The following is a 144,179-nucleotide window of genomic DNA, read 5'->3' on the forward strand; positions in this document are numbered from 1 at the left end:
TCAAAGCGAAAGTGTGAGCAAGAATATAAAGTCAGTGAGAAACACGTACTCCCCCAAGCTTAGGTTTTTGGCCTAAGTTGGTCTACTCCCAAGGAGGGAAATAACCAGCTCTGGGGTACTCCGGAGTGGACTGAGGGTGCCACTGCTGTGTGAGCTCCTCTGGCTCCCACTAATAAACTGGTGTGTGGTACTCGACTGGTAGCTCGGGCACGGGCACCTGTGGTTGGGCTATGCCCCAATATGCGTAGATGTCCGAGGGCATAATAATGTACCTGCCTAGATGAAGATAGAACAAAGAAGGAGCAGACAAAGTAATAGTCTCACGAGTACCCTAACTAAATACCAGGTTATAAATCATCCTTCTATTTATATCTCTATCAAGAAAGTCATGGCGAACCATGCTATCATAATCTAGATATCTCTCGGGAAGAAGACTCTCTTCTTCCTCGTCCAGTCTAATAGGTATCTTAAAATGCTTAGCAAGGCGAGTAGCATAGATACCTCCATAGACAACGCCTTTAGAACGGTTCGTGTTCAACCGTTGAGCTACTATAGCGCCCAAGCTATAAGTTTTATCATTATAAAGGGCTTCGCGCAAAACTACAAGATCTGGGGAGCTAAGGGCCCCAGCTTTCCCACGACCAATCAAACATTTTCAGACAAATAATGAGAAGTACCGAAGCACGGGAAAATGTATGCTAGCAGCTCTAGCGCAAGACACTCCTCTCTCCTCTCCTACAGCGATAGTATCTATGAAAGCCTCTAAGTCCCGTGGACGAGGTTCATGAATATCCCAAACAAATGGTAATTTGCAAACATTGCAAAAATCCTGGAGTGACATGCGTTGGGGGATATCATATAACTTGAACTCAACCATAGGAGGACTCTTCCTTGGATAGAAATTAAAGCTTTGCATGAAAATATTAGTGAGGAGGAGGTATTGCGGACACTTATCTTCAATGAAGGCGGTAAGGCCTGCGTTCTCCTCCAAGTAATAAAAGTCCTCGTAAAGTCCGGCGGCGCATAAGAACACATCGCTTGGCCACTCGCACGCTCGAACTTCTGCAACTCAGGGGACCGAATACTTGGGTTTCTTCTTCTCACTTTCATCATCCTTGGGGTCACGGCTTGGTGAATGGTGCTTTGCACAAGGAGATCGAAAATCGCAGCAAGAAGAGCAAGAACACGGGTTTGAGCTATGAAACGATTTTTTCTCGAGGTAGGAGAAGCAGATGGGAGCTAGAATAAGTGGAGGGGGTACACGTGGGCCCCACAAGCCTGGGAGGCGCGGCCAGGGGGGTGCCCGCGCCTCCAGGGCTTGTGGCCCACTGGTGTAGCCCCCTGACTAGCTCTTCGTCTCAGAATTTTTCAAAAATTCCAGAAAAATCATACTTGATTTTCACGGCATTCGGAGAAATTTTATTTTCGGGGTACTTTTCTACGGGACGCTAAAAGCAGAAAACAGGGAAAACTAAACTAAATCTATCATTTTTATTCTAAGCAACCAAAGGTGAAAGCTTGGAACACAGGTTTGTGACTCCTCGATTCATCCATCCCATGGTCATCGAAAGAAATCCGTCAATGAGGTTGATCAAGTCTCCTTGACAAACTTTTCTGAATCACATTAAAAAAGAACCGAGAATTTTCGAATAGTCACTAGGTTACCTCAATGGGGATGTGCATATCCCCAACAAAAAAATCATACTTCATTTTGACAGTAGGTATAGGGCATTCAAGGCTCCCAATAATAATCGATGAAGTTTTTTCGATAGCATTGATGCAATGTACCCGATATTGTTTCTTCGGAAAGTGCACCGTATGCTCATTAACGTTAACATGGAAAGTGATGTTGCCTTTGTTGCAATCTATAACAGCCCCTGCAGTGTTTAAAAAAGGTCTTCCAAGGATGACCGCCATGGCATCATCCTCGGGAATATCCAGAATAACAAAGTCTGTTAAGATAGTGACGTTAGCAACCACAACAGGCACATCCTTGCAAATGCCGATAGGGAAAGCAGTTGATTTGTCGGCCATTTACACAGATTTCAGTGGGTGTCAACTTATCCAGTTCAAGTCTACGATAAAGAGAGAGAGGCATCACACTAACACCGGCTCCAAGGTCGCATAAAGTAGTTCTAACGTGATTGCCTTTAATGGAGCAAGGTATAGTGGGCACTCCGGGATCACCTAGTTTCTTAAGAGTTCCACCCTTGAAGGTATAGTTAGCAAGCATGGTGGAAATCTCAACCTCAGGTATCCTCCTCTTATTAGTTACAATATCCTTCATGTACTTAGCATACGGAGACATTTTGAGCATATATGTCAAATGCATTTGCAGAAAGACACGTCTAATCATTTCAACAAAGCGCTCAAAATCCTCATCATCCTTCTTCTTGGATGGTTTGGGAGGAAAGGGCATGGGTTTCTGAACCCATGGTTCCCTTTCTTTACCATGCTTCCTAGCAGCGAAATCATTCTTATCGTATCTTTTATTCTTAGGCCGTGGGTTATCAAGACCAATAGGTTCAATCTCCACATCCTTATCATTGGTAGGTTGAGCATCAACATGAACATCACTATCGATATTATCATTAGGCTCATGTTCATCACCAGATTGTGTTTCAGCATCACAGACAGAGACATCATTTGGACTCTCAGGTGTAACAGCAATAGGGTTGCTAGCGTGCAAGTTCCTATCATCTTTCTTCTTCTTCCTATGATGACTAGGTGCATCAGTGCTAACTGCTTGAGAATCTTGTTCAATCCTCTTAGGATGACCCTCAGGATACAAAGGTTCCTGGGTCATTCTACCGCCTCTAGTGACGACTCTGACAGAATTGTCATTCGACTCATTGAGCAAGTCATTTTGAGCCTTAAGTACTTGTTCTACCTGAGTAGTAACCATAGAGGCATATTTACTCAAGAGCTTAAGATCATTGACGTTTCTGTCCACACAAGCACTTAAATGACTACGCATACGAGCATTCTGTTCTAATTGGCTGCTAACATAATCATTGAAACTCTATTTTTTGGCAACAAAGTTATCAAATTCATCCAGGCATAAGCTAGTAGGTATATCAAAAGGAATATCACTCTCATTGAATCTACGCAGAGAATTTACTTCTACTACCTGTATCAGGTTATCAAGACCATGGATATCTTCGATAGGTGGTAGATTTTTGACATCTTCAGATTTAATGCATTTCTCTTTCATAGATTTCTTAGCTTCTTGCATATCTTCAGGACCGAGGAATAGGATACCTCTTTTCTTCGTAGTTGGCTTCGGAGGTGGTTCGGGAATAGTCCAAGCATTTTCATTGCACAAGATATTATTCAATAGGATCTCAGCTTGTTCTACGGTTCGTTCCCTAAAAACACAACCGGCACAACTATATAGGTGGTCTCTAGAAGCATCGATTATTCCATTATAGAAGATATCAAGTATTTCATTCTTCTCAAGAGGGTGATCAGGCAAAGCATTCAGTAGCTGGACGAGCCTCCCCCAAGCTTGTGGGAGACTCTCTTCTTCAACTTGCGCAAAGTTGTATATTTCCTGCAAGGCATCTTGCTTCTTATGGGCAGGGAAATATTTCTCAGAGAAGTAGTAGATCAAATCCTGGGGGCTAAACACACAACCAGGAGCAAGAGAGGTGAACCATGTCTTAGCGTCATCCTTTAGCAAGAAAGGAAACAACTTAAGGATATAGTAGTGGCGGATCTTTTCCTCACACGTGAATAGGGTGGCTATATCATGCAGCTTGGTAAGATGGGCTACAACCGTTTCAGACTCATAACCGTGAAAAGGATCAGATTCGACCAGAGTGATTAACTCAGGGTCGACAGAGAATTCATAATCCTTATCGGACACAAAGATAGGCGAAGTAGCAAACTTCGGGTCGTATTTCATCCTAGCGTCCAAAGATTTTTCTTTCCACTTGCGCAGTAAATTCTCAACATCATAGCTATCCTTACAAGCAGGAAAGTCCTCAGCTATCTCTCCCTCCATAACATAACCCTCAGGCATATCAGGCAATTCATATCTAGGAGAGCTAGTTCTAACAGGCGAAATAGCAGGTTCTACTTCAATAATCTCAGCAGTTTCAGAAGTATCATCACATCTAGCAGCAACTCTAGCAATTTGTGCATCAAGGAATGCACCTAGTGGCAAAGCAGTATCAAGAATAGCATCATCACAAGTATCATGGACAGCAGAAGTAGCATCATCAAGCATAGGCGACACATCAAAATTTCTAGCAGGAGGTGGTGTCGCGAACTTACTCATAACTGAAGGTGAATCAAGTGCAGAGCCTCCCCGGCAACGGCGCCAGAAAAAGGTCTTGATAACCCACAAGTATAGGGGATCGCAATAGTTTTCGAGGGTAGAGTATTCAACCCAAGTTTGTTAATTCGACACAAGGGGAAGCCAAAGAATATTCTCAAGTATTAGCAGTTGAGTTGTCAATTCAACCACACCTGAAATATTTGGTATCTGCAGCAAAGTATCAGTAGCAGAGTAGTATGATAGCAAAGTAGCAACATTAACCAGTAGCAGCAAAGTGACAGCAGTAGCAGCAAATTAACAGTAGCAGCAGTGACAGCAGTAGCGACAGAGTAATGTAGCAAGGACCAATAGGGAAAGGACTCGTAGGCATTGGATCGGTGATGGATGATTATGCCAGATGGTATTCATCATGCAACAGTTATAACACGGAGAGATATGTAACTAGCTCCAGTTCGTCAATGTAATGTAGGCATGTATTCCGTATATAGTCATACGTGCTTAGGGAAAAGAACTTGCATGACATCTATTGTCCATCCCAACCGTGGTAGCGGGGTCCTAATGGAAACTACGGGATATTAAGGTTCTACTTTTAATAAAGAACCGGACCAACGCATTAACACTTAGTGAATACATGAACTCCTCATACTATGGTCATCTCCGGGAGTGGTTCCGGCTATTGTCACTCCGGGGTTGCCGGGTCATAACACATAGTAGGTGACTACAACTTGCAAGATAGGATCAAGAACATACATATATTGACGAGAACATAATAGGTTTAGATCTGAAATCATGGAACTCGGGCCCTAGTGACAAGCATTAAGCATGGCAAAGTAGTAGCAACATCAATCTCAGAACATAGTGGATAGTAGGGATCAATCCCCGTCAATACTAACTCGATTACATGATAGATCTCATCCAACCCATCACCGTCCAGCAAGCCTACGATGAGATTACTCACGAACGGTGAAGAGGATCATGGAATTGACGATGAAGGAAGGTTGGTGATGACGATGGCGATGATATCCCCTCTCCGGATCCGAGAACAGACTCTATATCTGCCCTCGAGGGGAAGAACAGGAGGTGGCGACGCCCCGGTATCGTAAAACGCGATGAACTCTTCTCCTTGATTTTTTCCGGACGGAAGGGACTGAATAGAGCTGGAATTGGAGGCGGTGGAGCAACGTGGGCCCCACAAGCCTGCCAGGCGCGGCCAGGGGCCCCGCGCCTGTTGGGCTTGTGGGCTCCAGGCTCCACTTCCTCGGTTGATTCTTGCGCCAATATTTTTCATATATTCCAAAAAAATCCCCGTAAATTTCCAGGTCATTCCGAGAAATTTTATTTCTACGCAAAAACAACACCATGGAAATTCTGCTGAAAACAACGTTAGTCCGGGTTAGTTCCATTCAAAACATGCAAATTAGAGTCCAAAACAAGGGCAAAAGAGTTTGGAAAAGTAGATACGACGGAGACGTATCAATGATCACTATCGGTGTTCTGGGATTGGAGGTACCCACTCCTGCCTTCTTGTGGCCCGGGACGTACCCGCCTCACTAGAGTAAACCAATGGGCCCGACACAGCTCAAGGAAAGGCCCTCGTGAGGGGCAAGGCCTCACGAGGAGGAGTGGCGTCAAGACCCGCACGGGGCCTCCTCAGGACCCCTCGGGAGCGACGGATATTTCGAGGCAAGGCCGAGCCTCAGGAGTCAAGGGTGACGCCAGGGAAGGACAGGCGAGCAATAGATGGCAGAATAGGACAGTTCCCCCTTTGGTGCAAAGGAGGCGGGAGCGTACGGGTTTTCCAAAGGCATCTTCCAAAGGTTTCCCTTCCGGTGCAACAAAGCCGCAACCCTCCACCAGTAACGTCATCCACGGGCCCGTCTCTGCGGCGTGGACAGTTACTTTGCAGGTGAAGACCACCTTTGGCCACGGGAGCATGTTCCCCTGTTCCCCTTCAAAATGGGTCGTTGTGGGATCCCTTCCCGCCGAAGCTACGAGGGAAGAGGACCCGGGCCTCTGCTATAAATAGAGAAGGTAGGGTACTTGAGAGGGGGAGTTCATTTGGGTGGCAGAACAACACACTTAGTCGCTCAGCCTCCGGACGCCCAAGAACAGTGTACTAACTCATCCACCACCTCCGTGAGAGGCAATCCACCAAAAGCAGGAGTAGGGTTTTACGCTTCGCAGCGGCCCGAACCTGGGTAAACTGTTGTATTCTGTGTTCCCCTTGCCATCGAGTGAGTCCTTCATCATTTCCATCGAGTAGTGGGTTAGGCGAGTCGAAGTAGGGGAGATCTTCGTACACGCCCCAGTTTTCGAATCCTTAAGGTTTTGCGGAGCTCGAAATCCGACATTTGGCATGCCAGATAGGGGAATGTCGAGGTTTCCTCCAAGCTCCGTCCTCACCAAGCTCCACGGCTCCGATGGCTGACGCTCGCCGGGTACGCGTAGAACGCCGCACCACCAGCATCGCCCAGACCGCGCCCGTCGGTGCCGCCGGTGCGCGCGGGTCACCGTCACCCGTGGTGAACGCTGCCAGCGGCCCCGAAGCTCAAAAACAACAGGGATCCTCCCACCTGGCGACCGAGCAGGTCAACGGTGCACCGCCACATCGTCGCTCGCCAGGCCTTCGGGGTCGGCATCTCGCGCTCGGCCAGAGATGCCCCACGGCCGTCGCGCGCTTGCCGTGGCCACCGAGCTGCCTCATTAACGGCCCGCTCCAGACCGCCACGACGACTAGCTCCATCGCATCGAGGAGCTCATCGCCGCCGCCGGTGACTCAGCGGCGCTCTTGTGCTCACTCTGTCCCCAGCCGTCCCTGGCGAACAACGAGGAGCAAGATGCACCGCCCCCACCTTCGTGGCGTATCGCGGACCCCGAGCCCGGGCAGGAAGCGCGACCCCGCGCACGGCCTCGTGAACCCAGGGCGAAGCCCGGGAATGAAGCAAGCTGCCAGATGATCCCCCGGCCCCGTGCCAACGCGTGCGCACCCCCGACGTTGCAGATCTCGCACCCGGAGCGCGCCCCGTTCGAGGAAGACCCTGTGGAGCAACAAGACCCGGCAGCTCCCGCACGTACCGTGCCCGTTGGACCGGTGGGGTGCTTTGCCATCACCCCCGAGCTCTACCCCATCGCGTGGCCCTGCAAGTTCAAGCCTGACCTGCCCCCACATTACGATGGCACCCAGGACCCGACTGAGTTCCTGCAACTCTACACGCTCAGCATTAGGGCGGCATGAGGAGGCGACGATATCATGGCGTGCTGGTTCCCGATGGCGCTCAAGGGTGGCACACTCTCATGGCTCCTCAACCTCCTGGAGGCGTCCATCACCTCCTGGGATGGCCTGCGCGAGCGCTTCATCGCCAACTTCCAAGGCACCCGCGATCGTGCTCCCACAGTAAACGATGCGCGGCGCGTCAAGCAGAAAGAGGGATAGACCTTGCACAAGTTCATACAACGTTTCACTGTCATGCGCCTCAAGATCCCCAAGGCGTGAGATGAGGCCATCATCTCGGCCTTCTTCGACGGAGTCACCGACCTCAAGATGAAAGAAGAGCTCGCCATGAATGATGAAATGAGCACCACACTGGAGATGTTCAACCTGGCAAGCAAATGCGCTAAGATAGAAGAAGGACGCCTGTCGCTCCTCGGGCCCCACACGGCGGACCCAGAAGACAAGAAAGCCAAAGCCAAGGAGGTGAAGCACAAGGCCCCGGCGGTGCTTGCCACCGAGCTTGAGGCGAAGCATACCCGAGGGGGAGAGCGCCCGTCCGGAGGAGGGCCGACCTGCATCTTCCATGGCACCAGCGGCCATGACACCTCTGAATGTCAAGAACTCCGTTTGGTTCGTGCCGAGCACTACAACAGGCGCCCCGGATGATTCGACAGCAGCCCTGCGCGCGGAGGAGGCCGCAATGGGGGCGCTGGGATGACCGTGAGCCGCGTCAGGGGTGGCGTGACCAGCCTCGGGAGGACCCCTGGCATGACCATCTTCAGGAGGACCACTCAAGAGATAACCCTCAGGAGGGGCAGCGGCACGGCCAACCTCGCGAGGCTCGCCCTCGGGAGGCCGGGTTGCCCCCGTTGCCTTCACAGCCCAAGAGGAGGGATGAAGATAGGCAGGACGATGAGGCCGGGGGCTTCCAGGAGGCCAGGGTGGTGGCTTCCATCCTGGGCGGCGCCCAGACCCCAGCCTCCAACCGCGTCTTCAAGTAGTTTGCCCAGGAAGTGAATGCTGCCCTCCCGAGGCCTGAAGCAATGTGCCCACTCAACTGGTCCCAGACCACCATTGCTTTCGACCCGAGCGACCAGATAAGGTGCTCGTTCATAGTCGGTAAGCTCCCAATGATGTGCACCCCAACTATCAGCAACGTCCTCGTCACCAAGACCCTCATTGACAGTGGAGTTGGGCTCAACGTCCTCTCAGTCAAGACCTTCGAGAAACTCCAGCTGACCTATGAGCAGCTCATGCCGACCAAGCCCTTCTCAGGGGTAACAGAGGGATCCACCGTACCCATTGGGCAAGTGCATCTGCCTGCCACCTTCGGCGAGCGCCAGAACTACCACACTGAAGTCATCGTCTTCGACGTCGCGCACATCCACCTGCCATACAACGCCATCCTTGGGTACCCGGCGCTCGCCAAGTTCATGGCAGTCGTCCACCATGGATACAATGCCCTCAAGATGTCGGGGAGCGGCTGCGTATGATGACCCACAAGCGTATGGGATCGCAGCAGTTTTCCAGGGTAGAGTATTCAACCCAAATTTATTGATTCGACACAAGGGGAAGCGAAAGAATATTCTCAAGTATTAGCATCTGAGTTGTCAATTCAACCACACCTGAAAGATTAGTGTCTGCAAGCAAAGTATTAGTAGCAAAGTGGTATGATAGCAACGGTGCCAGAAAAGGGTCTGTTGAGGGCAGACTATTCCTGACTTGTTGTATCAATGGCGTTAGTAAAGTGTTGCAGCAGGTAACAGCAAAGTAGCAAGTAAGAGCAGTAGGGACAACAGTAGTGACAGCAATAGCAAGGAACAACAGTAGCAGCGGAGTAACAGCAGTAGCAACAGACTAACAGCAGGAACAGTAACAGCAGTAGCGGCAAAGTAACGTAGCAAGGACCAGTAGTAAAAGACTCGTAGGCAGTGGATCGGTGATGGATGAGTATGCCGGATGTGATTCATCATGTAACAGCTATAACATGGAGATATGTAACTAGCTCCCTTTCGTCAATCTAATGTAGGCATGTATTTCGTATGTAGTCATACGTGCTTAGGGAAAAGAACTTGCATGACATCTATTGTCCATCCGTCCCGTGGCAGCGGGGTCCTAATGGAAACTACGGGATATTAAGGTTCTCCTTTTAAAAAAGAACCGGACCAACGCATTAACACGTGGTGAATACATGAACTCCCCATACTATGGTCATCTCCGGGAGTGGTTCCGGCTATTGTCACTCCGGGGTTGCCGGGTCATAACACATAGTAGGTGACTACAACTTGCAAGATAGGATCTAAAACACACATATATTGGCGACAACATAATAGGTTCAGATCTGAAATCATGGCACTCGGGCCCAGTACCAAGCATTAAGCATGGCAAAGTAGTAGCAACATCAATCTCACAACATAGTGGATACTAGGGATCAATCCTCGTCAAAACTAACTCGATTACATGATAGATCTCATCCAACTAATCACCGTCCAGCAAGCCTACGATGAGATTACTCACGAACTGTGAAGAGCATCATGGAATTGGCGATGGAGGAAGGTTGATGATGACGATGGCGACGATTTCCCCTCTCCGGAGCCCAGAACGGACTCCAGATCTGCCTTCCAGATGAAGAACAGGAGGTGGTGGCGCCTCCGTATCGTAAAACGCGATGAATCCTTCTCCCTAATTTTTTTCGGGCGAAACGGAATATATAGAGCTGAGTTTGGAGGCGGTGGAGCTCCGTGGGCTCCACAAGCCTGGTTGGTGCGACCTGGGGGGTGGCCGCGGCAAGTGGGCTTGTGGCCCACTGGCTCACCCCCTCCGATGGATCTTTGCGCACGTATTTTTCATTAATTCCAAAAAAATTCTCCGTACATTTTCAGGTCATTCCGAGAACTTTTATTTCTGCACAAAAACAACACCATGGCAATTCTGCTAAAAACACCGTTAGTCCGGGTTAGTTCCGTTCAAATCATGCAAATTAGAGTCCAAAACAAGGGCAAAAGAGTTCGGAAAAGTAGATACGACGGAGACGTATCAGCGTCATCACCATTCTCTGTCACGAGAAGGATGTCGTATGTGCACTTGAGCGAGCGTACCGCATGGAGGCGGCGGAACGCTCGGACGATGAAGACGACGAGTTGCCTTGTGAGGACCTGCGCAATAAGAAGAAGGAGCTGCTCCCCATGGAGTGCCTCGGGGCTTCAGGCTCCGTGCCCGGGGACTGGGCCCTGCCCCCCATCGCATAGGGATGTGCGCTCGGCGCCCCTCTAGGGTCAGGGTTGGGGGATCCCACCGGGGAGGCCCTTAGCCTGATCAGTGAAGCGGAGGCGGCGTTCGAGCACACCCCGAGGGCGCGCTCCGGAGCACGTCCGGCCAGCTCTCATGAGTCCATCATCAGAGCAATCTGAGAACTTTGCGAGGCCCAGGTCATGCGACGCGGTGACTGCGGTGCACCACCAATTGCAGTCGGCACGGTCGACCAACCTCGCATCTGCATCAACGCGTCTGCAGCGAACATAGCCGCAGAACATGGCCCCTTCTGGCCTACACTGACTGGTTACTGGTGGGAGACCCCAGGCGCCAACGCCTTCATGGCTTTTGGGCTGGGGAACTCGGCTGCCACTTACCATAGGCTCCAGTAGTTCGTGGTCGTGCCCCGCCTACAGGGGCTCCGCGAGAAAGAGGAGGAGATGCTCGGGCCAAGCAAAGGCCCCGAGTCTCAGGAGGCGGCGGACCCGTGAGGGTCGCGACCGCGGAGACAGGAGATCAAGCGACGACGGAGCCTCCGACACGTGAGCGGCTCGGCCGCGAGGTGACTTTTTGCTGGCCGGTGTCGGGTAACCTTTCGGTTCACCCCGTCTGAGGGCAGCCCCGGGGCCATACTGCCTCCCCCATCTCCGGACTTTCCCCGGCTACTACATTCGTTTATGCACCGTTTGGTTGTTGAATTTCGCCTGTTTGGCATCCGAACGTTCTGCCTTGGTTATATTGTCGGGCGGTCGGCCCCCTGCTAGGGTGCTCCGGTCAAAGTTTGTCCATGCAGATACACAACCTTGATCCCAAAGAAGAAGAAGTTGGCAGGGTTAGATAATGACTCAAACGAAGTCAGCTCAGTCCACCAATGACTTGGGGGTAGGGACACTCGCGAGGCCATAGCGTCCTCGCGACCTCCCATATACACCCCCACCGTGACACTCTCACATAATAACGAGCCGATGCTGTATACGCCCAGGTCCCCCCAAGGACGCGGAGGGGTCCATCCCACACCTAGTGGAAGCCCTATGCTCCACGTCGGGGAAAAGATCAGGCCCCAATGCATCAGGGGTAGGGACACTCGCGAGGCCAAAGCGTCCTCGCGACCTCCCGGATGCACCCCACCGTGACACTCTCACGTAATAACGAGCCGAGGTTGTATACGCCCAGGGGGCCCTGAGGACGCGGAGGGGTCCGTCCTACGCCTAATAGAAGACCTATGCTTCGTGCTGGGTACAAACATGGGCAACCAATATAGTCCGCCAATGACTACGCCCCCAGCCGGCACCAATATAGTCTGCCAATGACTACGCCCTCGGCTGGCATCAACACAGCCTGCCAATGGCTACACCCTCGGCCATCAAGGGTATCAGCGCAGTCCATCTGCGACTTCACCCACACCTAGCGTGTGGGCAAATAGTTGAAGGGACCCCTAAGCGTCGTGACTCAGGGGCCTAACTATGCCCCTAGCCCCTTCCCACTTTGGGCCGTCCTTGGATGGCTCAATCGCGGGAAGGTACGCGTGGGGCGGGCCCTGCTGATGCAGAGCCCAACGCGCTTGACAAATCACTTCGGATCCCTTAGGAAGAACACTGGAGTCGCTCATACGTCAAGGGGGACTACTGAGCATCGCTACTGAGGAGCCTCGACTGCACCCGTAGCCCCTTTCCCTTTTGAGTCGTCCTCTTCTGGTCGCGGGAAGGTACGTGCAGGGTGGGCCCTGCATACGTAGAGTGCTGAAGGAGTTTGAGAGTCTTATATCATCAGTTTCTTAGGAGGAGCATCGGAGATGCTCGCACGTCAAGGGGGACCCCTGAGCATCGCGAATCACGGGCCTAACTGCGCTCGTAGCCCCTCCCCCCTTTGGACCGTCCTTGGTTTCCGGTCGGTTCAATCGCACGGAGGTACGCGCGGGGCGAGCCCTGCCGACACGGAGCGCTGAAGATGATCCGAGTTTCGGAATCTTCGTCACGTTCTCCTCATGAGGGCAGCTCGCGCGTTAAGGGGGACTCGTGAGCATCGCGACTCAGGAGCCTAACTATGTTGTAGCCCCTTCCCCCTTTGGGTCATCCTTAGTTTCCGGTCGGTTCAACCGCGGGAAGGTACGCGCGAGGCGGGCCCTGTCGACGCAGAGTAACACAACAAACATGATAGGAACGAGGCAGGGAAAAGATTCAAGCATTCAATTATTGCAAACCATGACCCAGCTCATAAAACACAAATAAGTTTAACGCCTCCACGAGGCACGATGTGCATTGCAGGAAGATAAGAGGTGCAAGGGATCAGGAGTAGCCGCCACAGGTCACCCCCTCCACAGGGGGCTGGTCGTCGATGTCGGAGGCATCGTCTTACCCGTCGTCGCCTCCAGTGGTACCTGGAGACAAAGATGGTGCGACGCGAGCAAACCTCCTCACCAGCGCCTCCACAAGACCCTTCACTGCCTCCGCGGCGTGGTCGCGGGCCTCGGCTGGGACCAGAACGGTCATGGAGCTCAGATCGAACCCGGGGTCACGAATATGAAGGTGACTAAAGACGCGAGTCACAGCCGCGAAGAAGAGGTCGCGACACTCGCTGTCCAAGATCTTGTCCATCTGCGTGACGACAGCCTCCAGCGTTGCGACGAGCCCCTTCGCGAGCATGGCGAAGCCTTCCTCCGGGGTGGCCAGAGGATCGTCAAACCCGTCCTGACAGAGGGAGCGGAGTGCCTTGTGAAGCCCAAGCTCGACGTCAGGGAAGCAAGCCAGTTCGGAGGCCTTCCTTTCCTCGGCCGCGGTGAGGGCTTTTTCCTGGGCCTCAAGGAGAGCCTCCCTCGTGGTGGCATCCTTCTCCCGCTCAACCAAGTGCTCTTGTTCTGTGTCCAAGCGGCTCGCCTTCTGGGACAGCTCTCCCTCCCGGGCGGCGAGCTTGGCCTCGTGGGCCTTGAGTTCCTCCTCCTGCGAGCGGCGTTGCTCGACCAGCTTGGCATGTTCCCCTTGGAGGGCGATCAGGTGGGTTTCCACCTCTTCGCAACGCTCGACGGCCGCCTTGGCCTCCTTTAGCGCCCCCTCACACGTGGCGCGGGCGGCCATGGCCTCTTCCTCGACCTTCGTCATCTCAACTGCGACACCATTCAGGGCGGTGAAGGTCGCGTCCATTATGCCCCGGGAGAGCACCGAGGCCTTCTGGACCCCCTCCTGAGGAGCCTCCAACATTGGCGCAGGTGGTGCTAATGGAGGAGCGGCGCTACAAAGAACAAGGGACCCCGAAGGCTGCACAATAGTTGCGGGCCTCAGCACCTCCGGAGCCTGGGGATCCTCGTGGGCCTGTTACCCGGGCAGCGGCATCCCCACGGTCTCCCCAGGATGCTTCGAGGGCTCGGGGGCTTGACGACCAAGGCCAGGGAGGCCGCCCCACGAGCCTCCTCCTCCTCACCCGCAGACGACGACATGTCGAAAAGGACAGGCCGGGCATTGAGAGACGCCTTTGGCCTGGCGACCATCTTCTTCTTCTTCGCCCTCGGTGAGACGACATCCCTGGATGTCAAGCAAAGGGAGTAAATCAACCAAGCACGGACAATAGATGCACAAGGCGCACCCAAGCACGCGACTTACTCTTCGATGTTGCACCTCCTCTTCCTCTCTCCGCCCCGGCGCCAACGGAGGAAACGAGCCCCCCACGGAAGGAGGCGAGCTCGGCACCTTGGACCCCCCGCAGGCAGAGGCGGGGTGCGTTGGGGACGGCCCAGCCCTGAGCTTCCGGGAAGCATGCATGCATGCAGACCGCGTAGCACGCGGAGTCGACATAGGCCCTCTGGAGGCCCTGGCCAGGCGCGAGGGGTCACGGTGGAGGTATCACCAGAGGTGCCATCATCTTCGAGCTTGCGCACGAGGACAGACTGCGGCGGGAGGGGCACGCTCACCACGCGGTCGTTGACGGTCTTCTCCGAGCCCCCCTCCCCAGAGGTGTCGCCGGATGACACCTCCACCGGACCGGAGCCTTTAGCCAGGAGAAGCCCCTCCTCGTTGAAGCTGGGCATCACGACGACCAGTTTGGTCCTGTCGTCACAATGATATAGTGGACCCAGGGCCTCGGGAAGGTCGCCATGGTCGCCGCCGAGCAGAATCGCCAAGACCCTGCTCAGATCCTCCGCGGGACGGTCCCGGGACCGAAGCCGGAGTTTGTCATCGCCAGCACGGTACTCCTAGAGGGGCCTCGAATGTGCCTGAAGGGGCACCAAGCGCTGCGGCAGGAACTCCTTCACTATCATTCCCCCAGTCAACCTGTTGGTGCTGATGTCACGGGAAAAGCGCTCCAACACGGGCACAACACGAGGGTCGGAGAGCTTCACCAAGCTCCATGTGGAGGTCTTCTCCGGCAACCCCTTCGGCTCTTCCAGCCGGGGGTTGCCATCCTTGAGACACATGAGGACCCAGCGGCGCCTGAAGTTCTCCACTTTCTTCCCGGCCTTCAGGAGCATGTTGTCGCTCTGGGCCGCCACGAAGGAAACGCACGCCAACAAGCGAGCACCGTCGTGCAGGCGTAGGCTGAAGAAGTGCTGGAGGAGGGCAACCGAAGGCTGCACACCAACGAATGCCTCACAGTAGAAGGCGAAGATGGATAGAAGCAAGATGGAGTTGGGTTGCAAATGAAGGGCTTTGATCCCATAGTGGTCCAAGACAGCGGAGAAGAATTGAGAGAAAGGCGGCACCAGCCCAGCATAAACACTGTGAAGGAAGAAGGGGTACACCACCCCAAGCGCGGGCCGCTCCTCTATGGCGTCGGGACAAATCAGGGTTCACCCGTGCTCGCTGGACTCGGCTGCAGTCAATGGAAGCACTGTGACGAGATCTGCGTCCTTGGAGAAGGCGCAGTCCAGGGGCGGAGAAGTAGGGGCCGGACCATGCCCCTGCGGTTTCTGCTTGCCGGCGGGCGCCATTGCTCGACTGGCAAGGAACTATGCGGCGCCGGATCTGGGAGGCACCGGTTGGAGGCGGAGACTTAAGAAGGAACGCGAGTGCGGAAGAAGGAAAGCAATAAGGCACCAAAGCTACAAGAAGGGCACCTAATAAGGGGGGCAGAGATAGAGGACAAGGAGGACCAGACACCAGCCGCGTGACACGCGCCGGCCTGGCCCATAGACATTTGAGGGCCCATGACTTCTCATGTTGCCCCCCAAGGCTCCACCCTGAAGTCAACCTGAGCACGCCGTGGTCCCGGGGGCTACTATCGGTGTTCTAGGATTGGGGGTACCCAGACTTGCCTGCGTGTGGCCCAGGACGGACCTGCCTCACCAGAACAAACCAACGGGCCCGGCACAGCTCAAGGAAAGGCCCTCGTCAGGGGACAGGCCTCACGACGAGGAGCAGTGTCAAGACCCACAGGAGGCCTCCTTAGGACCCCTCCGGAGCGGCGGATATTTCGAGGCAAGACCGAGCCTCAAGAGTCAAGGGTGACGCGAGGGAAGGACAAGCGAGCAACAGATGGCAGAACGAGACAGTTCCCCCTTTGGTGCAAAGGAGGCGGGAGCGTACAGGTTTTCCAAAGGCATCTTCCAAAGGTTTCCCTTCTAGTGCAACAAAGCCGCAGCCCTCCACCAGTAGGGCAAACGTTATCCACGGGGCCGTCTCTGCGGCGCGGACAATTACTTTGCAGGTGAAGACCACCTTTGGGAAGGGGACCATGTTCCCGTGTTCCCCTTCAGAATTGGCCATTGTGGGATCCCTTACTGTCGAAGCTGCGAGGGAAGAGGACCCGGGCCTTCGCTATAAATAGAGAAGGTAGGGTACTTGAGAGGGGGAGTTCATTGGGGCCGCAGAACAACACACTTAGTCGCTCAGCCTCCGGAGGCCCAAGAACACCGTACTAACTCATCCACCACCTCCGTGAGAGGCAATCCACCAAAAGAGGAGTAGGGTTTTACGCTTCGCAGCGGCCTGAACCTGGGTAAACTGTTGTGTTTTGTGTTCCCCTCACCATAGAGTGAGTCCTTCATCGGTTCCATCGAGTAGTGGGTTAGGCGAGGCGAAGCAGGGGAGATCTTCGTACACGCCCCGGTGTTCGAATCCTTAGGGTTTTGCGGAGCCCGAAATCCGACAATCACCATCATTAGCTTCCTCTTCAACTGATGTTGCCTCGACAAAAATTCCTTTCTGCCCTGCGCCACCATCTTGTTTAAGTAGAGGTTCTACAACCTCATCAAGTTCTATCTTCCTCCCACTCAATTCTTTCGAGAGAAACTCTTTCTCAAGAAAAGCTTCGTTCTTAGCGACAAACACTTTGCCCTCGGATTTGAGATAGAAGGTATAACCCACTGTCTCTTTTGGGTATCCTATGAAGACGCACTTTTGTGCTTTGGTTTCCAACTTTTCAGGCTGAAGATTTTTGACATAAGCATCACATCCCCAAACTTTAAGAAACGACAACTTTGGCTTCTTGCCATACCACAGCTCATATGGTGTCGTCTCAACGGATTTTGATGGTGCCCTATTTAAAGTGAATGAAGATGTCTCCAATGCATAGCCCCAAAATGATAACGGCAAATCGGTAAGAGACATCATAGAACGCACCATATCTAATAAAGTATGACTACGACATTCGGACACACCATTGCGTCGTGGTGTTCCAGGCGGTGTCAATTGTGAAAGAATTCCACATTGTCTTAAGTGAGCACCAAACTCGTAACTCAGATATTCACCTCCTGGATCAGATCGTAGGAACTTGATCTTCTTGTTACGATGATTTTCAACTTCACTCTAAAATTGCTTGAACTTTTCAAATGTTTTGGACTTGTGCTTCATCAAGTAGATATAACAATACCTACTTAAATCGTCAGTGAAGGTGAGAAAATAATGTATCCGTCGCGCCCCTCTATGCTCATCGGTCCGCACACATCAGTATGTATGATCTCCAACAATTCACTTGCGCGCTCCATCGTTCCACATAACGGAGTTTTAGTCATCTTGCCCATGAGACATGGTTCACATGTGTCAAGTGATTCGAAATCAAGTGACTCCAAAAGTCAATGAGCATGGAGTTTCTTCATGTGCTTTACACCAATATGACGTAAGTGGCAGTGCCACAAGAAAGTGGCGCTATCATTATTAACTCTACATCTTTTGGTATCAATGTTATGGACATGAGTGTCATCACAATCGAGATTCAATATGAACAAACCCTCACATTAGGTGCATGACCATAAAAGATATTACTCATATAAATAGAACAACCATTATTCTCTGACTTAAATGAGTAACCGTCTCGCAATAAACAAGATCCAGATATAATGTTCATGCTCAACGCATGCACTAAATAACTATCATTTAAGTTCATCACTAATCCCGATGGTAAGTGAAGTGAGAGCGTGCTGACGTGATCGCATCAACATTGGAACCATTTCCCACGCGCATCATCAGTTCATCCTTCTCCAGCCTTCGTTTATTCCGCAGTTCCTGTTTCGGGTTGCAAATGTGAGAATAGAACCGGTATCAAATACCCAGGCACTACTACGAGAGTTGGTTAGGTACACATCAATAACATGTATATCAAATATACCTTGTTTGGCGTTGGCCGCCTTCTTATCGGCCATATACTTGGGACAGTTTCGCTTCCAGTGACCAGTTCCCTTGCAATAATAACACTCAGTTTCCGGCTTATGTCTAGCCTCGGGTTACTTCGTCGGAGGGGAAACAGATTTGCCACTCTTCTTAGAGTTACCCTTCTGTCCTTTGTCGTTTTTTCTTGAAACTGGTGGTCTTATTGACCATCAACACTTGATGCTCTTTCTGGATTTTTGACTCTGCAACTTTCAGTATCGCAAACAGCTCGGCGAGTGACTTATTCATCCCTTGCATGTTATAGTTCAACACGAAGATTTTATAGCTAGGTGGCAGTGATTGAAGAACTCTGTTAGTGATAGCCTCTTGCGGGAGTTCAATCCCCAACTTAGCTAGACGGTGAGAGTACCCAGACATTCCGAGTATGTGTTCACTGAGAGACCCGTTCTCCTCCATTTTGCAAGCATAGAACTTCTCGGAAGTCTCATACCTCTCGATCCGACAATTCTTCTCAAAGATAAACTTCAACTCGTGGAACATCTCATATGCTCCATGGTGTTCAAAACGTCTTTGAAGTCCCGGTTCTAAGCCATACAAAATTGCACATTGAACCAATGAGTAGTCATCCCTACGGGACAGCCAAGCGTTCAAAACATCTTGGGCCGCCGTAGCGGGTGGTGCATCACCTAGTGCTGCATCAAGGACATATTTATTTTGGTCGGCCGTGAGGATAAGCCTAAGATTATGAGCCGAGTCAACAAAGTTGCTTCCATCATCTTTCAACTTAGCTTTCTCTAGGGACGTATTAAAATTCAGGGTTGCTACTTTGCGAGCCATTGATCTACAACATAAACGTTTCCAAAGATTACTTAGACTATGTTCAAGACAATTGAGTTTAGCTAATCATATTACTTATAAACTCCCACTCAAATAGACATCCCTCTATTCATTCGAGTGTCGCATGATCCAAATCTACTAGCTCAAGACCGATCATCACGTGAGTTGACATTAATTTCAATGGTGAACATCTCCATATTGATCATATCAACTATATGATTCATGCTCAACCTTTCGGTCTGTTGTGTTCTGAGGCCATGTCTGTACATGCTAGGCTCGTCAAGTTTAACCGGAGCGTTCCGCGTGTGCAACTGTTTTGCACCCGTTGTATGTGAACGTTGAGTCTATCACACCCGATCATAACGTGGAATCTCGAAACGATGAACTGTCGGAATGGTGCACAGTCGGGGAGAACACCATTTTATCTTGAAATTTCAGTGAGGGGTCACCTTATATTGCTACCGTCATCCTAAGCAAAAGAAAGTGCATAAAAGGATTAACATCACATGCAAATCAAAAGTGACATGATATGGCCATGAACTTGTGCTTCTTAATCTCCATCACCAAAGCACTCACATGATCTCCATCGTCACCGGCACTGCACCATGATCTCCATCATCATGCTGCCATCGAGGTTGTCGCGTTATCTATGTTGTTACTACTAAAGCTACTGCCTAGCGATATAGCAAGAGCATTTGCAAGCGCAAAATAAATTGAAAGAAAACCCTATGGCTCCTGCCGGTTGCCGTAGCATCGACGTGCAAGTCGATATTTAACTATTACAACATGATCATCTCATACATCCAATATATCATATCATGTCATTGGCCATATCACATCACAAGCATACCGTGCAAAAACAAGTTAGACATCCTCTAATTTGTTGTTGCATGTTTTACGTGGCTGCTATGGGTATCTAGTATGTTCGCATCTTACTTACGCAAAGCCACAACGGTGATATGCAAATTGCTATTTAACCTTCTCCAAGGATCGCCTCGGTAAAATCTGATTCAACTAAAGTTGAATAAACAGACACCCGCACTCATCTTTATGGAACAAGTTGCATGTCAGTCGATGAAACCGGTCTCTCGTAAGCGTAGGAGTAAAGTTGGTACGGGTCGCTTCAATCCAACAATGTCGCTGAATCGAGAAAGGACTAAGGAGGGCAGCAAATTGAACATCAACGCCCATAAACTCTTTTGTGTTCTACTCGAGATATCATCTACGCATGAACCCAGCTCATGATGCCACTGTTGGGGAACGTTGCATGGGAAAGAAAAAAATCCTACGCACAAGAAGACCTATCATGGTGATGATCATCTACGAGAGGGAGATCGGATCGACATACCCTTGTAGATCGCTAAGCGGGAAGCGTTAAGAAACGCGGTTGATGTAGTGGAACGTTTTCGCGATCCAAATCGTCGTCGTCCCACGATCCGTCCCGATCTAGCGCCGAACGGAAGCCACATCCGTGTTCCGCACACGTACAACTCGATGATGATCTCTGCCTTCTTGATCCAGCAAGAGGGGCGGAGAGGTAGATTATTTCTCCGGCAGCGCTACGACGTGACACGATGGTGGTGGAGCTAGTCGAGCAGGGCTTCGCCTAAGTGTTGGGGAACATTGCATGGTAAACAAAACAATTCCTATGCACACGAAGACCTATCATGGTGATGTCCATCTATGAGAGGAGATTAGATCTACGCACCCTTGTAGATCGCTCAGCATGAAGCGTTAAGAAACACGGTTGACGTAGTGGTACAGCTTCGTGATTCAAATCACCGTCGTCCCACGATCCGTCCCACGAACGGTTTTGATCTAGCAATGAACGGACGACACCTCCGCGTTCAGCACACGTAAAGCTCGATGACGATCTCGGCCTTCTTGATCCAGCAAGCAAGACGCAGAAGTAGATGAGTTCTCCGACAGCGTGAAGGCGCTCCGCTGGTGGTGATGATGTACTCCTGCAGGGCTCCGCCCGAGCTCCGCAGAAATCCGATCTAGAGGTAAAATTATGTGGAATAGGCTAGAGTTGCACGTGGCAAAGTTGTGTCTCAAAAATCCCTAAACCACCAATATATATAGGACGAGGGGAGGGGCTAGCCTTGGGGCACAAGGGCCCCAAGGGTGCGCCGGCCGCAAGGGTGGAGGAGGACTCCTCCTCCAAATCGGTTTGGGAAGGAGTACTCCTCCCTCTTTTCTTTTCTTTTTCTTCTTTCCTTTGGTATTTTTACATGTGGCGCCATAGCCCTCTTGGACCGACTCCATCAACCCATTAAGGACTTGGTGCGCCACCCTTGGGCCCTCGGCTCACTCTCGGGTGGGTGGGCCCCTCCCGGTAAACACCCGGAACCCATTCCTCACTCCCGGTACACTTTCGGTAATGCCCGGAACTTTCTGGTGACCAAATGAAACCATCCTATATATCAATCTTCATTTCTAGACCATTCCGGAAACCCTTGTGACGTCCATGATCTCATCCGGGACTCCGAACAACATTCAGTAACCACACATATAACTCAACTATACTAAAACATCATCGAACCTTAAGTGTGCACACCACAGCCTACGGGTTCAAGAACTATATAGACATGATCCGAGACACTCCTCGGTCATATCCAATAGCGGGACCTGGATGCCCATATTGGATCCTACATATTCTCCGAAGATCTTATCGATTGAACCTCAATGCCAAGGATTCATATAATCCCGTATGTCATTCCCTTTGTCCTTCGGTATGTTACTTGCCCGAGATTCGATCGTCGGTATCCACATACCTATTTCAATCTCATTACCGGCAAGTCTCTTTACTCATTCTGTAATACAAGATCCCTTGACTTACACTTAGTCACATTGCATGCAAGGCTTGTGTGTGATGTTGTATTACTGAGTGGGCCCCGAGATACCTCTCCGTCACACGGAGTGACAAATCCCAGTCTTGATCCATACTAACTCAACGGACATCTTCGGAGATATTTATGGAGTACCTTTATAGTCACCCAGCTACGTTGCGACGTTTGATACACACAAGGTATTCCTCCGGTGCCAGTGAGTTATATGATCTCATGGTCATAGGAATAAATACTTGACACGCAGAAAAAAACAATAGGAACAAAATGACACGATCAACATGCTACGTTCATAGTTTAGGTCTAGTCAATCACATGATTCCCCTAATGACGTGATTCAGTTATCAAGTGACAACACTTGCATATAGTCAGAAAACCTTGACTATCATTGATCAACTGGATAGCCAACTAGAGGCTTGCTAGGGACATTGTTTTGTCTATGTATCCACACATGTATCTATGTTTTCATTCAATACAATTATAGCATGGATAAAAATGATTATCTTGTAACAGGAAATATAATAATAACTATTTTATCATTGCCTCTAGGGCATATTTCTAGCAGTCTCCCACTTGCACTAGAGTCAATAATCTAGTCCTCACATCGCCATGTGATTTACATTGTAATAAATCTAACACCCATACAGTTTTGTTGTTGATCATGTTTTGCCCGTGGAAGAGGTTTAGTCAGCGGGTCTGCTACATTCAGATTCGTGTCCACTTTGCAAATATTCACGTCCTCTCCTTCGACGTAGTCGCGGATGAGGTTGAAGCGTCATTTGATATATCTGGTCTTCTTATGAAACCTTGGTTCCTTTGCTAAGGCAATGGCACCAGTGTTGTCACAGAACAGAGTTATTGGATTTAGTGCACTCGGCACAACTCCAAGATCCATCATGAACTTCTTCATCTAGACACCCTCCTTAGCTGCCTCCGAGGCAGCCATGTACTCCGCTTCACATGTAGAATCTGCAACGACACATTGTTTGGAACTGCACCAGCTTACCGCACCCCCATTAAGAATAAATGCGTATCCGGTTTGAGACCTTGAGTCATCCGGATCGGTGTCAAAGCTTGCGTCGACGTAACCCTTTACGACGAGCTCTTTGTCACCTCCATAAACGAGAAAATTTTCCTTAGTCCTTTTCAGGTACTTTAGAATATTCTTGACCGCCGTCCAGTGATCCACTCCTGGATTACTTTGAAACCTTCCTGCCGTACATATGGCCAAGCTGACATCTGGTCTAGTGCACAACATTGCATACATGATAGAACATATGGCTGAAGCATAGGGGACGGAACTCATTTGTTCTCTATCTTCCGCAGTTGTTGGGCACTGAGTCTTACTCAATTTTATACCTTGTAACACTGGCAAGAACCCTTTCTTGGACTGTTCCATTTTGAACTTCTTTAAAACTTTATCAAGGTATGTGCTTTGTGGAAGTCCTATCACGCGTCTCGATCTATCCCTATAGAACTTAATGCCTAGAATGTAAGCAGCTTCTCCTAGGTCCTTCATAGAGAAACTTTTATTCAAGTAATCCTTTACGCTCTCCAAAAACTCCACTTTGTTTCCAATCAGCGATATGTCATCCACATGTAATATTAGAAACGCCACAGATCTCCCACTCACTTTCTTGTAAATACAAGATTCTCCAAGCACTTGTATAAACCCAAATGCTTTGATCACCTCATCAAAGCGCTTATTCCAACTCCGAGATGCTTGCACCAGTCCATAATGGGATCGCTGGAGCTTGCGTACTTTGTTAGCATTCTTCGGATCGACAAAACCTTTGGGTTGCATCATATACAACTCTTCCTTAAGAAAACCATTAAGGAACGCCGTTTTGACATCCATCTGCCAGATTTCATAATCGAAAAATGCAGCTATTGCTAACATGATTCGGACGGACTTAAGCATCACTACTGGTGAGAACGTCTCATTGTAGTCAACTCCTTGAACTTGTGAAAAATCCTTTGCCACAAGTCGAGCTTTATAAACGATCACATTACCATCTGCGTCCGTCTTCTTCTTAAAGATCCATTTGTTTTGAATAGCCTTGCGGCCTTCACGTAATACTTCCAAAGTCCATACTTTGTTTTCATACATACATCCTATCTCGGGCTTCATGTCCTCCAGCCATTTGTTGGAATCCGGGCCCACCATTGCTTCTTCATAATTCGCACGTTCATTGTTGTCTAACAACATGATTGATAAGACAGGATTACTGTACCACTCAGGAGTGGTACGTGATCTTGTCGACGTGCGAGGTCCGATAGGAACTTGATCCGAAGTTGCATGATCATCATCATTAACTTCCTCCTCAACCGGCGTTGCTTCGACAGGGGTTTCCCCTTGCCCTGCGCCACCATCTAGAGGGGTTAGAGGTTCGACAACCTCATCAAGTTCTACCTTCCTCCCACTCAATTCTTTCGAGAGAAACTCCTTCTCAAGAAAAGCTCCGTTCTTAGCAACAAACACTTTGCCCTCGGATTTGAGATAGAAGGTGTACCCAAGTGTCTCTTTTGGGTAACCTATGAAGACGCACTTTTCCGCTTTGGGTTCCAGCTTTTCAGGCTGAAGCTTTTTGACATAAGCATCACTTCCCCAAACTTTAAGAAATGACAATTTTGGTCTTTGGCCATACCACAATTCGTATGGTGTCGTCTCAATGGATTTTTGATGGTGCCCTATTTAAAGTGAATGCAGTTCTCTCTAATGCATAACCCCAAAACGATAACGGCAAATCGGTAAGAGACATCATAGATTGCACCATTTCTAACAAAGTACGATTACGACGTTCGAACACACCATTACTTTGTGGTGTTCCAGGCGGTGTCAACTGTGAAACAATTCCACATTGTCTTAAGTGAGCACCAAACTCGAAACTCAAATATTCACCCCCACGATCAGAATGTAGGAACTTGATCTTCTTGTTATGATGATTTTCAACTTCACTCTAAAATTGCTTGAACTTCTCAGACGTTCCAGACTTGTGCTTCATCAAGTAGATATATCCATACCTACTCAAATCGTCAGTGAAGGTGAGAAAATAACGATATCCTCCGCGTGCCTCCACACTCATCAGACCGCACACATCGGTATGTATGATCTCCAACAAGTCACTTGCACGCTCCATTGTTCCGGAGAACGGAGTCTTAGTCATCTTGCCCATGAGGCATGGTCCGCACGTGTCACGTGATTCAAAATTAAGTGACTCCAAAAGCCCATCGGAATGAAGTTTCTTCATGCGCTTTACACCAATATGACCTAAGCGGCAGTGCCACAAAAACATGGCGCTATCATTGTTAACTTTGCATCCTTTGGTCTCAATGTTATGTATATGTGTATCATCGCTATCAAGATTCAATATGAACAATCCTCTCACATTTGGTGCATGACCATAAAAGATATTACTCATAGAAATAGAACAACCATTATTCTCTGACTTAAACGAGTAACTGTCTCACAATAAACAAGATCCAGATATAATGTTCATGCTTAACGCGGGCACTAAATAAAAATTATTTAAGTTCATAACTAATCCTGATGGTAACTGAAGTGAGACTGTGTCGACGGAGATTGCATCAACCTTGGAACCATTTCCTACGCGCATCGTCACTTCATCCTTTGCCAACCTTCGTTTATTCCGTAGTTCCTGCTTCGAGTTGCAAATATGAGCAACAGAACCGGTATCGAATACCCATGCACTACTATGAGAGTTGGTTAAGTAAACATCAATAACATGTATATCGAATATACCTGATTTTTCCTTGGTCACCTTCTTATCAGCCAAATACTTGGGGCAGTTGCGCTTCTAGTGACCCAGTCCCTTGCAATAATAACACTCTGTTTCAGGCTTAGGCCCAGCCTTGGGTTTCTTCGTCGGATTGGTAACAGGCTTGCCGCTCTTCTTGGGGTACCCCTCTTGCCTTTGCCGTTTCTCTTGAAACTAGTGGTCTTATTGACCATCAACACTTGATGCTCTTTCCGGAGTTCTGACTCTGCGACTTTCAGCATCGCGAATAACTCGCCGGGTGACTTGTTCATCCCTTGCATGTTATAGTTCAACACAAAGCTCTTATAGCTATGTGGTGGTGATTGAAGAATTCTGTCAGTGATAGATTCTTGCGGGAGTTTAATACCGATCTCAGCTAGACGGTTTGAGTACCCAGCCATTTTGAGCACATGTTCGTTGACAAATGAATTTTCCTCCATCTTGCAAGCATAGAATTTATTGGAGGTCTCATACCTCTCGATCTGGGCGTTCTTCTGAAAGATAAACTTCAACTCCTGGAACATCTCAAATACTCCATGACGCTCAAAGCGACGTTGAAGTCCCGGCTCTAAGCCATACAAGACTGTGCATTGAACTACTGAGTAGTCCTCCTTACGTGTTAACGAGGCATTCTTAACATCTTGGTCAGCCATAGCGGGTGGTTCATCTCCTAGCGCAGCATTAAGGACATAATCCTTCTTCCCAGCTTGCAGGAGCAACTTAAGATTACGAGCCCAGTCTACAAAGTTGCTTCCATCATCTTTCAACTTAGCTTTCTCTAGGAACGTATTAAAATTCAGGGTGACTGTCGCGTGAGCCATTGATCTTCAACACAAATTTTGCAAAGTGGACTTATACTATTTTAAGATAATTATAGTTTAACTAATCAAATTACTGGTAAACTCCCACTGGAAAAGTACATCTCTCTAGTCATTTGAGTGGTACATGATCCAAATTCACTAACTCAAGTCCGATCATCACGTGAGTTGAGAATAATTTCAGTGGTAAGCATCTCTATGCTAATCATATCAACTATACGATTCATGCTCGACCTTTTGGTCTCGTGTGTTCCGAGGCCATGTCTGCACATGCTAGGCTCGTCAAGTTTAACCCGAGTGTTCTACGTGTGCAACTATTTTGCACCCATTGTATGTGAACGTTGAGTCTATCACACCCGATCATCACGTGTTGTCTCGAAACGACGAACTGTCGCAACGGTGCATAGTCGGGGAGAACACAATTTCATCTTGAAGTTTTAGTGAGAGATCACCTTATAATGCTACCGTCGTTCTAAGAAAAATAAGGTGCATAAAAGGATTAACATCACATGCAATTCATAAGTGACATGATATGGCCATCATCTTGTGCTTCTTGATCTCCATCACCAAAGCACCGGCATGATCTTCTTGTCACCGGAGCCACACCATGATCTCCATCAACATGTCGCCATCGAGGTTGTCGTGCTATCTATGCTATTACTACTAAAGCTACGACCTAGCAATATAGTAAACGCATCTGCAAACACAAATGTTAGTTTAAAGACAACCCTATGGCTCGTGCCGGTTGCCGTAGCATCGACGTGCAAGTCGATATTAACTATTACAACATGATCATCTCATACATCCAATATATCACATCACGTCATTGGCCATATCATATCACAAGCATACCCTGCAAAAACAAGTTAGACGTCCTCTAATTTGTTGTCGCATGTTTTACGTGCTGCTATGGGTATCTAGTATGATCGCATCTTACTTACGCAAAAACCACAACGGAGATGTGCAAATTGCTATTTAACCTCTCTCCAAGGTCCGCCTCGGTCAAAACCAATTCAACTAAAGTTGGAGAAACCGACACCCGTCAGTCATCTTTATGCAACGAGGTTGCATGTTAGTCGATGAAACCAGTCTCTCGTAAGCGTACGAGTAATGTCGGTCCGGGCCGCTTCAATCCAACAATACCGCCGAATCGAGAAAAGACTAAGGAGGGCAGCAAATCGAACATCCACAAAATCTTTTGTGTTCTACTCGAGATAACATCTACGCATGAACCTAGCTCATGATGCCACTGCTGGGGAACGTTGCATGGGAAACAAAAAAATTCCTACGCACACGAAGACCTATCATGGTGATGTCCATCTATGAGAGGAGATTAGATCTACATACCCTTGTAGATCGCTCAGCGGGAATCGTTAAGAAACGTGGTTGATGTAGTGGTACAGCTTCGTGATTCCAATCACCGTCATCCCACGATCCGTCCCATGAACGGTCCCGATCTAGCGTCGAACGAAACCTCTGCATTCAGCACACGTACAGCTCGATGACGATCTCGGCCTTCTTGATCCAGCAAGCAAGACGGAGAAGTAGATGAGTTCTCCGACAGCGTGACGGTGCTCCACTGGTGGTGATGATCTACTCCTGCAGGGCTCCGCCCGAGCTCCGCATAAATCCGATCTAGAGGTAAAATTATGTGGAATAGGCTAGAGTTGCACGTGGCAAAGTTGTGTCTCAAAAAGCCCTAAACCACCAATATATATAGGAGGAGGGGAGGGGCTAGCCTTGGGGCACAAGGGCCCCAAGGGTGCGCCGGCCGCAAGGGTGGAGGAGGACTCCCCCTCCAATTCGGATTGGGAAGGAGGAGTCCTCCTCTTCCTTCCCACCTCCCTCTTTCCTTTTTTCTTCTTTCCTTTGGTATTTTTACATGCGGTGCCACAACCCTCTTGGGATGACTCCACTAGCCCATTAAGGACTTGGTGCCACCCTAGGGCCTTGGGCTCACTCCCGGGTGGGTGGGCCCCTCCCGGTAAACACCCGGAAGCCATTCGTCACTCCCGGTACACTGCCGGTAATGCCCGAAACTTTCTGGTGACCAAATGAAACCATCATATATATCAATCTTCATTTCCGGACAATTCCGGAAACCCTCGTGACGTACGTGATCTCATCCGGGACTCCGAACAACATTCGGTAACCACACATATAACTCAACTATACTAAAACATCAACGAACCTTAAGTGTGGAGACCCTGCGGGTTCGAGAACTATGTAGACATGACCCGAGACACTCCTCGGTCAATATCCAACAACGGGACCTGGATGCCCATATTGGATCCTACATATTCTCCAAATATCTTATCAGTTGAACCTCAGTACCAAGGATTCATATAATCCCGTATGTCATTCCCTTTGTCCTTCGGTATGTTACTTGCCCGAGATTTGATCGTCGGTATCCGCATACCTATTTCAATCTCGTTACGAGCAAGTCTCTTTACTCGTTCTGTAATACAAGATTTCGTGACTTACACTTAGTCACATTGCTTGCAAGGCTTCTGTGTGATGTTGTATTACCGAGTGGGCCCTAAGATACCTCTCCGTCACATGGAGTGACAAATCCCAGTCTTGATCCATACTAACTCAACAGACATCTTCGGATATACCTATAGAGTACCTTTATAGTCACCCAGTTACGTTGCGACGTTTGATACACACAAGGTATTCCTCCGGTGCGAATGAGTTATATGATCTCACGGTCATAGGAATAAATACTTGACACGCAGAAAACAATAGCAACAAAATGACACGATCAACATCTTACGTTCATAGTTTGGGTCTAGTCCATCACATGATTCTCCTAATGATGTGATCCAGTTATCAAGTGACAACACTTGCATATAGTCAAAAAACCTTGACTATCATTGATCAACTGGCTAGCCAACTAGAGGCTTACTAGCGACATTGTTTTGGTTATGTATCCACACATGTATTTATGTTTTCATTCAATACAATTATAGCATGGATAATAAATGAGTATCTTGTAACAAGAAATATAATAATAACTATTTTATCGTTGCCTCTAGGGCATATTTCCAACACTAAGCACCGCTAAAAACTAGACTAGAGGAGAAATGGATCTAGAGAGAGGGCAATATGCGGCTCATTATTGTGTCTCAAAAACCCTCAAAACCTCTAGTATATATAAGAGGAGAAGAGAGGACGCTGCCTGATACGTCCCGAACGTATTTATAATTTCTGCTTGTTCCATGATCTTTTGGGTGGCATTGTTATATGTTTTGCTACACTTTTATATATTTTTACACATATTTGAACTAACCTACTAACTCAATGCACCCAGTGCGAGTTTCTGTCTGCTGATGTCTTTTTTGCAGGGGATTTTACCCAATTTTCCGGAGCCCCAAAAATCCCGAGAAAAATATATAAAAATCAGTGTAACGAAAGCTTCTAGATCACCGAAGATGGGCCAGAGGGGGCCAGGGGCTGCCCAGGCAACCTCCCGGCGCGGCATGGCCCCTGGCCGCGCCCATAGGCCGCGTGGGTGGGCCTGTCACGCCCAAGATGCGACCCTATCCTCAATTTGGCACGAAGGCCTCGTCAGGGATAGAAGCGCATCTCGTCGTGTCGCAAGAATGGATATCGTTACAAGTACATGTACTGAAAAAAAGATATATATATATAGAGAGAGAGAATTGGCTTACACTCGCCACAAGTAACATCCGAGTCACAGCAGCACAGTACATAATCATCATGAAGAAGAGCAGGGTCCGACTACGGACGAAAACAAACAAGAAAAGAAGAACGACGTTCATCCTTGCTATCCCAGGCTGCCGGCCTGGAACCCATCCTAGATCGATGAAGAAGAAGAAGAAGAAGCAACTCCAAATGAACAATCAACGCACTCGCATCAATAACCTTTACCTGTACCTGCAACTGGTGTTGTAGTAATCTGTGAGCCACACGGGACTCAGCAATCTCATTTCCAAAGGTATCAAGACTAGCAAAGCTTAATGGGTGAGATATGGTTAAGTGGTGAGGTTGCAGCACCGGCTAAGCATATATTTGGTGGCTAACTTACGAGTACAAGAAATAAGAGGGGGAAGATCTATGCGTAGCGAAGTGACTACTGATGACCAAATGAATGATCCTGAACACCTACCTACGTCAAACATAACCCCACCATGTCCTCGATCGGAGAAGGAACTCACGAAAGAGACAGTCATGGTTACGCACACAGTTGGCATATTTTAATTAAGTTAACTTCAAGTTCTCTAGAACCAGTGTTAAACAAAGTTTCCATGTTGCCACATAACCGTGGGCACGGCTTTCCGAAAGATTTAACCCTGCAGGGGTGCTCCAACTAGTCCATCACAAATTACCACAAGCCGCATAGAAATCCTCGATCATGAAACTCGCAATCTCGTCGGACTCCTTAGTGGATCAATTATGAGATTACCCAAAGCATCACCGAAATCTCGATGCACAAGATATCTCGTCAAAGGTAAAACTAATCCAGCAATGTCGCCCGACGTGTCCACGATCCCGATAGGAGCCGCGTATCTCGTTCTCACGACACGACGGATAAGCACATCATACGTTGCCCTGATAGAAATCTCCCGGGTTGTCTCGGGTTGGCCCCGCAAACGGCTCTAGTGTTGGACCAGCACCATCAACACTGCCCCCCCCCCCGTGTATTATGTAGAATTACTCCTCGGGTAGCGCTAACTCCCTATGCATTTCAGTGTTAACATAATTATTATGTTGGGCAAATGTAGTACCAATGTTGGGCCTTGCCAGACCAGCTTTAATCTAAAACGAATTATCAAGGGGGTCCCCATAACAACCCCGATCGTGTTAGGAGCGCTCAATTATGGAACGTAACACCGGTAGCCAAAACTAAGGGGGCAAAGGTGGAACAAAACACCAGGCTAGAAAGGCCGAGCCTTCCACCTTTTACTAGGTATATAGGTGCATTAAATTAAATAGCATTAAATATGGTGATAAGACAAGGAACCCATGTTAACACATGGAAGCAACTGCACCTGCAACTAGCAATGCTAACACAGGGCTAAGCAAGCGGTAACATAGTCAATCAGTGGTTTGCTAGGTTGAACAGGTTGAAGGTTTTCATGGCATTGTTGAGAGGCTGACATTTAACATGTGGTAGGCAACGAGGCATAACGATAGAAACGGTAAAACTAGCATGGCAATGATAGTAATGGTATCTGGGGAAATGGTCATCTTGCCTGAGATCCCGCTTGGAAGAAGAACGACTCCGTGAAGCAGACAAGCCGATGTAGTCGAACGGGTCCTCACAGTCCGACACGCTTGCGGAACTCTATCGAGACGAAGGAAACCGGAAACAAGCATCAACACACGATATACACCACACGATGCATAGCACAAATGATTTATGAGCAGCTGAACACATGCAAGACACGGCATGACAACTTCACAACACTCGACACTCCACATTAAGTGAAGTTTAATATGCAACGAGTTGCATATTGACGAAACTCCACATACGAGTTATTTAGTTCTATCCCGATTAGGTACACGGCAATATTAAATGTGGTTAAACATGGCAAGAGGTGAAGCGTAATTTAATCTACCTATCTAGGCATTTTAAATGAGGTCGGTAATGACATATAGCATCTCTGAGACGACCTCACATGTTAATTTACAATTCTGTCTAGATCTGAACTAACACATTTAATTAGTTGTTAAACATCAAAACAAATAGGTTCACGTGATTATACGCGTCGTTACAAGCAATTTACACATAGAGAACATCTCCAACGGAGCTACGGATCAAAAGTTACGGTCACCGCAAGATATGATGGCATGAATGCAATATGTGTGCAACAACGGTCACGAGCACTTCAAAACATAAAACTAGCAAGATAAAATGAAACTACACGAGATTCTAAGCAATTTTCGTGTAGGACACGATCAAATCGGAGCTACGGTTCAACAACTACGAGCTAAACAAGAAATCACTACAATCTGCCAAAATCAGCCACATAGCATTTTCTACGCCCCACAACTACGATCTACAAAATCCCAACATGCTCAACCAAGGCATGAGACGACAAAGGGCAAGAAGCACTACAACATACAACCAACAACACCTAGAATGGAATCAAGGAACACTAGGAAAAGAAGTCACAAAATGGCTTCTCACACACAGTTTCAGACTTAGTGAAAATAACACTTCATGAAAGTGCAGTTTTCGGTCTGAAGGCATATTTACAGCATCAAAACCAATAGCTACAGGACTCCAAATGGCATGAAAATTCACAACATGCTAGAGAATCACAAGGTCTACAACTAACTCCATTGGACCAACCTCAAAAGAGCTACAGAATACAAGATAAAAGCAAGACAAGACAGCAACAAAATATAACAGATTCCAGACTTAGAAATATTTCAGCATCTCTAAAACAACACTATTTCTAGCAACTGGAGAGCAATCAAACCACACCTAAACATGCATTTCTATTGCAACCAAAAATACCAGGGGCTAGACTAAACACCAAAGAACAACTCTCTAGTTGATAACTCCTTCAAACGAAGCACGGAATAAATCCTACGAAATAGACAAGAGGGCAACATAGCAAAATATCTCGTGAACTAACTTGCTCAAAAGCTAAAACTAATTGCACAAAAGGGCAACATAGCAAAATAAATCCTATGGATTTTTCTACCCCGAAAACATATAAAACATGTGGGGTTGCACAACAATAATTTCACCACACGTAAATGCGAGATAAAGTCCTAAACACGGAAAATAAACTAGCGGCAAATACTACACACAAAAATACCAACGTCTACTCTAAAATACATGGAAAAGGGGTTCCTAAAACATGGACATTTTATCTAAGGCATTCGAGCAATCCGGGCACGCGCGATAAAAATAGCTACGGGCAAAAACATTATAGGCAGCACAAGTTTCTAGGCATACGACACGCTAAACGACGTCAAACAATTGTGCAAGTTGCAAATACGTAGTATACGCGTAAAACTACCCAAAATCCATATGCTACACGCCTCGTTCCGACACACGGATGAAAAGTTACACGCGTTCTAATATTCAGTTATTTTCTGGAATTGATATTATTCCGAAAAAAATCCCTAAAAGGAAAAAAGAATAACTACCGGGCCTAAACTTCTAACAGGCCAAAAGAACAAAGGCGCTACAATATATATATTCTACACCTATGGCGCGACATAAGGCGGCAGGGGGCAATTACCTCGGGCTGGGCCCGGTCCGAGGGGATGCTGGGCCGAAGGTGCTGCCTAGGGACGACCTGGGCGACGAGGCTCGCGGGCGAAGGCCATCGGGCCTGCTGGTGGCGAGCTGGGCCGCAGCGGGGGAAGGCCCAGGACGCTTCGCTAGAGCGGGCGTTCGAGCCGTCGGGCTCCCCGTCGTGCTCGAGGCACAGACCTAGCGGCGGCGCAGATCGGGGCGCAGGCGGCGGCGCACGGCGTCGGCCGGATCCGGCAGAGCTCGCCAGGGCTGGAGGGGCGATGCGGCGAGGTGCTGGCGTGGGGCGGCGCTGCATCTGGCGCGGGAGTTGGAGCACGACGAGGCAGGGAGGTCAGGCCGAGGCGAGGCTCCGGTGGCTCCGGCCGGCGCCCGGAGGGAGGCGGCGGCGGCGACCCGGGCAGGCGGCGAAGGCAGCTGGAGGCGCAGGGCACCGGCGCAGGCGGCGGGGACCCTGGCAGGGAGAGAAGCCGTCGGCGGTGGGGCGATGGGCTCGGCCGGGCCCGATTTGGGCCTGGCGGGCCCACGGGAGGAGAGAGGAGGTGGGAGGCTGTTGGGGGTAGGTGGGGCGCGGTTTTCGAGGCACAGGGCTAGGGTTTGTTGTCTAATGAACTCGGGGTCTATTTATAACTATTGGGGGGCTAGGTTTACCGAAATTGCGTTCCGGATCCAACCGTGTGGTCGGATTCGGATAATTCTGAACGTGGGAACGGTTACGAGGCCGTGTAGAGGGGATATCCGGAGACGAGAGGGAGAACGGGTGGCGCGGCAACGATTTTTAAAACACCGACAATCGTCCGATGGTAGACCGAATACGGCGCCGCTACGGTCAACCGTTCGGGTACCAGACGAACTCCGATCGCGACGAAACTTGACAAGCGGCCTACCTATTACTAATCACGACCGCATGCCAAGTTTTACCCCGATTAGATAAAGCTTTCAACACACTTTTAAACACAGGGTTTGACGATGTCGCGGGCGCGTGCGTGTGCGGTCGGGCTCAGAACGGACAATGACGTGAACAGGCAACTAGCAACGGATGCAAGTTTTGAAAAACTGGCGGCAACGGAGATGCCAATGCAATGCAGATGATGCGATGATGATGCGACAAAAGAAAATAGTCACACGACGAAAACGGGATAGAAGGGGAATCTTTTGGACCGTCGGCATCGGGCTGTCACAGGGCCCCACCTCTTTTGACGCCCTCCTTTGGCCTATATTTACTCCTCCGCGAGGAAACCCTTCCATCACATCCAGAATCGTGAATTTCTCCATCGTTCCGCCGCCGCAGCGCTTCCGAGATCGGGAGCGTTAGGAGACCTCTTCCGGGCAGCCTGTTAGAGGGAGGATTGACCTCCAGGAGCTTCTCCACCGCCATGGACGCTTCCCCGACATGCCGTGAGTAGTCCTCCTTGGACCATGAGTCCATGACCAGTAGCTATGTGATGTCTTCTCTCCAATCTAGTGCTTCAATGATTAGCCCTTGTGAGCTGCCCTACATGATCAAGGCACCTATGTAATTTTCATGCTATTGCTATGCTCGGTTTGTTGGGATCAGATGGATTATGAGATTATGCTCAGATTGTTATCAGTTATATATTTGATTATCCTTTTATATTATGTTCTTTAGTGATTCATGCATGTTCTCCGTTGCTCTTTATTGCTTTGGCCGAGTAGTATAATGTAACTCCAAGAGGGAGCGTTATGCATGATTGTGGGTTCATGCTGCCTGATGTCTAGCTTGAGTGACAGAAACATGAGACTACGGGATGTGCTGTTGCCACTAGGGAGAAAACAATGGTGCTTGTGACCACGGTTGCAAGGATTGTTTACCTTACGCATAGTTCGTTAATGTAGTTGTCCGTTGCTTTGAGTTTACACTTTGGGTGGGGCTCGCAACTTAATACCAGCGAGATGTTCTGGATAGATATCTCAAGATGGATGATTAGTAAGTAGATGTTGATGAATAAACGGTCTACTTGTCTTGGCGTACTTCCCATTACTATTGAGCCTCTAACATTCAAGTAGCATAATTAGCATTGTGGTGCGTTTATAATTTTGTCAATTGCCCAGCTGTAATTTGTTTGCCCAAGCATAGTTGTTTATCGTCTTTTGGGAGAGAGACATCACTAGTGAACATCATGTGACTTCGGTCCATATCACCACCATTGTTTACACCTCCACCATTTACTGCTTTCAGTTACTTTTCCGTTGCAATCACTATTACTATTCCCGCTTGTGTTTTGATCCTTTGCAAACTACAAGGCCGGAGAGACTGACAACCTCTCTATACTCGTTGGGAGCAAAGTTATTTGTGTGTGTGCATGTCCACATCTTCTGCTTGCGCCAGGGCAGGGGACACCTACTTGTTGATCCTCGGAGTCCTCCTGGTTTGATAACCTTACAGTCTCCGTGTAAGGGAAAACTTGCTGCTCACTACATCTCCACCTTCCACTTGGGGTAACCAACGAGGAGCGAGAAGTATATTCATCAACTCATCATCACTGCCTTGGCCCCTCCTCCAAGGAGAGGGGTCGACCGAACCAAAGGAGGAGTCCACCTCCTTGTGGGAAGGTGGACTACTTTGGGAGGACTCCTCCTTTCCCTTCCTTTTAAAAGTTATTTGCCTTTTATCTCTTCTCCTAGCCGAATGGGCCCCTGAGAGAGGCTTTGGCCAGCCCACCAGGGGCTGGTCCACCTTTTCTCACAGCCCACAAGGCTCTTGGATCGTCACACCCCTCCCGGTGATCCCCCGGCACCCTCCTGGCACTCTGAGTACACTACCGATGAGCCCGAATATTTTCCGGTGACCAAAACAGGACTTCCTATATATCAATCTTTACCTCCAGACCATTCCGGAGCTCCTCGTGACGTCTCGTATCTCATCAAGGACTCCGAACAACCTTCAGTCACCAACACCTATAACTCAACTATACCGAAACATCATCGAACCTTAAGTGTGCAGATCCTACGGGTTCGAGAACTATGCACACATGACCGAGACACTCTCCGGTCAATATCCAATAGCGGTACCTGGACGTCCATATTGGATCCTACATATTCTATGAAGATCTTATCGGTTGAACCTCTATGTCAAGGATTCACACAATCCCGTATATCATTCCCTTTGTCCTTCGGTATGTTACTTGCCCGAGATGTTGGGCCTTGCCAGAAGAGTTTTATCCCAAAATGAAAATCTAAGGGGTCCCCATAACAACCCCAAGCATGTTAGGAGCGCTCAATTATGGAACATAACACCGGTGCATAAGTAACTAGGGCGACAAAAGTGGAAGAAAAGACCAGACTAGAAGACCAAGCCTTCCACCTTTTACCAAGTATATTGCTGCATCAAATTAATTAGGAATAATATGGTGATATAACAAGGAATACATGTTTGCACATAGAAGCAACTGCACCAACAATTAGCAACGATATAAGAAGGCTGAGCAAGCTGTAACATAGCCAAGTAAGGGTTTGCTGGGTTGTGGAAAGGTTAGAGGCTTTTCATGGCAATGTTGGGAGGCTGACATTTAAGTGGTAGGCAGTGAGACATAGCAAAAGAAACAAGACAACTAGCATGACAATGATTGTAATGGTATCTAGGGAAATGATCATCTTGCATGTGACCCCGCTTGGAAGAAGAACGAATCCGTGAAGCAGATGAACCAACGTAGTCGAACGAATCCTCACACTCCGACATGCTTGCGGAACTCTAACGAGAAGGAAACAATTTGGAAACAAAAATCAACACACGATAACACCACACATACACATGACAAGATGCACAATGAAATATGATGCATATCCATTTAATTATACACGACACGACGAAGCACACCAATTTATTACTACACATTAAATGAAGCTCGATATGCAACTCATTGCATGTTGATGAAACTCCATATTTGATTTATTTAGTTCATTCACATTTGGGTACACAACAATGTAAAATAGCTATCCAACGAGCTAAAGAACGCCTAAATCGAAGTCCGGATGAATTAATTATGATCGAAACAAGAATCAACCGAAGTCAGTTTCTACAGGTTACAAACGTCCGAAGGAGGCCGGATGTATGGAGGTCAGACGTCCGGGCGGTCTAGAAATCCAAGAAATCTGCTCTATTTTGAAGTTCCGCACGTCCGGAAAAAGGTGGGCATCCGGTGCTTCTAACGGGTCCGGACGTCTGTAAGGTGTCGGTCGTGCGGTAGGTCCGGGTCAATGCGAGGTTTGAGATCGGGAACGCGATTTTGGGTGGAAAATGGTGATTTTGGGATCGTAATTGATGGTGAAAAGAAAATTTTAGGCTAGGGAACTCCAAAGGAAGTAGATCCACTTGCCAAACACTAGATCCACGGATCAAAATCAACAAAAATGCACTAGAAACAACAAATCACAAGAAAATTGCTATGAATTTTTTTGTGGGGAATTTTCAAAATTGGCTAGAACACACAAAATTAAGGTTAGAAAACAAAGGGGAGGGCCCCAAATTCGTGAGAAATTTGGCTCTTGATACAAATATGATATGGGGCAGATCCATGGGTGTCGGTCTTTCATGAATTGGAGGGGGATTCCACGAAGAACACGGGGAAGAACGAGGAGAAATCACAAGAGAAACACTCAAGAACAAGACCAATCACACATCCACTAGACTCACCGCACACAAGATCCACAAAGGTACGTGAATAACAAAGGGAAAGTAAGATATATGGTAGAGCTCTCAAGGGGTCTTGAATCCACTAGGGATCTTCCCTCGCAAGGGGCCTTGACATCCACTAGGGGAGCTTCTCACATAGAGGCATCTCCATGGGAGAGGTAATGGAAGGAGCAATGCTCAACTAGATGCTAAATCATTGCTAACCCTAGAAAGAAGGTGGGGGAGTAGTATATATAGTCTTAGTCACGAAAGGATAAGTGAGAGAGAGATACAAGGCCATAGGCCGCGGGTGCGTACGAACAGGTGCGGGACGTCCGAAGGACGTCGGTCATCCGGTGGCTCGGGAGTGTCCGAACGTTTAACAATACGGCTCGGGGGTAGGAGGCATCAGATTTCCCGAAGGCGTCAGACGTCTGGAGGTTGGGACTTGTCGGTTGTTCGAAAGACGCGGGTCGTCCGGGCGATGTAGTGTTAGACGTTCGGAGTCTTCTGGTCGTCCGAATGTTGTACAAATCGCAGCTCCTTCTTCTTCCGTCTCCTCTTCCACGCTTCCCTCGCAGATGGTGTAGTTGTTCCTTAGCGCTTGCACTCCTCGTCATCCATGAAGCTCTGATAGTACCTTTTCATGCACACGAGAGGAGTGTCAAGTAGTATACCATCCTCGAAGGGGTCAAGTGAGCGCGTGTAAAGGAGATGATTCACCTTTTATGCACGTGGAGTAGATGTGGCACGTGCCACTTGCCAAACAGACTCTTGTCATGGTGATGTCCATAGGATGCTCCGCATCAGGGGGGCTGCGGCGTCGCCAAGTTGCGGTGCACGAGTCGGCCAACGCGGAAAACAAGGTGGGACGACGCGTGAGAGGTGAGAGGAGATTGTAGGGCTAGAGTTTTGTCTAGGGATGTCCAAAAGTGGACTAGAGGGGGACTATATATAGTAAGGGGGCTAGGGTTAGGTGTTTTGATCCGTTTTTCGATCGTAGGATCTCGATCGGATAGCTCCAGTCGCGGGTAGGCTAGGTGGCCTCTGTTGGATGTGGAGATGTCTTTTGGGCTGAGATGAGAGGGAGGTTTGTGACCCGTGACATAGTTTTATAAACCGAAAACGTTCGCTAATTTAACCGAAGATGGTGCCTCTACAGTTGTACGTTGGGGGTATTAAACAACCTCCGAATACGATAAAATTTGACAGACGGTCTACCTACACTATATTTAGGTCGCACGTCAACTTTCAACCCATTCCAAGAAAGTTTTATATGCACTTTAAAAATAAATATTTTAATGATGTCGCAGGCGCGTGCGTGTGTGGTTGGTCACGAAATGGTCAACGACAAGAACGAGAGAAGCAATAACTATGGACAGATGCAAATTTTGATAAAATGACGACGACGGAGTGCCGATGCAATGCGAATGATGCGACTGATGTGATGACGGATGCGACAACCAAATGAATCATACGATGGAACTCGAAATATCTGAAAGGCATGTGACGCGTCGGTCTCGGGCTATTATAGTATATTTGGGAAATCGAGTTAGGGTTAATTTCAGACCCCTCCTCCAAGGGATCACAAAATTCCCCTCTATTCCTTCATATATACAACCTTTAGGGAGCCGTTTAGATTTGGATTTTGTTTAGACTAAAAGTTTGCCATAGCTGCAATTTTGTGTCCTTCGTTTGTGTTGTGTGACTAGACCAAGATGTATAGAACCCACCTTTCATTAATAAAGATTTCCTCTTATATTCACAATTTCTATATTGCAATTTTAGTTTTTTTGCTTGTTCATTGTTTGCGTGTAGGAATTAGACCTTCTTGATCAGGTTGACCGTGCTCGGGCGTGGTTAGTATCCTCTCAGATTTGGTTTAGCGGTTGCTGAGACGCGACGTCCTCGTACGTTCATAGTCGGATCGTCAAAGTCCATGACAATTATGATTAACCATACATGATAACTATGGTTTGATCACACGTAACAACTACAATTAATTAGACATGACAACTATAGTTAACCCAAATGATAAATGCCACACATGTACGAAATAACTTGTCCTAACATTTTTACAATTAAAATTGCCATGTGAGAAAAAATCAAACCCCAAAAAAGATACTTATCATCCAAACAGAAAGTTGTCATGCTTTATGACTAAAGTTGCCATCCCACGTAATTAAAGTTATCTAAAAAAGCGTCTGAGTGAAAATTATATGGGCTGGCTCCTAGGTATGACCGGATGAGTCCTGGGGTCAAGTGTTCATTGTGTCACATGTGTGGATACCAGGGTCATTTTCTGTTAAAAAAAACTCTGCAAAGCTCGAAATTAAATGGGATATTTTGGGGGCTTCTGCTACACCGCACTCCCGTCTCTCATCTCCCCTCGTCACCGCCCACCGCCTGTACCAACGTCCCCGTCAGCCCGCCTAGACCCTACGCAGTGATATCACACGAACACGGCAAGCGCACACCATCTTTAGTCCGATCCGGCGGACCATTGGAGGATGGCAATGATGAGGAGTACGCGGGATCTGCTGATGGAGGGTTTCGAGGGGCTCGTGCGGGACGGGTCTTTCAAGTGGCCCGTCCCCCGCCGCGGCGTGGACGACGACGAGGACCCCTACCGCTCGCCCTCGGCCTGCAAGAGCACGTCCGTTGCCGGCCTCTCCCCCATGGTCAGCGCCGTCGTCTCTCGCTGCTCCCGGTAATATCTTAAAGAACTGGGCGTTGGTTTTCTTCAGTTTGGGAAGAGGAAATGTTGCTCTCGGATGTTATAATTTTCGTTATCACTTAGGCCTTGAGATTAAGAGATGCTGATTCCCGAAGCTTCTGTAGACTGTTTAATACACAAACTTCTTTCTTTTTGTTATGGAATTAGATCATCGCATAATCCTGGATAGTACCGTTGCTCTCTAAACTGCAGGCATGGCGACGTAGGTGAAAATTCTCAGAAGATCTTCAAACAATATTAGCTTGCATATTATTATTCTTTACATGAGTCCAGAGTACTATGTTTGAGGAAAAAAATAGCAAAGTCTGGTCTGAGGGAGTTCATCTTGGATCTGAAAATGGGTTTAGGGTCTCTTTGATCGAAGGATTTCCAAAGGAATTTTGGAGGATTCTAATCCTTAGAATTTTTTTCCTACAATGGTTGTTTGATTTAGAGGATTTCAATCCATAGGATTTTTTCCTTAGGATTCCTTTGTACTCCCTCCGTCCGGAAATACTTGTCCTAAAAATGAATATAATGGATGTATCTATAACTAAAATAAGTCTAGATTCATCTATTTCTAGGACAAGTATTTCCGGACGGAGGGAGTACTAGTTTTTATAAGCAAATTTCCATCCACTCCAACCTCGTCTAAAGAATCCTATGTTTTTCCCGTGTGAATCAAACGTCCATACTGATCCTATAGCGTTGAAGATGACATGCCATTCCATTCTTTGTCGAAGGGTCTTTTGTGAACCATAAGATGCAGTTGGTTGCAGTGGAAACTACATTGCAATGCGTGTAACTGGACAATTCGAGAAATAGCGTTCTTATGGACAGTTAAGTGTAAAAAAAAAAGAGTTTGAGTTTCTCATGAATTGGACAATTACTTTTATTTTTGATATTTCTGTGCATACCATTTTAGAGTCAAAGGAACAGGTTGTGTGACCTAATATAGTTAACTCGGTTCAAAGATCTGTAGTCCAGTGGTTCGCTTGACTGGGAACCTGTTGAGCATCCCATGTTTGGTGGAGCTGTCATAATGTTTTTCTTTAGTTTTGGCTTGATTTGTGGAGCACAATCAGTGAGGATGTCTGTGCAGTGTCGTACTTTATTATAGTAAGTTAGTAATACCATATAGCAAATTTGCCTTCTCTTAGTTATGTAATGCCTATTTTGTGTCCATTAGATGTTGAACAGCCGTTTTTGGCGCTAATTACCTTTCAGAGTTCTCGACATATCCATTGAAGACCTGCAATATGACTTTGATATGCAAGCATCTGACTCTATAAAGCACCCAAGAAACTATGCGAGAAACTTTTTGGAATATTGCTGCTTTAGGGCACTTGCACAGGTCTCACCAGTTGCGGGATATCTTGCTGATAAAAGCCTTCGTCGCCTGACATTTGATATGATGTTAGCTTGGGAAGTTTCCTCTTCTTCAAGCCAGCTCACTGTTAAGGTAGAAGCTTTCTTTTGATTTCCCAAAATAATTTGTTGGTCATACAGAACGAGCTGGGCCTGCATTACAATCATCTGTACAAGGTCTTTTCCTGCATTAAAGTTTTGTAATAACACCCCTTTTATACTGAATTTCATCTTTCCCCATTTGCAGGTCGAGGTTGATACCACAGTTAGTTTGGAGGCTTTCTCAAGAATAGCACCTGCCATTCCAACAATCGCTGATGTAGTAACTTCTTCAAATCTCTTTGATGTGCTTTCATCAACAAGTGGAGGCCGTCTTCCATTTCCTGTATACGATAAGTATCTTGCAGGATTGGACAGGTCACCTTCTATACTGTAATGTTTTCGTAGTAATCATATACGTTTCCTTTTTCAAATACCCGAGTACTTACAATTTTATCTTTTGTATACCCTCTTATTCTTTAAAACATTAAATTTTGTTCCTTGTCTTGGATGAAATCATTACTATTTCTTAAATAAACTAAACTAAATATAAGACAATTTTCCTAGATATCTGGTCTTGAGTGCACAATCTGAAATTTTGTTTGGCTTTCGTGACATTGTCTTTCCTTATGCTATAAAGTATTTCTTGCAGAGTTTAGATATGACGTCATTCTGTTTGGCGTTCATGACATTTTCTTTCCTTCTGCTATAAAGTGTTACCTCCGTCCCAAATTACTTGTCTTAGATTTGTCTAGATATAGATGTATCTAACACTAAAACATGTCTAGAGACATCCGTATCTAGACAAATTTAAGAGAAGTAATTCGGAAAGGAAGGAGTATTTCTTGCAGAGTTTAGATATGACGTCATACAGTACTTCTTATAATGAATGTGCATGTGTAGTACTACATACTCCCTCCGGTCTGGTGTATAGGGCTTACTACCAATTTCTATTTGTTCCAAAACACCTCAGAAATAAGGCCCGCTAGAATTAATTACCCTAATTAATCGCCCTCTCTCTTCCACGTGAATAACTCCTGGAGGCCCACAGTTCCTTTTTTCCTGGTGGTGTGGGTTTCTCATGCATGCAGATGTGAACACGGCTGCATGGCTGCATGGCGATTTAAAAAAAAAAACTAATCTTCCTTCGCATGCACAGATGTGAACACGGCTGTGTGGCTGCATGGCAATTTTTGAAGAAAAACTAATATGCGTTCTCCTTCACCGGCATCTAGATGTGACAAGTAAACTGCATGGATCATGTTATCTTTGATGTCCGAAACAATTGCACACATTTCATACTCCAACTAGCTAACAAAAACAAATCAAATTATTCTATGGAGTAGGAACTGCATGAAGCAACTCTATTGCCGCGTCAACATAGTCCTTGTCGATTGTCAAATGGACTGGCAATTTTCCTTGTCTCTCAAGAGATTTTTTCTTCATGTGAGGTACATCATAATGAATCATGCCCTTCTTACGTATGATCTCCCTCATGCAAGTTTGGTGGCTCAAGAATATCCTACAAGATAAAGCAAATAATATGTTAATTTCTTATGTAATGAAATTTTAAGAAGTTAAAAAGATCCAAAAGGGCGAACCTATTAAGTTTTTCATGTGGATATTCCACCAAAGATTGGTTAACTTTAGCAAGAATTTCGGCAAGAGTCTTGGGCATTTTTTTCGCAAACATAGATTGGATTGAGGCAAACCAACCAAGATCTAAAATATTTGTGTCCGGTGAATTAGGTGGTTGATAAACCATCCTAATGTCCCAACCACCTCTAGTTGCCTCTGTTAGAAACACTGGATCGTCAGGTTGAATATGTGTCCTCGCGTTATCTTGTTGAATGTAGATTGTGTTGTTTCTATCCCAGGCCGGCCACTTAGCTTTTATAGCCGGTAACAAAGTTACATAAATACTCCCTACTTTTAGCCCTGTCTACATCCGTGCAAGGCTGGATCTCCCACTCTCCCTTCTTCCTGTTGCAAATAAAAGGATTTTTTGTTTTGTTAGTGCTGAAACATAATCAAGAAAACATTGCAAGATAATATTTTTTTTGGACAAAACTAACCTATTAGCGCTTTTCTTTCGTGCCTGAACCCATTCAACATAGGCCCACACTCTAATCTTTCCATCAAAAACACAATTTCCTTGGGCATCATATCTTGGTCTAGCCATGGCCGATAGAAACATTATCTTCTGGATATGTCCCTTATTCTTAGTCTCTCTCTTTGGGGCTTCCTCTCTATGGCTCAAATAGACATATTCTTTCTTCTTGATTCGATAGAACCACTTCTTATCAATATGGACGACATTGAACCCTGCCTTGAATGTGGGTTCATCTTGGAAGGTTGAAGGCTCAATATTTTGAAGACAATAGGCCACACGTTCCTTCATGTTCTCTTCTGTCAACATGGGCTTGAGTTCAATCGTTACCCTTCTTATTTGCTTCTCCTTTAACCTAAACACACAAAAGCAAAATATTGTAAATATGTAAGTTTTGGCATAATGTAGAATACATTAAAACATGAAAATAAAACATGAGAATACCTCCGAAAAATAGTGGTCTTTGCCATGTTCATATTTTCAGCTACTTGTCTTAGAGTGGTGCGCTTAGTAGGGATAGCCTCCAATGTTTTAATGTCCAAATTGATCTTCTTCCTTCCACACTTCATCTTCCTCATGCACTTCACGCTGTTTATGCCACTTCCTTTTAATCCTTGTCTCCAAATCCTTGTGACCACCCTCCTTGGACATTTTGCCAATTCTACAACCACAGCTGAAACTCCACGTTTCATTTTTCTGGACGTTCCATTGCGTTGCAAAATCCATGAGTATATTTGGCGCTTTTCTTCCGTGCTATAATGTTTCCTTGTAGATTTATTTGCTAGGACATCTAGGAAAATCAAAAAGAAAAAACACATTTCAGATGGATGTACGAACTTAATTTATTGTGAAAGAATAGAAACAGAAAGAGAAATTCTTTTGACAGGACATTTTTTAAAATAAAATTACGTACTCAAATCAATACTACGCAGCGGATTAGGTTGTACTGGCTGTTGGCTAGGAGGATACTCATCGGCGTTTTCAAAACTAGGATTATATCCCTCGCCGCGAAAGCCGCCACCGACGGATTTGTTGTTCACACCTAAGCCGTTGCCACCTGCATCAACATCTGGTAAACAAAAAGATTTCACAAACTTACTCAAGCCGAAGCCATCCCCTTCTCTCACCTTGCTCACTACTCTTGCCTTGCACAAACGTTGAGCTGCCGATCCCATCTACACAAACAGTACGCTGTTCTAAGCATGAGCGGCATCTAATTTTTTTCTACAGATTAATCACCATAAACATGAACATGGCCGAACATACCATTGTTGCCACCCAAGCCCTGGAAGAAGCCAGATGAGGTGTCGATGCGGAAGCCACCGCCAAGATTCAATGAAGGGGCCGCAGTAACGACGTTGCTTGCCCGAGTTCCTGTTTGACGACGGCTCAGTCCTACTCGCCACACGGCCCGAACTGGCTCCATGCCGACGACGTTGCCGGCGCCGCCTTGCTCGATGTATCGGCGCCACTCCTGCTCGATGTACCGGCGCCGCTCCCGCTCGAAGCACCGGCACCGCTCGCGCGCCCAGTCCTGGCCACGGTGCCGCTCGAGAATACGGTGCCGATCCCGCCGACGGGGAACGAACCGCGCGGCCGCATAAGCCCGACACGACGCACAAGTACAGCCGGAGGGATGATGGAATGCGTTGAAGATTGATCCCCGAGTGGTGGCGCGAATGGCGCTGCCCGTAGGCCTACCAGTCCTAGCGCCGGCGGCCGCCGCGGTGGACTTCGTTGGCTTGTCGCCATTGATGCAAAGTGAGAGAGGTGAGATGAACTGGATGAAGACGAAGCGTAAACAGAAGGAGTACTTAAGGGCGGAATCAGCGCTGCCAATTTGGAAGTTGAAGGAATTGTTTTGCGCGCTGATTAAGTTCGGCTTATGGAAGGGTTGGAGGGACGAAGGAGAAATTTACGCGCGTTCCAGAGAAGGTTTGGAGGGAGAAGGAAAAACTGGAGGGAAATCTCAACCACCTGCATGCATCTAGTGGGCCTCATGGACGCTTCGCTTGCCATCCTTAATTGCGGGAGTAACGAAAAGATCACTGATTGGTGGAAACCTACGAGAAGAGAAGATCGATCACAGCCAGTAGAATCGCACCTTGGTCGCGCTGCCTTACCTAGCGAGCCCTATACACCGGACCGGAAGGAGTACCGTCCCAAAATTCTTGTCTTAGATTTGTCTAGATATGAATGTATCTAGTCATGTTTTAATATTTTGGTACATCCATTTCTAGACAAACCTAAGACAAGAATTTTGGGACGGAGGGAGTACAAGACATCGTAACTTGATCAATTTAAGCAATTATACTGATGTATTGTTACAACTGGTCATCGCTTTATCGGTAATACAGAAATGGAGATATATCGTGTACTGTTGTCAATGTCAGCTAAATTTTCTTGTGCTCCTTTTGACGTGTATATCTGTTAATTGTTTCCCAAATGAACAAAAGCACATAATTGCATCAAACACTGATGTCTTCTGTTCTTGCTGCTTATTCTCAAGAAACAGAGGCTACCTTCATATACAAAGATGGAGGTTTTTGGGCAATCACTAACTAGGTTCTGTCTCTTAAAAGTCTTGCTTGTACGACATTGAGTAGATACCATTATATAGTGTTCAACTACCTCATTCATGCTGAGTTATAGACTCCTGGCATGTATTGAAAAGGTTGTATGTGTTAAGGAGTATTAGTATATATAGGTCTAGGTCTAAATTTCCTTCGTTGTACCCTGAGTCTATTGTACTACATGTTTACCCCATGGACTGTGCAATACAATCAAGTTGCATCCATAACATGGTATCACGAGCCAGTTTTTTCTCACATGCGCAACTCGTGCTCCTCTAGATCGATTCCTTCTGTCTCCAGCCCAATCCCTCACAGTCGATTTATCCGTCTCCACCTTTCCGCATCGATCTCCAGATCAGATCGGTTCCGTCCTTTCACCTCTGTCTCGTTGGCTACATCGTTCCCAGGACGGCTGCTCCGATCACCAGATCGTGCCAGATCGGACCCAAGCTGGACCTTCAAATGCAATGCTATTGCGTACACTTTGCATTTGGTGTGTGTGTGTGTGGGGGGGGGGGGGGGCAGGGGGGGGGGGTAAGGAGTATTAGTATAGGTCTAAGGTCTCTTTGCGTAGTTCTATCAGTATAGATTTCCTTGTACCCCAAGTATATTGTAAAAGATATTTGCCTCATGGGTTGTGCAATATAATCAAGTTGCACCCGTAACATCCGTAACAGTGATGAACAAATAACAGCTATACATTTTCTTGCTTCTGTAGGTGTACAGTAATGTAACATTGAGACCGTACAGCGAAAGTGCATAGTTTAAAAGCCATGCTCGTCTTGATATCAAAAGATCGTAGTGTATAGTGTACCATGGTACAAACATGGACATGGCTTCCTGCTCCCAAATGTCATTGTGGGATGCAGATTTTGTCATTTTTTACGATATATAACTTGTTCATATAGGCAAGCCATTTTTCGATAGTTCAAAAGCATTTAAGTGTTAATGCATATTCTGAAGTGTTATCACCATCTGAAATAGGATGGTAATTGATATTCCTTCACTATCGGAAATAGGATGGCAGTTGACATTCCTTTTTAATGTTAAATTATTTGCCAATGATATTACTCCTTTTTTAAAGTCGAACGCATCAGAAACATGTCTGTAAACTTTTATTTTCAAATAAAGTTCAGTTATGCTATTTCTGTTTCCTCTTAATATAGGATATGTAAGGATGAATTTCTGTTGGTTCCTTTTTGGTAAAGGTGACTCTGAATGTGTTTTGTCCTTATAGAGCATTTAAGAAAATGAAGACACAGTCTGAGTCATCGCTTCTATCGGGCTTCCGATCACAGAGAGGAGAAAGGGTTCTAGAAGTCGATGGAACATTGACAACTCAACCAGTACTTGAGCATGTTGGGATTTCAACATGGCCAGGTTTGTCTGGTTTACTGATGGGGCTGATCAAGTTGATGCCATGTTTGATTACTTACAGCTTAATTTATGTTTTCGCGTTGTTCCTTTTGTTATATTTATATCACTGGTTTCAACCTTTGGTGATGCAGGAAGATTGACACTTACGGATCATGCCCTTTACTTTGAAGCTGTAAAGGTTGTGACATTTGATAAGCCCAAATCTTATGAACTTGCAGAAGATGCAAAGCAGATTGTTAAACCTGAGCTGACTGGCCCATGGGGTTCACGGCTGTTTGACAAAGCCGTCATGTATAAATCAACAACCTTGTAAGTTTAAAGCAAAGCAAACACTCAATATTACATTAAATGAACATAGGTTGTGCTTACAGTGGTCTTTTACTAATTATTTAACATACAACTGATTGCTATTTATCTTACAAAAAGTCTGTTCTGTTAAGACTAGTGTTCTACTTATGATTAGCATATATATATATATTTGTTCTACTTATGATTACTCATCTCTGACAATATAATATTGAATGCAGAACAGAACCAGTGATCATAGAATTTCCAGAGCTGGCCGGGCACTCTCGCCGTGATTACTGGTTGGCAATTATATCTGAAGTTCTTTATGTTCACAGGTTTGTTAGAAAGTTCGACATAAGTGGAGTTGATAAAGAGGAAATAATTCTGAAGGCTTCGCTTGGTATCTTGCGGTTGCAAGCCATTGAAGAATTAGCCTTTCCAGCTTCCAATCGATACGAATCTCTTTTGTTGTTCAATCTTTGTGACAAACTTCCTGGAGGAGATGTAATACTTGAAACACTAGCCAGTACTATATCATCAAGAAGTTCAGCTCAAGCCAACCAACCAGGCACGAGCATTGGAATGCGTTCCATGTCTGCCTTCGCTGTCCTGTCAAACCTGGGCATGGTATCACCAGGTAATAATAGTGAGAGACTCTTTGTTGGTGAGATAGTTGTTGGGGAAATGAGTTCCTTGCAGAAGGCAGTTACTGAGTCAATGAACAACTACAAGAAGGTTGAACTGGCCCAAGCCACAGTTGATGGAGTCAAAGTTGATGGGCTTGATACAAACCTGGTAGTGATGAAGGTAAACTAAGAACAACATAATCTCTTCATCTTTTCAATTACTTCAGATTGTTTGGCCTTTTCGAGCATTATCGCCTGTTCAATCTGGTCACTTCATTTTACTGCACTTTGGACTTGTATTTCTGGAGCCAGGTTCTTCTTTCAGTCCCTATTGTAACATTGATTTAAATGTTTAATTAAAGTTCTCGAAACTGGAAATGTACAGAGGCATATATGTTGTTTCATGGAAGTCCAGATGAGAGTAGGGAGTGTTCAGGGTTGCAATCATTCTGTCATTCTCTTTATGTTCAAAAAATGTTGTTTTGAGGATTTGCATGACAGAGAGCAGATTGTTGTGTCAATGGGATGTGAAGAAAAAAGAAAGAGCAGGAGTAGTCTTATCCTTAGTACAATATGCGGTGTCCGGCAGCGGGGCTGCGGCCAGCAGAAATAGGGGATCTGCAGCAGGTTAAGGCAGCAGCAGTACGTAAGTGGAGGCAGCAGCGGCTGTGTGTAGAGTAATGTGCCCTGCTCTTGTCCAAGGTTGCTCATCTGGTTGGACGAGATTGGTGCCCAGGAGCTGCTGCTGTGTTGCGCAGCAGGAAAAAAAAGTGCATCCACTTGCTCTGTACAGAAGAGGAGATAGCTGCGGAGGAGTATAAGTGGTCAGGCAGGCAGTGCAGCCAGGAGTGTGAGTGTACTGCAGTGGACAAGCAGTTTGGGTGTCTTGTGGTCGTGCATTTGCCTGTGAGGAGAAGCGTGCGTGTGGCTCGGACATTGGGAGCAGCATGCTGGATTCTCTGCTTTGGCGTGTGCCAGGGAGAGGATTGGTTTCTTTCGCTCTTCCATTTGGCGGCTGCTTAGGGTTCAGCTGTAGTGCTGTACTTGTTAGCTGCGCAAGAGAACTAGTGTTGTGCTGCTTCAAGGCTCTGTTTGTTAGTCGCTGACTAATCACTGAGCTGGACTCCAAACATCAGTGACTAAGATCGAAAGGATGCTGAGGTATAGTGTCGCTATGAGGTTAAGGTGACTGGACCTGTTTACAAAGCCGAGAACACTGACAGTCTAAAGACACACCACCAGACACATATCCAAGAAGACCACATCGAACTAAGGATAAGAGACGAGAGCCAGATAAGTTACCCGAGGCAACAGAGGTGGAGAGATTGGTGGCAGCGGAGGGAAGGTGAAGCCAGTCAGCTCTCCGGACTCCGGGACCCTGGGAGTCACAGCGGTGCGAGCCAGCACCAAGTAGAGCACTCGTGTGATGATCCTGAACAGAACAATGGTCAAAGTCAAGGATGACCCTACAACTAGAGTAACAATCTGACAGACAGAAATGAGCTGCATGGTCAGTCGAGGAACATGAGCAACAGAAGGAACATGAAAAGATGAAGTGCTAAGAGTGTGTCGACTATCGACTGGAGGGAAGTACTATCCGCACTAAGAGCATGAACATGAAAATATAGAGGTTGAAGGGAGGACAAAGTAAAAGAATCATGTCAATATGAATGGCCCTCTAGTATCAAGGATCTACGGGTATGTTGACTGTAAAAAAGGGATAACATGAAGAAACACCTAATAGGCACCTAATTTGAGTAATCTCTAGTGTAGTCAGGCGTCGAAGGGGATGGCGTCACATTTGGATGACAACAAAGCACCATGGGACAAGGCATGTGCAAGACAATATATGGAACATCGTTGAAAGTCAGTGGCAACAAGGGAGGAAATTGTGCCAAATGAAGACATTGCACCTTCTCTCCCTCTCTTTCTTGTGGCTCAGACGTGTGAGCGTCTTGAATATAATCAACAGGTGCTGTTCTACACGTGCACGTCCGAGAGACGCAGCGCCAGACCAGTAGCAAGAGACACTAGAAAGAGGGGTCCTGCCGACAGGAGGTCATCGGAGTGGCGGCAGATGGTAGCAGCGGGAAGGTGGATGTGTCCGACAGCAGCCGTGAAGGCGAACGACAATGATAATTTGGACGTGGTCGGCGGCAACATGAACGTGGTCAGCGGCAACAGTGGGCGACCCAGACGTGGACGGGAGCAGTGCCAAGACGAGGCTGGGCATGGAGGTGTTGGCGCCGGTCCGAGGCAATCGGGCCTAGTTGAGGGCGGGTGAAGGATCGAACGAGGAGGCCAACGCAGGCGGCCATGTCTAGGAACTCGAGAGACAATGATGACCTGTAGGTGTAGGTCGGGGATGAGCGATGCATGTGTTGAGGCTAGGAATGAGAGGGACGACGACGACTTGCAGGTTGGGGATGGACGAGGCAGGTGCTGAGATCGTATTTTTTTATTGAGATGAGTTGCACGTGCGGGAAGACTAAGACCTGAACCCAAGCTCTAACAACGTGTTAGGAATATGCAACTTGTATTCCAAGGTGGCCATACACATGTGAGTGTGCTAAATATGCAGAGAGCCCCTTATAGAACAGGGAAAAACTAAGGGTACACGACTAAATATATATAACTCTAATAGGTTATCACAACTGGTGCGAAGTTGCATATGATGGGATCCCACAGAAGAACTTATTGCAGGACCCTCTCAAATTACATGGAAGAAGAACAAAGGCTGAGATCAATGTAGAGGTCGTAGGACAATGATGATGAACCCCTCAATGTACTTACGCGGGTAAACCACCTACATGCATAGTTGAAAATAGTGCTATGCGTTAATTATGTGTTTTGCTGTCGCCTGGCGCTTTTCTGACCACCAGAATGCCAGCGCCCATGGCGACTTCCTGAGGGATCGATAGAAGATGTGTCTAGAGGGGGGGGGGGGTGAATAGACTACTTGTCAAGATAAAATTTCTAGTCTAACCCAATTTCTAGGAGGGCAGAACTCTAGCAGTTCTAACAAGTCTAGGCGCCCTACACAAGCAGTTCTAAGAGTATAGCAGCGGAAAGTAAAACATGCAAGTGTAATACAGAGGAGTAAGGTAGGGAGATCAAACGCATGAGGTTGACACGACGATTTTTGGCATGGTGTCGATAGGTGGCGCTATCGTACGTCCATGTTAGTGGAGACTTCAACCCACGAAGGGTAACGACTGCGAGAGTCCACGGAGGGTTCATAAAGAAGCGGCCTTGTGTATCCCACCACGGCTTCCGTCCACGAAGGACTAGCCTTACTCACGTTAGATCTTCACGAAGTAGGCGATCTCCTTGCCCTTACAAACATCTTGGTTCAACTCCACAACACGAAGTAGGAGGCTCCCAAGCGACACCTAACCAATCTAGGAGGCACCACCCTCCAAAAGGTAATAGATGGGGTAGATCAATGAACTCCTTGCTCTTGTGCTTCTAAAGATAAGTCTCCTCAACACAAATCTCTCTCTCACAGAATATGCATGGGTATGAGAGGTTGATTTGGTGGAAAGCAGTTTGGGGAGGCTAGAGATTGGAATATCTTGGTCTCAACACATGAGTAGGTGGTTCTCTCTCAGAAAATGGATTTGGAAATGAAGTGTGTGTTCTGAGTGCTTCTCCCACGAATGAGAGGTGGGTGAAGGGGTATATATAGGCAGCAGCCAAAATCCAACCGTTACACACAAAAGTGCAAACTCGGTGACACCGAAGTGGACAAATCGGTGGTACCGACTAGTACTAAAAGCGTGAACTTTGAATCTCGGTGAGACCGATATACAAAACTCGGTGGCACCGAAAAGGTGACTAACGGTCAGATGGCCAAACTCGGTGGCACCGATACTCAAACTCGGAAATTCCGATTTTGTGTATCTTGGCAACAAAATGTTGGTCACACTGAACTCGGTAGCACCGATGCAGTTTCGGTTGCATCGATTTGGTGGGAATGGCTAGGGTTCTGTCTTAGGTTCAAACTCGGTGGGTCCGATGTGGCAATGTTGGTGACACCGAATTTGTGAACGTGGAACTTGACAGAGTGGATATGTGGGAAAAGTGACTGAGTGTTTTGGTGGCTAACTTTGAGCATTCAGTTCATTTTACTACCTCACCCCCTTTTAATAGTATCGGCTTTCCTATGGACTCAAAAGTGATTTCTCACAAATATAAAATGAAGAGTCTTCTAGCTTGAAGCTTGAGCCAATATTATTCCTTTCTTACATCCAGGGGCATCTCCACATAAACCTTAAGCCATAGCTTTTCATGGACTAAACCTGAAATATCTAGGTAAAAGTGTTAGTCCAAGAGGCAATGTATGTTGTCATGAATTATCAAAATCACCAAGGAAGCATATGTGCTTTCACTTCCTCTAGTCGTATCCCTATCATAGGGAGCACGCGAGTTCACCACGTATATGGTTGAGTTTCTTTAGCATGATTTCATTGAATACATTTGACCAGATGTAAGTATCCCAAAGAGAGAGAGAGAGAGAGAGCAGGACTTGGGAGTTCCATGGAATTATCCAAAAGAAGGCCGCAAAGCGAGCTGTGAGTGAAGCAAGGGGTCGGGCGTATGGGGACCTCTACCAACGGTTAGACACGAAGCAAGGCGAAAGGGACATCTATAAGATGGCCAATATCCGAGAGAGGAAGACGAGGGATGTTGACCAAATCAAGTGCATCAAGGACAGATCAGAGCAACTCCTGGTGAAGAACGAGGAGATTATGCATAGATGGTGGGAGTACTTTGACAAGCTGTTAAATGGGGAGAGTGAGAGCTCTACCATCGATCTGGACGACTCCTTTGATGATACTAGCATGCGTTTTGTGCGGCGAATCCAGGAGTCAGAGGTCAAGGAGGCTTTAAAGAGGATGAAAGGAGGCAAGGCGATGGGCCCTGATTGTATCCCCATTGAGGTGTGGAGAGGCCTCGAGGACATAGCGATAGTATGGCTAACCAAACTATTCAACCTCATTTTTCGGGCAAACAAGATGCCAGAAGAATGGAGACGGAGTATATTAGTACCAATCTTCAAGAACAAGGGGGATGTTCAGAGTTGTACTAATTATCATGGAATTAAATTGATGAGCCATACAATGAAGCTATGGGAGAGAGTCATTGAGCATCGCTTAAGAAGAATGACAAGCGTGACCAAAAATCAGTTTGGTTTCATGCCTGGGAGGTCGACCATGGAAGCCATTTTCTTGGTACGACAACTTATGGAGAGATATAGGGAGCAAAAGAAGGACTTGCATATGATGTTCATTGACTTGGAGAAGGCCTATGATAAGATACCGCTGAATGTTATTGGCGGGCCTTGGAGAAACACTAAGTCTCAGCAAAGTACATTACCCTCATCAAGGACATGTACGATAATGTTGTGACAAGTGTTCGAACAAGTGATGGTGACACTGATGACTTCCCGATTAAGATAGGACTGCACCAGGGGTCAGCTTTGAGCCCTTATCTTTTTGCCTTGGTGATGGATGAGGTCACAAGGGATATACAAGGAGATACCCCATGGTGTATGCTCTTTGTGGACGATGTGGTGGTACTCGATGATAGTCGGACGGGGGTCAACAGGAAGTTGGAGTTATGGAGGCAAACCTTGGAATCAAAAGGTTTTAGACTTAGTAGGACTAAGACCGAGTACATGAGGTGCGCTTTCAGTACTACTAGGCCAGAGGATGAGGGGAATGTTAGCCTTGATGGGCAGGTGGTGCCTCAGAAGGACACCTTTTGATATTTGGGGTCAATGTTGCACAAGGATGGGGGTATCGATGAAGATGTGAACCATCGAATTAAAGCCGGATGGATGAAGTGGCGCCAAGCTTCTGGCATTCTCTGTGACAAGAGGGTGCCACAAAAGCTAAAAGGCAAGTTCTAAGGACGACGGTTCGACGCGCAATGTTGTATGGCGCTGAGTGTTGGCCGACTAAAAGGTGACATGTGCAACAACTAGGTGTGGCGGAGATGCGCATGTTGAGATGGATGTGTGGCCACACAAGGAAGGACCGAATCCGGAATGATGATATACGTGATAGAGTTGGGGTAGCGCCAATTGAAGAGAAGCTTGTCCAACATCGTCTGAGATCGTTTGGGCATATTCAGCGCAGGCCTCTAGAAGCCCCAGTGGACGGCTAAAGCATGCTGATAATGTCAAGAGAGGCCGGCGTAGACTGAACTTCACATGGGAAGAGTCGTAAAGAGAGATCCAAAGGATTGGAGCATCACCAAAGTACTAGCCATGGAGAGGGGTGTGTGGAAGCTTGCTATCCATGTGCCAGACTCATGAGTCCATGAGTTGGTCGCGAGATCTTATGGGTTTCACCTCTAGCCTATCCCAACTTGTTTGGGACTAAAGGCTTTGTTGTTGTTGTTGTTGTTGTTGTATGTCACACTTGCCGTCATCTTTGAGAAAGCAGATAATTCAACAAGCGGTGCACTTTCGAGGTTGTTGACTTAAAGGTGGTCTACATCGCCATGATAGTCCGCCATGCGATTGCACAATTCATGGTCATATTGGATCACATCTACATGATGGTAAAGCTATCATGCCGAAAGACACCATCATGGTCCAAGGCTCCCTTGAACTCGCGGTCGAATGTGATGGCCGGAACTATGAAATGACCGTCGCCACTTGGGTCCTCATTGCGCCGGTGCCTCCTATGATCTTCCTGTTAGAGTACTCTATATATAGCCGTCTACCTTTTGTATTTTCCTCATTTTATAAGACGCTTTTTGCATATTTCCTGCACCTTTCCATGTATATGTATTGCCCTATGCCTCCGTGGGAATAAGTTGCATATTTCCTAAGATTTTAAAGCCTAGGTCAATTTTTCGCACACGCAACTCGTGTTGTGATCCTTCTGTCGCGACGTCGTCATCTTCTTGCCGGCTGTCTTTGCTCTCTCCTCCCGTCGCCGTCGCACCTCTCGGTTGTTGCATTGCACCACCCCGCCTCTGATCCACACCATCGCCTCTCATTTAGGTCCCGGACGCTGCGCTGTCCGTCTCCTAATCGAATTGGAACGTCTCTAGGTCGCGGAAGTACTCCCGCACCAGGTCCTTTCGATCGTCGTTGCCATATTTCTCAAGTTGGTTCCCTGCGCCAGACCTGTGTTGTCCCTCTCTCTGGCATTTAGGTTGACGCCTTCCTGGTTGTTGTTGCCCAACTATGCACGCATGCCTTAAAAAAAACTATGCACGCATGCATCTATAGGGCTACTGCCCAGTTGCACATGCACACATCTACAAGGCTGCCACCCAACCGCGCATGCACGAATGCATCTTGCTGTTTCTCGCCGGCACGTGCACACAATCTCCTTCACTGGTCATGCTTCCTCCTGTTCCTTGCGTGAGTAGGAAAGCTGCTTGTTTGTTTCTCATGTTAGCAAGCTTGGTTGATTTGTGCCATCCTCTTTTGCTGGCATGTTTCACCCGCCAGCCCGTGATTCTTTTCTGCTCGGTTTAAAAAAAGAGTAGAAAAATACATGTATGGTGTTTTCATCGGGTATGCATCTTCATCCCCGTCCACTGACTCTTGGCGGTGTTTATTACATTGACTGTCTCGCACATGTGCCTTTCCTCGGTGCTCGGTGCTCATCCACTTGTGATGTTTCCTTTGACGTCTTCCGCAGGCCGTGGTGGTCGCTCTTTAGTAACGCCTGCCGTGACCTCCCCACTTGGTGATTGTTGCTCTGTGTCGTCTGCACTCGCGACTTCCATCTCTAGTGTTGGTGCATATTGCTTCATCGTCCGCACCTCACACATGCACCTTTTCTTGGCACTTGGTGCTTGTTTGCATGCGCCCTCGTCTCCTTCATCGGCTTTTGAAGATGATTCTGGTCATGCTACACCGCCTCCTGTAGTGGCTAGGTGGTGGTTGTTGCTCCTCTCCTGGTGCTGCTACGTCCACTAGTTCAGCTGTGTCCTTCATTGAGTAGGAGAGTGCGCAACTTCGCAACCCGCTTGGCTCTCGGTTCTCCTTTGCCGGGTGCATCGACGTCGAGCTCTTCAGTTGAGCCTTTGACTAAGCAGGACATTATGCGACTTCGATGCCTACCAGGTACGACTATCGGTTTTACATCAACATGTTCTGTTGGTTCTGCTACAAATTCTTTTGGCACTGTTAGACCATCTTCTACACTAGCCCATACATCTTCAAGGATTCTTGATACTGGAGCATCTTTTCATATGACTCATGATTCATCCACTTCGTCCTCTATTCTGTCTCTCGATTTTCCTATTCATGTTGTTGCTCCTGATGGTGCTATCCTTCCGGTTAATGGCCAAGGCATTCTTACTTTGTCTTTTCATGTTCCTGATGTTGCCCATGTTCCCGAACATACCATGCATCTCATTTCTAGTTAGATTGTTGACTCTGTGGTTGTAGCGTCATTCTTGACTTTGACTCATGTTTTGTTTAGGATCGTCACACTGGTGCTCTCCTTGGTGTTGGCCCCCGACGCCGTGACTCCAAGGGCCTTCCGGAGCTTGATGGACTTCAACTTCCCTCTGTGCCACGGCTGCACTCTCTCCACCTCTGTTGCCTTATCTACCAACCCTTTTCAGTGGCATCATTGCCTTTGTCACTTGTGTGGCCCTCGTCTTTCATCCTTAGTTTGAAGTGGTTTCCTTGGATCCATCTCCGGCGGTGTCTTTAGATGTCAGGGTTGCCGGCTTGGTAAACATGTCTGTTACCTTATCCACATAGCGAGGCCGTGTCTCAACATCCTTTTGACCTTGTTCACTTATATATGGGGTCTAGCTCCCTTTGCCTCGAAAGGAGTCTGTCACTACTATATTATATTTACTAGCATGATGCCCGTGGAAACCATTGGCTTAGAGGTGGTGAAATAACGATATTGTCTTTTATGACCGCTGTGTGATTTACCATTAGAAAAGATAGCAAAAATACAGTGAAAGACATGCAACATCATAGAATCTTAAATGGCCATAGTAGGTTGGGAAGAGAATTAAACCAAGATCGATTTTGAACTGAACTCACATATTTGTCTTTGTTATTTGTGCCTTTTATAAAAAATGGCCTCGCATAGTTTATTTGTTTTTTTATGATAGATCCCACATATGAGTAAAGGATATTTGTTTATATATGTCTTGGAAGGTTGTTAGTTCCACATTTGGGGACGCGTGTATTTATTTATTTAGAAAGGATGTTGGACTCATATGTGAAGTTGTGAACTCACCACCAACTCCAACCATTATAAGTAGGAAGATAAATGATTTCTCTCCACACACATGGATATCTTACGTCTTCTCGTAGTGAGGACTTGTCTATATATAAGCGTTTTGCTACGATGGTTCACACTCATATGCATATTGGTGTGCTTCGTGCTGACTTTGCTGGAGAGTATATATCCAATTTGTTGTGTGGAGTCCTTGCTGAGCAAGCTACTCTTGCTCAGTTTTCTTGTCCTGGTGTTGATGCTCATAATGGCGTGGCTGAGCGCAAGTATCACTACCTCTCTTCTGCCTCACTTTTGGGCTAGGGCTGTTGTAGAAACTAGGGTTCTACCGACCCTCTGCCTTAGGTTATAAGGATAGGAGGGAGGTTGGAGGAGACGAGGGCGCCGAGGCTGGCGCGACGGTGCCGTCTCGGCGTAGGGAGGAGGCGGCGGCGAGTAGAGGAGGCGGTGGCTAGGGTTAGGGTTCCGGCTCCTCTGGGAGCCGGGCAATAGAATTGTCTTATTGCTTGATTCCAAAAGAGTTGTTTACATCGGTTTATATAATCTCGATAACTTGGACTCTAAGATAACTAAGATAACTTGGACTCTAAGATAACTAAGATAACTTGGGCTAAGCCCCTAATATTATTAAGATACTGGGCCAGTTTGGCTAACTGGGCCTTGGTCATAACATTTCTCCCCGCCTGCGCAAACAGCTCGTCCTCGAGCTGGATGTCTAGAAAATGTTGGCGGAATTCCTTGAGCTGTTCCCAAGGTGCCTTCGAAGGGTTGAGCTAGTCCGAAGTACGTCGTGGATCAAGGCCTGGAATGTCGCCGGCGCATTGGAGAGACCGAAAAGGATCACCAAAAACTTGAAGTGATCGTGATGGTAGCCAGAACACAAGTCGAGCGTAGGGAATAAGCGTGGCCCTTGCGGCTCTTCCCGGAGCTCCGCCATGACCGGTATAGGAAAATTGACCCTCGTCGTCGTGGCCGTGAGAGCATGGTAATTGAGGCAGAAACGCCACAGGCCCGCGGGCTTGTGAACAAGGAGCACCGGTAAAAGGTCTCCGTGCCGCTGCAGGAGATGAGCCAACAGGGGCGGCTCAGAGTCTGCTATGGCGGTCGACAGCTGAGGGAACTGCTTGAGAAGTGCCACCCTCGCCCTTCCACTGCACCATGTGCCCTTGACGCCAAAAAGTCATGGTCAGTGCGTCGAAGTCCCAAAGGATGGGTCCGAGCGTCCGCAAGAAGTCGACGCCGAGGATGAAGTCGTAGTCGCCCAAGTCGATGCCGACGCACGTGATGGCGAATGACTCGTCGCCGATGAGGATGGGAACCTGCTGCGCAATTCCGTGGCAGCGGAACCGGTCACCATTGGCCATGGTAACTCGAAGCTGCTCGCCGCCCGTCGGCTGGAGGGCCAGGCGATGCATGATAGACGCGGACAGGAAGTTGTGTGTAGAGCCCGTGTCCAGGAGAGCTAAGAGGCGCTCCCCATTAACCGTCACTGGCAACAACATCGTTGTTTCCGTTCGTATGCCGGCAAGGGCATGCAGGGAGACCACGAGAGCGGTGGCTAACGCCGGGGCTGTCGCCTCGGCAAGCTCGGAGGGAGCTGTATCCTCCGCGACATAGTCATCCGCCTCCAGATAGAAGAGGCGCGGGCAGACGTGGCCTGGCACGTAGGGCTCATCGCAGTTGAAACATAACCCCTAACGACAACGCTCGTTTTGTTCGGCCGGGGTTAGCCGACGGAACGGTCGAGTTGCTGCTGTGGCGGGCGTCCCTATCGCCGGCTGGGCAGGCCGGCTGGGTGCAGACATAGCCGGCTGAGGGGGTGGGCGAGGTGCCTGGGCCGGGAACGCCTGCTGCATAGCCATCGCCCGCTGCTCGAACGTGCGGGCATAGTACATGGCCGTCTGGATGTCCTGTGGTCCACGCATCTTGACGTCCAGGTGGATGTGGTCGGGGAGGCCCCCGACGAAGAGCTTGGCTCGATGGCGAGTCGTCACGCCAGGCGCGTGACACGCCAGGGCCTGGAAGCGGTCGGCGAAGTCCTGCACCGTGGAGGTGAAGGGTAGGCGGCCAAGCTCCGCCAACCGGCTCCCTTGGATCGGAGGCCCGAAGCATAGGAGGCAGAGCTCGCGGAAACGCTCCCATGGAGGCATGCCGCCCTCGTCATGCTCGAGAGCGCAATACCATGTCTGTGCGGCACCTCAGAGGTGATATGAAGCGAGCCAGGTGCGATCCGACACTGGCGTTCGTTGCCCTCGAAAAAATTGGTCACATTGGTTGAGCCAACTCAGGGGGTCCTCCGTGCCGTCATAGGTGGCGAAGTCCAGTTTGGCGAAGCGCGGCAACGTGTGGGTAGGGCCGCCCTGGCGGTACGGCTCATCGGAGTGGAGTAGTGCAGGGGTCGGCGCCGGGTACCCGTCGGGGCCGGCGAAGCTGGAGGGCCCGCCGTACTGGAGGGGTGGCGCCGGTGGCGACTGGATGTGCGGCGGCGCCGAGGCCGTTGTGTACACCGGCTGTGACGACTCGGTCACCCAGGCCGGTAGCGGCGACGGCGAGGGGGGAAACCGGAGCTGGTGGATCGGCACCCCCGTCGCAGAGGTAGGGCGCGGCCCCGAGGTGGTTTGTGGCGGCGTCGGCAGCTGCAGGGTCGGCTGCAGCGGCCCGGCCGAGGGTGGCGGAGGCAGCTGTAGTGTTGGCTGCAGCGGCCAGGCGAGCGCGGCGGTTGCCGCCAGCAGTGGCTGCTGCCAGGGCGGCCAGGATGGGCCGGCGCTGGCTGGTGGTGGTGCGGCTGGCTGCGGCCCGTAGGGCGCGGCCAGGTATAGCTGGATGCCCTGGATGGCGGTAGCCAGGTCGCGGATCGCGCTGGTCAGCTCCTCCGGGGTGAGGACGGCCGGAGGCGGCGCGACAGAAGAGGCCGGCGTAGGCAGGTGCGGCCCATCGGCCGTGGAGATCATCGGAGTGGTGGTGGGGGACGACGGCGCAACGGTGGAGACGGGCGGCGGTGATGACATGATCGAACCAGAGCCTTCTGATACCAAACTGGTAGAAACTAGGGTTCTACTGGCCCTCTGCTTAGGTTATAAGGATAGGAGAGAGGTTGGAGGAGACGAGGGCGCCGTGGCCGGCGCGACGGCGCCGTCTCGGCGTAGGGAGGAGGCTGCGGCGAGTAGAGGAGGCGGTGGCTAGGGTTAGGGTTCCGGCTCCTCTGGGTGCCGGGCAATAGAATTGTCTTATTGCTTGATTCCAAAAGAGCTGTTTACATCGGTTTATATAATCTCGATAACTTGGACTCTAAGATAACTAAGATAACTTGGGCTAAGCCCCTAATATTATTAAGATACTGGGCTAACTGGGCCTTTGGTCATAACAGGCTGTCTCCACTTTCACCTATCTCAGCAACATTCAGTCATTCTCTGCTCATCTTTTGACTGCTCTCCTGATTATTGGGCGCTTCATTTGCTTGGTTTTGTTGGCTGTGCGCTTCTTGCCCCATGAACGCACCAGACTTAGAGAGGCCTAAGCGAAAATAGGTCATTGAAAATTGGAAGGCCCGCGACTGGGTCAAGAAACTCACCTCCTCTGTCCAGACTAGGATCAAACACCAAACCAAGAAGCCGCCCACAACATGGATGTCCGTGCATTGCCCGTCCTACAAATCTTTGATGACCGCCACCATATGAGTAAGGAAACTACAGTTAGTTGGACACGAGTCCCACTTGTCTAATTTGAGTAGTCGGTCGTTAACAAACTTGTAGGCACCAGTCTCATCAGACACGATAACCCACCACTTCGTCGGGCCGGCCTTGTCATAACTCCAAGAATTGCGGGGCTGCATCTTGGTGAAGGCCCAACCTTTGCCAGTGCATATCGAGAACAGACAGGAACACCGGACCTTGTGGGCGCCTCCAAGTTCGCATTCACCTTAAGCAAAAAGTTGTGGAAGAGATCCGGATCTTATTGGATCCCCGATGAAGCGCTCGGAAGGATGCATGAAGGCGGATAAGAAGACAACCGAAATTAGGGCCAAGTGATAAAAGCTAGATTCCGTATAAATGCATCATAGAGTAGAGGAAAGTGGACAAGGGGAAATTTACACCACCTTGGAAGTGGTAGGCAAGAACCATCATCGCGGCACCACCGGGTGTCGAGGGGTCACTTAGGGAGAAAGCGGTGCCACAAAGCCTCCCGTGCTCCTTTGTTAGAGATATTTGCATCATGCACACTTGCAATTTCAAGCTGAAGTGTATCTATGCACACACTTCAAAGTTGGAAAATTGTTACATTTGCTCTATAAATCGTCCATGGACTGGAAATGTACCATCTATATCCCTTTTTGAACATGTAAATTTAGTCTATTACTCTTCCAATTGAAATTCCTAATGAAAGCATTTTAGTTCACCGGAACTCAAAAGGTAGGGTTTGGTGGAATTGTTAGACCTGTCATTTAGGAGTGTAATGTAGATTACAACAAATTTCCATACTTTTTGTCACATGCCGCGCATGTGCTCCCCATACAGTGGTCATGAATAGACATTCCGCGCCACTTGTCATGCACCCAAGCTGGCATGCTCATGATCTACAATAACCTGCAACTTGTAAGTTCTATGGCCTAGCGTAACTAACCAAAGTTCAGTAACCTGCAATTCAGTTCTCTTTTCTACATGTGTACTTTCTTCGATGGTTTATGTTTTCGATACAATTGCACCAACCATGTATGTCAAATGTCAAAATTTGTGTTTCATATGGACAATTTTGAATATAATGATTTAATCGTATCTAGGAATTGTTATCACCGGTTAGTGAGCTTTGGAGGCTTTTGGTATCGTTGGCATTGTGGGATGAGCCTTTGAAGTCATTCGTCTTTTGCTTGGTATCTTCTTCTATTATCATAAGGTATGCTGCTTTGCCCATATATATTTTTATTTTCCTTATGCAGTGGTTGGTTATTGTGTACTATCGAACATACTAATAAATAAAGGCAAGGATCATGTTGTGCTACATCTCATGGAAGGAGACTGCCAACATAAACTTGTGGGGACTTGCATGTGTTAATATTTGTGTAGAGAATGGGTTGATGTTTGCTTTTAGTACTTTTTTTGGTGGATAATGGAAGTCCATTTGGTCACAACACCATTTGAGTTTGAGCACCATGACAAGAGGACTAAGCAAGTGTGCCCTACTTAGCTAGGAATCCGCCCCACAAATGGGAGATATACTCACCAACGAGCTCGAGGTCTGAATTTCTTCTTAATAGTACTCCTACTGACTTCGGCTTTAGTAATGAATAAACTCGCTTTGTCGAAATCCCTATAATGACTTGCATTTGCGGCTGCCAAATAAACCAACTGCTGATATACAGGAAGAATCTCACAGTAGAAGACATAAATATTTCCAAGTTCAATGAGAAATCATCTATAAAAGTAATGTAATACCGAGACCCTCTTTCGAAATGAAGGGAGCTTTGACCCCAAATATCAGAATGAATAAGATCAAAAGAACGCTAAGCCATTATCTCTTTACGAGGATAAGTTAATTGTATCTTTTTACCAAGCTTTTACAACCCTGACTATCTAAAGGCACATCTCCTAGGATAGACCCCATAAGACCACAATGAACTAAATACGACATACGAGAGTCACATAGATGATCGAGACATTGATGGAAAGAGCTGCTAGACAAGGTAATTGGGGCGGAGAGACTAGCGGCCGTGGCAACGGAAGGTACATGAAGCCAGTCAAGCTCCAAAAAGGGCCCGAGAAGCGCTCACTCACCGGCCACCTCCATTGAGCTTGGAGAAAGACCGAGTTGGACCGACTATAAACTAGCTTGGCGATGGTGCTCACAAACGTAGGTTGGGTCGCCACTATCTCTAGGAGACCATCGCCATAGGAAGCCATCACTAGGCCGCCACCGCAACCAGTCACACCCACTTGCCTTAGTCGATGCCAACGATCATGCTAGCTTGGCCTCTCTGTCTCCTTTGTACACACATGCCCAGTGCTCTCCTCGTTGTGAGACTAAGGCGGTTGCCAAGGCCCCTCTTATGTTTCCTCTTATAGATTGGATCTGAAAAAGGAAGGGTAAGCCAAAAAAAGTACAATGTCTTCACTCTCGAGCTATCATACCATCTCTTGTCGCTCGATGATTTTGACAATGTTCACTACACCATGTTCGGTTTGCCTCATGTGCATTCACCTGCATGGCCTTTGTCTTCTCTTTGGTGAGGTCACATGTCCGCGTCGCCCTATTGCCACTGTGGAGCCTAAGCCGTAGGCTCCTGCCCGAGATGTTCCGTACTTGTCAGTGGTTCGTCGGAAGTACGCACTATGGCAGGATCATTCCATTATCGACGATTTCTTTGTTCAAAGATCTGCTATTTGGCGCCGGCTTGATATTCTGCTGGTTGTGGCTCTTGTGCGTGTGTTGCCAAATTGTTCATTTACGAGCTATTGTACCGGCAACACAAGGAGTTTGAGCCGCGATGGGCCCAAATATTTTTTCGCTTGTGCCCCGTGTCTCTTCTGGAGGCACTAAGGAGACTAGTTTGTGTGGTGCTAGTCTACTGTAAGTTCTCTCAGAGCTCGCTCCACGCTCGCCTGCTGCACTACCTACCGAAGTGGCTGCTTCCCGCTTCAGTGATCCGCCTCTTCTACCGTCTCCAGTAGGCAGCGACAGTCACCCTTCTTCTAGTAGTTGTTGTCCTCGTTTCCCCTATTGCGGCAGCGATGTTCAAGTTGAGTATGGTTGCTACAAGAAGCAACACATGTGACGTGACTCTTCTTTAGGGACTTGTGCTTCTACATCGACCTCTTCAGTTGCCTCTCTAACTGCGCATGATATTGTGTGACAAGGTCTGCTTGCAGCTTCGGGTTCTTCATGGACATGTTCTGCAAGTTCAGCTGCAAAGCGACCACCTCCTCTTAGGTCAGGTACATCCCCATGGATTCTCGATTCTAGAGCCTCTTTCCATATGACATATGATTCTTCCTCTTTGCCATCCATTAGACCTTTGGATTCCCTATTTATGTTCTTATTGCCGATGGTACTTCTCTTCCTATTGCTCGTCCAGGTACACCGAGCATTCTGTCATTTTTTGTTTCCCCTATGGCTCATGTTCCTCGGCTTACCATGCAACTCTTTTCTGTTGGTCAAATTACTTACTCTAGTTGTCGTTGTTAAGCTTCATGCACTAGCCAAAGCGACCAAAAGTCCAAACTGATGGAAAGAGCTAGACAATCCACATATACACTTCAACACACTGTCTCATGTGTGCCGTGGAAAGTCAACATGTGGATAGACTCAGAGGTATGACTCAAGAGGCCTATATGTGGATAAAGGGGCACAATGACATTTTTTGGATAAACTGTGAAAGCCAGGACTTGAACTCAAGACCTTGGGCTGTGATACCATTTTAAGCTTCATGCACTAGCCAATGCAGCCAAAAGTCTGAATTGATGAAAAGGGCTAGGCAATCCACATATACACTTCAACACCTCTCTCACGTGTGACGCGGAAAGTCAACATGTGAATAGACTCAAAGGTATGGCTCAAGAGGCCTATAGCTGGACACAAAGGGGGGCATCAACAATTTTTAGATAAATTGAGAAAGCCAGGACGTGAATAGACTCGGAGGTATGGCTCAAGAGGCCTATTCCTGGAACACAAAGGGGGGCATCAACAATTTTTAGATAAATTGAGAAAGACAGGACTTGAACTCAAGACCTTAGGCTCTGATACCATGTTAAGCTTCATCCACTAGGCAACACAACCAAAAGTCTGAACTGATGGAAAAGGCTAGGCAATCCACATATACACTAATACAGTCACGACATTCTCGACGATGATTCTTGTTGTGTTAAGGACCGCCGTAGGGGAGCTCTGGATGAAAGCCTCTTTGTCATAATACGGGAGGTTGTGATGGGGAAATTCTATCTGCACTGTGCGGAATGGCTTCGATCACAGGGAAATAGCTGAATGCATGCTATTGCAGGGTAGAAAGTTAATTAGATAAGAAGATTGAAGATGGTGGGATAAATGATTGATCTGGAAGGCACTGGAAATTATATTTTTCATGGAAGCATGAGTTGTATGTGCAGAGGAGAAAGAAAAATCCTAGGCTTTAATACCACGTTTGGGAAATAACAAATTATATTTCCATGAAGCGATAGGGTGATATATATACATGTACATGTGTGGTAAATATGCAGAAAACCCATAGGGGTTATTACGTGGCTAACATATAGCAACCTTAACAACAATCACATAATTTCCCCATCTCTGTGATGGATGAACTTCTTGATGAGGATGCTTCTTCAACATGCTTGATTTATGTTCTGGTTTTCACCAAACACGTAATAACAACACCAAGACAATCTTTCGCACGCACAATGCCGACTACAAGTTCCTAGTTAGGCATTTTGGCATGCCCCAACGACTTTCTAGGACTTGATCAACGAGATCCTTTAGCTTTTCTACCGCTGTTTTTCTGTCTTGTTTGATTATATCCTTATTTATTGCTCATCATGGTTGGAGCATTGCGGCCATCTTTGATATAGGGCAAGTCTTTGGGTGACCCGATCTTCACGATTTGGAGGTGGAACATGATGGACACTCGTAACTGGGAACGAAAAGCAATTTCTAGCCCTGTCAATTTCAAGCTCTTCTTCCTCTTGCTCTCCTTTCTCGTCCATGGCTTGGTCTTCTTCCCTCACTTACGCATGCTCGATTCCTTTGTACCTACGCATGCACAAGGTTTGGAATTAGGTAGTAGACATATCTCATATGAATGCATATGGAGCCCGAAGAGTAACAAAGTCACCTCGGTGTCAATGGCACCGGTCCACTTGGAGCTTGTGGGGTTGATGATGCATGGTGATGTCTATGGAATGCTTCGCATCAATCTTCGTCTTGTGTTTGAGGTTATGCGACAAGATACTCTTTTCCTCAAATGGTCCAAGTGCACATTCGGTGTTGCATCCGTGGCGTACCTCAGCCATGTGATTTCTGCAGATGGTCTGCCCACGGATTGACAAGGTCCATCTGTGGCAGATGAGCCAACCCTACTATTGATGTTAACGGATGTGCTATGAGGCTTCAGTCTTTGTCACACCTGTGCGTGATGACACAGTGGACTAGAGAGATGCCAAGGGCATGTTGGGCCTTGGGCACTATGAGGGATGTAAACTAGAGCCAAGTGTGGCCCCGAGAGTGAGGCTATTTAACCTGTGTAACTAACGAGATGAACCATCGATCGGAAGAATGAACTGGTTCTTGGCACCCTCGATGTCCTCTCATCTTTTTATGCTCTTCTCACCTTAAGCCCTATCCTAACTATGTCCACACCTTGTGACTCTATCCCCTCTCTGACGGGTTCATCACAATCTGATAATTAAATCCCCCCGCCCCCAAACCCAGCTTCCGTAGTTCTTGTGAATCTCTTGACCCGATTCGTATATCCACTTTGTTGGGTGTGATTTTGCTTTGGTGAACATGATGCAAAATCCCTTTGGTAGGTTTTGGATTGGCTTGGAGCGTTAACGATGGAGCAATCCAAACCTTGTGCTTAGACATGCAACATCCTTATAGCCATGGAGTGAAAATCAGATGAAGTCCTTGCTCGACATGATCCTCAAGCGCCTCAATGACCAGGCGGCCATCTTGGACCAGCGCCATGAGGCCTAGCTCCAGTTCAACAAGAAAGTCACCACCGATTTGTAAGGGATGAGGAAACAAATCCACCTCAGCCAAGCAGATGTTGATGAGCCCAAGGTGCGAACCTGCGATCCATTGGAATTATGCTTTGCCACCACACCTTTGCTGACCCCGCCACTGCCAAAGATGGGCTAGCCAACAAGATGACCGCCACACATCTATCGTATGATATGCCGGTCATCTCGCAGGCTGCTCCAAGCCGGTGGCAATGGCTATGTCAAGTCCCCGCACCACGGTTTCCCAACTTACGACAACACTGCCCTGCGCCTTTGGTTGGATCATTGCCTGGCCTACTTTGAGCTGTACAAAATTTCGTAGCATCAATGGGTGACCACCACAATGCTCTATGTTGAAGAGCATGCGATGCACTGGCTTCGCACATACCGACAATCCCAGCGCATTTTCACATGGGAAACCCTCAAGGCAGCTCTGTTGGAGGAATTTGGATCTGACGAATTTGAGTTTGTGATGAACTGTTTGCTGCGGTTGAGGCAGACTAGATTGGTGGCGGTTTATTGTCGGGCATTCGAAACATCAATTCCCATTTGACTTTGCTGCACAACTTCGTCAATCCTTGATTCTTTATCTCCCAGTCTTTCCTTTGGTTGGAAGACAAGTTGTGCGTAGCAGTGCGCCTTCAGGCGTCGAAAAGCATCATGCACGCCTTTGTGTGTGCACACACCCAAGAGAAATTCGGCGGGTCAAGCGCCTACCTCTTTGCTCCCTGCAACGACCCCTCCTTAGGGATGTAAAGGCACATTGTTTAAGCCCGTTTAAGCCAACTTATTGGTCTAATAGTTCAAGTTTTTCCTGGGAAACGAACTACTATGCGAACTAACGAGCATTGCGGCACCGTTATCGCACCATTTACATCCCTACCTCTCCTCGACCACGAGTTTCACGACGGCCTCCAAACAATTTTGGTGCGAGCTGCATCTGCTAGATTATCGGTGGACAAACGAGCTCTATTCTGCTGTGGGCACAATTACCTCCGGGAGCATCAGTGCAAGCATCAAGGTGAGTGCTCGCGATCAAGGTCAGTGACTATGGCAAGTTGTTCTTTGATGATGCTGTCCGCGCTCTAGAATTGATGGAGTAATCCGCTGCCCCAGCACTGGAGTGCGGCCAGCTTTTCGTTCACACCATCGCCGACTCCGAAGCGACAAGCACGATTTTCTTGCGCATACTTGTAGACATCCAAGACATGTTGCTGCTGCTCGACTTTGGGATCACGTACAACTTCGTCAACACGATGTTCGTTGATCATATCGGTGCCACCATCGCACCCATACCACTGGTGGATGTCAAGCTTGCAAACGGATAGTGCCTTCGCTATGATAAGTTCGTCCCCGACAATTTGGTGGTTGCAAGGCCATGAGTTCACAACCGACATGCGCGTCATGAAGCTCAACGGATATCATAGAAATTTGAGCATGGAAGTGTCGGCGAAATAGCCCGATGAACTACCATTAGCTAGAGAAAATGACCACGTTCGTTCACCAAGGCCAAGAGGTGACATTGCAAGGTGACCGATCAACAAACCAAACGTCGTTGCTTCCCCTAGAGCCTGATACTTTGCTCAAGTGGCATGTCGGGAACGACATATGTGCGATGGCAGTCATGGAGATAACACCTTCTAGGTCACCAACAGAAGGACAACACGTGGCTACGCCAGTTTAGGCCGTCCTCGCCGAGTTCCATGACGTCTTTGCCAAGCCAAGTCCCTTTCACTACGTCGCCAATGCGGCCACGTCATCACCCTCATGCTGGAGTCGCGCCCAAACAAGAAAGGTCCTTGAGTTTAGGGTGCGTTTGCAGGGGCTGGGACGTCTAATGTTCCGACTCAGTATGTTAGTTTGCTTGCATTATGTTGGGAGTGCATCCGCTACGATGCTAGGCCACCTTGTCTGTTTGAAGCCAACAACTCCAGTCTTTTGTTTATGTTTGAAGTCAATGGTTCCCTAGAGTGCGATAACAACTCTCTGAGAGCGGCACCACGCCACCGCACAGTGGGTTAACCTTGGAATCCCATCCCTCGTCGCCAATGGGTGTGCATCCGTGGATGCTGGGCCGCCTTGTCTGTTTGACGTCAACAACTCCCACCTAGGCTCTGCGTCTTCTGTTTATGTCTGAAGTTAATAGCTCCCTAGAGTGCGGCGACGACCCTTTGCCACCCCACAACGGGTTAACCATGGGATCCAATCCCTCGCCGCCTTGTCTGTTTGAAGTCAATAGCTCCCATCTAGGCGTCGATGGGTTGGGCCGCGTCGTCTGTTTGAAGTCAATAGCTCCCATCTAGGCCCTGCGTTTTTTGTTTATGTCTGAATGGCCTGCGTTTTCTGCTGATGTTTGAAGGCAATAGCTCCCTAGAGTGCGCTGATGGTCTTTCGAGAGTGATCGTGTGTTCGGGCGGCACCTTGCCGCCTAACAGCGAGTCAACCATGGGATCATGTCCATCATTGCCAATTGAAGTGCATCCACGAGGATGCTGGGCTGCCTTGTGTTTTTGGAGTCAACAGCTCGTCTTCTGTCTATGTGTGGGATCCCTTCCATCACCAATGGGAACACATCCGTGACGATGCTAGGACGCCTCATCTGTTTGAAGTCTACAACACGATATATAGGCCCTACGTCTTTTGTTTGTGTGTGAAGTCAATAGCCCCCTTGAGTACTGGGACGGCCCTCCAAGATCGATTCTGGGTTTGGGCGGCACCATGCCACAACAAAACAGGTCAACCATGGGATCTCGTCCCTCTTTGCCAATGGGAGTGCATCCATGATAATGCTGGTCCACCTTGCCTGTTTGAAGTCATCTACGCCTGGCGTTTTCTAATTATGTTTGAAGTCAATAGCTCCCGAGAGTGCGATGATGGCCCTCTGAGTGCAACACGATATTCAAGATAGGTCCTTGTAACTAAATTAGCTAGACCATACTGTTACTCTCATTTGCAAAATGAAAAGATCGAGCGCCAAGTTAGCGAGATGGTGCACTGCGGGGTGATCATGCACAACATGAGCCCATATGCCGCTCCCGTACTCCTCGTGAAGAAGGATGGAACATGCCCATTTTGTGTGGACTATGCTTGACATCACAGTAAAAAACAAGTTCCTTTTGCCAATTGTCGACGAACTCAACGAGCTAGCGGCGGGACCTACTTCTGCAAGCTCAACGTGCACGTCGGTTACTGCCAAATTTGGATGAACCATGTTGATGAGACAAAAATGGCGTTCAAGACGCACCACAAACATTTCCACTTCCAAGTCATGCCATTTGGGTTGACAAATGCACCGACAACATTCCAATGACTCTTGGACTCAATCTTTGACGTGCATGTTCGTAGACCCGATCTTTGCCGTGCATGTTCGTACGTTTGTCATTGTCTTTCTGGATGACATCTTGGTGTATCGGCTGCTCGACATGATTCGTCCACACCAACTGTTTGCCAAGGCATCCAACTGCACGTTCACCTAGAATGGTATCAAGTACCTAGGACATATGATCTCTCGGATTGGTGTCGCCACAGACAACCAGAAGATGACAAGCATGCAACATTGGCCCACGCGCACCAACGCCATCGAGCTGTGAGGTATCCTTGGCCTCATGGGCTTCTACTGAAAGTTTGTGCGATCGCCCGCTTCGACCATGCGATGGAGAGTCGCCTGCTCGCCCCGGCAGAGGACTGGCTGCGCAAGCAGCTCAAGGTGGCGTACCTTGGGTTGGCATCTCTGGAGCGCACCATCGCGCGGCAACGTGCCCGCATTTCCTTCCTGGCCGAGGGCGACGCCAACACGAGCTTCTTCCACAAGCAGTGCACGTTCAGGCGTCAGAAGAACCGCGTTCACAGCCTCCTAGTTGACGGACATGTGCTATGTGCGCATGACGAGATGGCCCACGCGGCATTCACGCACTTTGACGGGCTGCTGGGCACTGCTGTGGACCGTGAGCACACTCTGGACCTCGAGCAGCTCGTCACGGCTGATGACCTAGGCAGCCTGGATGCGCCCTTCACCCCGGAGGAGATCTGGGCTGCGGTGCAGCACATGCCGGCGCATAAGGCACTAGGGCCAGACGGGTTCTCCGCGGAGTTCCTACGGGCCTGTTGGGGCATTATTAGGCAGGATATCCTGGATGTCTTTGACCAGCTATTCCTGCTGCGTCGAAGAGGGTTTGCTAAGCTCAACCAAGCCCTCCTGACCCTGCTGCCTAAGCGCGCGGATGCACAAAAGCTGGGCGACTACCGGCCTATTTGCCTGATCCACATCATGGCCAAGCTATTCGCCAAAGTTCTATCATTGCGCATCGCCCCCAAGCTGGACAGCCTAGTCAGCCGCAACCAGAACGCATTCATTGCCGGCCGCTCCCTCCACGACAACTTCATGCTAGTCCGGCAGTCTCTCCGGATGCTTCACCACTTGGGCGCCCCGCGCATCATGCTCAAGCTCGATCTCACTCGGGCTTTCGACTCCATATCTTGGCCGTTCCTCTTCGAGATGTTGCGCCAATATGGGTTTGGGGACAGGTTCAGGGAGTGGATAGCCATACTACTCTCCTCGGCCAGCACGCGGGTCATGCTCAATGGCGTGCCTGGCCCCCCGATTTGGCACCGTCGCGGGCTGCGTCAAGGGGACTCCACATCATCGCAGCTATTCGTCCTCGCTGTCGACGCGCTGGGCCGCCTCATGCATCGGGCTCTCCAGGCCGGCATACTCCGGCGGCTGCACCCCCGACGCACTGTTTCGGCCGTTTCGCTCTACGCCGACGACGTGATGCTGTTTTGCCATGCTGAGATGGAGGAGGTGCTCGCGGTGAAGGGCATCCTAGGCATCTTCGAGGCCGCGTCGGGCTTGCGGGTAAACTATGGCAAGAGCTCGGCCACGACCCTACACGGCGACGAGGAGAGCGATGCCCTGATCGAGGCATTGGGCTGCCAGGCGGCGACCCTGCCCATCACCTACCTGGGCATTCCGCTCACCACCCGACGACCCACGCCAGCTCAGATGCAGCCGCTAGTCGATGCTGTGGCTGGCCGCCTCCCGACATGGAAAGCATGGCTCATGAACAAAGCTGGGAGGTTGGCATTGGTCAGATCGGTCCTCAGCGCAATCCCAATCCACCAGATGCTCACCCTGACACCTCCGAAGAAGACCCTGAAACAACTAGAGAAGATACAGCGCGGCTTCCTCTGGGCTGGCCGTGCGGCTGCTCACGGAGGGCACTGTCATGTTAACTGGCGCACGGTCAGCCGGCCCCTCGCTCTGGGAGGGCTGGGCATCCGAGATTTGGAGCGGACTGGGCTAGCACTTAGGCTGTGGTGGCTCTGGCTATCTAAGACGGACGCCGACAGGGCCTGGAAAGGTATGGACCTGCAGTTCTCCAGTGAGGAGCTCGGCCTCTTCTATGCCTCCACCTTCATGGTGCTCGGCGATGGCCGCACGGCGCTGTTCTGGGAAGACAGATGGCTGCATGGGCAGTCGATCAGCGAGCTAGCTCCCATGCTGTACCGATGCATTCCCAAGAACAGGAGGAGGGTGCGGACGGTGGCGGATGGACTCGCCGGCAACGCGTGGGCTCGAGACATCCGCGGTGTAGTGGGGCTGCAAGAGATTGGCCAATACTTGACGACATGGCAACGCGTCACGCACACCGCCCTGTCCGCCGAGCCAGACAGGCTCGTCTGGAAATGGACTGCTAATGGAGACTACTCGGCGCGATCATGCTATCAGGCCACCTTCCACGGATCCCTCGCTTGCCACTCCTGGAAGCTAATCTGGAAGGGATGGGCTCCGCCGAAGGTCAAGTTTTTCCATTGGCTGGTGAGCCTAGACCGATGCTGGACCGCGGACAGACTCGCCCGCCGCGGCCTACCTCACCACACGCGATGCCTGCTTTGCGATCAGGCGCCAGAGACCATTCACCACCTGCTACTGGCATGCCCCTTCTCGCGGCAAGCCTGGCATGAGGCTCTTTCCTGGCTGCGCCTACCAGCCCCCGCACCGGAGCAAGATATCCCCATGGATGATCTGGAAACATAGGAATGCGTGTGTATTTGATCAAGCCACTCCGTCGCTTCCCGAGCTCGCGGAGGGGATCAAAGATGAGATGAGATGTTGGGCTAGAGCTGGGGACAAGGGGCTTAGGGTAGTTTTGCCCCCATCCTGGGATGTCCACTGGATTGCGTGTAATCTGTTGTAACCGTCTCCTCTGAGACTGACTTTCTACCTTTTCAATACAAAGAAACGCACTCTCTGCGTTTTCTCGAAAAACTGAAAGTTTGTGCCCGTGTATGTCATCCTTCTCAAGACACTTATCCCGCTGCTAACAAAAAAGGGCTTTGAGTGGCAGATCATGCCCAGATGGTGTTTGAGCCACTTAATCAAGTGATGGTGACGACACCCGTTCTGTCGCTGCCTGACTTCATCAAGCCATCATCGATTGAGACGGATGCCCGCGACAACGCATTGTTCGTCCTCGTACAAGGCAGCCATTCGTGGCATTCTTCAGCATGGCCCTTGGCGTCCACAAAAAAAAAAATCAGGAATGGATTTCTTCACTGTCATGATGGATGTGGACAAGTGGTGCACCTACCTCCAAACGGTTCCATTCATGATCCTGACCGACCGCGGCAGCTCATGACGAATTTGCAACGGACGGCGATGTCCAACCTTGTGGGGCTCCGGTTCACCTTCCAATACAAGCGCGACATCGAGAACGGCGCTGCCAATGCTCTGTCTCACGCGTGCAACATCCTCTTTGTCGATGCTCTCATGGTCTGGCAACCCGGCTGTATGCAGGGGATAACTAACTCGTACGAGACAGATGCGTTCGCAAGCTTTTGCCAAGCATCATTCGCTTCCACTGGTGTGTATGGGTTGGATGCAACACCGCTGCAGGCGAAGCTAGTGAGCACGCTGCACAACAATGTGGTCGGTAGCCACTTTGGGTTGGCGTGACCTACCAGTGCATCAGGTTGTTCCTGTGGACAGGGCTCAAACAAGCCGTTGAGGATTTTGTCCGGCAGTGCGAGGTGTACCAGCACGCCAAGTACGAACACACCAAGCCGGCCTACTTGAACTTCTGTCGGTGCCGGAAGGGCCTTGGACTGACCTGATCATGGACTTCGTTAAGGGCCTTGCCTAGTCTGTCAGGTTCGACATGATCATGGCTTTCATCGACCGTTTCATCCAAGTCCGCACACTTAATGCCGCTTTGCCACCCCTTCAGTGTACAAGTGGTGCGGGCGTTCTCGGTCGTCCCACTGTGACTGCGTCTTCACCAGCCACATGTGGTGAGAGATGCTCACCTCCGTTGGCACCAAGCTGTGGTAGTCCATAGTGTATCATCCACAAACAGATGGTCAAAGTTAATGCGTAAACCAATGCCTTGATTTCCTTCGCTGCGACCACCACAACACTCCGGGCAAATGGGGGTGCTGGCTTCCGATGTCGGAGCTTCGGTACAACTCCACATTTCACTCGTCGCTCAGTTGGTCTCCCTTCAAGGTGCTCTACGGGCAGGAATCCAACCTTAGTGCCACCCCTCTCTTGGCCGACCGCTTCTACATCAGCGATTGACGACACGGATTGGGTGCAGCACACCCAGCTGCTTTGAGGCCAGTCCCGCATCCTGCGCAAGGCTGACCGCAACTGTTTGAGCGCATGTTCATGGTGTGGGATGCGGTCCTGCTCAAGCTGCAACCCTACGCCCAAAGCTCCGTTGCCTTGCAACAAGCTCACATGCAAGTACTTTGGGCCATTCAAGGTGCTGCAATCTGTCAGACAGTGATCTTCCGGACCACAGCCACATTTTCTCCGTCTAAGCCATTCATGCCGCATTACACTCCAGTGTTTCCCGAGCTGCCGTGCACTGCCGATCTGACAGCCGACGCCTGTGGAGATACTCGGCCATCGCATGATGAAACACGACAATGGCTTGGTCATCCAACTCAAGGTGTGGTGGTTACCCTGTCACCGAGACTCAGCCATCTCGGAGGACTATGGCGTTCTCAGGCTCCGCTTTCCGATGGCAGCCATCTGGACAGGGGCTCCATCTGAAGAAAGGGAGAATGTCACACCTGTGCCCGATGACACAGTGGACTACAGAGATGGTCCGGGGCATGTTGGGGGATTTAAACTGGAACTGGGTGTGGCCCAGAGACTGAGGCTATTTAATATAATGGGTAACTGGCGAGATGAACCATTGACCTGGGGAACAAACTGATTCCTCGTCCCCTTGCTCTCCTCTCTTCTTTCTGTGCTCTTCTCACCTCAAACCCTATCCCGACTACCCTGCCACCCTGATCCTCTCTCTGATGGGTTTGTCAGTCTTACAAGCTACCACCGCAAGTTCATCAAGGACTTTTGCAGTATGGCAGCGCAGCTCACCAAGCTACTGAAGGAGGGGTTTAGTTAGTGTGAAGAAGCCAAGGCTGTGTTTCATGAGAGCACCCTCCATACAGCCCCAGTCCTGCAGATGCCAACTTTCAACTCCAGCTTTATCGATGAGGGTGATGCTTCCAACTCTGGCCATAGCGCCGTCCTTCACCAGGACAATGGCCTGTCGACTTTCTAGAGCTGGCGCATAGCAACGCTGTGTCATGCCAAACTGGAAGCCTATGAGAGGGAACTAATGAGCCTACTAAGGCAGTGCAACATTGATGGGTTTAATTGTGGGGACATGCATTCACCGACTGCACTGACCACTATGTTTTGAATTTCATCCTGGAGCAGCGGATACAGACAATCCCACAACATCAATTGGTGAACAAGTTGTTCGGCTACGATTTCATGATGGAACGATTTCATGATGGAACACCGAGTTGCTTAGTCAAAGTACTATATATATTGCTAGTAATCTGAACTCAGTAGAAATTCATGGATATGATGAATCTTGATTTCAGCTTGTCAACTAATTGATGATTTTTCATCCGTTCATATTAGTGATGTCCCTATGCTTCTATGCCGAGACAGGGGATGGGTAGTCTATTTTCTTGTTATGGTCATACTGTTATCAGCAATGGTCATGCTGCTGACAAGACTAACTAGTCAAGGAAAGCCAATGACTGAGGTCAAGGTGACGTCTCCACCTTCAATGAACACTATGGAGCAGCTCTTAGCTGTTCAAAATGCCATTTCCAAAGTTGAAGAGCTTGTCCAGGATGCAAATATTGTTCTTCTGAAGATAAGAGCTCTACTGCTGGCTTTTCCATCTCAGGTGATTTATCTTCTTAGCTTCGCCATTCCATCTTAAAATTTATTTTGATTTGCAGTTTTGCTTCTGTGCTATCATGCTATTGTATAGGTAATATGCACTGTAGATGGTGGTAGATGTATTGTCCAAAAGGAGGTCTAAGTTGCACTTCGATTTGCGACTTTATACTTAATTTGGTGCAGAAATAATGAAACCACCATACTACGTGCTTTGTTTCATGAAATTATTATGAAGTACTGATGATTAACCTGGAAGCATGTGCAAACTGATTTACTTGCGTGGGTTTTTTCTTTCCTATGCAGATGAAATATACCAGGCAGATATGCCCTTTTGTTGTTTCCAATTATTCAATCATTGAATCTGTAATTGCTAGTAACTGATCAATTAGCGTACTGAACCGTGGAACCTCATTGATTCACACCTCGTATACGTAACTACACATTTATCTTTGCAACCAAGGGGAGGTACACCACTGTTCTCCTGCCACTGAGCTTGCTACCCCTTAAATTTCTACCCCCCCTGTGATCTAAACGCTCTTATATTTCTTTACGAAGGGAGTACCAATGAACTTTCCCTGAAGACATGTAATAGGATACAAGTGTATTTGGGTAACGGAGGGGGTAAGAATTTGGGAAGAAGTAGAGCGAGTAGTTGGGGAAGGATCAAATTTCACTATTCATTCGATAACTCTCCTGTTACAGCTCATGGCATATAAATAACGCACCCAAGTGACACCCTGGCCCACACACAACTACTACGCCACCACTAAACACCACCCCTTAAGGAACATGGCATATAAATAACGCACCCAAGTGACACCCTGGCCCACACACAACTACTACGCCACCACTAAACACCACCCCTTAAGGAACACGCCTGTAGCTGAGCCTGGTGTGACATCCCCTCTGCAGCAGTTGGAAACCACGCTTGAGCATTGGCATAGTCTTCCCAAGTCATCTTCTCCAGCAGCGAAAGACCACTTGATGAGCACCTGAAGCAGAGCAGTGTTGCCTTTCTTCAAGAGGCGACGATCCAGGATTGCTGCCGGAGAAACTTCAGAGGTATCAAGCTCCGCAGCTGAAGGAAGTTTAGAGAAAAAGGCCGAATGATCAGGCACATGCTGCTTCAACCGCGACAGATGGGACACATGATGTAGAAGGCAGTTCTATTTCTTAAGCCATTAGACCAATTTTGTGAAGTATTTTATAGGGTCCAAAACACTTGACAGAGATCTTCGGATAGGGTCTGGCAGGCAGAGACTGTTGAGCATAGGGATGCAGCTTGTCATAAAGATGCCCCCCTTTTGGAAGTTCCTATCAGCGTGATTTTCATCAGCATAGTGTTTCATATGTAACCGAGCCTTGTGATGTTGCCGCTGGAAAAAATCATTGCACAAACTCGTCTTGGAGCAAGGATTCTGCTTCTTCAGAAGTAAGGTCAGTCAGAGAAGAAAGAGAGAAGTGCACATTACAACTTCGAATTAACAACTCGGTTTAATTTGCAACCTTAAACTTTGAAACCGGTCGCACAATACCCCCAACTAAGAGCATCTCCAGCCACACCCCAAACAGCCCCCCCTGCCATTTTTCTCGCCGGCGGGGCAAAAATGGCCCAGCCGCGCCCCAGGAGCCCGTTTTTCGTCGTCTCGGGCCGAAATTGGGCCTGACGGTCCCAGCCCGAACCCAGCGCGCTGGGGGGCGCCAGCGAAAGGAAAAACGACGCGCCGGTCCCCTTGTCAGGCGAAAAAAGGCATTTTCTTCTCCAGGAACCACCCCTCGTGCACCACACCCTCCGCCACCGTGCCGATTCGGACGCCGCCCCATCTGCATGTCGCTGCTACAAAGACTATCTCCCCATCGTCTTCGCCGTGGATTTGCCCCTCCCCCGCCCCCCCGCTTCTTGTCTAGTTTTCCCGACGCTCCGGGCACGTCAGCGGCCGCCACGCCCGCCAGGTGTTCGTGAGGAGGAAGCCGACGACGAGGAGGCATTCACGGCGCTACTGGAGGAGGAAGCCGACGCTGGCGCCTAGGATGAAGAGCACCTCATGGTCCTCGCCCCTCTAGCCGGCCTGTTCGCGAGCAATGCAGAGCACGACGAGGTGGCTCGGCGCCGGGCCGGCTGAAGGCAAAGCAGAGGCATCGACTGGAAGGCTATTGCTTGCTCTATGCCGACTACTTCGTAAGCGCTCCTCTGCACGGCGACAAAGTATTCCGGCGCCGTTATTGGAAGCTCTTCCTCAGGATTGTGAATTCCATCAGGGAGTTCGACAACTACTTCAAGTGTAAAAAGAATTGCACCGGCACACTTGGATTCACCTCGCTCCAGAAGTGCACGACAACTATGAGGATGCTTGCGTACGGAGCTCCCAGTGATATTCTGGAAGACTATGAACACATGGCCGAGTCCACCACCATTGGGTGTTTCTACAAGTTCTGCAGGGTAGTGGACCTCAATATTTGCGATCACTCAATGCTGAAGACACTGCTTGGGTCCTAGCGCAGAATGCAGAAAGAGGATTTCCTGGGATGCGTGGAAGTATCGACTGCATGCATTGGAAATGGAAAAACTGTCCATTTGCTTGGCAAGGGATGTACAAATGCGCCAAAGGAGGTTGCAGTGTGGTACTTGAGGGAGTGGCCACACATGACCTTTGGATTTGGCACTCCTTTGGTATGCCAGGAACTCACAATGACATCAATGTACTGCAGTGCTGGAATGTCTTTGCCAAGCTTGTTGAAGGTCATGCTCCCCCGGTTAACTACGAGGTCAATGGGCACCACTACAACAAGGGATACTACCTAGCAGATGACATCTATCCGAGATGGTCCACATTTGTGAAGACTATCTCAAATCCTGCACCAGGAGGCAAGCACTCCTATTTTGCCAAGCATCAAGAAGCTTGCCGGAAGGATGTCGAGCGGGCATTTGGTGTGCTTCAATCTTGTTTTGCTGTTGTCCGGTACCCTGCTCAGACCAGGTCGAAAGATTAAATGCGGGAAGTCATGACTTGCTGGGTTGTCTTGCACAACATGATCATTGAGAGCGAGCAGAAGGAGCCAGTGTTTGACACTGAAGCATATTACAGGCAAGGTCCTCTTGCCCAAGTTGATCATTAGCTACCGGCAATCTGGTCTGCCTTCCTCAACATGCGTCAGGAGATCCGAGACCCACAGGTGCATCAACAACTGCATCACAATTTGGTGGAGCACCTATGGACGCTCAAAGGCAATGCCTAGCTCGATTTTTGATTTGTATTGACTTGTTAAACTTTTTTTTGATTTGTATTGATTTCTGTGATGAACTATGAGATAAAAAAATAACTACTGTTGTTCAATTTGTGCTGAAGAATGCCGAATATGGGCCAAAAGTGGGCCAAATTTGCACCGAAACTGGTCCGAAAGCAGTGGCTGGGGGGCGCCCTTGGGTGGGGACTGGGAAGCCGAGCCCCCCCACACTGTTTTTAGCGCCGGCGGATCCCCAGGCGGCGTTACTTCGGGCCACTGGGGGGCCGAACTGCTGGAGATGCTCTAACCACGTGGTGCAAAACTCAACCGTCCTCTCGGTTTTGCCTCAGTCAAATGGTTTTGACCACGTTGATTGCTTACTGCCCAGCGCCATGTCAGCAGTTATGCCAACTCAACCAGGGCTGAACTGCATCTGTTTTTTTCAACAACTTTTTACAAAGTAGTCTGAACATTTGCAAAACACCCCTAAAATAATTTCTTAAAGTGCAATCGGGTCCTCATGGCGCACTGATGTGCAAATCCGCAGTGCCGCAGCGCATGCTGACAGGCTGCGAGCTGCTCACACGAGGTGTGGACTGCAGAGACCGTCCAGCGGCGTGGGCATCACTGGTTGACGGTGGTGCAGTCGGTGTCAGACTGCAGTGTGGTGGGGTGTGCACTTGCTCCGGCATTCAGGTGGAGTCCTCTCCTTTTCACCTCTGGTCGCTATTAAAATATATGTAAGGTTTGTGCTACAGTTGGATTTGTAATTAGCAGAAGGTTAGGTGTTTGAGGCAAACATGTTTAACCCAGATCTATCATATAAGGGCACCGTGGGGTAGCCAAATAGACTAGACATAAGCTTGTAGGTTAAACAAAGATCACGAGAGGGACGGTCCGGCACCAATCTGAGTTAATCAATGATTGGAGAAGTACATGCAGTGCTTAGTGCATGACAGCTGCCGAAGTGGAAAAAATGCCTTCCATTGCTGGAATTTTGGTATAACTCTTACTACAACATATCACTGGACTGCATCCCATTCAAAGTTCTATATGGAATAGATCAAATTTTTGTACAATGCCTGCTTGGAGGATGAATTACACTCTTCGCTGGCAGAGCTTGCAGCTGACCGTGCTGATTTTTTTGCATTACTGCGGGACACCTGTGCCGTGCACAGGAGTGCGTCAAGACTCAGGACGACAAGCACCACCATGATCGTTAGTTTGCTGTCGACGAAGATGTGCTCCTCAAGCTTCAACCATACGTGCACTTGTCGCTTGTCAGTCGACGAAGATGTGCTCCTCAAGCTTCAACCATACGCGCACTCGTCGCTCGTCAGTGGACTGTGCTCCAATCTTGCTCTCAAATTCTACAGCCCATTCAAAGTCCTGGAACAAATTGGAGCCGCAGCTTATCGTTTGTATCTTCCGCCCACTAGTTTCATACATCCAGGGTTCCACATGTTGCAACTGAAGCCATTCATCGCCAACTATCCAACTATTCACCGGTCTTCATGGAGCTGCCAGATCTCTCCACTGTGCTGTTGCAACTGCTGGCTATTCGGGAGCGACTTATGGTCACGAACGGCAGCACGACCATTCTGCAAGTCAAGGTATGCTGGAACATGCGACTTGGGAACACTACTACGTCTTGTGCTCGTGTTTTCCGGTGGCCGCTTGACTGGATTGCAGGTGGTGACGGGCGACTAAACAGGTGGACCTGATCCCATCCGTCAGGGACCTCAAGGGGCTGGTTGAACCATCAAGTGTGGCATTTGTGCCGTCATGATGTCTGAGTGTGTATTTATGAGTATGTATTTAAGCCCTCCGTTTCTTCAGCAAACTGGTGAGGGGCTTAGCTAAAATTCCATAGGCCTGTTCAAACTTTCTGTAATATCCATTATCCAGTCAATCCCAAAAATTCTCCGACCTCTTCTTGCAAGTATCAACAGGTTAGAATGCCAAATAAGAGTTTCTTGTGGTCGAAATCAAATGGTAACCTGTTTCTATTAATCTCAAAAGCTTACAAACCAGCTTTAGGAGTATGTTTGCATGTCATGGTTTTGGCCAAACAACATATGTGAATGGGCAGAGGCAAGGTTTGATACTAGAGAATCCATTTTGCTTAGGGGATAAGTTCCTCAGATTTTCGGCACATCAGAATACCATATTGGATACCGAGGCTGAGATCAAGTTGGCTTTTGACCCCAGAAGGCATTTTTCTGCTTTTGGGATGGCATGATCAAAATTCCTATGAGGAGGCAATGCGGCTAGTTCCTGAAAAATATCAGTATACTGGAGAAGTAGTTCGTGAATGATGGCCTAAGAACTCTATTTACCTCTGTTGTTGTATGAGTCGCTTCATTTTTGTGTATGGCACCTCCACTCCCTTCGGCAGCATCTACTAATTAAGAACTTAATTTGAAAGCTACATTTCAACCCGGATGGTTGGACGCTTCTAATAACCTTCTCATGTCATTTTTGGGGACATCAGGCAGAGCACATGGCCTTCTGGCCAAGAGTATATACCATGAGTAGTTCACATGCAGTGTTAGGGAATGTTTTGGTGGGTTTCGGGCAAAATCATGTAATCTAGCACATGTACTATTCACTATAAAATCACAGGATTTTGTTTTTTTGTATTGGCCGCATAAAAAAGTATTTTGTGATGAAATTTCACACATCTAATATACATCTATAAATTCTTGCGTATTTTTTTTCAGATTTTCTTGAAACTAAAAAAAGTTGATTTTTGAATGTTTGAAAATACAGGGCTCCATGGTGCCCGAGAGCAAAAAGTCCACTCTCCAGTATAATACTCCTTAACAACCCCCCTCATGTTTTACCAAAACAAAATGGTGATAATCCAAAATCAGTGTCTTCAGAGTGTCGTTGTAGCATCAAGAGTCTTCAAAAACCTGTTATGTCAAGCCAAAGAAAGGATAACAAGAAGATGATGCATCACAGTAAGACAACACATCAGTAGGAGACACAAGATAAGTTTGAAGAGAAGATGGGTTGTCAAAAGACGATGACAATCAACAGAATATGTGTATCCCAAGAAAACAAGCGTTGAAAGACGCTCGACGGCAAGAGAATGGGCGTAGAGATCGACAATGCAGAAAGAGGCCACAAAAATCCTATAGAAAGGACTAGGATGAGAATAAGCTGATGGATAAAGGTATGGTGGACTCACATGACATGACACAAAAGGGGCAACAGACTCGGTGGACGAAGTATAGAAAACTATAAAGCACATACTAGACCAGATGCGATGATAGGGGAAGAAAATAATGGCGGCAAGGGCCAAAGTCAAGCAGAGCTCTCATGTTGTGCTCCTGACTGTAGTGGGTGGTCTCTTTGATCTAGAAGAGTCAGCAGCAAGACCGGCAGAACCTGTTGAACAAGAACCCGAACCTGTAAGCAGACGCTCGCTCTCGATTTCCGGTAAGCTCTCTCTGGGAAGAGGGTCACTCTCAAGGGGGAAGGGTTCAGGTCCCCACCATTGTTGATGTCCTTGGACATTGTAGGCAAGGGTCCCACTCTACAGGAAAAGGAAGCTTGTGTGTAACTGCCTGTGGGCTTGCGTGTGCTTTGTGTGCGCGCACGAGTTATGTAAATGACTCAGCTGTAAGGTGGACGTCATTGTTCGGTGAAGAGAAGAGAAAATGTCTGCATCCCTCCTTCTCTGAACCCATCCCCCCTCTCACTACCTACTCACGACGGGAATAGACTGACGTTACCCATTGGGACACTGTGGCCCATAATTTCTAGGCCAATGGGTCTTCAGGGTCGGCTTCATAAGAAAATTGGGCTAGGGGGACCATCGGCCCATTGGAACAAGCGGGTTGACCCAAATTTAGTTACTCAAGGTTGCAGTCTACCGTTGCAATGCACATGCCTTTGCAAGGTTGTTTTTTTCTCAAGAAAACTCAAAAGACTCTTTGCGTTTCGTTTCTTTGAAAAGGTGGAAAGTACAATCCTCCTAAGAGGCTGGTTACACATGGGTCATGCGCCCGATCAGTGTACATCCCAGGATGTGGGTAGGACAACCCGTAGTCCTTGTGCCCCAGCGAGTGCCCAACATTTGGCCTCATCTCTGATCTTATCCACCAATGTGTCGCGCATTCTCGAAGGCGCATTCGTCCGGTGTTTCCAAATCATCCAGGGGACGAGCATGGTGATCGATTGCAGGGCTTTGCGCTGCACCGAGGGTGTCTGTTCCTTAGCCCTCTGCCATTAGTCAATGAGTGTAGGTTCGCTGGTGGGGTGTGTGTGTTGGTATGTGTGTCCAGGCCAGGATGTCGTGCCAAGTTTGCCGGGCAAACGGGCATCCCAACAGTAGGTGCTGCATAGTCTCTGGGGCTTGGTCACACAGTAGGCATCAGGGATGGTGCGGTAAGCCGGGCTGAGCAAGCCGTTCCGCCGTCCAACATCGATCCTTGCCTGCCAACTAGTTGAAGAACTTGACGCGAGGCGGCCCCCAACTCTTCCACGTGAGTTTCCATGCGGGGCAACGCATGGAGCCTTGGAACGTCGCGGCGTACCAAGATTGTGCCGAGTATGTGCTGCTTGCTGTCCATCTCCATATAATTCGGTCTGGCTCGTCTGTGAGGGTGATGTGTTGCACGGCCTGTCAAAGCTGCATATACTGTCTAATCGTGCATCCCGATTACTCCTTGGATGTCACGCGTCCATGCGTTGCCGGCGAGCCCCTCCGCCACTGTTCTCGTTTTGCAGCGCCGTTTGGGTATGCAATTGTATAACGCCGATGCAAATTCGCGCACAGACTGTCCATGTAGCCATCGGTCATCCCAAAACAGGCCAGTCCGTCCATCTCCAATGACCATGTAAGTGGATGCGAAGAATAGCGCTCGCTCCTCATGGGAGAATTGTAGGTCTAGGCCTTGCCATGCGCGGTCTCCAGCGGTGCGGGCGTACCACAACCATCGGAGTCGGAGTGCCAGCCCGGCGCACTCTAGGTCTCGGATCCCCAGGCCACCGTACTCAATCGGGCGACATACTTGGCGCCAATTGACATAGCAGTGTCCGCCATTGGCGGCGGCACGGCTGGCCCATAGAAAGCCTCTCTGAATCTTTTCCAGTTGCCTGAGAGTTTTCTTGGGGGGGGGGGGGGGGGGGCAAATGCCAGCATTTGGTGGTGAACCGGGATAGCGTTGAGTACCGATTTGACCAATGCGAGTCTTCCGGCCTTGTTCATGAGCCATGCCTTCCATGTTGGCAGCTTCGCAGCCACCGAGTCGACAAGTGGCTGGAGCTAAGCGGCTGTGGGGCGTCTCAACGTCAGAGGAATGCCCAGGTAGTTGGTGGGGAGATCTGCCACCGTGCATCCCATTAGGTTGATCATCGTGGTCACACTAGGGTCTCCATGCATGATGGTGGCCGAGCTCTTTACATAGTTAACTCGTAGGCCGCTGACGTTGCCAAACAGGGTGAGGATGCCCTTGATGGCCTCCATGTCGTTCGATGTGGCGTGGCAGGATAGCATGACGTCGTCGGCGTACAACGAGATAGCCTGGATGTTCCGTCGTGGGTGCAACTGTCGTAGGATGCCACAGTCGTGGGTGCGCCAGACGAGGCGGCCAAGGATGTCCACGAAAAGCACGAAGAGTTGCGGTGAGACGGGGTCCCCTTGGCGTAACCCGCATCGGTGTCATATAGGCGGCCCTGGCTCTCCGTTGAGCATATCCTGGTGCTCGAGTTGGTGAGTAAGATCGCGATCCACTCCTGAAATCGAGGCCCAAAACCGTATTGGCGGAGCACTTCAAACAGGAAGGGCCATGATAGGGAGTCGAAAGCCCGCGTTAGGTCCAGTTTGAGCATGACTTGCGGGGCTGCGGGCTGGTGCAGCTGCTTCATGGATTGCCTGACGAGGACGAAGTTGTCGTGGAGACTCCGCCCTGGGATGAATGCATTCTGGTTGCGGCTTACCAATTCTCCAAGTCTTGGGGCGAGACGCAGCGAGATCACCTTCGCAGAGATCTTGGCCACAATGTGTATTGAGGTAGATCGGCCGGTAGTCGCGAAGCTGGCAGGCGTCGGCGCGCTTCGGGAGCAGGGTCAAGACGCAAGATTTAGCTTGCTGAAGCCGCGGCCGCGTAGCTCGAAGAGCTGCTGGAAGGCATCCAGAAAATCCTGCCGTACTATGTCCCAGCATGCCCGCAGGAACTCAGCTGTAAACCCGCCCGGTTCAGGTGCTTTTCGGGCTGGGAGGCGTTTGACGGCGTCCCAAATCTCCTCATGGCTGAATGGTGTGTCGAGGCTGGTCAGGTCGCAAGGCGCAATAAGCTGCGACAAGTTCATCGAGTGGTCGCGGGGGGCGTTGGAGCCGAGCAGCTCGTCGAAGTGTGAGAAGGCTGCATGTGCCATTCCCTCCTGGTCTGTGATCACGTTGCCATCCACGGTGAGGCTGAATATGTGGTTCTTTTGCCGGTGAGAAGAGCATTGCCGGTGGAAGAACGCTGTGTTGGCGTCATCGTCCTTAAGGGAAGCGATTCTTGCGCGTTGCCTCGCAATGGTCCGCTCCAAGGAAGCAAGCCCAAGGTAGGTGATCTTGAGTTGCTTGCGCAGCCAACCTTCAGCAGGGGAGAGGACGCGATCCTCCTGGGCCTTGTCAAAGCGTGAGATCAACTCCCTGGAGATGGCCATCTTGTCCCGGATGTTCCCTTTGGATTTGGCACTCCAGCTCGTCAGTTTGCGGGCTGTGGCTTGGAGCCGTAGCATTATCCGCTAAAAGGGGTCCGTGTCATGTACTGAGCCCCAAGCGTCGGCCACCGTGTCGTGAAACCCATCCAACCTGAGCCAATAATCCTCGAAGTGGAAGCGCTGGTACGCCGCGTGCGTGGGCGAGCAGTCAAGTAGGAGGGGGCAGTGATCCGACACGACGGAGGCGAGGCATCCCAGATGACAGCTTCCATGTGCATCCCCCCAGTCTGAGGTGCAAAGCACGCGGTCTAGGTGCACCAGGGTTGGTGGAGACTGTTCGTTCGACCACGTGAATCGTCGACCGTTGAGGTATATTTCCTTCAGGGCGAGGGGGCGAGGTCGTTGACGACGCGGCGAAATCTGCCCATCATGCGGCGGTGCAAGTTTTCACAGCTTTTATCTTCATCACGCAGTATCAGGTTAAAGTCCCCGCATAACATCCAAGGTCCTGGCCAGTCTGTGCGTATATCGCGAAGCTCCTGTAGGAAGGTGATCTTGTCGGCATCTTCCTAAGGGCCGTATACAACAGTAAGCCGCCAGGCTGTGCCGGAGGGTGTCGCAACTTTGGTTGTGAGGGCGTTTGTGGTGAACATCGGGTCCGTGATGGTCACAGCCCGGCTCTTCCAGGCCAGCAATATGCCACCCCGTGTACCTTGCGCCGGGAGATACGTATAATCATCGATCTCTGAGCCTAGCGTCTTGAGGACAACAGACGAGCAGATCAACGCCATTTTTGTTTCCTGTAGGCATACAATGGATGCAGAGGTGGTGTCCAGCAGCGATCGTATGGCTGTGCACCGAACGCGCGCGTTGAGACCACGCACATTCCAGACCGCAATTCTAAGGTTGTGATCCATGAACATGAATTCGACAGCGGGTGCGGCCTATGATGCGGCGGTCATTTCTGCGGCGGTCGAGGCCTGCAAGCCGGCGGGGATTTCGCGACCAACCAGGGCTGCAATGGCCGAGAGCACCGGTAATGGAATTGGCGCCGCGAACAGTCCATCGTATGCCTTCATCTCGGCGGAAGTGATCCGATGGTTAGTTCCAAGGATCCCTAGTGTGCATAGGACCTGGATCTACGCTCTTCTTTCCGCGGTGGGCGGCGCCGACATCGGTGATGTAGTCGTGGCGGAGCGGCCGCGTCGAGGGGTGAAGTTGAGCGAGAGACGCGGTCTTCTCCCTGGGGTTGGCAGGACTCCCGTGATGTGTTTTGTGGCAGCCGCGAGGAACTCGCCCAGAGTCCATGTCGTTGGCGCAGTGTCACGTCCATGAGATCGACACATCATGATCGGCGGAGAAGCGAACCGTCCCGCAGACGCTGGGAGCGCGCCATGCGCGGGCCTCTCCGTTGTGGGCTCAGTAGAGCCCTCGATTGGCCTTGGCGTGATGGGCTGGTGGGCAGTTGCCTCGGGTGTGGTTGGTTGTGCCCTGGGCCTTTGAAGAATTGTCACGGGCGTGCATGGTTCCGGCTGTCTCGTGGGGTGTCTCGCGGGGTGTTTCACGCCAGCGGCAGAAAGCGCGTCCCCGCCTACCGCAACGCACGCGCGGGGCTCGGGCGACTGGTCAGCGGGCGCGTCTGTCACCCTGGTGCTTATATAAAAGGAATAGGATAATTTATTACCATATATGTTGTGTATGATTTTTCTCTATTTTATCTACTAGCAAACATGGATGCTTAATTAAGCGCAGAGAAAATTTAGGTCACACTACATGGTCAACCGTGTTAAGGGCGCGTTCGGACTCCCTCCGCTCCGCGACTCCCGCTGGAGCGGAGTGGCATCTAGTGATAAATCGGGGAGTTGCTAAAAGCCCGCTCGACGCGCTCTGCTCCGCGGAGAGCTGCCGAATAGGCGCTAAATATCCTATTATTTTTTTGCCAAGGTTTGAGAACTGCCGTTTCTTTCTTCTGCTAATTCAGTCACCATCTTTTACTATTAAGTTATTGTCCAACTACCTCGATTCTTTTTATATTACCATCGTTTTGATTGGAATAATATGTGATAGTGGTTTCTTATGTTGTGTTGTGGCCTATCTTTTTCAAATACTTGCCTTAGATTATTAAACAAAATCATGTTATTTAGCTCGAAACTGTTAGGAAGTATTAGTATTGGTCTAACAGGCGCTAAATATCCTTTTTTTTGCCAAGGTTTGAGAACTGACGTTTCGTTTCTTTTGCTAATTACGTCACCATCTCTTGCTATTAAGTTCTAGTCCAACTACCTTGATTCTTTTTATATTACCATCGTTTTGATTGGAATAATATGTGATAGTGGTTTCTTATGTTGTGTTGTGGCCTATCTTTTTCAAATACTTGCCTTAGATTATTAAAACAAAATCATGTTATTTAGCTCGAAACTGTTAGGAAGTATTAGTATTAGTCTAGAAGTTCTTATTAGTTTATGTTTACTTTCCTTGCACCTCAAGTCTTGTAAGGACGAGTTGCAGCGTCCAGAGACCTAAACCTAAGCTCCAATACCATGTTAGGAAAGCAACTTATCTTTATTGAAGGAACTAAATCGAGATCGACTCGAATTCGTTACAAGTTTAGCACGAGCCACTCTCTACAGCTCGACTTTGAGCTTTGCTCGAGCTCGACTCATTTGCAGCCCCACCCATGACTGCTTCAGAGTAACTAAGGGTGTGTTTGGTTGGAGGGATAGGCTAGGGTGGTTGTGGGTATCCCCAACCAGGTGGCTGGGGATAGCCCTTTTTTTTGTTTGGTTGGAGGGTAGGGTTATCCTTTTTTTTTGTTTGGCTAGGGTGGTTGGGAGGATGGATAACCACGTGGCTGGCGAGCTCCCGCGGCGGCGGCGCCCGCGCCGGCCAGCTCCCGCGGCGGCGGCGCTCGCGCCGGGCAGCTCCCGCACCGGCCTCCCGCGCCGGCCAGCTCCTACGCCGGCCGCCTCCTGCGCCGGCCGCCCTCCCGCGCCGGCCGCCTCCCGCCCTCCCGCGCCGGCTGCCCCAGGGTGGTTGCCACCGCCCGCCCGTTTTTGGCGGTTGGCCACATCCCTTTTTTCTGGGAATATTCCCAGCATCTGGTTGACTCTGTTCCTCCTCGCCCCAGATCCAAACGCATGGCAACCACAGAAAAAAGTGGTTATCCCTGTCCCTGGGAGGATATCCCTCCAACCAAACACACCCTAATATGCTACCTTATGACGCAGACGATTCATGGTATAAATAGAAACAAAGCTGCCTATGTTCCTTTTTTTTTGGACAATTAAATTCTAAATATCTTAACTTGGTAAAATTCCCTACACCTAAATCATGCTTGTTCAAATAATGTTGTTGTTAACTTTTTTCTGAGAACATGTGTAAATGCTCTTTCTTCTTGTGCAATCTAGTATTAGAATGGGACGGGCCATGTTGCCCAATGAGACATGAGGCCACTTAGTATTGGACGATTGGTCAGCTCCATGTCCCTGAACAGAACAGAGGTGCCATCAGGGACCACTTAGTAACAAATTGAATTTTATGGGTAGTCCACAATTTTGCCCACCACTCGACTAAACGTATTCAATACCTGAGTTCCATCAAATATTTCATTAACTCTTGTAATTTGCAGGCCACAGACAAAGCTATCCTTGCGCTGTTATTGATGGCTCTTGTCCTTGCCTTGCTGCCCACAAGATTGCTTATCCTGGCGATGTTTCTGGAGGTGTTCACGAACCACTCTCCGATAAGGAGAGCAAGCACAGAGAGATGCACCAGAAGGTTGAGAGAGTGGTGGTTCAGCATACCTGCAGCGCCAGTAGTGGTGGAGAAGGATAACAAAGAAGATAAGAAGACAAAATGAATTTGTGTGTACAAACTGTGATTCTGTGTCTAGTTTGGCCGATGTCGAGATGGATCACCAGCGCACCGCTGTGTACATTGTCTGAGGATATGATAAATGAACTGCAGTTAGTATTTCAATAAGAATGGTAGCTCCTTTTCTTGTTCTTGAAAAAAAGAAGAAGAGTGGTAGTTCCTTTCTGTCCTCTCTGTGCTCTGCCCTGATATCACAAAACTAGTCTATTCTCAAAAGTAGTGGTTTCGTATGTAGTCCGTAGTGAAACCTCTAAAAAAAACCTTATATTTAAAAACGGAAGGAGTATTATGCATGTGTTTGAGTCTTAATGTATATTTATCTTGTTAGAGCATATATAATATAGCCATGTACCTCTTCGTATTTATTTCATTGTATAAGGGATTTTCTGCATATAGTTCATACCTGTACATGTATATATATCGGTCTATGGCTTCATGAGAATACAAGTTGTATATTCTTAACATGGTATTAAAGCTTAGGTTTTTTTAGCATGCGCAACTCGTGCTTGATCCTTTTCTTGCGTCGTTGTGTTCTTCTTGCCGGCCGTCGCTGTTTTCGTCGCTGCTGCGGTTTCTCTCCTAACTACTCCCTCCGTTCCTAAATATAAGTTTTTATAGAGATTCCACTAGTAGACTACATACGGATGTATATAGTCATACTTTAAAGTGTAGATTCATTCATTTTGTTTTGTATGTAGACTTCTAATGAAATCTCTTAAAAGACTTATATTTAGAAACGGAGGGAGTACATCGGTCAGAGTGGCTGCCCGAACCCATCCGCCTCGTCCCTATCCAATTCGAGTAGCACTTTAGGTCGAGTCAGCGGTGTGTTGCTTCAGATCAAGCCGGTGATCGAAGGACTCCTTCGTCCGTTTTTCCCATCAAGCTGCTGCGCCGTTGCTTGGATTGAGACGGATTCGTGCGCTGCTGACGCGCGTATCCTTCGGCCTCCGTAGCCGTCCGGCCGCTGTCCACCTCTGCCATAGTCTGGCCATCGTTCGGCCGCTGTCCGCTTTCGCCATCGTTCGGCCGCCGTTCTTCAGCCGTCGCTGAGATATGTGCGTGGCCGTCCATAGTGCATGGCCGCTGAGATCCGTCCGGGGTTGCATCGTCCGTTGACCTGGGCATAACTGCTTTGGGTCGCGTTGGTGCTGGCCTGCATCGGCTGCTGTGCACACACGTGACATGGTGTTGTACTACTTCTGGTGGATCATCATCGGCTGATTGTGTTCCCAAAAAAAGGAAGGAATCTTTTTATCGGGTCCGCATGTCCCAAGCTGCCCGATGACTCCTGACGGTGTTTTCGTCACTACTCCCGTCTCGCACATGCGTCGTTTCTCGGCGCTTGATGCTCGTTCGCCTGTCGCGTCGTCCCCTTTGGCGTCTTCCATGGGCTGTGCCAATAGCTCTTCTACGACTCTTCATGCGAGCTCCACATATGTCGATTGTCGTTCTACACTAACCCCTCTCCCGACTTTCACCGGTGTATGTCGCTCTTCCACGACACCTCTCGCGACTTTCATTGGTTATACTCGTGCATATGACTCCATCGACCGTGCTTCGCACACGCGTCTTTCCTTGGCGCTTGGTGCTTGTCTGCATACGGTCTCGTCTTCACCACCGGCCTTTGCAGATGATACTGGTCATGCTACATCGCCACACTTCACGGCTTCCACCGGTGGAGGTGGCCGCTTCTCTCCCGGTGCCACTACGTCGCCTACTTCACGTGTGTACTTCACCGAGGAGGAGATTGCACGACTTCGCGCCCTGCTGATTGCCTCTGACTCTCGGTTGTCGGGTGCATCTACATCGACATCTTCAGTTGCGCCTCTGACTGAGCATGATATTGTGCGATTTCGATGCCTGATAGCTCCAGCTTCTGGTTCTTCCTTGACAGGTTCTGTTGGTTCTGCTACGGACTCTTCTGGCATTGCGAGACCACCTTCTACACAAGCAGGTACATCTTCATGGATTCTTGATACTGGAGCATCTTTTCATATGACTCATGATTCATCAACTCTATCCTCTACTCGACCTCAGACTCTCCTGTTCATGTTCTTATTGCTGATGGTACTTCTCTCCCGGTTACTGGTCGAGGCACTCTTAACACTTTATCCTTTTGTGTTTCCGATGTTGCTCATGTTCCTCGGCTTACCATGCAACTCATTTCTGGTGGTCAGATTGTTGACTCTGGTTGGAGGGTCATTCTCGACTTTGACTCATGTTCAGTTCTGGACCGTCACACTGGCGCTCGTCTTGGTGCTGGCCCCCGGTGCCGTGACTCTCAGGGTCTCTGGGATCTTCACTAGCTTCACCTTCCATCCGCTGCCACCGCAGCCAGTCTCTTCACCTCTGTTGTCTTGTCTACCAGCTCTTTTCACCAGTGGCATCATCGCCTTGGTCACTTATGTGGCTCTCGTCTCTCATCCTTAGTTTGACGTGGTCTTTTTGGATCTGCCTCCGGTGGTGTGTCTTTAGACTGTCAGGGTTGCCGGCTTGGTAAACAGGTTTAGTTACCTTATCCTCATAGGGAGACTGTGTCTCAACGTCCTTTTGACCTTGTTCACTCTGATGTGTGGGGGTCCAGCTCCCTTTGCTTCCAAGGGAGGCCATCACTACTATATCCTTTTTATAGATGATTTTTCTCGACACACGTGGATTTATTTCATGACCTCTCGTAATGAGGTCTTACCTATCTATAAGCGTTTTGCTGCCATGGTTCACACTCAGTTTTCTACGCCTATTCGTGTTTTTCGTGCTAACTCTGCTCGAGAGTATATCTCCAAGATGTTGCGTGGATTTCTTGCTGAGCAGGGTACTCTTTCTCAGTTCTCTTGTCCTGGTGCTCATGCTCAGAATGGCGTAGCTGAGCGCAAGCATCATCTTCTTGAGACGGCTCGTGCGATGACGATCGTCGCCTTTCTTTCGCCTCACTTTTGGGCTGAGGCTGTCTTCACTTCCACCTATCTCATCAACCTTCACCCATCCGCTGCCTTGCAGGGTGGCGTTCCTTTCGAGCGTCTCTTTGATCGTTCTCCCGATTAGTCGATGCTTCGTTTGTTTGGTTGTGTCTGTTATGTTCTTCTTGCCCCTCACGAACGCACCAAACTGATCGCTCAGTCTGTTGAGTGTGTCTTCTCAGGCTATAGTGATGAGCATAAGGGCTATCATTGTTGGGATCCTATCGGTCTTCGGATGCGTATTTCTCGGGATGTCACTTTTGATGAGTCTCGTCCCCTCTACCCGTGCCCATCTTCCTCGACCTTTTCAGTGGAGGATATCTCTTTCCCCACTTTTCCTGACACACCTATCACCCCCATCGAGCCTTTGTCTATTCTTTTGCTACCTCTGCTTCTCCACCTCTTACCGATTTTCCGCCACCATCTCCCACGGTTTCCTCACCTAGCATGTCACCAGATTCTGCACTTTCATCTTCGATGACTTATTTGTCTCCACCCCCCGATTCTACCTCAGCGATTCCTCCTTGTATTCTTCCATCTTTTCCTCAGTATTTCACTCGTCGTTCACGTAATGTAGATGCCTCTGCGAATGTGTCCTCCTCCTCGTCTCAGCCTAGCTATGGCTTGCGTCCTCGTCTTCGTCCGCCTGTTGATCGCCTTGCATTTCCCACCGCTGGTGCTGCTGTTCTTGAGCCGACTTCTTATCGGCAGGCTGTTGTTCATCCTGAATGGCAGTTTGCGATGGAGAGGAGATTGCTGCTCTTGAACGCACTGGTACATGGGATCTTGTTTCTCTTCCTCCCGGTGTCTGTCCCATTACTTGTAAGTGGATCTACAAGGTTAAGACTCGCTCCAATGGTTCTCTTGAGCGTTACAAAGCTCATCTTGTGGCTCGTGGCTTTCAGTAGGAACACGGTCGTGATTACGACGAGACTTTTGCTCCTGTGGCCCATATGACCACTATTCGTACACTTCTTGCCGTGGCCTCTGCATGCCACTGGTCTGTATCTCAGCTTGATGTTAAGAATGCCTTTCTTAATGGTGAGCTGCGTGAGGAGGTGTACATGCAGCCACCACCTGGGTATTCTGTTCCTGATGGCATGGCATGTCGTCTTCGTCTCTCTCTCTATGGCCTTAAGCAAGCCCCCTGCGCCTGGTTTGAGCAATTTGCCTCTGTGGTAACTGTTGCTGGTTTTTCGGCCAGTGGTTACGATCCAGCATTGTTTGTCCACCTTTCTCCTCATGGTCAGACTCTTCTTCTTCTCTATGTTGATCCCATGTACCAGTGCGTTCAAGACGGGCCTTTACAAAGGCAATATACTGGTGATGACCCCAAGTATATTGCCTTTGTAAAGGCCCGTCTTAGTGAGCAGTTTCTTATGTCTGATCTTGGACCTTCGTTACTTTCTTGGGATTGAAGTCTCTTCTACCTCTCATGGATTTTTTATATCCCAGGAAAAGTATATCCAGGATCTTCTTGCTCGTGCTGCTCTTACTGACGAGCGCATTGTTGAGACTCCCATGGAGCTCAATGTTCACCTTCGTGATACTGATGGTGACCCTCTGCCTGACCCGACGCGTTATCGTCATCTTGTTGGCAGTCTTGTCTATCTAGCTGTCACTCGTCCGGATATCTCTTATCCGGTTCATATTCCGAGTCAGTTTGTCTCTGTTCCCGCCTCGGTTCACTATAGTCACCTCCTCCGTGTTCTCCGATATCTTCGGGCGCACGATCTCTAACCGTCTATTCTTTCCTCGCTCCACTTCTTTACAGCTTCAGGCCTATTCGGATGCGACGTGGGCTAGTGATCCTTCAGATCGCCGTTCACTTTCTTCTTACTGTGTCTTTCTTGGTGGTTCTCTCATTGCCTGGAAGACGAAGAAACAGACCGCAGTTTCATGTTCGAGTGCAGAGGCTGAGTTGCAAGCGATGGCTCTTTTGACGGCAGAGGTGACTTGGTTACGGTGGTTACTTCAGGATTTTGGTGTTTCTATCACTACACCTACTCTGCTCTTATCTGACAGTACAAGTGCTATCAGCATTGCGCGCGATCGTGTGAAGCATGAGCTCACCAAGCACATTGGTGTTGATGCTTTCCATGTGCGTGTTGGTGTGCAGGATCAGGTTATTGCTCTTCAGTATGTGCCTTTCGAGTTACAGTTGGTGGATTTCTTGACGAAGGCCCAGACAAGAGTGCAACATGGCTTCTATCTCTCCAAACTCAGTGTTGTTCATCCACCATGAGTTTGAGGGGGGGGGGGGGTTGTGTTAGAGTATATATATTATAGCCATGTACCCCTTCGTATTTATCCCATTGTATAAGGGGTTTTCTGCATATAGTCCACACCTATACATGTATATATATCGGCCTATGGCCTCATGGGAATACAAGTTGCATATTCCTAACATGTCTCTGGTGTGTTGTGTATACCAAAATCCGATTTCATCATTATATTCTTTTGCATCAACACACCATCTATGTCATTATCACGAGCATCATAATGCACTTCAAATCTTTTATTAAAGTTTGGTAATGCAAGCAATGGTGCATATGTGAGTAAATTCTTAAACACATTAAATGTGGCATCTTGTGAGGGTCCCTTTATGAAGGACCCATTCTTCTTACTCAAAGCATGTAAAGGCGAAGCAATCGTGTTGAAGTGTTTAATGAAAAGACGATAAAAATGCTAGTCCAAGAAACTTGCAAACTTGATTGAAGTTTGTAGGTTGGGATCAAGTTTCAATAGCATCAATTTTAGATTACTTCCATGCCTTAAATGATGCTAGTAACACACCTTTTAATCAAGATCACTATCCATCTCATACGAACATATTTCCTTCTCGTCAACCAGTTCATCCTCGCTCAATTCAAAGTCTTCATTGCCCTCCTTCAATTCATGTCGAATTTCTTCCACAACACTAGTAGGAACTGAAACCCCAATGCTTCATCTCTTATGTGGTGAACATTTGTATAGCATCATCGTCCTCCACTTCATTCTCAACATCTCTGGTAGCATCATAATCCCCCACTTCATCCTCAATATCCGTAGCTAAATGATGTGGTGAATAATGGGCGGCTTCTTGATAGGCTTGTACAGTCGCCTCCTACTCAACGTCAATTTTTTCTAGAACATCATATGCGCCTCCCGATCGAATAGGCACAACCACCTTCCATGGGTGACCAAACTTTGAGTCCTCCAAGTAAATACATGTGGTAGCTTGGCACACCAGCATGAATGGAGCGTCCTGGTACCAGAATACGGAAGTATTCATGCTTTGGAAAAATCATAGACTTTATCTTCAAGTTTTTCTTTTTCAGGCCATCAAGGTAAAACCAATCACATCTAAACAGAAATACTGATGTGTTCGTAATTGACCTCAAGAACTTGCTTCGACACCCCGTATAGTTCTCTCTTCTTTAGAGTTATCAACACCTACCTTCATCATGATGCCCGGATTCCATTTTCTTTAATTCTTCCTTGTGAACCATGTGTAAAATAAGTAAACTAGTCATGAAAAAACATTGTAGTACGAGTTAGTTAGGTGATTGAAACTTACTCCATGTATCCGTGTACTTCTGGACAATTGTCAAGTATATATCTATACATTTTGCCCCATTCATCTGATCATGTTTCGTATGGGCCACTCAATGCCAACATGACCACCATCTAATATACATAGACTTCCTCTCCTAGATTTCTGCTTTTTGTCCTTCTAACCATTCTTACTCATCTCCGTACGTGGTTTGTTAAAACTGGTCTCTATGTATTTTTTCAAAATGTTGACTAGTTCCGCTTACGCTCTTAGGTTGGAAATACACCTGGCCGCTGCACACCAGTTTTAATTTCTGAGCCATGAATCACCCAAGGCAATGGTTAAGTAAAACTCTAAGTGGGAAGGTCACAACCTCCAATAGCATGAATATCCTACAATGGTCAAAACTATCTTTTCATGCCCCTGGACCAAGTCACATGACTACCAAGGCCAATGGTATCATTCACTATGGCCTCTCATTACGGCCATACTCCTCTTGTGAAGAGACATGTGGTGGCACAAAAATAGTTAGGAATTAACGGAACAAGACTAGATCTATTTCGACTCTGGAGGTTCTTATATTTCATGCACAGTGATATGTCCCAACATGCCCATATCAATTTAATCACGTTACAACGTGAGTTGTAAGTCAAGTGGTATAACATGGACAACAAGGACATTCATATTTACCACATTCTTAGGTATGGAAGATTATGCAAATTTATGAATAAATATGCATTCACTATATATCATGGTTTAATTTAAGCAAACATGCATGCAAACAGCATATCCCAAGTTCAAACATGCTTGCCTTGATCAATGTAGGTAGAAGGTGATCCCGCAAAATTATCGAAAAAAGTTCCCACCTTCGTTTTCGATAAACATAAATAAAGAATCCACTTATGGCAGTGCAAAAAGTTGTTTTAAAATATTTTCAAATAAATACTATAGAAACAAGATAACATAAATTTTTGAGAAAATAATCAAGTAAAAAGGAGTTGTGGATAAAAAGTATAGGTAGTTTTAAGTTCATGCACTTCTCTATAATTAAAATAATTACTATGGGGTCCTTTTTGTTTTCAAAAGAAAATGCTTCAATAGAAATACACTTCCATATAGAGAAAACGTAATCTGGTAAAAGGCGCCAATGTTTTCACTAAAAAAGATTAAAAGACTCACATGTGGGTCCCATTCATTAGGTTTGAATTTGCGCGAGGAACACAGAGGAGGGGTGGTCACCGACGGCGACTAACGACAAACCAGGGGATGGCGATGGTGTAGGCGTGCTCAGGGTGCTCGTCCACGTCAGTGGGTGATGGAGTTTGTCGCCGGTATGTAGTGTGGTTGCGGCGATGTCGTCTCTGGCGGACGATGGCGCCGAATGAATTCGAATCTCGCTGGAGGGACCCGCAAATATCAAATTGACGCGCGGGTCATACAAGGTGAAGCACCAGGAGGCTACTGGCGGAATTCGAGAGGTGGAGGTGTTTGCATGGCGTCGATTTCTTCTCGGGACCATAGGCGTATTGGGCGGCCGGAGTTGGGGAAGTAGACCTTTCGAGGTCGTACAATCCCTATGAAGTGCGATTGCGGATGGGTGGAGGTGGTGCAGGTGCTGAATGGGGCTTGAGGTGCCCTTTTATAGCCGAAGACGACCGTAGGCATTCAAATCATGTCGAAGTAAATTTGGCAAGGGAAGGTAGGTGGGGTTAGTGTGCGTGGATAGAGAGGGCTAGTGACACCAGAGAGAGCTTCTCGAAGTGACAATGCCGATGATTTTGATCTCTATCCCCTCACACGCAGTGGAGCTCGAGTACGACCATGGCGCACGGCGCCCGACTCGAGTGACTGACAAAGGGACCCGTGGTGGTTCGGGCGGTGGGTTGGCTATCTAGGACAAAGACACATAGCGGGGACGGTATGGTTGGCGGCGTAGGAAGTGATGGCACGCTGGTGGCCGTGGTTATCCTACCGGTCCGCCAGGGCTTTGGACAGCGACCGTTGCACCGACTTGGCACCGTCTAGGCGGCGATGGGAGGCTGGCGGGAGGGTCCCCTCAGAGCTGCATTGATGGCCAGGAGGGATCGGTGCAAGGCCATTATGGTTTTGCCCAAAATTTGGGCAATCTAGATTCTTGCCCAAAAGGTGTTAGATAGAATGCCAATTGCATCTAGGCATTTTTGAAATTTTGATGTGGTGATCTAGTGCATAACTGAGGTCGTGTATTTTTTTAGCAATTTTGGATTTGTCGAAATTGTGTTTTGCACAAGGGATATGAATGTGATATGAAATTTTTAAACTTGAGGACATGATTTTTTGGAGGAAAGGAGTGTTGGTAGTGATGTCTAGCTAAGATAATTTTTGTGGAGTAATAAATGCTAAGGAAATTATAGTTCCCTTATAATTCCAAAAGAATCCAAGAATTAATAAAATATGATTTGGAAATTCCTATAATTTAATAAAATAAGTGTTTATGGAGGGAGTGGTTTTTGGGTACTATCCTAAGATGGAGAAGATGTTTTGATGAAAAATTTAGAGTACTAGATGGACTTTTGAGCCTAAGTCTTGAAAGAAATGGAATTAACCATTTTACTTAAATGAAAATTCATCCAAACGGTTACCTAAAATAAAAGTTGTTTTAAAACTCATGAAACATTTATTCAAAGAAGAAATTAAAATATCTGAAACCATATGAAATTTTACAGACGCAAATAAAGCCTTTTAAGGTAGAACTCAAAAAGAAAAGAAAGATTAACAAAGGCCATAAGTGAACCCAAGCATTTTTCTTTTATGAGGGAAAGAGATCTGAAATGACCAATTTAAATTTTTAGGGTGTTACAACATCTACCCCGTTTAAGAGAAATCTCGTCCTTGACCACAAATAGGTATGGGTACTCATCCCTTATGTGGTCCTCTCGTTCCCATGATGCCTCTTCTTCGGTGCGATTGCTCCATTGAACCTTGTAAAACTTTATTAGATTGTGGGAGGTTCTTCGTTGTGACTGATCCAAAATCTTTATAGGGCGCTCCCTATAGGTAAGGTACGACTGAATATTCAGGTCATGATGCTGGATTTGTTTCTCCGGATTACTGACACATCTCCTTAGTTGTGATACATGGAATACACCGTTACGTAATTTCAACCCATAAGCAACATTGACCCTCCTTACAGGTACTTTAAAGGGTCTAATAAATCGTGGTGACAGTTTCCCTTTCACTTTGAATTTTTGTGTCCCATCATTGGTGATACCGTGAGGTATACATACTCATTGGGTTCAAAACAGATATGACGATGTTTCTAGTCATAACAACTTTTGTGACAGCTCTGAGCGGCCTTCTGTCCGTCCCCGACGAGTTTTACTTTTGTTTCGGCTTCATGTAGAATTTCTGGGCTAAACATATGGCTATCCTCAGTACCAAACCAGTTGAGTGGTGTATGACATCTTCGTTCGTATAAAGCTTCAAAAGGTGACCTCTTTAGACTGTTTTGGTAGCTATTATTATACGAGAATTCATCATATGGTAGACTGCTTTCCCAGCTGGCTCCATAAGTAAGAACACAAGCTCTTAGCATGTCTTCCAATATTTAATTAACTCATTAAGTCTGCCCTCCCATTTGCTGGTGGTATGCTGTACCGAATACAAGTTGAGTTCCCAAGGAATGTTGCAAGTGGTTCCAAAACCTAGAGACAAATTGTAATGCCCCAAGAGTGTAACTTGCCTTTAATGGAACCTTCTCTATGTGGCCCACCTTGTCATTGCAATGAGAGCCCATGCATGTGTTATTTCATGTGTCACCTTGTCATGTTTCCTTTTGCATGCATGCATCCTTGTCATTCCATGTCTTGTGTTTGTTGTTCTTGTGATTGATGTATGTGGTGTGTTGTGATGTGATGATGATATGTGATGATGTGGATGTAGTTGTTAGTAGGAAGAACTATGTGGTTTGCATGGGTTTCAAAAACAACTCCCTTTCACTATTTATCTCAAGCCAAGATTCTTTTGCTCCTTCTCTATTTCAAAAATGCCCATGTTTTATTATGTATTGTAGTGATTGTGAGGATGTGAATTTGCTATTATGAAAATATGTTTTAAAGGTGCAAATATTGACAAAACAGATCTAATAAATTCTGTTTTGTAAATATTTAATTCCTCCAAATGTTTCTTTTCCATTTTATTTAAATAGGTCATAATTCCTTATGACTAGGGGCATTTTTGTTTTGTTTTTAGTCTCAACAGATTTGCCTTTGCCTTATTTCTTTCTCTGGTTATTTTGTAATTAGAAAACCCCAGGAGTTTTATTTTTTCTTCTATCTGGCGCCACCTAGTGGGCTTCCTCCCACTAGCACGCCGAGCTCCCCTCGCGCGTGGCTTACTCCTGTAGACGTCGTTTCCCTTTCCTCCTCCTCCGCCAGGCTTCTTAAGAGAGACAGAGAGAGCGCGGCAGCAGCAGACACCGTCACGGACGTCGATGCGCGTCCCTCGCCTCCTTCTCCTCCATATAAGCCCCCCTTGGCGTCCGTGCATCCTAGGGTTCCTCCCCTTGCGCTGCCACCTCCTTCCCATCTCCTTCTTCCTCTCTGTAGTCGACATCAGGTAAGGGGATCGAGCTCCTCCGCCATGGCCGCGAGTTGAGGAGGTCCTCGCCGTCGCGCCCGTACACCTGCGGCCTCTCCAACACCTCGACGAGCACGCGAGATCTTCCAGGAGCCCATTCCCGCAGCTACTTCGACGAGATCGGCCCTGCTACCACTACCTCAACGATGGCGGCCTTCCTCCCCGACGTTCTTCCCCGAGCGGCTTCTTCCCCTTCTTTTTCTACATCCTCTCCGGCCGACGCGACCACCTCGTCCAGTAGTGAGGTAGATCCTTCCCCCTTCTTCCCTGTCCCAGATCGCGAGCTGTAGGCCGTAGCTTCGTCGTCGTTCCTTCTCTGTCGCTGTCGCCGCCGTGCATCGTCGAGCCGCTGCTGTAGGCCTCCCGAGTAGGATTAGTTAGGGAAATGGAACCGTGGGAGCCTGTGCTTCCTTCCATCAACTAGTCGTAGTCTGATTTAGCGTGTAACGCCGGCAAGGCACTTCCCCTGTTCCGGCCACCGTCGGGCAGAGGAGATGCAAGAGGGGGGGGGGTGCTCAAAAGGGTTTACTCCCCTTCTTTGTTAAGTTTCGATGCAGTAGCAGAGTGGTAGGTGTCTTTTGGGTGCAGTGGCAGGTCGTGGGAGCGAATCCCCTCGGCGCACCCTTTTGTTTGTGATTTTTTGGCACAGTAGCATCAACAACAGCAGGGAGTGCTTAACCTGTTTCACCTCTCTCTTCTGTCGAGCATATGTGCAGTAGCAGGGTGGTGTTGTTGCTGTTGGGGAACCAACATGTCCTGGGTTCGAATCCCCCCATTCCTTTTTATTTTTCCTTTGCTATTTTTTGCTGTTTTCATTCGTTTTGCTGTGTAGTCCTGCAGTGTGCTATTCACCTCATGTGGCATTATTTGTGGCTCCCAACCAGCAATATTTGTTCCTAGTAATATGCTAGCAAGTGTAGAGTACATGTGTAGATATACCTTGGTAGAAATGCATGTGTAGGTTGAGTGCATATTGGAATGTGTAAGTATCATGTATGTGTGTGTGTGTATCTTGTGGGTGTATGGCACTAAGGTGGTGAAGCTTATGTGCATGATGTGGGGCTGATGCACTAGCTTGTGCTTATGTCTGATCTTGTGTGTGTGTGAGGGTTCACCCCTCCCCACATACTTTGTGGTGTAGGAATAGTGGCTCTTATGTGGGTGTGTATATGTAGGTGCTCATGTGTTATTGTGTGTGCTTGTGTGTGTGTGTGTGTCCCACACATGCCCAAGGCATGGAGTGCCTTGATGAGCACATGAGCTAGTTGTATGTATAGGTTTAGAGATGCATGATGTGGGTGTAGTTAGTGGAGTGATCTAACTAGCATGTGTAGGGCTTGTTATAAGAGTGCTTGATGTGGTGATGGTGTGATGATGTGATAAGGCACATGAACATGACTTCTACCCCTCATGTGCACCATGTATATGTGAGAGTGTGCAAGTGCTTGTTTAGGTGGTGTTCTAGTGAGAAGCACATGTGATGATGCACTATTCATCTCTATGTGATTCCATGCTCATTTTACTTCTTAGTTTGTGCCCATTTGTTCTATGCAAGTGCCTATGTATTATATATGGTTTTGGGGTAGAATCATCCCAGTAATCCAATGGTGGGTTCAGATTCCACTTTGGAACACTATCTGGGAATGTCATATTTCTGTTTTGTTCAATGTTTGGAGCTTGGTTCCATCAGATGTGGTGAGTCCAAGAGGTTGGTTCCTTGTTGTGGCATTAGAGGGTGACCCCCTCTATAGCATGTTGGTTTTGTTTCATGCTTAGGAGTTCATATGTGCAAGTTGTGCCTAGTCAAAGTAGGCATGTGGTTGAAATTCCAGTTTAGTGAAAATCTGTGATTTTCACTAAGTCTGAGAATCTGCTTATATTTTCTTCTCCTGTTGTTGTGCTTGTAGAAGTCCATGTATTGGGAATCAACCCTTGCTATCAACTGGGAAGTTGTAGCTTTTGTGTTTGTATAACTCTCTATCAATTTTGATTCGATTTGGTTTCCTGTAGATATTGTTTTGGGTGCTGTCAAAATGCTTCACAACATAAACAGCTAGTGAGAATCTGGAATTTTCACTAAGTCCCTGAAAACTGATATTTTTGTCCAAGTTAGCAGCTGTAGAACTTTATGTGTGAAACTCCTTTGAATTAGCTTGTCGCTCATTCTTGTAGTACTTTTGAATAACTTCTTCCACATATCCTATTTGGCATATTTGGGGGGGGGGGCTGTAGGTGCTTTGCATGTAGCCCTCAAACTGCTATGATGCTGTTTATGGCAGATTGTATAGTTTTGATGTTTTATGCTTGAGAGTGCATAGTTGATGGTGTGGTGATATTCCTTGCACCACCCCATCCATACTTGTTTGTTTTGTGATATGGCAACCTGGGAATACCAGAAGTATGCCATTGGGGTGTGTTGTGATGGATTTGATACGTAGGACTCCGTTCCTTGTTTCGTTGTTTCCGGTTGATCCGTAGCTCCGTTCGTAACGTTCTTTATATGTTTTTGCATCGCTTTCGCGTGACACATCTGTTCATGAAATCCTCATGCATGTCAAGATAGCTTAGAGTGCAGTTCTGTCCAGGAACTTGTATTTTCTTCTCATGCTTGTGCTAGTGACTAGAATAGAGATGCATGTTCGTTTTCATCTCATGCATCATGTGCTTGTTGCATCTTGTTGTGCTGTTGTTCATTGGATGCTATTTTTATGTTGGGTAGCTCCGGGATCGGAGAACGAGTACGTGGATCCGGGAGAGTACGTGCAGGACGAACAAGAGCAGTTCCAAGCTGACGACATCACATGCAAGATGATATGACCTTGATTCCATCTCTAGACTTGTTATGCTAGATTCACGTTTCTTCATCATATGCTCGCTGCCTATCACTAAAATAATTGCCTCCTGATATTGCCATGAAACCCAAACACTTATCCCTTCCTAACAAATCTTGAATGGCTAAGTAGGCTTTGCTCAGCTTGTAATGTTAGCGTTGCTAGTTGTAGGTGCTTTGTCTCATGTGATAACGTGAGTTGATATCATTATGTTAAATCTGTTATTTAATTAATGCACCTATATACTTGGTAAATAACGGAAGGCCTAGCCTTTTTCCGGGTGTTTTGTTCCGTTATTGCCGCCATAGTTACCGGCTACCGGTGTTTGATTCCATAACTGATCGCTCCTAACACGTTCGGGGTTGTTATGGGGACCCCCTTGATAAATCGTGTAGTGTTAAGACTTGTCCGGCAGGACCCAACATTGGTGTTAATTTGCTAATCACTTAATAATAATCTGCATAGGGAATAGCTACCCCAAGGAATTAATCAACAACCCGGGCCAATGCTCCTCATGAGTGTTGGTCCAAACTAGAGCACCGTGCGGGGCCATCCCGGGGCAACTCGGGAGATTTCTCTGGCCACTGTATGCTTCGCTTATCCGGCGTGTCCTGAGACTGAGATACGCGGCTCTTATGAGGGCCGTCGACACGTCGGGAGGTCCTGCTAGTCTTGTCTTACCTTAGTGATATATCTTGCGTATAGGAATCCCGGTGAAGCTTTGGTTCTCCCCAGAGTTGAGGTTTTCCTCTAAGGAATCCGACGAGATCACGAGATTCGTGATAGAGGATTACTTTGCGGCCCATGACCATTTGTGATGGACTAGTTGGAGCACCCCTGCAGGGTTTAATCTTTCGGAAAGTGGTGCACGCGGTTATGTGGCAACTTGGAATATTTGTTAACATCCGGTTATAGATAACTTGAACATAATCTAATAAAATTGCCAATTGAGTGTGTAACCGTGACTGTCCCCTTCGAAGTCCTCTCTTCGATCGGGAACATGGTGGGCTTATGATTGACGTAAGTAGGTGATCAGGATCACTTATTGATCAGCTAGTCATCGATCGCTAGTATAGACCACCTTCAATACATGTTCTACGTAAGTTAGCCAGCATATAAGCTTAGGATGCTCCAACCTAACACATAACCTTCCTTACCTAATAACTTGACTAGTTCTGACACCGAGGTCATAGATTGCTGAGTCCCCGTGTCTCACAGATTACTTCAACCCCCAACAGGTACAGGTGCGCCCGACACAGGTGATCCCGACGACACGCAACTGGCGTGGCAGTACGATGAGGAGACCGACCGCTTGTACGTGAACTATCCAGAAGACTGAGGCATGGTCGTGATCGTGGGCAAGCATGCAGAGTAGCATAGCCATTTCTCATGTTTTGTAGTCCGTAGCGGAACTACCTTGTTTGAATAAATGCGTGATGTAACTCTGATATTATTTTTGTGATGGAAGTTGAATCCCTAATTGTCATTCTATTATTATGTATATGCTATGTTACCGTGCTTGCGAAACGCTTAGATGCGCCTCTTTCCTCTTTGGGGCCTTGTTCCCCTAAATCGGAAAGGACCACATATTAGTCGTTACAAGTTGGTAATCAGAGCCTTATGACCATAGGAGCCTTTGTGTGATCGTACTTGGTCGAGTCAAGTCTAGTAAAATGTTTTGAGTCTAAGTTATATCGGAGAGTAGGATTCTTTTTCTCCTCTTCCATGCTCTGGTGAGGTTCTCGACTTAGGAAATCTTAATTCTACTCCTCTTCTCGCTCAATTTTTTTTTGGATCATGCGGGTATTTGTGAAATCTATATGATTTCGATGTGACGGAGTTCTGTCTTGGTGCCTCCTGTCTGCCTTGATTTCTTCCGGGGAGTTGAGCTCCAGGGGATTCTTGCGCACATCGCCATCATTCAGATTTCTGAGTATCTAAGAACGAAGGATGTTCGTAATTGCTTCAATACTAGTAGTGGCAAGATAACCCCGATGTCCCCAGTACTAGTGTAGATTGTTCGGGAGTACTGCCATACTTTGTATCGTTGTGATCACGAGGGTCTGTTGTAGATGAAGGTCCGAGATTCTGGTTATGTGTTGACGGATGTGATACAGTGGACGGGTTAGTATAGGAGTTGTGTGATTATTACTCCTTGTATCCGTGTACCAGATCGCATGACCAAATATTTCGGGAATTCATAGGTGGGATATCGAGTAGTAACTTATAGGACAATCTTCCTACAGATGCAATATGTGAGGTTGGGATTCGATATTCAGTGGGTATGTTTGTTCACGGTCGTCTTACAGTGGTTCTCGTTGTGTCTTAAAGAGTCCTTGTAGCTCGCTACGACTCGGGGATACTTCGTAAGTCGTGTGCACTACCTTGCACAGGATGGCTACTGTAACTTCGAGCCCGTGCGATCTTATCCACGAAGATATCGGATGAAATCTCGATCATATGTTTGTTCTGAGGAGTTCTAGCTCATACTTGTTTGCAAGTGGTCTTAATCAGAATTTTTTCGACCGTCACTTTGAGGAAGCATTCTTACTATTTTGTTCGAGTGCAATTGCTAATATTCCTGTTCAGATATTCCTGCCTTTTTGATTCAGCTATACTGTCAATTTTTTCTGTGGGCTAATGTGTTGTCCGTGTTTAGGATGGCTCCACCAACTCGTCAGAATCCCGGGCGTGAGGATGTGCCGCCGCCACCTCCTCCTCCAGAGAATCCTCCTCCGCCGCCGCCTCCTCCTGCAGAGTCTTGGCAAGCGGTGATGGCTGCTACAAATGCAAACACTCAGATGCTAATACAGTTGTTGCAAGAGAGGACTAATCAGCAGCAAGGCAATTTCCAGCATGGTGGCAATCAGTTTGCTAATCTGAGTCAGTTCCTGTCAAATCAGCCGAAGACTTTCACTTCCTGTGACCAGCCGTTTGATGCTGAGGATTGGATCCGTGACTTGAACAAGCACTGTGAATGCAACAATGTTCGTCCTGAGGATTTCGTTAAGTTTGCAACATTCCAGCTGAAAGGGCAAGCATCTCTCTGGTGGCAACAGTTGAAGGATTCCACGGGTGCTAGAGTGATCACTTGGGATGAGTTCTGCCGTGACTTCAGATCCCACTACATTCCGTCCAGCTTCGTGGAGGAAATGCGTGGGAAGTTCAGGCGCTTGAAGCAAGGTGGTAACTCCGTGTACAAGTACAACGTCGAGTTCCACGAGCTAGCCCGATACGCCTGGCAGGATATCCCTGATCAGAAGAGCAAGATTTATCAGTTCAGAGGTGGCTTGAAAGAAGATTTGCAGTTAGCTCTCGCTTTGCACGATCCTGAGGAGTTCGATAAGTTCTACAACTTAGCTCTCAGGGCTGAGGCAGCTTTGCTCAGGGTGGAGAATTCTAAGAAGCGCTTCAGAGATTCCAGCTCGTTTTCTACTCAGGTGGTTTAGAAGCAACAGAAGTTTTGGGTGTCTCCTCCTCCTCCTCGGCACACGCAATGGTTCAAGCATTCTGGTGGTCGTGGTTCTTCCCACCCACCCAACCCAGCTTTCCAGCAGAGATTCCAGCAGCAGAAGCAAGGGCCTCCTCAGACACAGTACCGTGAGCCAACAAATGTTACTTGTCACAAGTGTGGGCAGAAGGGTCACTATGCCAACAAGTTCAGTTCTGACCTCCGTCTTCCACCTCCTCCTCCAGGCAAGCCTCCAAGCAATGCTATCGTCAAGTTCAACCCTAGGTCTGCTAGAGTCAATATGGTGAATGCAACTGAAGCAGACAACTCCTCGGATGTGATCATGGGTAACCTTTCAGTCAATGATTTTCTTGGTAAATTCTTGTTCGATTCTGGTGCTTCGCATTGCTTTATGTCAAAGTCATTTTTCATCAAGCATGATTTTCCCTCGACAAGTTTGCATAGACCTTTGGGTGTTGTTTCTCTGGGTGCCCAGATGAGGTCAAATTCTAGAGTTCCTGATGTTTCTGTCAAGATAGGAAGTTATTCTTTTCTGGCTTCTCCGTATTTCTTGGGCAATTCCGATATTGATTTGATCCTTGGTATGGACTGGTTGGCCATGAAAAAGGCATCGATTGATTGTGAAGCTAAAGAAGTGAAGCTTACTCACTCTTCGGAGGACGTGATTATATTCGCGGCGCGCGATGATACAATCCGTGTGTTCTCTCTGAATGAAAAGGGTGAGATTAATCCTATTTCGCAAGTCCCAGTGGTCTGCGAATATGAAGATGTGTTTCCAGAAGAGCTGCCAGGAATGCCTCCGCACCGAGAAGTTGAATTTGTCATTGAGCTTAAACCAGGTACTGAGCCTGTGTGCAAACGGCCGTACAAATTGGGTCCTGAAGAGTTGAAGGAACTTAAGAGGCAACTCGATGAGCAGGAGCGTTGGGGTCTGATCAGACCGAGCTTGTCTCCTGGGGCCGTGGAGTTCTGTTTGCCGGGTGTTTTGTTCCGTTATTGCCGCCATAGTTACCGGCTACCGGTGTTTGATTCCATAACTGATCGCTCCTAACACGTTCGGGGTTGTTATGGGGACCCCCTTGATAAATCGCGTAGTGTTAAGACTTCTCCGACAGGACCCAACATTGGTGTTAATTTGCTAATCACTTAATAATAATCTGCATAGGGAATAACTACCCCGAGGAATTAATCAACAACCCGGGCCAGTGCTCCTCATGAGTGTTGGTCCAAACTAGAGCACCGTGCGGGGCCATCCCGGGGCAACTCGGGAGATTTCTCTGGCCACTGTACGCTTCGCTTATCTGTCGTGTCCTGAGACTCAGATACGCGGCTCTTATCAGGGTTGTCAACACGTCGGGAGGTCCTCCTAGTCTTGTCTTACCTTAGCGATATATCTTGCATATAGGAATCCCGGTGAAGCTTTGGTTCTCCCAAGAGTTGAGGTTTTCCTCTAAGGAATCCGACGAGATCACGAGATTCGTGATAGAGGATTACTTTGCGGCCCGTGACTGTTTGTGATGGACTAGTTGGAGCACCCTTGCAGGGTTTAATCTTTCAGAAAGCGGTGCACACGGTTATGTGGCAACTTGGAATATTTGTTAACATCCGGTTATAGATAACTTGAACATAATCTAATAAAATTGCCAATTGAGTGTGTAACCGTGACTGTCCCCTTCGAAGACCTCTCTTCGATCGGGAACACGGTGGGGTTATGATTGACGTAAGTAGGTGATCAAGATCACTTATTGATCAGCTAGTCATCGATCTCTAGTATAGACCACCTTCAATACATGTTCTACGTAAGTTAGCCACCATATAAGCTTAGGATGCTGCAACCTAACACATAACCTTCCTTACCTAATAACTTGACTAGTTCTGGCACCGAGGTCATAGATTGCTGAGTCCCCGTGGCTCATAGATTACTTCAAACCCCAACAGGTACATGTGCGCCCGACACAGGTGATCCCGACGACACGCAGCTGGCGTGGCAGTACGATGAGGAGACCGACCGCTTGTACGTGAACTATCCAGAAGACTAAGGCATGGTCGTGATCGTGGGCAAGCATGCAGGGTAGCATAGCCATTTCTCATGTTTTGTAGTCCATAGCGGAACTACCTTGTTTGAATAAATGTGTGATGTAACTCTGATATTATTTATGAGATGGCAGTTGAATCACTAATTGTCATTCTATTATTATGTATATGCTATGTTACCGTGCTTGCGAAACTCTTAGATGCGCCTCTTTCCTCTTTGGGGCTTCGTTCCCCTAAATCAGAAAGGACCGCATCTTAGTCGTTACACAAATTGGGTGCCTCTATGAGAGACAATGGTCTTTGGGAAACCATCCATACAAACAATACGAGAAAGGTAAAGCCTAGCAAGCTTTTGCGTTGAATATGTTGTCTTCCTCGGGATGAAGTGTGCCACCTTGGTTAACATGTTATTGTAACCCATATAACATGATTTCCATGTTGCGACTATGGTGTCCCAACAATAAAATCCATTCCTATGTCATCCTATTTCCATTCAGGGACTTTGATTGGTTGTAGCAATCCTACTGGCTTCTGATGTTCCGCCTTAATACATTGGCAATAAACGCTACGTGCGATGTGTAAGGCTATATCCCTCTTCATACCATGCCACCAAAATCTGCCCTGAAGATCCTTATACATCTTGGTTCCTCCCGGGTCGATTGAGTAAGGGGTGGTATGAGCTTTAACCATAATTTATTTCTTTAGCTCTTCCTTATTAGGTACACATAATCTTTTCTGTACGACATGATTCCTTGTGTATTAACAATGAATTCTGATGCCTTGTCCAAGCTTATTTTTCTTTTCATTCCCTTGATACTAGGGTGTCCCATGTGAGCTTCCTTGCTCTGATCTTCTAAAGTTGGTTTTACCTCCAAGCAAGCAATTGTTCCTTCCGTGACCAGAATCATATTGAGTTTGGCAAATTCCTAATTGAATTCATGCCATGAAAATCGTAAACTATCATTCCGGGCATGGATTTCGTTTGAGTGCATCTCCCAAAACAGTTGTTGTGCCGAGATTATAGTGAACTACCACATGATAATCCTTGATCAGTTGCAACTAGCGATGTTGCCACAAGTTTAACCAGGTCCGTGTATATGTCACATAGGATGCCAAGGAGAAAGTGTCGACATTCCTTGAGTGCGTGCACTACTGCTGCTAATTCCAAATCATGAATAGGATAATTTTCTTTGCGCCGTCGTAGTTGTCTTGAGGCATAGGCTACAACTTTTCTTTCCTACATCACTGCACATCCCTAGCATTTCCAGGAGGCATCAAATTAAACCTCAAAGCTTTTGTGTACATCCAGCACGATCAATACTGGTGTTGTTGTTAACCTCTTATTTAATTATTGAAAGCTTTGCTCAGATGATTTAGTCCATTCAAACTTCTTGTCTTTTTCAGCAATTGTGTCATAGTTTGGCTATGGTGGAGAAATCTTCAATGAACTTTCGGTAACAACCTGCCAACTCTAGAAAACTTTTGATGTCAGTTATGTTGGTGGGTTGCTTCCATTTCAAGACATCATTTACTTTACTTGGGTCCACATCAGTTCCATATTTTGCCAATACGTGCCCTAGATAGCCAACAAGTATGGGCTCTAGTCAATCCAAAGGGTATGTCTGTGAATTCATAAAGTCCATATCTCGTAGTAAAACTTTTCTTAGGTTTATCTGATGATCGAATTTTAACTAATGATATCCTTACCTCAAATGTATTTTTGAGAAAACATAGGCTTCCGTGAGATGGTCGAAGAGGTCATTTATTCTTGGTAGAGGATACTTATTCGTGATGGTAGCCATGTTGAGTGCTCGATAATCTACGCATAACCTTAGACTTCCGTATTTATTCTTGGCAAAAGAAAACCAGTGATCCCCATGGTGACGAGCTAGGTCTGACATAACCCTTTTCCTGTAATCCCTTTATTTGTTTCTTCAACTCAACCAATTCTATCGGAGGCATATGGTATGGTTTCTTGTAAATAGGTGTCGTTCGAGGTGCTAGTTCAATAATAAACTCTATTTAAGAATCAGGTGGCATGCATGGTAATTCTTCAGAAAACACTTCTGGGTATTCACACATCACTGGAACTTTACTCAATTTTGTGGTATAAAATTTGTTTAGTTTTCCTTGTGAGGGTGATTTCCCTTTGGTGGCAAGTCTTATATTAGTCCCATTGTGATTGGTGAGAGTCACTGTTCGATTGAAACACTCAATACAACCTTTATTTATGGTTAGCCAATCCATTCCCAAAATAATATCCAAGCCGACATCTTCTAGTACAATGAGGTTTGCCAAAAACTTCATTCCATTTATTTTAGTATTCACATCTTGATAGTACCGTTGAGTGGTTTGCTTGGATCCCAATGATTGCATGATCATTGAGTTTTCCAAAGGGGAAAAGGTGTACTGATTTTTCAAGGAAAATCTTTTGGAAATGCATGAATGAGAAGCTCGAGAATCGAACAAAACTGTGGCAGTAATGGTGTTGATAGGGAACTTTCCAAGTACGATATCTGGTGCATTATGGGCCTTTTCTATGGCCACATGGTTGACTTCCCCTTCTTGTGGTTGCTGTTGGGGTTGAAGTTGTTATGATGTGGAGCTAAGTTGCTTCCACTGTTGTTTATTTTAGGAGTTATATTCCCTTGCTTTGGACATAGTCTTGCATAATGCCACTCTCCTCCATAGGCGTAAAAGGAACATCAAGACGATAAAAAGAACATTTTGATCTAGTGTTGTTGTAGCTGTTATCCCGAGGAGGTCTCATTGCAAGAACAGGTGGCGAAGGGCCCATGTACTTCTCGGGCTCATTCCAGGGTTTTTGTTGCGAACTCGTGCCGACTGGCTCATGTGGCATTCAAAATTCTCATCTAGGTTACGACGTTCCTTCTCCAATATAATAGCCTTGTGCACTAATGTGTTGAAATATGGGAATTTATGGACAATTAATTGACACTTTAACACCAAAGAGAGTCCATCCAGAATTTTTCCATCCTTTTGTTCTTTGTCATATACACGTCACTAGCATAATGAGCTAGCTATGTAAACTAATTGAGATATTATGTTACTGTCGTGCCTCTTTGCTTGAGGTCTTCAAAGTCTCTCTTCTTTATTTTCATGAGGCTTTTACGGATATGTGCCCCACAGGAACTTTTCGTAAACTATTCCAATGTAATCTCATCTTCATTCGGGTACATGTGGCGTAAATCCTCCAACCATCATGCTAATGCTCCAAACAAGTAATGTGGTGCACAGAGCACTTTTTCGTGATCTATACACTGAGTAGTAATTATTTTCCTCTCCATATCACATTGCCAATCATCTGCCTCCAGCGGTTTGTCTGTGTGAGAAAATACAATGAACTGGTCCTCTCAGTTTTGATAGTTTTGATTTGGGTCGATGTGGTTTCTCCTGATTTCCCATGTTTATCAGATGCTGCAACATTTCCTAGTGCTGCTCTTGACTTTTCTCATAAAGGCGACATACTTGTGAAAATGCGGAGTCATCGTCCTACTTACTTATCTGTCCTTTACCATAGTTATTCCCTGTCTGGTTATAGTTGTTTTCCTGTGGAAGATGGGCATAGAGAGGGTCGAGGGACAATAATTTTTTCCTTTGAAGTATTGGTGAAAACACAAATAAAGAAAATTAGGAGAAATACTTTTAAAGGACTAAAAAATGATTTCCCCACCAAAAGCATAAGCTCATACATGAAAAGAAAGTAGCGAGTTATACAACACATATGCAGGTCATAATACACCCCTCATGATTGAGATGCATGAGCGCATTCATGACATGTTATTTGAACTAGCACACTGCTCCCTACTCTTAATATGCTGCGAACAATGATCTACTGCTCTCCAAGCTTAAAAAAAGAAATGAAAGATAATTATCTTACACAAATCTACACTCTCTTATATGGTAAATAATGCGCTGTTGTCAAGCCTACTGTCGTGGAGTATTTGGAACATCGCGAGCCCTACCAAGGGTGAGTCTTAGACGGGGTGCTGAAGACTCGTCCTCCTCGAAAATAGTCTCCAACTGGGTAGCTGGTGGCGGCGTGCCTAAACATGGCGACACAGTGCTAGTAGGTGATGGATCTGTGACAGGAGTAGGACAATAAAGCGACTACACTCCTTACTAGTGGAGGTGCGTCGACCCACGAAAAGGATAGGAGGATCATATGATGGAACTCCACAATTGAACGTTTAGGCCTTGCTTTGTTTTGCACAGTTGACTTGAGGTACCCAAGACTTCTCTCAACTGGAAACATCCAACCATATTGGACAGGTCCTTGTTAGGACCGATTTTCGAATAAAAGATTTCAGAAATAGTCCTTATGTCATGCCATCCCAAGATCAGTTTAAAACTAGCAAACATTCCTTGAGAAATATAACCAACAACTACATATTATTACACAAGCTTGAGAAGTGGTGCTCGACAAATATTACAGACTGGCCAATATACTATGGAGGTGGTTGTAAGACACTGGTGTGGTGGAAATAGAACTCTCATACAATAAGGTAAGTCAACTATCGGTGTGAATCTTGGCTATTTTATTCGTGTAGCAGAATCATGAGTGAATATTACAAGTGGAGGACTCCGTGATCACATGAAGACCGACTAGAACTCTTCCACACGTTGAACCCGCTAGCATACTCTTCATCCATCCGATTCCCCTCGTCCAAATCTAGCCAAATTAACAAACTAGGCGAGTACTTTGAAAGTACTTGATGTCTACTATGCAACCTTATTCTTGTAGACGTTTTTGGGCCTCCAAGTGTACAGTTTTGTAGGACAACAACAATTTTCCCTCAAGTGGATGACCTAAGGTTTATCAATCCGTGGGAGGTGCTCAATGAAGATGGTCTCTCTCAAACAACCATGCAATCAATACAAGAAATCTCTTGTGTCCCCAACCAAATACAATGGAAAATTGTATAGGTGCACTAGTTCGGCGAAGAGATGGTGATACAAGTGTAGTATGTATAGTAGAAATAGATTTTTATAATATGAATAAATAAAAACAACGAGGTAGCAAGTAAAAACAGCGAGCAAAATGTTGTATAAATGCTTGGAAATAAGGCCTAGGGTTCATACTTTCAGTAGTAAAATCTCTCAACAATGCTAACATAATAGAATCGTATGATCACCCCTCAACGTGCAATAAAGAGTCACTCCAAAGTTCATAAGTAGTGGAGAACATAAGATGAAATTGTTGTAGGTAGTAGAACAATCTCAAAGCTATTATTTCTGATCAATCTATTGGGCCATTCCTATAAGTGTCACAAACAGCCCTAGAGTTCGTACTAGAATAACACGTGCGATACATATCAATCAACCCTATTGTCACCTAGATACTCAAATGTCACTCAACTATCCGTGGGTTAATTATTCGACATGCATCAAACAATTTAAGATTCATCATATTCAATCCAAAACAAAGAACTTCAAAGAGTATCCCATGATTTCTATCGAAGAAAGTAGGACAAGAACGTGTATTGACCCCTATGCATAGATTACCCCAATGTCAGCTTGGGAATCCGTGAGTTGAGTACCAAAAAATATATCAAGTGAATCAATAGAACACCCCACTATAACCATGGGTATCCACATGCCATACATACATCAAGTGATCTCAAATTAAATATTCAATCCAACATAACAAAATCTTGAAGGGGAAAGATTTAATTCATCACATCAAGATAGCAAGGGACAAACACCATATGATCCAACTATATTAACAAATCCCATGATACATCAAGATCGTGACATCTCAAGAATACGAGAGAGCAAGGGCAATCACATAGCTACTAGTACATACCCTCAACATCGAGTGTGGACTAGTCCCTCCTCATCATGGACACCTCCGGGATGATGAAGATGGCCTCCGATGATGACTGCCCCCTCTCACAGGGTGCTGGAATAGGACTCCAGATGAGTTTTCTTCAGTATAGAGGCTTGCGGTAGTGGAGCGGAAGTTCTAGGTTAACTTTCGAGGGTTTCTGGATTTATAGAAATTTTTAGCGTTGGAATCACGTCAACCGGAGCCACATGGGCCCCACAGGCTAACAGGGCGCACCTAGGACGGTAGGCATGCCCTGTTGTCCTGTGGCCCATAGGTGGACCCCCTCTAGTGGTTCTTCGCTCTGGTATTTCTCATATTATACATAAAAAATCGTAAAAAAGTTTCGGGCAATTCCGAGAGCTTTTATTTTTTGCATAAAAACAACACCATGACAATTCTACTAAAAACAGTGTGAGTTCGGTTAGTTCTAATTAAATCATATTATATGCATCAAAACTATATAAAAATATTGTAAACATAGGTAAATATGACATGAATGCTTCATAAAATACCGATACATTGGAGACGTATCAGTACTCGCAAGACAGTTTGGACAAAAGATATATCAAATGCAAACAAAATGTATATGATCATGTTTAGATAAAATTAAATGAATGCTCTTGACTGATTAGAAGGTATGGCATGAGTATGTAATTGAATTATTATTTATTGTTAGGATGTAGGACCATCCGAGAAGATATTTAGTAAATGAGTAAGTGGAACTTCAGGTGATAGAACTCGTGAGATCCAACAAAAACAAAAGAATGCTAGTTAGGTGTGTGCAACGAAGCCTCAGAAGGTCTTGAAAAGAAGTGTCGTAGTCGGGCGTTGCAAGCGACCCCTCATAAAGGGATTTTGGAGAAGGTAATAGCACGAGTATCCAGGAGGTAGAACCTTCACATGGATACTCAACATTTAATATAATAGAAAAGGTTAGTCCATCACAACATCAATAATATTTATGATAGATTTCTCGATGATCACACTGACCATTTTTTTGTTTAGCAATTTCCTCTAAGGATTGACACTGAGACCAACACTTGACCTTTCCCAAACGAACGTCCTTGGCCATGGACATGGCTATTCAAATAGGTTAGACTCTATAGAGTTTGTACTCTTTACCACATGTAAATGATTTCTTTAGTCGACCCATAAATGTTGACTAGTTCCGTTAAGGTCTTTGGGTTGTAAACACACCTGGCCGCTACACACCAGTTTTAATTTCCAAGCCAGGAATCACCCAAGGCAACGGTTAAGTAAACCTCTCAGTGGGAAGGTCACAACCTCCAATAGTATGAATATTCTACAATGGTCACAATCATCTTTTCATGCCCCCGAACCAAGTGACATGACTACTAGGGCCAATGGTATCATTCACTATGGCATGTCTGTACATTGTGTGCAGGAGAGGGGCTAGCAACTTACTAAACCATACTCCTCTCATGAACATACATGTGGTAGCGTGAAAATAGTTAGGAATATGGAGAAAACGACTCGATCAATGCAAACTTTAGATGTTCTTATATTTCGTGCACTCTGGCATGTCCCAACACGCCCATATAAATTTCATCACCTCACAACATGATCTATTAGTCAGGTGGTATAACATGGATAGCAAGGACATTCATATTTACTAGATTTTTAGGTATGCAATATTATGCAAACTTATGAATAAATATGCATTCACTATATACTTTAACCCATGGGTTTAATTTAAGAAAACATGCATGCAAAGAACATATCCCAAGTTCAAACATGATTGCCTTAATCAACCTAGGCAGAAGGTGATCCCGCAAAATTCTCGGAAAAGTTCCCCCCTTCGTTTTCCATAAAACATAAGATATGTAATCTTACATAATTTTTTATGGCTGTGCAAAAAGTTGTATTAAAATATTTTCAACTAAATACTATAAACAACTAGATTGAATAAGAAATTTTTTAAATAAAGAATCAACTAAAAAGGAGCTATGGATAAAAATTATTTATAGTTTGAAGTTTAGGGACCTCTTTGTGATTAAAATAACTATTAACGGGTCCTTTCTATTTTTAAAGAAAACACTTCGAAAGAAATACACTTTTGTGCAGAGAAAATGTAATCTAGAAAAAGGCGCCATCATTTGAACTAAAACATTGAAAGACTGACGGGTGGGTCCCACCCGTCAGGTTTGAATTTTGGCGCGAGGGAACAAAGTGGAGGGGGTGGTCACCGGCGGCGATTGATGATGATCCATAGGATGGAGATGGTGCAGGCATGCTCTGGTGCTCGTCCGCGTTGGTGGGTGTTGGAGTTGGTCGCCGGCGTGTGGAGGTGGCGTTGGGTTAGTTCAGATCTTGCCGGAGGGACATGCGAACGTCAAATAGATGCTCGGGTCATATGAGGTGAAGCACTAGAAGGCTACCGGTGGAATTCTATAGGTGGAGGTGGACGAACAACGTCTATTTCTTCTCCGGACCAGAGGCGGATTAGGCGGCAGGAGTTGGGGAAGTAGACCTCCCGAGGTCGTGCGATCACTCTGGGGTGTGACTGCAGATGGGTGGAGGTGGTGTGGGTGATGAATGGGGCTCGGGGTTTCCGTTTATAGCCCCATGCGACAATGAACGGAGGCGCTCAGATCACGGGGGAGTAAATTTGGCAAACGAAGGTAGCTGGGGTCGGTGCGCGTCCATGGTGAGTGTGAGCCCGACCGGAGGGAGGTTCTCGAAGTGCTAGCACGGACAATTTCGATCTCTATCCTCTCACCCACAATGGAGTTCGAGTATGGCCGTGGTGCATGGCAACCCGCTCTGGGGCTCATAGCGGGACCCATTCTGGTTTAGGCGGTGGGTTGACGATATAGGGAGGTGACACATAGCAGGGAATGTACGATGGGTAGCATAGGGGAGTGATGGCGCTCGAGTGGCCATGGTTATCCACTAGTCCACTAAATGACTTTGGACAACAGTCATTGTACCGACTTGCCGTCGGCCAGGCGACAGTGAGAGGTTGGCGGGAGGGTCCTCTAGGAGCTGCATTGATGGCCAAGAGGGATAGGTGCAAGGCATGTGTGGTTTTGCCCAAAATTTGGGCAATCCAGATGTCACACTCTCTAGTTTGTACTACTTTGCTTTGATATTTTTTTTAAAACATTTAGACTAATTAAACTTTTTGTGTGCATGTGATGCTTAAGTTGATTGTTATTTGCTTATTTTCTTGTTTGTGTTTTAATTCACAAAGATCCTCCTGCTCTGAAAACTCATCTCCTTGATCCAAATCCTTGCCCAATGATGATGCCATATGTGTAGGACATAAAACTATTTTTTTTGTAAAATATTACTTTGGCCAAAAAGCTTTTATTTGATTTAGGTTTGAAAGCCCCCTGAACTAAGGTTTGTACTACAAGTCCTCGAATTAGGGTGAATGTTTTTCCCCAAAGATTTTATGTGGAACCTATTACCTATAAGACATCCCAAAACCACAAAAATATTATTTCAAATGTTATTTCAGTATTTTATATAAATGTCTTTTTATGAGTCCAGAAATGGTCTTTTATAGGAGAAAATTACTTTTATGCTTCCAAAATATTTGAGAAGCTTTAGGGAAATTCAGTGGACTTTCCAGATATATGAGTTTAAACACAAGGCCATGTTCAAAAATATTGGACAAAACCCTCCAAAACTCTTTCTGGATATTTCAAGTATTTGAAATATTTATATCAGAAATATTGTCAAATAAATCCAAGAAAATTCGAGCAGGTCACATATGCCTTATGTGATGATACTGCCAAGTTTCAACCCAATCCAAATTTCTTTGGTTCAAAAAAGTGCCCCAAAACCCTCTTTGTCCAAATCCAAATTTGGGCAACTTTGGATTGTCAAGTATCTCCATTTGGTACCAAACTTTGTGGGCATGCTCTAATCCCCTAATGATGCCACCACACCAAGTGGTGCATCGAGGAGAAATGTCTAACCTAGCTAGATCTAAGTAAACCTGTTATTGCGCCTTTCTAGGGTTTGCCAAAGTTACATTGGAAATTTTCCTCAAATAGTCTCAAAATTTGTGGACAACATCATTTGTACATGCCATTTACTCATGTTAATTCCCATAGCAAGGATAACAAGTTACCTTGTCCAAACCAACAACAAACACCTTCTGATTTTTCCAGAAGTTACTGGTTTCACCTCTTTCACTGTTCTCCTTGACTTGAAATTCTTACCATAATATCTCCTAGACCCTCCTTATCTTCAGTAAGAAACTCTAGCACCGATTTAATGATTGAGATGGGTAAAAACTCCCATTTACCTCCCTGGACAACCATGGCACAACTTCTCTCTTCCCTCCTCTTACTTCTACCCTTTGCATTACTCCCTAAGCATCCAAAGAGCATCTCTAGATCCACCACGAGCTAGTGGAAAAGTTAGGACACGCCTAGAGCATGTGGGGGAATGCCTCGCGTGCCAAAACGATGCTCTAGAACATGCTATAGTGCGCCACCACACTACAGCCGATGCCCATTCCGAGCCCCGACAACCTTGGGAGGTGGAGCCTTGTCCTCCAACACCGCTCGGCGTCCACAATCATCCAGGCGGTCGGCTCCATCCTCTCTCACCCTCTCTCTCGCCCTCCCATGCGTATCCGAGCGCCGCTCGCGTCTGCCAGTAGCTGCCCACGCCTCTAGCCCGCATCGAGCTCGCTCTCCTATCTCTATCGCTTCGCTCGCACCTCGACGACCCTCACAAGAGCCATGGACAAGAGGTAGGCCCCTCCCGTAGCCACTTGGGCCATTACCATGGACACCCATGAGCTCCGCTCACGGTGTACCGCCAGCAGGCTATTTAATCAGCCCTAGGACCATCTCTCCCCTCTGGAATTTCTCTCTCCCCCTCAAACCATCTCCGCATCACCTATTTGAGTCCTGGAGCTCCCTGCGCTCGGGATCGAATCGAGCTCCACATGCTCGGGTCACCGTAGTTCGTACGGTAGGACGTTCCTCGCCCCTCTTCTCTCTTGATCTGGAACCACCTCCTCCTCCTAACCCCCTTCCCTCTCTTCCCCGCTCGATTTGAAGCTCCATGTGTCGGGATCGACCTCCACAAAATCTCCTTCACCGCTCATCCTCATCATCGACAACAAGGGCCTCTCCGACGACTCCCTCCCCCACCATTCGAACGATGCCATCGTATGAGCCCATCGGTGCCAACCCCACCTCGAGCCACTGTTGGAAACACCGTCGGTGAGCTCGTCACGCTTCTAACCCGAGGTGGAAGATGACAGGTGGGCTCCACCTGGCACCCTCATACCTCTCCCCTGCCCTCTATGTGTGGGTGACACACGGGCCCAGCCGGTGAGGTTTGAACGCGGTGCACGCGCGCACCGGTTCACCCCGGGCTGGCCGTCCTTTGGGCCGGCCTAGTTGGGTGTGTTCTGGCCGAGACGCCATTCTCACCTTTTTCATTTTTCTTTTTATCACCAGTTTCCAAAAATTACACATGATTAAATATTGATCCAAATGCAATGATTCCAACTCCTAAAATATTGTATTAATCCCACCTATTTAATGGCACAACTTGCACCCCATTTAGAGAAACTTCTTTGTACCGCTCTTAATTAAAACCCTATTTAAAATTTTTTAAACCACTATTTAAATCCATGTATCTGTTCTTGACACTTGAAATCCCAAAACTAGGAAATATGTTATTTTTAGTTTTCACTAGTATTTTACAAAAATGAGTTGACGTTTTTCTAAGTGTTTTTATTTCTCTGTTTTCGGCTGTTGTCTTATTTTTACCCCGTTACTTAGCGACGATAGATCACGTTCTTGACGAGGGAGTTGGAGAAGAAGCACTTGAACACTTTATTGAGCCAAGAAAGCATGCCCTTGACCATGTTGATGAAACCCTTTTTATGCGTGACATATATCACTCTATTTTGTTGCATTGAAATCATGATGGTATAGTGAACACCTTGGAGGACTGTCTCTCATATGTTCCTTGTTGATACTTGCATTTTCATGATTCTACTTTCCGCTTGGAGTTGTGTGTGTGGGAAGTAGGTATGTTGCTAAAATAGTTGCTACAAAAGTGGGATGGGAATTTGCATAGTGATGGAAAGAAAGCGTTTTCAAAGACTTTCCAAAAACCCAATCAGGTGCCACTAATGCCACACGGAGCAGATGAGCTAGGTAGATGCTTGATAAAGAAGTGGCGTACCGAGGCAAGTTGTGTGTGTGTTTCTAAGACAGATTAGATTTAAGATTTGTCGACTGTTTCCGACCTTACTTGTACACCAAGGATACCCTTACAGGATGAGGCTTTGTTGATTACTTTGGTCGATGCTAATAGAGAGCCTGCATTACTAGTGCAAGGAGTGGTATGGTCACTCTTGATACATGGTCGTGCCTGGATGGACAACTATGGCCGTTTTCACAAACACTAGGCACACCATTGTGTCCCCTTAGGGATGGTACTTGTGATGTACATCATGAGGGCTGGGTACCAATGAGTGGACTCTTTGTTTAGTGTTCTCAAGGGAAAGGAATTGTTCGGGTGCTTACCTCGGGTATGCAATATACTGCGAGTCGTGGCTTGACACGAAAGTTTCCTGAGTCTTGTGGGTAAAGTGTGCAACCTCTACAAAGTGTATAACTATTCGAATAGTCGTGTCCATCGTCAAGGATAGTTGGGTGGTAATTCTTAAGCTACATCCAACGTTGTACAAAACTTGGTGTACATGTGGGAAATAAATATTGGAGCTAAGTCACATGACTTGGTGAGATGATTGAAAACTCGAGTTGTTAAAAACTGTCTATATATTGATATCTGTAACCTGTTCATATGGATTGTAACCTCATGATGCATGCTTTACAAGTTGTTAGGACATGCCATTGCACTCAAAATTAGCTTTTCGCAAAACTTCCCACTTAGTGCTATATCAAGCATTATTTTACCGTGTTCCAAAAATGGGTTGCTTGCGAGTACATTCAAAGTACTCATTGGCTTGCCACTAGTTATTTAATTGGCCAAGCATGGGAGAACATGAATATGGTGAAGAGTACCTTGTCAACGATTATGCAGATTAGGCCGCTTACCTATCAGAATGCCTGTAGGGTTAAGGCAGATGACATCGGTCCATGCTATCATTGAAGATTTCTGCTGCGAGTTTGTGTTTGATAATTGACCTAAATGGCCTTATCGATGTATGACTTAACCTTAATGGTCATAATTTGTGTAAGACAATATGTAATGGATGTAAGACTCTTGTTATTCATCTTCTCTGTGTTAAGTGAGCGTTGATCTCTGGGGTCACTATAGATGTGCATTCGGTGACTTTGACTTACGTGTCGGGGTCCCCACAGAGCTGGTATCAGAGCCATCCTGAATGTAGGAACCTTAGTTAGCATGGACATTATATAGGATGACACCATTTTCAAAGATCATACCTAGTACCTATACTTTGGAGTTTCTAAATTGCTTATCTCTTCTAGTCTACTTTCAAACTTTACTCACACCCCTCCCCTTAAACCTTGCAGATATTCGTCGTACCCGAGGACCTCCTAGCATCCGGATTTCCCATACTCCTTGAAGATAGCCTGGAGAAGTGGTAGTTTTTCCAACCACCCATTTTCCTCTACCACAAGCACTGGGTCGATGCCACCACGAAGGAGTACCACGTTGATGTGGTCATGAAGGCAAACGACTCCTCTATGAGTTGGTTTTTTGAAGGACCACAAATGGAGACCCTAGTGGTTGCAGTTGAGACAACAGCCCAGAAGGCACTTATCCACCTTTAAGACATCATCCCATATATGGTTGACGAGCCAACTACTCGCCACCTACCTTTTAGGAAGGATGATATTGTCGAGAGTTAAACGTTGGTCCCATCCAAGGAGGATGGAACACCCCTCCGGTTCCCAATATTCTTTAGCCTCTCCACCGACAGTCTCGCTCACATTCTGTTTCAGGAGTTCGTGTAGCTACATAAGGAACTTCACCACACTCGAGAGCTACTTCAACAAGCCAAGACGAAGCTAGACATGATCAAGAAGGATGGTGCCCCCGATGGAATACCATCTATTGCTTACAAAGGAGGAGTACCCCCAACCATAGATGCACCCGCTCAGGGAACATCTTAGCGTCATCGCATGAGTGTGAAGGAGTACCATGAGCTCTTTACTGGACCACCGATGAAGCATCGTTAGGATAGACCTCCTCGTTATTCGACCCCCTCGATCGGAGACGACACCCGTATGGATGATGAGCAGGAGGAAGATCCGGAGGAGCATGAGTATGAGACGAAGCACTCCACAACCTGAGTCCGAGCACCCCTACGGTAGGACAAGTCATGTATCCCCTATCCGAAGTCGAGTCCGTGTAATGGTTCATATGAAACCATGAGTTTTTGTTGTTGTTTGTGTCTTGATGCAATTCACACTTTTGCCTTAGGCAACATGTAAGAGACTACATCGCCTATCTTATATTAATATTATGTGTTTTCTCTTTCGACCTCTATTTGATCAAACTTGCACTATACCAACCCCCTTAGGCTTGCTTCCTCTATTATTGCTTTTCCCTCTCATCTACCCAATTCTTTGACTTGGCTGCTCCAAATAGGATGGTGACTGCAACCTGCAATAACTTCTTCGCCAACCCCATCACCTTTAACTCTAGCCACCAGCAGGGAGCTGGTGGGTCTCCTCAGGCTAGAGATCACCAGGAGAAGCCACAAGGAAACATTCCACTACCAGCACTTCCACTGGAGAAAATGACAATAACTATGTTTATCCAAGTTCTCTGAGAGGAACACCAAGCCAACTCATCTGCTATCCAGCAGATAGCTCAAGCCCTCATCAACAACCTAGAACAAGGAAGGAACAACAATGACTGCTCCACGCTGTTAGAGTTCACGAGGAATTCACCCCAACCTTCATCGAGAGTGCTGAGCCTCTAGATGCTGCTGACTGGATCCACACCATCGAGGACCTCCTTGCACTGGTCAATTGGAATGAGGATCTGAGAAGGTTCTTTATGCCTCCCACTGCCTTGGAGGAAGCGCTAGAGCATGGTGGGATGGATTCAATGTCATGCATGGCGACTGTGTGATTACTTGGGCGGACTTCAGGGATGGATTCCACATGTCCCACATCCTTTTGTGATCATGACTACCAAGAAGTGAGAATTCAGAGCACTAAAGCAAGGAAGTGGCTGTGTCAAGGAGTACAAGTAGAAGTTCATCCTCCTGTCGAGGTATGCCCCTGAAGATGTCAACACTGAGGCAGCTAAGATGGAATGCTTCATGGAAGGACTCCAACAAGCCGTGCAGTATCACCTCATTCTGTGTGACCGCCGGACATTCTTCGATCTAGTGAACAAGGACCTCATGTTTGAGGACAAGCGTCATTCGATGGAGGACACTCGCAAGTGCAAGATGATTAGCCAGGGTAGTTCCAGCAACCCGAAGCCTCACCCATGCCAGACAACACCAGCCAGACGAACCTATCAGCCTCAGCAAGTCAAGACTCCTGCACCTTGTCCGACCTACCAGCCTCAGCAGCATGACAATCCCATGCCAACCTACAAGAACCCAAACAACAACAATGGCAAGAAGAATAACAACGACTCAGGCCAAGTCACTTCTTCGGTTATGGTCTGCTAGACGTGATTCACTCTAGGCAGTGCCCCAACAAGAAGCCAGATGCACCACACCCCAGTGCACCGAACCAAGGTCAACGCCATGGAGTGCCACCAAGGAACCAAGCTCCCTACAACCCGACCAACAATGGCAAGGGTCATGTGAATCACGTCACCACTAAGGAAGACCAGGAAGACCCGGATGTCATACTCGGTACGTTCCTTATCAATTCAACCCGAGCAACCGTTCTGTTTGATTGTGGAGCTTTACATTCTTTTGTTACCCAAAAGTTTTCACTAGAAAGTGGCATGAATCCTAAACCCCTGGGTAGTCCTATTTATATAAACTCCGGGTTTAGATATGAGAACGAAGATAGGGTGTAAAGGAGTTGGGATTGTCATCAACGGTGTAGATTTCCTAGTAAACCTTATCATCTTGAAGCCCCAAGGCTTGGATGTGATCCCAGGCATGGATTAGTTAACCAAGAACCAATGCTTGTTAGATTGTTCCATGCGGACTGTTACCATGACCAATAGTCAAGGAGTTGAAGTCAAGTATGTCCCCAACCCTTCCTCCGCTCAAGATCCTCAAGCAAATTGTCTGTCATGAATTGAGTTGGGCCTAGTGTGAGTGGTATGCAAATACCCATATGTATTTCCTGATGAGCTACCCATAATGCCTCCTGACTTTGACATTGAGTTCACCATTATTGAGCTAATGCTCGAAGCAGAGTACCCACTTCCCAAGATTGAAGACATGTTCAATCAACTAAATTATGTCAAAGTGTTTTCCAAAATCGATCTCAGGCCTGGGTACTACCATTTGAAGATCAGACCCCAATATATTTCGAAGATGGCATTAGTAACCTCGTATGGCCCGTATGAGTACACGATCATGTCATTTGGGTTAACTAATGCCCCAACATATTTCATGTACCTCATAAAGAAAGGTTTCATGGAGTACTTGGACAAGTTCGTCGTTGTGTTCATTGACGAGATACTCATCTACTCCAAGTCTGAAGAGGAGCATGAGCTACACTTGAGTATGGTTCTCAATAAGCTTCAAGAGCACCAACTTTATGCGAGGCTGAGCAAGTACGAATTCTAGCTGCACGAAGTTGGATCCTAGGGTCATGTGTTGACTGCCGAAGGATTGTCAGTGGATCCTGCCAATATTGAGGCCGTGACTGGATGGCAATCCCCAAACAATGTGAAGGAAGTGAGGAGCTTACTTATACTCATGAGATATTACAACATTGCCCGACCCATGACTCAACTCTTGAAGGACAAGAAGTTCGAATGACGCCAAAGTGCGAACAAAGCTTCCAAGAGCTAAAGAATAGATTGACAACGACTCGGGTTTTGGCCACTTCAGATATTCACAAGGAGTTTGTGATATATTGCCATGCATTGAGAACCTGTCTTGGAGGCGTTCTGATGCAAGAAGGTAGAGTCATAGCATATCTATCCAGACAGTGCGCCCTCACGAAGAGAACTATACTACTCATGATCTTGAGTTGGCAACTGTAGTTCATGCCTTAAAGACATGGTGACATTACCTTCTAGGGAAGAGACATGAGATATACACAGGTCACAATAGTTTGAAGTATATTTTCACTCAATGGGAATTGAACACGAGGAAATTAAGATGGTTGGAGTTGAGCAAGGACTACGACCTCAATGTTCCATACCACCCTGGAAAGGCTAACGTGGTAGGAGATGCCTTGAGCAGAAAGGCTTGTTCCTTGAATGCTATGATTAAGGAAAGGCTACCCGCCTTGTACGAAGAGTTTGAAACCTTTTGCTTGGAATTGGTTACACCAAGATTTCTGGCCAACCTCGAAGCAAATCCTACCTTGATGGGTGATATTGAGGAAGCTCAGAAGAGACACGAGAGAATTGAAGGTATCAATAGAAAGATCAAGGCACACAAGGGCTCAGGATTCTCAGTGGATGAACAAGGAGTCGTATGGTCTCGAGATCGCATTTGCATACCCAACAAAGTTAAGCTCAAGAATTTGATCTTGCAAGAAGCCCATGACACTCCATATTCCATCCATACTGGACGAACTAGATGTACCAAGACCTCAAAGCAAGATTTTGGTGGCATGACATGAAGAGAGAGAGAGATAGCAACATTTGTCGCTAAGTGTAACATATGCTCGAGAGTCAAAGCTGAGCATTAACGACCCGCTGGATTGTTACAACCTCTCAAAGTGCCAGAATAGAAGTGGGACAAAGTCGGGATGGACTTCATCACCAGATTGCCTAGGTCAAGCAAGGTACATGATTCCATTTGGGTCATTTTTGATCATTTGACCAAGGTAGCCCTCTTCCTTCGTGTCAAGACCACCTACGATAAAAGCCAGCTAGCCAATCTCTACATCAACCGTATAGTGAGCCTTCATGGAGTTCCTAAGGAGATTGTATGACACTGAGGTACCCAATTTACCTTGAGGTTCTAGAAGAAGTTTTCAGAAGCCATGGGAACGAAGCTATCCTTCAACACCGCTTTTCATCCACAGACGGAAGGAGAGATGGAGCAAGTAAACCACATACTTTAAGATATGCTTCATGCTTGTGTTTTGGCATACGGAGCCAAGTGGGAAGATTGTTTACCTTTCGCTGAGTTCTCCTATAAAAACAACTACCAGTCAAGTTTACAGATTTGAGGTGTTATATGGTCGCGAGTGCGACATACCCCTCAATTGGCCAGAGACCACAGAAGGACTAGTCTTTGGACCAAATATTCTCCGTGAAGCATAAGAGAAAGTTCAACTTGTTAGAGAACGTTTGGAGACCACCAAGTCAAGAAAAAATAGCTACACCGACTCGCACCGCCGAGAAGTGAACCTCAACATTAGACATCATGTATATCTTCGAGTCACACCTCTCAAAGGGACCAAGCATTTTCACATCAAGGGAAAGCTTGCACCAAGATATATCGGCCCCTTGAAGATTACCGCAAGACGAGGTGAAGTTGCCTAACAGCTAGTTACCTTCTGAGTTATCTGATGTGCAAAATGTTTTCCCATGTCACGACTCCGGAAGTGTCTCCAAGTTCCCAACCGTCTTGACCTCTACAAGGACATCGATCATCAAGCCATCGACCTTTAGCTAGGTCTCACTTATCATGAGAGACCAGTTCGGATCTTGGCGAAGGCGAAGCATTGCACACGAAGACACACCATCAAGTATTTCAAGGTCCAATGAAGCAACCACACTGAAACAGAAGCAACATGGGAGCGTGAAGACTACCTTAGAACCAAATTCCCTTATCACTTTAGTGCCTAGCTTAGGAATCTTGAGGACGAGATTCTTGTAAGGGGGGTACGTCTATCACACCCTATTTTTGTACAACTTTTCTTTGATCATAGGTTCAAAAAACCAGGACGAATTAAATCTTCTTTTTGTGTGTGTGTGTGATGCTTGAGTTGATTGTTATTTGCTTGTCTGCTTGTTTGTGTTTTAATTCACAAAAATCCTCCTGCTCTCGAACTCACCTCCTTAATCCAAATCTTTACCTAATGATCATGCCATGTCTGTAGGTGTCCGAGTCTCGGATCTGTGTCCAAGAAATTCTCCAAGAACAAGGTTCGAACACCGGGGGCTTTGCTTTCGACCTGCAACACGACGGCAAAACAAGAAAGTTGACATAAAGCCATGTCCTTCTCATCATAAATGACAGGGACACACGAGTTACCCAGGTTCGGGCCGCTGGCAGCGTAAAACCCTACTCCTGCTTGTGATTTGTTACCTTGGAAAGGAAGGAGCTTGAGACTCCGATACACGGGGTGTTTTTGGGAGGGAATGTCCATCTCCCTTTACATTGGCATGCCTCGTCCCCTCTTGTAGTGCCTTGGTCCTATTCCCCAAAAATATTGGCGGGAAAGGGTGGCCAGAGTGAGGCAATTCGAATGGGGGCAGAAATCATGCCTATCCTGACTAAAGGTGGGTCTGATAAAGTAGCCTTTGTGACACGCGTGTGGGATCGGTGAGGACCTCCGTCCTACAACACCGATTCACTGTGATCCCTATAACCTAAATGGTAACCATTTGCCGCCTGCTTTTGGAGGAGCAGCCGGCGCTACCTCCTGTTCACCCAAGGGAGAAATCCTCCCTATCCGTGCTGGCTGGCATGATGCCTGCCTACTCCTCGCGAGTGTGCTACCCACGTGATGGGCACATGGCTCTGCAGTTGGCGTTGTTCGCTAAGCCTCACGAGGCCTTCTCGTAGGAGGAGCCTCGCGGTGTGCCTTGGCACTTGAGGGCCTCAGGAGGGCCTGCACCGGCAACAAGGGGGGGGGGGGGGTGGCATGCACGCCCCACACAAGGCGGCTCCCTCCGGAGCATTTGGGGCATGACTGTCTTTCTTGGACCGACCCGTGCGTCGCCCTGTGGGCCACCGGCAAATGGCCCATGTCACCCTGGGTTGCACCTGGTTTACGATGCGCATGTTCCATAGGCGAAGAATGGGATGGAGTGGGCTGAAACACAATGGGCCCTAATGAACTATCGGGCCAGGAGATGAAGTGTGTCAACCATGATGGGACGAAACGTTCCCACTCCCCCACAATGCTCCGGTAACCGCGTGTGCACCTAGAAAACTGTTGTGCTAGTCGAGCAAAACTATCATTGCTTGCCTTCCCCTGTACGCCTCCCTTGTGCATCGCTCCTCCTTCCTTACGCATATGCCGGTCGTCGCTTCCTCTCCACCTTCTCCTCCACCTCCGCCGCGGCTCTCCATCGTCGTGGTGCCGAAGAGGGTTGCCGCCGCCTCCGGGGCGCAGACTGAACCAGTGGCACTGCCCTCCTCTCCCAGAAGTCGTTGCAGCCAGCGCTCAAGGTCCCTCCCAACGCAGGGGCACTCGACCGCCGCCGATGAGTAAGTTCGCCAACCTCCTTTGTTCATTACCCGTCGATGAGGATGAGGGATTGAATTGCTGACCTCTGTACGACGCCCATGCGCGAGAGGCATAGGGCCGCCTCACCCGCAACTCCCTCACCGATGTGACTCGCTCGGGAGGCCCCTGCTCCACATGCATACCTGGGCCCGGGGACGGCTGGGCTGAGGACGCCCCTCGGGGGCCCGCGATGAGCCCCCATCCCACAACCGGCAAAGCTGCCATAGCCAAGGGCAAGGGCCATGCAGAGGAGGAAACCCCACGAGGACCCTGCGCGTGGTTTCCATAGGGTGTAGCCTATTGGTCACATGTGAGGCTTTCGGGAGCGCCCGCGCCACTCTTGACGTGCTCGAGGCCGACCTTGGAGTGGAGGGCGAACAACGCCTGGAGGTTGAATCCCGGACCCGCAGGGCGGAGGAGTAGGCTGCTCTCCACGAGCAGGAGATCCAGGCACGCGAGGACACATCCATTGTGCACAAGCAACAACGCACCGCGCGCGAGGGGGAACTTTCCTAGAAGGAGGAGGCCCTCGCCGGTCGAGAGGCCAATGTGGACCTTCTCGAGCGAGGGGCCGCCCAGGCTGCCTGCGACCAGGAGACGGAGCGCGAGCGCCTCGTGACCATGGAAGGCCAGGTCCTCATTGACGGGGCTGATCTTGAGGCAGCGCGTGTCGTGGTCAATGGTGAGGTTGACATGAGGGTCACGACGGAGCAGGAGGCCGCCTTGGAGTAGTATCATGGCAAGCGCGTTGCAGGAGGCCCGTTTCCAGTTCAAGCGCGACGAGCTCTAGAAGGAGGTCGACGAGCTCGAGGCCCAGCTCTAGGACAGCAAGGGAGACCTCCTGGCCGCCCTCGAGCCAAAAGGGGACGCCGAGACGGAGCCGGTGTCGCTCCAGGCGCAGGTTGGCGAGGATAATGATGCCGTGCACAACATCACATCCAGACTTGCATCTAATCTATGTAGATGAAGTTTGTGGTTTATTTAAGCTTGTAGATTGGCCCGAGGATGAGGTCAAGAAGAAGGTCTTTCCTTTATCTTTGAAGGATAAGGCGTTGACATGGTATAGGCTATGTGATGATACTGGATCATGGGACTACATGTTGGGAAACGCAGCATAAATTCAAAAATTTCCTACGCATGTTCAGATCTTCCTATGGAGAGACCAGCAACGAGAGAGGGGTAAGAGCATCTTCGTACCTTTGAAGATCGCTAAGCGGAAGCGTTGCTAGAACGCGGTTGATGGAGTCGTACTCGCAGCGATTCCAATCTAGTGCCGAACAACGGCACCTCCGCGTTCAACACACGTGCAGCCCGGTGACGTCTCCCGCACCTTGATCCAGCAAGGAGGAGGGAGAGGTTGGGGAAGAAGACCAGCAACACGACGGCATGGTGTTGGTGGAGAGACGAGGTCTCCCGGCAGGGCTTCGCCAAGCGCCGGCAGAGAGGAGGAGGAAGAAGTGCAGGGCTGCGCCGAGAGAGAGGGAAAATTGTGTCCTCCAAAGGCCAAAAGTGCCCACTATATATAGGGGAAGGGGAGAGGGGGTGCCACCCCTAGGGTTCCCACCCTAGGGGGTGCGGCAGCCCTCCCAGATGGGGTTTGTGGCGGCCAGATGAGGGAGGAGGGGTGGCGCACCCCTCTGGTGGGCCTAAGGCCCACCTGAGTTAGGGTTCCCCCCCTTTTTTCTTTCCCCTGCGCCATGGGCTGAGTGGGGAGGCATACCAGCCCAACTAGGGGCTGGTTCCCACCCCCACTTAGCCCATCTTACCTCTTGGGATCGCAGCCCCCCTTCGGTGGTCCCCCGGGACCACCTCCGGTGGTCCCGGTGGTCCCGGTACGTTACCGGTGATGCCCGAAACACTTCCGGTCTCCGAAACCATCCGTCCTATATATCAATCTTTATCTCCGGACCATTCCGGAGCTCCTCGTGACGTCCGGGATCTCATCCGGGACTCCGAACAACTTTCGGTAATCTCGTATAACAATTCCCTATAACCCTAGCGTCATCGAACCTTAAGTGTGTAGACCCTACGGGTTCGGGAGACAGGCAGACATGACCGAGACACCTCTCTGGCCAATAACCATCAGCGGGGTCTGGATACCCATGGTGGCTCCCACTAGCTCCATGATGATCTCATCGGATGAACCACGATGTCAAGGATTCAATCAATCCCGTATACGATTCCCTTTGTCTGTCGGTATAGAACTTGCCCGAGATTCGATCGTCGGTATACCTATACCTTGTTCAATCTCGTTACCGGTAAGTCTCTTTACTCGTTCCGTAGCACGTCATCGTGTGACTAACTCCTTAGTCACATTGAGCTCATGATGATGTTCTACCGAGTGGGCCCAGAGATACCTCTCCGTCACACGGAGTGACAAATCCCGATCTCGATTCGTGCCAACCCAACAGACACTTTCGGAGGTACCCGCAGTGCACCTTTATAGTCACCCAGTTACGTTGTGACGTTTGATACACCCAAAGCACTCCTACGGTATCCGGGAGTTGCACAATCTCACGGTCGAAGGAAAAGATACTTGACATTAGAAAAGCATTAGCATACGAACAATACGATCTAGTGCTAGGCTTAGGATTGGGTCTTGTCTACCACATCATTCTCCCAATGATGTGATCCCGTTATCAATGACATCCAATGTCCATGATCAGGAAACCATGATCATCTATTGACTAACGAGCTAGCTAACTAGAGGCTTGCTAGGGACACATTGTGATCTATTCATTCACACATGTATTAGTGTTTCCTGTTAATACAATTATAGCATGAACGATAGACGATTATCATGAACAAGGAAATATGATAATAACCATTTTATTATTGCCTCTAGGGCATATTTCCAACAGTCTCCCACTTGCACTAGAGTCAATAATCTAGTTACATTGTGATGTATCGAACACCCATAGCATTATGGTGCTGATCATGTTTTGCTCGTGGAAGAGGTTTAGTCAACGGGTCTGCAATATTCAGATCCGTGTGTACTTTACAAATATCTATCACTCCAGTTTGGACATGGTCCTGGATGGAGTTGTAGCGGCGCTTGATGTGCTTCGTCTTCCGGTGAAACCTGGGCTCTTTGGCTATGGCAATGGCTCCAGTGTTATCACAGAAGAGTGTCATAGGACTCGACGCGCTTGGAACCACTCCAAGGTCGGTGATGAGCTCCTTCATCCAAATTCCTTCATGAGCCGCTTCTGAAGCAGCTATGTACTCCGCTTCACATGTAGATGCTGCCACGACTTCTTGCTTGCTGCTGCACCAGCTCACTGCCCCACCATTCAACACATATACGTATCCGGTTTGTGACTTAGAGTCATCCGGATCTGTGTCGAAGCTAGCGTCGACGTAACCCTTTACGACGAGCTCTTCGTCACCTCCATAAACGAGAAACATTTCCTTAGTCCTTTTCAGGTACTTAAGGATATTCTTGACCGCTGTCCAGTGTTCTGCACCGGGATTACTTTGGTACCTCCCTACCAAGCTTATCGCAAGGTTTATATCAGGTCTGGTACACAGCATGGCATACATTAGAGAGCCCACGGCCGAAGCGTAGGGGACAGAACTCATCTTCTCTCTATCTGTTGCCATGGTCGGCGACTGAGTCTTACTCAATCTCATACCTTGCAAAACTGGCAAGAACCCTTTCTTTGAGTTTTCCATATTGAACTTCTTCAGTATCTTGTCAAGGTATGTGCTTTGCGAAAGACCTATGAGGCGTCTCGATCTATCTCTATAGATCTTGATGCCTAATATGTATGCAGCTTCTCCAAGGTCCTTCATTGAAAAACTCTTGTTCAAATAGGCCTTTATGCTCTCCAGCATCTCTATATCATTCCCCATCAATAATATGTCATCCACATATAGTACGAGGAAAGCTACAGAGCTCCCACTCACTTTCTTGTACAGACAGGCTTCTCCATAAACCTGTATGAACCCAAACGCCTTAATCACCTCATTAAAGCGAATGTTCCAACTCCGAGATGCTTGCACCAGCCCATAGATGGAGCGCTGGAGCTTGCATACTTTGTTAGCACCTTTAGGATCGACAAAACCTTCTGGTTGCATCATATACAACTCTTCCTTAAGATTCCCGTTAAGGAACGCTGTTTTGACGTCCATTTGCCAAATTTCATAATCATAAAAGGCGGCAATTGCTAACATGATTCGGACTGATTTCAGCTTCGCTATGGGAGAGAAAGTCTCTTCGTAGTCAACTCCTTGAATTTGTCGAAAACCCTTTGCGACAAGTCGAGCTTTGTAAACGGTTACATTACCGTTTGCATCAGTCTTCTTCTTGAAGATCCATTTATTTTCTATGGCTCGCCGTTCATCGGGCAAGTCCACCAAAGTCCATACTTTGTTCTCATACATGGATCCTATCTCGGATTTCATGGCTTCAAGCCATTTGTTGGAATCCGGGCCCGCCATCGCTTCTTCATAGTTCGAAGGTTCACCGTTGTCTAACAACATGATTTCCATCACTGGGTTGCCGTACCACTCTGGTGCGGAGCGTACCCTTGTGGACCTTCGTGGTTCAGCAGTAACTTGATCCGAAGCTTCATGATCATCATCATTAACTTCCTCTTCAGTCGGTGTAGGCACCACAGGAACAACTTCTTGCGCTGCGCTACTTTCCTGTTCGAGAGGGGGTGTAATTACCTCATCAAGTTCTACCTTCCTCCCACTTACTTCTTTCGAGAGAAACTCTTTCTCTAGAAAGGATCCGTTCTTGGCAACAAAGGTTTTACCTTCGGATCTAAGATAGAAGGTATACCCAATAGTTTCCTTAGGGTATCCTATGAATACGCATTTCTCCGCTTTGGGTTCGAGCTTTTCTGGTTGAAGTTTCTTCACATAAGCATCGCAGCCCCAAACTTTAAGAAACGACAACTTAGGTTTCTTGCCAAACCATAGTTCATACGGTGTCGTCTCAACGGATTTAGACGGTGCCCTATTTAAAGTGAATGCTGCAGTTTCTAATGCGTATCCCCAAAATGATAGCGGTAAGTCGGTGAGAGACATCATAGATCGTACCATATCTAATAAGGTGCGATTACGACGTTCAGACACTCCGTTGCGTTGCGGTGTGCCAGGCGGCGTTAGTTGTGAAACGATTCCACACTTTCTTAGGTGTGTGCCAAATTCGTGACTCAAATATTCTCCTCCACGATCAGATCGTAGACATTTAATCTTTCTGTCACGTTGATTCTCAACCTCACTCTGAAATTCCTTGAACTTTTCAAACGTCTCAGATTTGTGCTTCATCAAGTAGATATACCCATACCTACTCAAATCATCGGTGAGAGTGAGAACATAACGATAACCACCGCGAGCTTCAACGTTCATTGGACCACACACATCAGTATGTATTATTTCCAATAAGTCGGTGGCTCTCTCCATTATTCCTGAGAATGGAGTCTTAGTCATCTTGCCCATGAGGCACGGTTCGCATGTGTCAAATGATTCAAAGTCAAGAGACTCTAGCAGTCCATCAGTATGGAGCTTTTTCATGCGCTTAACGCCGATATGACCAAGGCGGCAGTGCCACAAGTATGTGGGACTATCATTATCAACTTTGCATCTTTTGGTACTCACACTATGAATATGTGTAACATCACGATCGAGATTCATCAAGAATAAACCATTCACCAGCGGAGCATGACCGTAAAACATATCACTCATATAAATAGAACAACCATTATTCTCTGACTTAAATGAGTAGCCGTCTCGCATTAAGCAAGACCCTGATACAACGTTCATGCTTAAAGCTGGTACTAAATAACAATTATTAAGGTTTAAAACTAATCCCGACGGTAGATGTAGAGGTAGCGTGCCGACGGCGATCACATCGACCTTTGAACCATTCCCGACGCGCATCGTCACCTCGTCCTTGGCCAGTCTCCGCTTATTCCGCAGTTCCTGCTTTGAGTTGCAAATTTGAGCAACAGCACCGGTATCAAATACCCAGGAGCTACTACGAGCGCTGGTAAGGTACACATCAATAACATGTATATCACATATACCTTTAACGTTGCCGGCCTTCTTGTCCGCTAAGTATTTGGGGCAGTTCCGCTTCCAGTGACCTTTTCCCTTGCAGTAGAAGCACCCAGTCTCAGGCTTGGGTCCGTTCTTTTTCTTCTTCCCGGCATCTGGTTTACCGGGCGCGGCAACAGCTTTGCCGTCTTTCTTGAAGTTCTTCTTACCCTTGCCTTTCTTGAAACTAGTGGTCTTGTTGACCATCAACACTTGATGCTCCTTCTTGATTTCTACTTCTGCAGACTTGAGCATCGAGTACAACTCGGGAATGGTTTTCTCCATCCCTTGCATGTTGTAGTTAAGCACAAAGCCTTTGTAGCTTGGTGGGAGAGACTGGAGGATTCTGTCAATGATAGCATCATCCGGAAGTTCGACTCCAAGTGAAGTCAGACGACCGTGTAACCCAGACATTTTGAGTATGTGCTCACTGACAGAACTGTTCTCCTCCATCTTACAGCTGAAGAACTTGTCGGAGACTTCATATCTCTTGACACGGGCATGAGCTTGAAATACTAGCTTCAGCTCTTGGAACATCTCATATGCCCCGTGTTGCTCAAAACGTCTTTGGAGCCCCGTTTCTAAACTGTATAACATGCCACACCTGACCAGAGAGTAGTCATCACTTCGCGCTTGCCAGACGTTTAGAACGTCCTGCGCTGCTGTGGGAGCGGGAGGGTCACCTAGCGGCGCATTAAGGACATAAGCCTTTTTAGCTGCTTCAAGGATGAGCTTCAGGTTGCGAACCCAGTCCGCATAGTTGCTACCATCATCTTTCAGCTTGTTTTTCTCTAGGAATGCGTTGAAGTTGAGGTTGACGTTGGACATCTACAATATTTATAAAGACAACTTTTAGACTAAGTTCATGACAATTAAGTTCATTTAATCAAATTAAGTATGAACTCCCACTTAAATCGACATCCCTCTAGTCATCTAAGTGATACATGATCCATGTTGACTAACCCGTGTCCGATCGTCACGTGAGACGGACTAGTCACCATGGTGAGCAGCTTCATGCTGATCGTATTCAACCATACGACTCATGTTCGACCTTTCGGTCTCTTGTATTCGAGGTCATGTCTGTACATGCTAAGCTCGTCGAGTCAACCTAAGTGTTTTGCGTGTGTAAATCTGGCTTACACCCGTTGTATGCGAACGTTAGAATCTATCACACCCGATCATCACGTGGTGCTTCGAGACAACGAACCTTCGCAACGGTGCACACTTAGGGGAATACGTTCTCGAAATTTTAGGAGGGATCATCTTATTATGCTACCGTCGTTTTAAGCAATAAGATGTAAAACATGATAAACATCACAATGCAATCATATAGTGACATGATATGGCCATTATCATCTTTGCTCATTCGATCTCCATCTTCAGGCATCGCATGATCATCATCGTCACCGGCGTGACACCATGATCTCCATCATCGTGTCTCCGTGAAGTCGTCACGCCAACTACTACTATCACTACTACTATGGCTAACCGTTAGCAATGAAGTAAAAGTAGCAAGCACATGGCGTTGCATCTCATACAATAAATTAAGACAACTCCTATGGCTCCTGCCGGTTGTCATACTCATCGACATGCAAGTCGTGAAACCTATTACAATAACATGATCATCTCATACATCATACATGCAACATCACAACTTTGGCCATATCACATCACATGTCAAACCCTGCAAAAACAAGTTAGACGTCCTCTAATTGTTGTTGCAAGTTTTACGTGGCTGATTTGGGTTTCTAGCAAGAACGCCTTCTTACCTACGTGACAGCCACAACGATGATATGCCAAAGCTATTTACCCTTCATAAGGACCCTTTTCATCAAATCCAATCCGACTAGAGTAGGAGAGACAGACACCCGCTAGCCACCTTTATGCACGATGTGCATGTCTGTCGGTGGAACCAGTCTCACGTAAGCGTACGTGTAAGGTCGGTCCGGGCCGCTTCATCCCACAATACCGCCGGAAAAGAATAAGACTAGTAACGGCAAGCAAATTGACAAACCATCGCCCACAACTTTTGTGTTCTACTCGTGCATAGAATCTACGCATAGAAAACCTGGCTCGGATGCCACTGTTGGGAAACGCAGCATAAATTCAAAAATTTCCTACGCATGTTCAGATCTTCCTATGGAGAGACCAGCAACGAGAGAGGGGTAAGAGCATCTTCGTACCTTTGAAGATCGCTAAGCGGAAGCGTTGCTAGAACGCGGTTGATGGAGTCGTACTCGCAGCGATTCCAATCTAGTGCCGAACAACGGCACCTCCGCGTTCAAGACACGTGCAGCCCGGTGACGTCTCCCGCACCTTGATCCAGCAAGGAGGAGGGAGAGGTTGGGGAAGAAGACCAGAAACACGACGGCATGGTGTTGGTGGAGAGACGAGGTCTCCCGGCAGGGCTTCGCCAAGCGCCGGCAGAGAGGAGGAGGAAGAAGTGCAGGGCTGCGCCGAGAGAGAGGGAAAACTGTGTCCTCCAAAGGCCAAAAGTGCCCACTATATATAGGGGAAGGGGAGAGGGGGTGCCACCCCTAGGGTTCCCACCCTAGGGGGTGCGGCAGCCCTCCCAGATGGGGTTTGTGGCGGCCAGATGAGGGAGGAGGGGTGGCGCACCCCTCTGGTGGGCCTAAGGCCCACCTGAGTTAGGGTTCCCCCCCTTTTTTCTTTCCCCTGCGCCATGGGCTGAGTGGGGAGGCATACCAGCCCAACTAGGGGCTGGTTCCCACCCCCACTTAGCCCATCTTACCTCTTGGGGTCGCAGCCCCCCTTCGGTGGTCCCCCGGGACCACCTCCGGTGGTCCCGGTGGTCCCGGTACGTTACCGGTGATGCCCGAAACACTTCCGGTCTCCGAAACCATCCGTCCTATATATCAATCTTTACCTCCGGACCATTCCGGAGCTCCTCGTGACGTCCGGGATCTCATCCGGGACTCCGAACAACTTTCGGTAATCTCGTATAACAATTCCCTATAACCCTAGCGTCATCGAACCTTAAGTGTGTAAACCCTACGGGTTCGGGAGACAGGCAGACATGACCGAGACACCTCTCTGGCCAATAACCATCAGCGGGGTCTGGATACCCATGGTGGCTCCCACTAGCTCCACGATGATCTCATCGGATGAACCACGATGTCAAGGATTCAATCAATCCCGTATACGATTCCCTTTGTCTGTCGGTATAGAACTTGCCCGAGATTCGATCGTCGGTATACCTATACCTTGTTCAATCTCGTTACCGGTAAGTCTCTTTACTCGTTCCGTAGCACGTCATCGTGTGACTAACTCCTTAGTCACATTGAGCTCATGATGATGTTCTACCGAGTGGGCCCAGAGATACCTCTCCGTCACACGGAGTGACAAATCCCGATCTCGATTCGTGCCAACCCAACAGACACTTTCGGAGGTACCCGCAGTGCACCTTTATAGTCACCCAGTTACGTTGTGACGTTTGATACACCCAAAGCACTCCTACGGTATCCGGGAGTTGCACAATCTCACGGTCGAAGGAAAAGATACTTGACATTAGAAAAGCATTAGCATACGAACAATACGATCTAGTGCTAGGCTTAGGATTGGGTCTTGTCTACCACATCATTCTCCCAATGATGTGATCCCGTTATCAATGACATCCAATGTCCATGATCAGGAAACCATGATCATCTATTGACTAACGAGCTAGCTAACTAGAGGCTTGCTAGGGACACATTGTGATCTATTCATTCACACATGTATTAGTGTTTCCTGTTAATACAATTATAGCATGAACGATAGACGATTATCATGAACAAGGAAATATGATAATAACCATTTTATTATTGCCTCTAGGGCATATTTCCAACACTACAATCGGTTGAAATTGGAATTTCATCAAAAGTTTTATCCTATGCATTTAGTACACCGTGACCGGAATTATATTTATAATTTTTGGCCTCGTGACAGAGAAAGCATCGCTCAAGCTTGGGGGAGGCTTAAATCAATGTTATATTCATGCCCCAATCATGAGCTCTCGAGATAAATTATCATTCAGAACTTCTATGCTCGGCTTTCTCATGATGATCGCACCATGCTTGACACTTCTTGCACCGGTTCTTTTATGAAGAGAGATATTGACTTCAGATGGAATTTATTGGAGAGAATTAAATGCAACTCTGAAGATTGGGAGCTTGAAGAAGGTAAGGAGTCAGGTATGAATTTCAAGTTTGATTGCGTTAAATCATTTGTTGAAAGAAATACCTTTTGTGACTTTCGCGCTAAGTATGTACTTGACTCTGAGATAGTAGCTTCATTGTGTGAATCATTTTCTACTCATATTGATCTCCCCAAAGAGAATTGGTTTAAATATCATCCTCCTTTAGAATTATATGTAGTTAAACCCAATCCAGATGAAGAAAGAGTCATTGCCTATAATGATCCTGTTGTTCCCAGTGCTTACATTGAGAAACCACCTTTCCCTGTTAGGATAATGGATCATTCTAAAGCTTCAACTGTGATACGTAGAGGCTACATTAGAACACCTACACCCCCTGAGCAAATTAGAGTTGAACCTAGCATTGCTATTATCAAAGATCTCTTGTCCGACGATGTTGAGGGACATAATATTCACTTCTGTGAAGATGCTGCTAGAATTGCTAAACCTCACGCTAGAGGCAAACATAGGCCTGTTGTTGGCACGCCTGTCGTTTCTGTTAAGATAGGAGACCTTTGTTATCATGGTTTATGTGAAGTGGGTGCTAGTGTTAGTGCAATACTTCAATACTTATATGATGAAATCAAAGATGAGATTGCACCTATTGAGATAGAGCCTATTGATGTCACTATTCAGCTTGCCAATAGAGATACTATCTGCCCTGTGGGAATTGTTAGGGATGTTGAAGTCTTGTGTGGTAAAACGAAGTATCCTGCTGATTTCCTCGTTCTTGCTACCGCACAAGATAGCTTTTGTCCCATCATATTTGGCAGACCCTTCCTCAATACTGTCAATGCTCATATTGACTGTGAGACGCAAACTGTCACTGTTGGTTTTGAAGGTGTGTCACCTGAGTTCAATTTCTCCAAGTTTGGTAGACAACCTCATGAAAAAGAGTTGCCTAGTAGGGATGAAACTATTGCCTTAGCTTCTATTGCCATGCCTCCTACTGATCCCTTAGAGCAGTACTTGCTTGAGCGTGTATCCTTCGCGCGTGCGCCTCACGGAAGGCACCTTAGGACATCACCATATCAACACAAAACTCGTATCCATAACATCATATCATAATTAACTCGTAGGAAAAAACAGATCTACTCAAAAATCATAGGATAGCCACATATCTTTGGGAAATAGTATGTAGTGTTGAGTGATACGTCCATTTTGCATCATGTTTTCATGTTGATATTTATCGCTTCTTGGTCTGTTATTTCACTTCAAGGTACAATACTTATGCCTTTTCGCTCTTATTTTGCAAAGTTTACATGAAGAGGGAGAATGCCGGCAGTTGGAATTCTGGCCTGAAAAAGGAGCAAGTTTGAGATACCTATTATGCGCAACTCCAAACGCCGTGAAAATCAACGATGATGTTTTTCGGGATTTATAAAAATACTCGGCCGCAGAAGTGCCAGAGAGGCGGCAGCAGGTGGCCACAAGCCTGCTAGGTGCGGCCACCCCCCTGGCCGCGCCTAGGGGGCTTGTGGGCACCCAGCTGGCCCTCTGGCTCCCCCTTTTGCTACAAGAAGGGTTTCGTCCGGAAAAAAAATCAGAGGGAGGCTTTTTGGAGGATTGGCCGCCGCCACGAGGCGGAACTTGAGCTGAACCAATCTAGAGCTCCGACAGGACGATTCTGCCGGGGAAACTTCCCTCCCGGAGGGGGAAATCGTCGCCATCGTCATCACCAACACTCCTCTCATCGGAGGGGACTCGTCACCATCAACATCTTCATCAGCACCATCTCATCTCCAAACCCTAGTTCATCACTTGTAACCAATCTCCGTCTCGCGACTCCGATTGGTACTTGTAAGGTTGCGAGTAGTGTTGATTACTCTTTGTAGTTGATGCTAGTTGGATTCCTTGGTGGAAGAGTTTATGTTCAGATCTTTGATGCTACTCATTACCTCTCTGGTCATGAATATGATTATGCTTTGTGAGTAGTTACTTTTGTTCCTCGGGACATAGGATAAGTCATGCTAATAGTAGTCATGTGAATTTGGTATTCGTTCGATATTCTGATGTGTTGTATGTTGTTTTTCCTCTAGTGGTGTTATGTGAACATCGACTACATAACACTTCACCATTATTTGGGCCTAGAGGAAGGCATTGGGAAGTAGTAAGTAGATGATGGGTTGCTAGAGTGATAGAAGCTTAAACCCTAGTTTATGCGTTGCTTCGTAAGGGGCTGATTTGGATCCACCAGTTTAATGCTATGGTTAGACTTTGTCTTAATTCTTATTTCGTAGTTGCGGATGCTTGCGAGAGGGGTTAATCATAAGTGGTATGCTTGTCCAAGTAAGGGCAGTACCCAAGCGCCGGTCCACCCACATATCAAACTATCAAAGTAACGAACGCGAATCATATGAACATGATGAAAACTAGCATGACAGAAATTCCCGTGTGTCCTCGGGAGCGTTTTTCCTCATATAAGACTTTGTCTAGGCTTGTCCCTTGCTACAAAAGGGATTGGGCCACTTTGCTGCTCCGTTTCTACTTTTGTTACTTGTTGCTTGCTACGAATCATCTCACCACACAACTACTTGTTACCGATAATTTCAGTGCCAGCAGATATTACCTTGCTGAAAACCACTTGTCAGATCCTTCTGCTCCTCCTTGGGTTCGACACTCTTACTTATCGAAAGGACTACAATTGATCCCTGATACGTCTCCAACGTATCTATAATTTTTTA

At 47.5% G+C, this 144,179-nt stretch overlaps 1 protein-coding gene across 10 annotated transcripts; it reads left to right on the plus strand.

Annotated features, from left to right (window-relative positions):
• Window positions 1–40,790: 40,790 nt before the first annotated feature.
• On the plus strand, window positions 40,791–91,813 carry LOC123402882. 10 transcript variants are annotated; one of them, XR_006611362.1, is made up of 11 exons: window positions 40,791–41,146; window positions 42,380–42,614; window positions 42,768–42,937; window positions 43,906–44,010; window positions 48,480–48,622; window positions 48,751–48,928; window positions 49,147–49,714; window positions 63,547–63,659; window positions 77,415–77,688; window positions 77,988–78,149; window positions 91,204–91,237. XR_006611362.1 is itself a non-coding variant. In XM_045096848.1 (10 exons), the coding sequence occupies exons 1-10, from the start codon at window positions 40,947–40,949 to the stop codon at window positions 82,130–82,132; spliced, it is 2,031 nt and encodes a 676-aa protein (XP_044952783.1). In that variant the 5' UTR covers window positions 40,791–40,946; the 3' UTR covers window positions 82,133–82,838. The 10 variants fall into 10 exon arrangements, 8 of the variants coding, with proteins under 8 accessions (XP_044952783.1, XP_044952786.1, XP_044952779.1 ...); XR_006611363.1 differs by lacking the exon at window positions 77,988–78,149 and adding an exon at window positions 82,088–82,522; XM_045096848.1 differs by lacking the exons at window positions 77,988–78,149; window positions 91,204–91,237 and adding an exon at window positions 82,088–82,838.
• Window positions 91,814–144,179: the final 52,366 nt, after the last annotated feature.

This window comes from Hordeum vulgare, chromosome 6H, assembly GCF_904849725.1.
Source record: "Hordeum vulgare subsp. vulgare chromosome 6H, MorexV3_pseudomolecules_assembly, whole genome shotgun sequence".
Classification (NCBI taxonomy): Eukaryota; Viridiplantae; Streptophyta; class Magnoliopsida; order Poales; family Poaceae; genus Hordeum; species Hordeum vulgare.

Coding starts and splice junctions, on each gene's coding strand:
- LOC123402882 (XM_045096844.1), top strand. CDS start 40,947: ATGGCAATGATGAGGAGTACGCGGGATCTGCTGATGGAGGGTTTCGAG. Junction 48,623..48,750: donor TGGGATTTCAACATGGCCAG/GTTTGTCTGGTT, acceptor TTGGTGATGCAG/GAAGATTGACACTTACGGAT. Junction 77,689..91,203: donor TGCTGGCTTTTCCATCTCAG/GTGATTTATCTT, acceptor TGTAATTTGCAG/GCCACAGACAAAGCTATCCT.